We start from the raw sequence: 105,666 nt of genomic DNA, 5'->3' as shown, positions 1-105,666 counted from the left end.
GATTAACCAGAACTCGAGTTATTAATTAATGCATCAGGGGTAGTTAATTGGAGTGCGAAACTAAACTTGTGGCAACACAGTATTACGCGGGAATAGTTTGGGTCTAAATCTAACTTTAAAAGTTTACGCATTTTCCGCCAGGAAGCGATAGAGTTGATTTGATGGGTGATTGCTGTGGGTGAAGTCTTTTTCTTTGGTACAAAATTTATTTAGTCTAATTCGGTTAACTAAAACCCGAGTTATTACCCAATACGTTAGGGGTAGTTCATTTGGATGCGTGACTAAATTAGAGTTAACATCTTAATCTAATTAATTTACTTTATTAAAATATTAATAAGTCATTCAACATGTTTTAAATTGATTTTTATTGTTTTTGAGAATAAATGTCTGTATTTTGACGTCATACGCTATAAAATTATGACGTCATTTCAGATTTAAAAAAATATAGTGGCACATTTGCCATACTTCGGTTATGAAGACTGATTACAACTTAATCCACTTAACGAGAATATATTTTCGGATCGTATGGATTGATTGACTACTAGATGGATAGAAGGATCGAATGGGTCGGATGTGTTAATGGGTAATCTGAATAGGTGAGGGTTGGGGTAAGGGTTTAATTCATGAAACTTCTTTGTTAAATTAAATATCCGTCAAATATGCATTTGAATTATGTAATATCTATTTAATATATATTCGATTAAGTTAATAAAACTCGATCCATTAATCCGTTCGATCCGTTGATCCGTCAAATATATATTTTCGTCAGGTAGATTAAGTCCGATTCATGAAGACTTCATATAGGGCGTGCAAAACTAATAAAGATCCTTAACTTATCTGTCTGTCACTTCCACTGTCAGTATCTTTTCGCACTTCAGTCTGTTAGTATGTTTTTTTATATTTCCTTGTTTGTTAAGGCTGCAAGGAAAGGAACGTGGTATTGTTATGTGTTGATTAAAACTTGAGTGCAGATGTGTTGATTTTGCGGCCAATATTTTTTTTTGTATATATATCTTTATCCTCGATGTGGGAAAATCGAATGCGCGACTTAAACATAGAGTAACATCAGTTACTCCGACCCAGTCTCGAGTTGCCTTTGGCAGTTTGGGATATTATAGATGATAATTGCCCGATAATTATTCTGCTGATTAAGTGCTGGCTCAGCCAGTCAGCAGGAGTTAATACCATTTATAGCGCCTTACTCAAGGGCGCTACAGCATGAAATCAGTGGGGAATAAACCCACGACCTCATGGTGGTGTAGCAAGTGTTCTTACCACTACACCACGCTGCCAAAAAAAAATAAAATATAAATTGGTATTAGATTGTTAGGTCTAAAACTAAAGTACTGCAGCAGTGCAATGTCATTCGAAGGTCATCAAACAAAACGACAAAGATTGGATGAAAATGGAGGTTCAAGTGGATTGAAACAAGACGATTTTCGTGATGAACGACCTCAGAAATTTCGGTAAAAACAAACAAAATTTATTCCAAAATTTTGTTTTTTTAAATTTGTCTTTGCATTTAGAGTTTCTGAATCGTACACCAAAATTTATAGATTTAACTTTTTTTGTGTTTGTTTTAAATTTAAACTCTTTTTTTAATTTCCTTTTTATAGAGATGAACAGCCAAATAAAGTTCTCTTGTTTACTGTTATGAATGCTGTTTATCCAATTACCACTGTAAGTAACTTTTGTAAACTTTAATTTTTCCAATATTTATTTTGACAAAAAAAAAATCATAGCCCAACTAGGTTGACCTGACATTATAAATATGATTATTTTTTGACACTATTTAAAAATATTTTTTTCCTACAAAGTTTAAATCAAAAATTTTCTAGCAAACTTTTGCGATTAATAAAAAAAATATGCAATAACATTGAGTCAGTCTATTAAAGTGGGATGTCTCTCCTGGCATTACACCCAGCGTGGGTTCACCATTAGATGTTTAAAACAAAAGCATTTTAAATTTTATTTAAACTATTGTTTATTATCACTTGACTAGTTTTTTTCTAGTAATTTACATTTTAAAACTATTTTTCAAATAGAATATCATCGTAAACAATTTTTTATTTAATAATTTTTTTAGGATATCTTGCACACAATATGTGAGCCTTGCGGTGAGGTTCAGAGAATTGTTATATTTCGGAAAAGAGGAGTACAGGCCATGATCGAATATCCTTTTATTTAAACCCATTATTTAAAAAAAATAAATGAATGGCCTTAAACTTTTGGACTAGAAAATAATTGATTTTTTATACTCAAGTTAATGAGGCAGTTTGGGATTGTGACTAGTGTTCGATAAAGTACGTACCATTTATAGCCCCTTACTCAAAAGTGTTGCATTATAAAAGCTTTGGGGATTTAAATCTAGGACTTATTATGGTAAAGCCAACTGATCTAACCACTTCATCATGTCGCTGACAAGTTTTACAGAGTTATTGTGTTAAAATGTAAATTGTTAGCTACTAGTATAGAAGAATTATTATGGGAAATTTTAAATGAATGTTGTTAGTTCCCAAATAAGATTCTTTTTACCTTCCTTAACATAATATCACGTTCAATTCAATCCAGACAGCACAACGAGCAAAAGTTTCCTTAAACGGTGCTGACATTTACTCCGGTTGTTGTACATTGAAAATTGAATGGGCAAAGGTAAATTTTTTGTATAACTTTTGTTAGTAACTTTTGTTAGTCTAAGACTTATTTGTAATGTATTTCAATTTTATTACTGTGTTTATTGTTATGAATATATTAGCTATATATACAGGGATTCCATACCATCCTTATTTCTAAAATTTGACCTTTATAAACAGATAGGCATAAAGCATGTTAGCATTCATCCTGTTCACATGGACTGCAATTGTCGCGCATGTCTTAGTTCTGGTTCTGTTTACATGATATAAACGAACCGAAACTAATATATATATTAATATGTTATTCTTTTTGAATAAGGTATTAATTTGTATATATATTGAATTGTATAGTCTGTAAAAAGTGTGTTTAATAAATATAAAATACGCTACAATCCTTCTATTTTTCCAGTCGTCCTTATTTTGGATTCCAGATCGATGGAATTCCTGTATTCATATCAAATTCTTAGATACAATTCCTATTCATTTTTGTGTGTATTCATAAAACCAGTTTAATAAATTTAAAAGAAAATGCAGCATTAGTTTGTAAGCTTACTTTGTTTAATGAAAAAACATTTTCTAAATAAGGCATGCAGTTTTAAATTTTACTGTTTATTTTAGCCAACCAGTTTAAATGTTTACAAAAATGATGACGAAACTTGGGACTATACCATCAACTTAGGTTTGAAGCCTAACATAATTAAATTTATTTTGTAAAAACTAAAGTTGTTTTATTATAGTTTTCCATATAAGAAAAAATTAACGTTTAATGTTTGTGTTAAATTGTAATCATGCTACATTGATAATTTTACATTTTTCCGAATTTTTAGTACACTTACAACAAGTTTAACTGTTTCACATTAACAGCAAAATATTACAAACCAGTTACAGAAAATTACAGGTCAAAACATTGGATCATTACAGTGGATACAAATACAGAAACAGTTCAAAAATTTCAGGAACAATTAAATAACAACCTATTTCATGAAGATGGAATACAATTTATACATTTTACATACAAGCAAAATAATGTTTTGAAAACTAATGCTGTTTTGTAACACAAGGCGATATGAAATTTTATTTGACATGCATTTATTTTATCAATCTACAAACAATTATGCATAACATACTACCTCATAGTTATCACCCGAAGAAAATATCCTACAATGGAGATACATAACATCAAGCACAAAACAATACAGAAACTTTTGTTATACAACCTTTGTAAGAGCAGATTTAAAGTAATATCCATACAAATCTGGGACATAACATTTTATAACAAAAATTTCAGACAATAAAAAGATACTCAAACTAAATAAACTTACAATAACCATGGATAAGTTTCTTGAACAGCGGTACAAAATAATAACAATCAGTTCATGAATAGATTTTAAAAAGATACATTTACATATTCAAGTATTTTTATAACATTTGAATTATTTAAAAAGTAATTGCATTAATATGTTGTAAAATAATTCAATTTTTTGTTATTGTGATAGTCAACTTCCCAACGCAATTTCTTCTTGTTTGGTAAGCTACATAATAATGGTAAGAGCTTTTGTGCAGTAATTTTAATTTAACTGATGATTGTTAAAATTCGATAATATTAATGTGTTTTTTTGCTATATATACATGAAATCCTATTTGTGAACATTATAGTGTGAAATGTTGTAAATTTTTTATTTTTACTTGCTGTATTTACTTAAATATTATACTAATATTTTTCATAATTCATATTGAAATTTTTTAAAATTACCCCCAAATTTTTTTAACTAATTATTTTGTTGTTACAGATCCGCCAGTTCCAGCACCAGCTTTGTTAGGGGATGCCCCAGTTGGTTTTGGGGGAGATCAGGGGTTTGGAAGAGGTGATAATAAATATTATAACTTAAATTTATTTCCTAAATAGAATTTTTTATTAAAGTAATTTTTTAAACCTTTAATAAGAAAAAAGATTGCTGCCTAATAACATTATATTTTTACCCAGGCAACATGGGTCGAGGTGGTATAGGTCAACAACGACCAACAAACATGGGAATAAATGTGCGAGGAAGGGGCATGGGTGGACAAAGAAGGGGTGCTCCCAGAATGATGCCACCTCAACACCACCATGTCAGTATTTTTTTAGTGATTTTTTTGTTATTATGAAATCATCCTAAATTCATTTTATAACTTTTGGGTTTAATCATGTTACCCTATGACAGATGGGTGATTATGACAATTATGGACCCACCGAAGGAGGAATGGGGGGTTTTAGTCATTCCCCTGTATTGATGTTGTATGGGCTTCACCCAGTTAAGATGAATTGCGAGCGAGTTTTTAATCTTTTATGTCTGTATGGCAATGTTATGAAGGTAAATTAATTTACTTAAACTCAACTAGTAGAATGCCGGTTAAATATTCTTATACATTTGATTGCTTACTATTAAATCTTCTCATTTGATGTTTATCCTTAATGTAAGAACGCCAAATTTACATCCTAAACATAAACTTTGTTACCCCAATCCAGTTTCAAGTCAACTTTTGCAGTTTGGGATATTATGATTATAAATGCTTGATAATTAATTTGCTGACTTGTTTTGACACAGCAGAAGTTTATACTAGTTGCAGTTCCTTACTTTAAGGCACCATAGCATGGTAACTGTAAGGATTAAACTCAAGCACCCCATGTAGTAAATCCGTGTGTTGTTACAACGACACCATGTAAATATTAATAAATTGCAACAATAGGGAATTGTTTTTAGTCAAAGTTAATTTAAAGTAAACATGTATTTTTTATCCCTCAAAATATTTTACTTTAAATATTTATGTATGTGTACGTTGAAGTTTCTCAAAATTTAAAGCCTTACTTTCTTACATTTTCCATTAAAAACTATTCTTCCAGTTTACTTGATAAATTTTTTTTTAAGGTAAAATTTCTGAAAAGTAAACCAGGTACAGCAATGGTACAAATGGGTGATCCATCAGCAGTGGATCGAGCTATCAACAATCTTTCAGGAATGACTTTCTATGGTGAAAAACTTTCTTTAGCGTAAGTTTTGTTACAATGTTCTTGGCTAAGTTGTTATTTAATCTTTACTAAGTTGTTATTTAAATAATTTCCAGGCCCTCAAAACAAATGTATTTGAATGACACAGGAGGGGTTAGCGACCTAAGTGATGGAACTCCAAATCAAATGGATTTTGGAAACTCCAGAAATAACAGGTAATCATTTTATATTAAAATGGAATTTAAAATCTTTAAAAAAATCTAACTTTTACAGCTTTGATATCTGATATTAACGCCTATATATATTATTATAAACTGTTTGACTGAATAAACATATTTTTAAAATCGAAATTTTGAAAATGACGTTTACTGCAATTTTTAAAAACTAAAGGACGTTTTCCAGGAAAGGGGACTGGTAAGAGGCGTAAAAAATATATAAATATTGGTAAAATAACATTTTTGGGAAAATGATCTGTATAGTATAAAATTAATTTTCTATATTGTTTTTAGATTTATGACATCTGAACAGGCATCTAAGAATAGGATTCAGCATCCTTCAAAGGTTCTTCATTATTATAATGCTCCTATTGATTTTGATGATAAGAAAATGGCAGAGGTAATAGTTTAAAAATGATTAATTTTATGTTTGGTTCTAGAAAATATATTTTTATATTTTTTTTTTGTTTCACTAATTAAACTGCCAGTATCAGTTTCTTTAAGATTAAAACTATTAAATTAAAATTTTAATCAAATTTGAAACACTTTTTTTTGTCAAGATAACTGAAGAGTTTAAGTTAAAAGCTCCAGGCAAATTTACTCCATTCAAGTCTAAAAGTATGTTTTTTATGATTTATTTTATTCTGTAAAATGATAAACTTTTAACTAAAACCCTTAACCACTTGGTTTTACTAATAAGAGGTCATGGACCTAATTCGTAATACTTTCATGCTGTAAATTCCTAAAGTTAGGTGCTATAAACAGTTTGAGCTGTTGCCGATTCCAAAAACCAATTAGCAGACTAATCATCAATAGACAATAAAATTTCAAACTTCCAGAGTCTGGGTTTGTGCAACAAATATGTTTCCTCTTATTCTAAACCTTATTTGTTTAATTGACTCAGTTACAAGTTTACATTTGCATTTTAAAGTATTAATATTTACATTTTCCCTACAATAAATCTGCTGATTGGTTTATAGCTCGACAGGAGTTTAAACAGTGTATAGAGCCTTACTTAAGAATGCCATTAAAACAAGTAAAAATCATATAAAGCCTGTAAATTTATGCTTGTCTAAATATCGCACTTAATGTTGTGATTTTTCGAAGGTGACCGCAGCTCATCTGGATTGATGGAATTTGAGGACAAAACTGAAGCAATGGAGGCTCTGACAATGATAAATCATTACAAGATGGAAAATCCAAGTTCTTACATTTTATGTTTTGTTTATAAAAAGGATTTCACTTTTTTACTTTATTTAACATTTTTACTAGTGTAATTAATATTTAATTTCAGATGGGAGGTTTCCTTACGTTTTAAAACTTTGTTTCTCAACTGCCAACTCAGCCAGCGCAAGAGAGGCGCATGAATAAATTGAAGTAATAGCAGGCATAGGCAAACCATGTTGAACCGTTGCAAATTTGTACAAAAATGTGGAAAAAATATGTTTGATTTTACTGACCTGTTTTTATTTAAAACGAATTAAAATTATTTATACAATATTAGTGTTGTTAAAGTAAATAAAGTCAATTTTATTGTCGTTTTTGTTTACCAATAATCTGTATTTGTGTTAAATTGCTAAATTGGATGTGGAAAAAAATATACCCTAAGTAAGGTGATAAAAAACAGTGTAAACTTCTGCAGAACCAACACCTAATCAGGAGCTTATAATTAGCGGGTAAACATGATCAGTAATATCCAAAATTGCTGAAGGCATTTCGATACTGGGTCGGGGTAAAGGCCTGTTTGCACGATAGGGGTAACACTGCGTTGCGCTACATTGTTTTACCTAACATGGCGAGGTCTTGTTCAGATTTAGTTTTAAATAATAAAAAGGATCTTACAAAAGCTTACCGCTTACAAAATCTTGCGTAAATTTAGCTACAGCCGCAAAATTATACGAAATCTTACGTAACTTTTTTTAAATTTGAACCACTCCATTGAGTTACGCACACTTACGTTGCGTGCGCCGGGTAAACGGGCATCAATTTATGTTATTTTATGCTTACGTTGTGAAGTTAACCTTTCCTTCTCACATCGAGGATAAACAAAAGTGAAAAAAAAATAACATTAAATTTTATCGATTTCCCAACGTCGAAAGCAAAATTTTCGAAAACCATATTTTACCATATTACGCCTGCGTAATGATGGATTTTTCTTCTAACACAAAGAATAAATTTTTAACTAAAACGGGTAAATTATTTTTTAACAATTTCATACAATACAGAGCAGCAGTTTTATCGCTAGTCGGAGAAGTGCTTTTCGCAACTAAAACCCATCACGTTTATTTGGTTGCATGTGCTTTTTTTTATTTCAAGAGCAAGCAAGTTTCGTAACGACATTTCACAATACAAACAATTTGGCGATCAAGGGTCACCTTGACGAATAATTAATCATAAAAGTTGCTTGCTAAACGAGGTTGTAGTTTACGAACTGCTAATTCAAGTCACGGCTTTATAAGGCTGACTGTTTAACCATATTCTAAGAGTTTAGTTCAAACCTTTAACAGACTTTAATGCAGGCAGTTAGGTATTACTTAATATACTATAAAATGACGTCTGTATGAAACATATTCAGATATTGCTTTTATTTTACACAAAAACAATTAAACTGTTTCTGTTTTTGTTAGCTTTTATTTGTCATTAGACTGTTAAAAGATTTTTTGATATTGTCAGTTTGTAATTTAATAAAACAGTTTTTATAATTTAAAATGGAGTTGAAAATAGTGGATGCTCGATCGAAAAATAAATTATGTGTTTTAGAGAGGGTGACAGGTAACACAACTATCGAAGTAGTTAAAGATTTATTTGCAAAAAAAAACCCGAAATATTATCCCTCTCGTCAATCCTTTCGATTAGAGCCAAGAGGAAAATCTTTAAATGATACTGACACTTTGGGTAAACTAAATCTTGGAGCTGATGCTATTTTGTACTTCAAGGATCTTGGAACCCAATTGGGGTGGTCAACTGTATTTTATTGCGAATATGGAGGACCTTTGTTTGTGTACTTGCTGTTTTACTTTCGTCTGCCCTTGATTTATGGGCAGGAGTTTGCATTTATTCCGAGTAAATTGCAAGTTGTCCATTTGGCAGCAATATGCCACTCGTTTCATTACCTTAAAAGGCTTTTGGAAACAAAATTTGTACATCGATTTTCTCACGGCACAATGCCTATTAAAAATCTGTTTAAAAATTGCTCATACTATTGGACCTTCGCTGGTTTGATTGCTTACTATATCAATCACCCACTGTATACCACTCCAAGTTATGGTGACTTACAAGTTAATATTGGTCTTGGTTTGTTTATTTTTTTTGAGTTGGGAAACTTGTCCATTCATTTAGCATTTAAAAATCTTCGACCGGCTGGATCCAAAGAGAGAAAAATTCCATACCCATCAGGCAACCCGTTTACCTTGCTTTTTGGTTTAGTGTCTTGTCCTAATTACACTTATGAGATTGGATCCTGGCTGGCTTTTGCTTTGATGACACAGACCATGTTTGGCTTGTTGTTCGCTATGGTTGGATGTGCTCAAATGTCTATCTGGGCACTGGGAAAGCATCGAAATTACAAAAGGGAGTTTAGCAATTACCCAAGATCTCGAAAGGCTATTATTCCATTTTTTTTGTAAAATGAGATTTGTATAAAAACGCATGTTTATTGGAGTTTTTATTTTATTAATTTTTAAAATATTTATGCAAAATGTTTAGTAAGATAGATAACAAATTTTTTAATTTATAATGATTTTATATTATATAGCCAATTACTATTTGATTTGGTACTAGATTGTTTTTCTTCATTTTTGTGTAAACATATAACCCAAGTAAATCAAATGTAAAAAAACATGTTATTTATCATGTTATACTACCTTTTTTAATTTGTGCAAAATAAGTTTAATCAAAAATAACATTTAATTGTTTATTTTCTGATTTAGTATTTTAATTGATTTACTAATTAGGTTGCTATATTTGATGTAATTGCTTTATTTTTAACCAGTTTTTGTTTGAAATAATTCTAGATAAATAGGTTTTCTACATAGTTTTGTAATTAAAGTATCTTAAAACTATCATGGGAAAATCAAAAACGAAAAAAAGGGAAAACAAGAAGGTAAAGAAGAATTATTCAAGCCACAGTGAAAGTGAAAATGAGGAAAAGTGGATAGAAAAAGAGACCCCTCAAAAAAGATTCGATAATAACTGGATGCAACAAGATTTTTTATCCGGCATCAAAACAGTGTCGACTAAAGATATCAAAGATGATAAAAAGAAACAAAAAAATTGTGATGTCGAAAATAAGTTAAACTCAATTAACCAACTTGGTCAACATAGCAAAGAATTAAATCCTTACTGGAAATCTGGAAATAAGGGCTTACCTCCTGAAAAAGAACAGTCATCATCATTTGTTCCCGATGCAATATGGCTTCAAAGATCTTTAAAAAGAATGAAAGAACAAAGTGAGAAGAGTGAAAGAAGTCTGGAAGATATTGCTGCAGATCGATATGGTTCTTGGAAAGCATTTCAAGACATGTTGGATGTTGCTGAAAAAAGGGATGGCATAAACCAATCTCCAGATAACAAAACAAAAAGGCGATTTATAAAACCTGGTGAAATATCGTCAAATAAATCCACTTCAAAAAGCAGATTTATAAAACCGAATGATGCTGGGTCATCTTCAACTTCTTCGAGAAAAAGATTTTTAAAACCTCAAAACACTTGCAATAACTCTAAATTAACTGATATTCCAAGTTGGAAAAAGCCTAAAAGTGATGCTAAACCAAATTATGATAACTCACCCAAGTTTTTACCATCTGCAAAACCAGTTCAAAAATCTTCGAATGTACCTCAAAAACCCAGTACATCAGAGCCTCAACAGCCAACAGAACAAGTTAAGGGGAAGATTCTTACAAAACAAGAAAAAAATGTGATTGCAGCTAAGTTGATAAAAGCGGAGTTAATGGGCAACACTGCATTGATCGAAAAACTCAATCGAAAACTACAAATTTCGGAGAAATTGAAACTTTCGTCTGGTAATCAAGAATCTGAGGGTGGTAATAAAATTAGAAATTCAAGTTCTAGTGATGAAGGAGAAACAGTTGTTCTTACTCGAACAACAAGGACGGGTCAATCATGGCCAGTTACTCAAAGTGATATGCCGCTTGGTAAAATCTCAAAAAGACGAAAAAATAAGAAGGTTTTGGTTCATGATAAAGATGGCGAGCGCGAAAGATACTTTGCTGATGATGATCACTATTCTCTTAAAGAATTAGTAGAAAGAGAAAAAACTGGAGCTGCAGAAGACCACAGTCAAGTTATGTCTCGACTTAGTTCCAAAATGTTTAAAGGTGCTGATGGTGAAAACTTTACACTTGATGACGTGTTCGAATCTGAAACTTCCAGAGTAAATTCACAGCAGCAAAAGGATGAAAGTCATAAAAATTTGGCTATTACCAAACATAAAAAACTACAGAAGCAACTTGAAAAGTGTAAGCATTGTTTTACCAATTCTAAAAATCCGAAACATTTAATAATAGCAGTTGGTGAAGTTTCCTATTTAAAGCTTCCATCTCATAGACCTTTGCAACCTGGTCATTGTATTATTGCTCCTATGCACCATTGTGTCACTGCAACTGCTTTGGACGAAAATGTGTGGAGTGAAATACGAAAATTTATGCAATCATTATGCAACATGTTCCGTGAACAAGGAGACGACTGTGTGTTCATACAAACTTGCATTAACTTAATATATTCTCATCACTTCTTTATTGAATGTATTCCATTACCTAAAGAGCTAGGTGATGTTGCACCAATATATTTTCACAAAGCCATACAGGAGTGTGAGGGTGAATGGAGTCAAAATAAAAAACTAGTCGATACCCGGGGTAAAAGTGTCCGGGATAAAATCCCAGTTGGTCTGCCATACTTTGCTGTTGATTTTGCAATGGATGGTGGATATGCACATGTTGTTGAAGATGAATACAAATTTCCGCTTTATTTTGGAAGGGAAATCTTAGGTGGAATGCTTGATGCCGACCCCCAATTGTGGAGAAAACCAAAAGAGGAACATTTTAGTGACCAAACCAAAAGAACATTGGAGTTTGAAAAGTGGTACAAGGAATTTAATTGGACGAATACAGTCACATAAATATTATAATTGTCAAATCTGCCTTATGATTTTTTTTTTAACATTTTAAGCACACATTGATAAATCTATGTTTATTGAACTTTATTTATATATTTTTTATGTTTAATGTTTGATCAGTGCTTGTAATAAATTACTTTAATCAATTACACAACTTAATTTTTAGTTAAAAAACCATACATCCTTAATGTACTACACCATAAACAATAAGCTAAAAAAATTAGTTGACATAAAATGATATTGCACATGACATGATGGGTATAAAAAATTAATCGCTGAAATCTTCTGACGACGAATCGTCGCTGTTTGAATTTTCTTCGGAGCTTGGAACTACAGCATCAGGTACTGGTGCATCAGGAGTACTAAAAACAATTTAAAATTTGAAAAATTTGGCTACACAGTCTAATTATTGGGTAACTTTAAATACCAAGGCCTAAAACAAATATTTATTTGAGCTGTTTTAGGTTGTTGAAATTGTGCTTAACGACGAAAAAAATTAAGGATTTCTGTAAACTTACTCCAGTAATGTTGGATCAAGACCTTCCAAACGCATTTTATTTTCAATAGCAACCTTAGGTACGCCAACATTTACCATCTTTAAAAATCTAGCATACCTTGAAAATAAGAAAATTTTAAATGTGTAATATATTATTCGGAAAATGTGTTTTTGTAAAACAAAAATAAAAGTTAAAAGTAGATGAAATAAATTTGGAAATTACCTGGGATCATTTTTAACTGTAATGACATTAGCAGAAGGGGAATTATTACTTTCTGGTTGATTGTCCGCTGGACTTGGTGCTTGTTGCACAGGGGCACTACTTATAGGCTCAGGTGCTTCTTTTGGTTTGGTTGTAGTTGTATTTTCCAAGCCGGGTATTGAATCCAGCTAATATATTACCATATCGCTTTAAACAGTTAACTTAAATATGTTCTTTTGTAAAAGTATTTAAATACTGTTATAAAAATTTGCAAACATACCTTGGCTTCTAATATTTTAAGACTTATTTCCAGTTTTTGAATTTCAAGAGATTGTGCTAACAACTTTTCTTCTGATACAGCTGCAAAGTTGTTAATAAAATTTGAAGTGTGAAGCAAAAAGTGATTCATAAAAGTGACAGATCGTTTGTGATTTAAAGGAGGGACCTATTTTTAGAAAATGTAAAAAAGTTTAAAAAAAGGCTTTATAAATAAAACAGCTTAGTACACAACGTATGTATATGCAATTTAAAGGGCCTTTAAAATAAAAAAAAACATAATATTAGTTGCGTTCACAACTAAAACATAGACAAGTTTAAAAAAAAAGTATAACCTACTTTGAATAAATCAACATTTGGACCACTAAGTTTTAAATCTTCATCCCCATCCATTACTTTATTTAACACCAATTTAAATAATATGAATATAAGCAACTCTACAAAAAACATAAAATAACCTTTTTAAATTAAATTCTATAGAAAATACTAGGGCTACATTGAGCACAATACTTGAAACTATTTCAAAACATTTACAGTGGTTAAGCTAAAAAAGTATACAGTGGGGAAATGAATAATACCTTATTTTCAATGTTCAAATAGGTAAAAAGAGAACATAAAATGCACAGCAATACACAAACACAAATAAAAGACTTAAAAAATACTAAAAAAGTTTTAGTTATATATGACATTTCCAAATAAACTAACTGTTTTTAGGTTTCAAATGCAAAGCTGCATTGGGTACGAGGCCAGAATCCTGAAGTGTTTTTTTAGAATTTGTGTGAATTTGCTTTGGAAAGGTTGAAATGATATCAAACTGTCTGCGATGGTTAGGACGTTGTTTGTTGATGTAACTTCTTAAATCTCCAATGGTGTCAGTAAACTTCATTTTTAATAGGTATGTCTTGGCCCCGCTCTCTGATTTCACCCGAATTGTGGTAATATTTCTTGCACTAACTGGCCTTGTTTCTTCAGGCAAATTCATTCTTTCTTGCATTTCTTGAATTGCTTTAGTATCAACAATTTCAGTGCTTTGCTCTGTTTGACCATTGTTGTCAGTTAATACGTCCTTAAGTGAGCCTCGAACATCAAAAAGTTGACCGTTTTTTAAAACATTTTTAGGTAACTTTTGAAGAAACTGCTCTACACTCAATTGTGGGCCAGGTAAACTGCTTGAAAAGTTTTTTTCACCATCTTCCGCAATCAATGGAGATGTGCTGGAGGATTTAGTAACTGAGGATGCTGCAGATACATTTAGATTTCCAATCGATCTTCCAATACCTGGAAAGATTTCTTTTTTTCGTGGATCTTTAAAGAATACAGATCGACTGTCGGTTAATTGAATTGGAACTCCATCAGGATACTTTTTTTGCAGCTCGGATGGAAAATATCCATCCATTAAGTCACCCATGCATCTTTGAGTTGTGATGTCTTCAAAAGTACGAAACGGGCCATTAAACATCAAAATTCCATTTGCATACAAAGTAAGAGGAACAGAATCTTGAAGCTTTAATCTTGCTCCATCTTTTGTTTTCTCAATCAACGATTCACCTTCCCCAGCGATCTGGTTTAAGTCCCTCACGTTTCTGACTATAAGATCATAATCAATTTTAATTTTAGAAGATCCTACAAATGACATACTTTGTTGCCATGACCCATTTAAAGAGGAAACAACAGGCACACTTGAATCAGGTTTAATATCAAGATATTGATGTGAAACTGGGTTTGAATTGTCTCCCACCCAAATCATACCATAATCAGCCAAAAAGGATTCCATTTCATAAATTTGGTTTTGGAGTTGGACACACTTAAGCTCATAATCTTCACACTGTCCTCGTGTATTTGTATTTTCCATTTTTTCTTTATTTTGTGAATACAAGGATACTTTTTCTTCAAGCACTTGTATTTGTCGATCTTTTTTTATTAATTCTTTACTGTAAAACTGGGTTTGGATCTCGAGTTGAGAAATCCTTTTCATCATTGTTGCTATTAACTCCATGTCATTTGGAACATTTTTAGTTAAAGTATTCTTAGTATTATGCCCTAACCTAGCAGATGATGGATCGAAAGATGAGATTGTGGCATCATGTTTGGTTGTCATCTTTTGTAAAGTATCATCAAGTAAAGATTGATCATCACTTAGATCACAGTTACGAAATGGCATTAAACGTTTACGAAGTGGTTTAGAAGGTGATTTTTTGCTTAAACTATGTAATGGTGAACTCATAGTTAACACTGAATTATTGTTGGGTGCCAAGGGCAAAATAGTTAAACAGTAATCTGTAATAAGAAAGGTAGAAATTTGATAAATAAGAATACCCACAAACAAATGGGATTGCCTAGTAAGCCAATGCAGTAATGCACTTACTGATGTGATCATCATACAGTCATATAAAAAAAACGTTTTTAGGTATTTAATTTAATATGTTATTCATTTTATTTCTGTAGTAATACTATTCACGCAGTGGCTGTATCTCTATTACTTTCCTACGGAAATTCACTTTATGTAACCAAATATTTTACCGACAATGATATATTTCTAATAATCTCCCCTTACCCTAACCGTCATGTAATTAAAACATTGATAAATAATAAAATAATATATATAATTGAATCAATAAAATGTAAAACTTGATGTCAATATAAAATGGCTGTTTCGGAATTTTGTTTTGGTTAAAATATTTTCGGTAATTTGGCTAATATCGATATTGTGCGTATGTGTATTGTATACGCAAGAAACAAGACATTTATAACCAAAAAAGTGTTAAACACATCGTGAAAGTATTAAAATGGCTGTGTAAAAAAAACATTAAAAATATTTTGTAACTATTTAGGGAAATTACCATTTATTGGCACGTCATTGGAAATTTAATTTGCCTAAATTAAAAGTTTAGAGATTAGTGGATATTAATGTGGATGTGAACGTGCTTGTATCATCAAAAAGTTGTATTTTTTTAATTTTATTTATTTTGGTTCTTCGCTTATTGATAAAAGTGAACAATAAATACGATATACAATTAATATTACAACAATGCCACGGGAAAAAATGACAAAATCAATTTAATGATTTAAAACATGCCAAAAGTATTAATGTTTACACAAAACTTTTATAGTATATTATGGCATAGTGACTAAACCTAGTATAGACTAAATTGATAATAATTACAATAGAATAAAATACATTTTACAGAATATACACCAAAAAAATAAACAAAAATATAACAGACAAAGAGACTGGACAGAGGAGTGACGAAATAACAAATTAAAATTGTACAGAAATAAGAAAGTTATAGCACATTTGATTTATAATAGTAAAGCAATCCTATCACTGTCGATGTTCCAGTGAGGAAAGTAGGGCAGTTTTCGACGAGATCTCGTGCATGCAAGCATTAAAATTGGCGTGACTCATATATATCAAAATTTTCGGTCTACGCGTGCACGCGTGATTTATGTTAACGTATTTACCTTTAATTTTGTGTTTACTTTTAGAGCCAGACGTGCATTTTTTTTAATGAAAAAAATATTGTGCGTGCACGCTGCCCTACTTTCCATACTGGTCGATGGTAGTTACAGTGTTAAAAATAATTAAAAAAAATAATAATAAAAACTACACCACAGCATGGTGTAGTGGTCATAGTCCAGTCTGAATAGTAGGGTAGTTTTCGACGAGATCTTGTCTGCCCGTGCATGCAATCGAAAAAAAGCATTTGGGAATGATTAATTATGTTGCCCTTAATTAACCTGACATTTAATTTTTATAAAGGGTGGGATTTTATGCCATTTTTAATGCCTTAAGGCTGTAAGGTTGCTTCAACATGGATGTTTGTTCTGGAAATCAAATCCATGACCTCATGTACGGCACAATGTTTTGTCTAAAGCCGAACAACATTTAACCGGTAGCGTGGTGTAGTGGTAAGAATACTTGCTACAGCACACATAAGGTCGTGGGTTCAACCCTCATTGGTCTTATGCTGTAGCGCCTTTAAGTAAGGCGCTATTAACGATATGAAAAAAAAAAAACATACATGACTCGATTTTTTTTAATTGTTAAAATTAGTTTATTGTTCATGTAAAATTTAAAAACTTGGTTGTAGAGCAACTTTGTTAACTTAGTCTTATTTTTGATATTGGACATCCCTGTCTACATATTTTTATATACTTATTATGGACTTTATATAGGTCTTATTCGACAATTGTGTGTTCTAAACTTTTATTGTATTATGTATATATATTTAGGAAATTACAACCTAATCATAAAACTTTTTGATAATGGCATCCAAACTTTCAACAAATCTCTCAGATATTTCCCAATTGTGTGATCCTGTTGAAATTTTAAATGCTTTTGAAGCAACACAGAAGGAAGAACAACAACATTCTGAACAATTAATTGAACTTTTTAAGACACAATTCGTGTTTGACGAAAAAGTATCAAACCTAAATAACCTACTTCCAAATTTGGAACTTTTAGAATCTGATTGTACAAGTTTATGTGGAGTTGTTAATTTCACTTGCAATTTGGCTGAAAATATCAGTTCGAAAGTCAAGTTATTAGATTTGGCAAAATCTCAAGTTTTTGAAGCGATTCAACGAGTTGATGATGTTCTCGATCTTAAATTTTGTACTGATGGTGTAAAATCAGCTTTGGAATCTAATGACTATGAAAAAGCAGCTGCAAATATTCATCGATATTTGTGTTTAGACGAAAACGTCATCAAGCAAAGTATACCAGAGGGAATAGAAAGTTCAAGTGTTAAAGCTTCACTACACATTCTTGAGGATGCTCGCAAAGAGATGACAAGGATTGTTGAGGAGCAATTTGATCTTGCTGTTGCTAATAACGACCTTGCATCAGTAGAACGATTCTTTAAAATATTTCCACTACTTAAAATGGAGGACCAAGGTCTCAAAAAATTTTCAAAATATTTACAGCAAGAAATATCAACCAGTTCAAAAGAAAATTTAAAACAAGCGTTAAATATAGATTCATCGCAGCCTAGATATAATCTAATTTTCTCAGATGTTTTAACTTTGTTGTTTGAGGGAATAGCACGAACCGTTGAAAAGCAACAGCCCCTGGTTGAAACTTATTATGGTCCAGGAAAGTTGCTTGTTTTGATTAAAAACATTCAATTTGAATGCGATGTTCAAACCAACGAGATTTTAACAAAGTTTTTAAAAATGCGCAAATTCATGGAAACTGTTCAACAAGTTCAACAAACCATGTTTGTGTCAAAACGGTCTGAAGATATTAAAACTGTTGACCCGCGGGACTTGGAAAAACTTTTAACAGAAGCAACAGTTATCAGCGCTCGCACTGAACTCTACCTCAGGTTTATAAAACGAAGAGTTCAATCTGACATCAATACTGTTTTCCCAACAGAAGAGACCAGACAACAAAAACACAAAGAACTGCTTACCTGGATCTCGAATTGTGATCTTAATCATCGCATACAAGAGGTAGTCGGTTACTACATTATAATGGAGGAGTTCTACATGAGGGAGTCGATTGCGAAAGCAATCCAAATGGATAGTTTTGAGAAAGGAAATCTCACAAGCAGTATGACCGACGATGTTTTCTTTATATTGAAACAGTGTATTAAAAGATCGATGACTAGTTCGTCAATAGATTGTGTTTGCGCAATGCTAAACCATGCCACAAGCATTTTGGATGCTGAGTTTAAAGACACTCTTTATAATCAAATCAAAGTTGGTTTTCCATCCGGTGGCATGTTGGATAATATCAGCTCTGCGTACAATGTAATGCAGAGTACATTTCAACAAGGAAAATTACAGAGTGTGGATGAACAAAACAATGAAATTCGGCAACAATTTTTATGTACTTTAAACAACTGCGAGGTATCTAGTGACCACATTCACACTTTAAAAAATAGTTTGGATGCTGAAGTTAACAAAGTTTTCAGTGATCTATCTGATCAGGGTAAAGCCAAGCTTGAAAGTTTGTTATCCGATTTGGGGCTTCTATCTTCAAAATTTCAAAGTGTTTTACAAAATGGTTTGACAGAGCTTAGTTCGTCATCTTTAAAACCCGAACTTAAACCTTGGATCTCAAATTTTCTTTCAGTTTCTCATAATATAAGCGAAGATGATTTGGCATCTTACGAAGCAAATGATCCTTGGATTCAACAAATTATTTTCAACCTTCAGTCAGTAATCAACAAGTTTCAATCAACCCTGTCGACAACAATATTTGATCAACTTGTTAGTCATTTAATCAACGAAATTGTAGTTCAATTAGAAAAGGTGATTTTTAAGAGTGTTTTTAATCGACTTGGTGCCTTATTTTTTGACAAAGAACTTCGATCTCTTGTTAATTATCTTACATCTATGACATCATGGACTGTTCGAGATCGGTTTGCGAGATTAATGCAGATGTCAAGTATATTAAACCTGGAGCAAGTTTCTGAGATCAGTGATTATTGGGGTCAGGGGTCTTTGACCTGGAGATTGACCCCTGCAGAGGTCAGACAAGTTTTGTCACTTCGAATTGATTTTAAATCAGATGACATAAGAAAATTAAAACTGTAAGAAAATTTAAATAAACAAATTCGAAAAGCTCTAAAAATATCACATTTATTTAATAGGCTTTTATAATATATTATGAACAATAAAGAGATGCCTAATATTTTAAATTGCACAATTTTACTGCACCCAGGCTTTATTTATATTTTATTAGGCAAGACCAGAAAAATATTATTCGGTATATTGTTTATTAATTAAATGACGCTACACTTGCAATTGTTTTTTTTACTTTTATTTATGTAACAATAGTTGTTTTTGGGCATATCATACAGCTTTCCTGTTCTTATTACGTCATTTCCGTTTATCATTTGCTTATTAAAACGTCATTTTCGTAAAATTGTATTAAAATTAATATAACGAAATTCAATCTAATTTTTTTTAAATAGGTTTAAATAATATGTAAGGGTAATCGGGCTTGGATAAATATGGTTTTATAAACAGATTTCATGAACGTATAAACGACTTTTTTACATGCTAACAACGAACGCTGATAGCACCAATAAGAATGAGGTTGTTGCGATGCTGATCGAGGTGGAACCTGCCCCGTTGCACAATTCTAAAAAAAAAAAACTATTTTAAATACACTTACTTTTAATATAAAAAGTACGCTCTGCGGCCTAAACATAGAATTTCATAACAAGAACCCCAGTTTCTAGCTGTATTTGACAGTTTGGCAGGATTATGTACAGTTCATAGCACTTTACTTAAGGGCGATTTTACATGAAAGTATTTGGAATCAACGCAAGTGAAAGTAGTGAAAGATTATTTGCTTTACTTAACAATTACCATCGAAAGTCAGTTGTTAAATAATGCTGAGTTGGTATTTGGGCAAAAAATTGTGTTTACAAACTGTGTAAGTTAAATAATAATATTAAAAACGTACCGGTTTCGCATACGCTATGACATTGCGTTCCGAGGCTTGTGCTGTTACAATTAGGGGAAGGTTGCGTCATATTGGTGCATTCTCTTAAAATACTTGTTAATTCTGGGGTGGAAACGCCGCCTAAATATAACATAAGAAATTAACGAACCCTAAAAAGATTTGTAAAATAATTTGATTTTAAACATTAAACTTCCAAGAAAAACTTAAGGCCGCTTTAATAATACCATGCTCCGAAAATATTAGAAACATTTTATAAAATCTTTTAACAAACCTATAGTCACAGAGTTAATCGTTTGAGTTCGTACAGCACAACTCTGCAAGTTGTCAGGGCAAGTAAGATTGAAATGAGGGTCGACGTCAGGGCCCTCGCACCCAGGGTTGACTAGTGGCAAATTGAAGTCAAACGAACATTGGTAACATTGCAAAGCGAAACCTTGAAATAATTATCAGCAGTGTTAATTTTTTGGTATTTATCTGTTTTTATATTGTATGTATATATAATTTTTGTATATATTTTTATCCTCAATGTGGTAAGGTCGAATGCGCGACCTAAACATAGAGTAACATTAGCTAATCCGACCCAGTCTCGAGTTGCCTTTAGCAGTTTGGAATATTATAGAGATTACAATTGCCCACTGTCCAGTAATTTTTCTGCTGATTAAGTGCTGGCTCAGCAGGAGATTTTACCGTTTATAACGCCTTCCGCACGGCCGCTACAGCATAAGAGCAGTGGGGATTAAACCAACGACCTCATGGGCGTGTAGCAAGTGTTCTTACCACTACACCATGCTGCTGCTTACCACTACACCATATTCTGCAACGGTAACAAACGGTTGCTTTGTGAAAAATAAAAAAAAGTCAAAACCGTATTAAACTTACTTTTTGCAAGAATGGAAAACAGAACAGATGCGAAGAAAACAAAGAATTTCATTCTAAATTTATTGCGTCTTTACAATTAGCTGGTAAACTCTCTAACTGATAAATAAATTTAAAACGTCCACGTTTTCATTCTAATGCGGAAGCAAATTTATATACGATATTGTTTATTGCGATAAGAAATGAGATGTTCTGTTATGTATACAGCTCAAATTACTAACGCAATAAAACGACGTTTCCGTTTGGGGCGTTTATTTATGGGGATCTACAAAGATCTCAATTTTTTTTGTTAATTAACCATAAATATAAAACTGCTTGTGTGGATAATGTGTTAAAATATACTAGTTGGTATTATTTTTAAAAACTAAATTAACAAAATTATTGCATTTTATTTACATCTCTAATTTTAACAATGTACTGCCGATTTCATATTTAAACAGTATTTAGATTATACATTAATTAACTATGCTTCGTTATATTTTATATATCACGCGCTATACAGCTAAACAATATAAAAATATTCTATTTACAAGCTCTAAATGGCACAATAAGGTATTACATAGATATTTATCAGTTTTTTTTTAATTACACCAAAGCTTTAATGGGCTGGGGGGAAAGTCCCGGTTTCGAGAATGATAATCTTGGCTGAGGTTTTGGACTCGGGCCTGCTCGTAGCAAACGGGATTAACATTATCAATGACGTCGCTATCAAAGTTGACCACTGCTGTCGAAGATGTAGATTGGTGACGTGATGACGTTGGCGAGTGGTTTGATGACGTCACAGGTTTGGTGGTTGGCTGCTTGTGTGAAATGTTAAGCATCAGTAGTTTCTCAGCTTCGGATATTTCGGAGGTTACAACTTTTTTACTTTTTGGTTTTTGAACAGATTTTGTTGCCCACGGAACAGGCGAGTTTGCCTTACAATAAAAATATTTTTTTTTAACTATTACTTAAAAAATAAATAAACCAAGATTTTACCTTTTTGATTTTGGAATTTACCAACGGGGGTTCTGACGTTCCGCTTTTTGTCTTTAATGACGTCACTTTCCTTTTATCTGAGCTTACTCTCACTTTTTCTTGTGCTTGAAGATTCCCCTTTTCTTCCATAGACGTTATTGCATCTTGTGCTGATGACGTCACTATACCACTTGTTGATGACATGACAGTTTCTTCTGAAGTCGAAGCCTCGTGATTTTTTAAAAGTTTTTTTACAAAATCCAAACTAGCTTCGTTTTTGTTTGTCTGTGACGTTATAATAAAATATTTAATTAAATGTAAATATTACAAACTAAGCAAATAATTTACCTGTTGCGGTTCGGCGTTTTCAGGTACTTCAACATTTGTATCGGTTATAAATTTGGCTGGCAGGGGACGGGCAAGAGGATTGTTTTCTGCCAGCAATGACGACAGTTTTCTCAGTTTTAAAATTGCATTTGGAATTGTTGTAACTTGGTTGCCTAAAAAATATTATAAAACAAATTTTAATTAATTAAACAACAATTACCATGTTTGCGACATAATTTCAATAATTCGAACTAAAACTATAATTTATATTATTAATTTTGCTTTTCCTATACACTATATTGCTTTTCCTATACACTATATTAAAACTTAACACTTAGCTTAATATGACGTCACACATACCAGTGACGTCAATGGTGCCTAAATTTCTACATTTTTTTAAGCTTTGGGGTAGTTCTGCGATGCTGTTACCAGCCAACCGAAATTCCTTCAGGGATTTCATTTCATCAAATTTAGGAGGAAGTTTGCTGACCTGTAGCGCCACAAAATTTTATTTAATTTTTTTGAAACGGCGCTTCTAATAAAATTGTACTTACATTGTTGTCTGAAATGTTTAGATATGTAACAAATCTCATTCGAGTAACATGTTCGGGAAAATCCTCCATTTCGTTTTTAGCCAAGTTTAATTTCTCAACCTTTAAAATAATAGTGAATTTTTTAAATAAAATCAGGATCCACTTTTAAACAATTTTGTTGTGGCAGTTTAAATGTTTTAACTTTATTAAAACTTGTCGATTGTCCGCCCTACTAGGTACATTTTACTTGTGGTAATATGGTTGCAGTAATTTACCGACGTACTACAAATAGTAGATTATTTATTTCCAGCCCTTAAATTATATATATATATCATTCACGAATTTCCATTTTCCATGGAAAACTAATTTTGTTTTAACAATACCATTTATAGTTGTTTTATAATAGTCATGGCATCCGACTACTAGCCGAAAGGTTTCAAGTTCCCCAATAGAATACCAAACAAAACCTATTACTTTAAGGGAATAAGGTTAAAACATTCACTATTTAGTTTTTTAATCCTACTGCTATTAGGTTTTTGATTTCTTCCAATGTTTTCAACTTGTTTCCGGAAAGGTCAAGCTCGCGTAAGACACCTTGTGGTGTCATTGTCGACGTTATTGTTGGTGACGTCATGTTAGTAATTTGGTTGTCGTTTAATCTCAAAATCTGATAAAGACAATATTTAAGTCGCAAATTAATGGTATAGTAGGTATAAACGTTGAAACAATGACGTTCTAAGTTTACCTCGAGTGACCGCATCACCAATATGTCACTGCTGACGACATTGAGTTTGTTAAAAGATGCGTCAAGGAAAATTAAATTTTCTAGTTCGTAAATTTGTCCTGGAAGATTATTCAACCTAAAATGGTAATTTTTTTTTATTTAAGCATAACCATGACGTCATGACAACACTTACGTGTTATGGGAAAGGTTAATTTTAGTCACACGGCCCCATCCCGCCAGTTTCTGTGGAAACTCTTGCAGTTCATTATGAGAAATGTCGAACGAGGATAAAGCAACCAGTTTGCCGACGTCACTTGGCAGTGTTGCCAGTTTATTTCCGCTCAAGTCTAACACCTTTAACATTTTCAACCTTCCCACGCTATCTGGAAGTGACGTAAGATTTGATAACGAAAGATCGAGTTCCACCAAGTGTCGAAGTTCATTTAAAATTCGTGCTGGAATTTTACTTTCTAAAAATTAATTATATTTCAATGAGACATTTTCCATTAACTCTTTTCACAGTAGTCTTCCACTGAAAAACTGCTTTTTTGTTTCTTAAGGCCTTAATTTTATTCAAATCTTTTTTGAAATTTTTTGTTTTGTACCGTGAAAGAATAATTTTTATTAAAATGTCTAAAAATCTTTGCAATCAAACACAAAAAGTAATTTAAATAAATTTAAAATATAAATAGGTTTTTGGGTTTGGTGACCATGCCATAACATACTTAAAATCTTTATGTAAACATTAATACTTCTGGTATGTTTTAAATCATTAAATTGATTTTGTCATTTTTTCCCGTCGCATTGTTGTAATATTAATTGTATATCGTATTTATTATTTACTTTTATCAATGTGCGAAAAAAAAAATGTAAGTCAAATTTCTTAAAAACTTGCCCGAAAGTAAATTTCCACTCGCTTTAAAATGACGTATTGTCCTGGGCAACGATCCGTGACACTCTAGTGACGTCATTTTATTATTCGAGATATTGACATATTTTAGTGATCTCATGAAACCGAACGGCTGGGGTAGTGACGTCAATTCATTATTCGACACGTTCAACGATTTTAGTGACGTCAGTTTTCTTAATGACGTAGTTAAAGACGTAATTTGATTATCAGCAATATTGATTTCAACTACTGATCTAGAAATAATATTGACGTCATTTTTTGACTTTCACGACAAAATAAAAGTTTTACCGCAATCAGACAAATATTAAAAAAATACAAAATTACTTTAAATCACCAACACTGGGCGGCAGTTCGGAAAGTTTGTTTCTGGAAACTTCGATTTTTCTCAAAGAAATCAAACCACCGATCGATTTAGGGAGTTTTTCCAGATCGTTATCCGACAAATTTAAGTTTGCCAGTTCGTTCATTTCACCGACCTTAAAGAAAATACAAAATGTTTTTTTTTGTTATTTCAAATAAAGTTATGAGTTTAAAATTAGGCTAGTAGTGTGGTAAATCGGTCATTGGATAACCAGCTAAAAGGTTTCGGGTTCGAGCCGTAAAAGTATAAGAATACTAAAAATCGAAAATATAAATTAACGATAACCTACCATAGATTTAAGTTAAGGTTAAACCTCTGGGTAGGGGTATAAGATTGAAAATTATATATTTTAAATAATCCTTAAAGAAATAAAAAATTTGGCGAGTAACCGTAATAATATTAAGTCAATTTGAAAGTATGCATGACTCAATCAAATTTTTAAAACAATTTTTTTTTTAATAACGTTCCTACCTCTCCCATTATATTAATGTTGTTTTTAGAAAGATCGACAGTCACCAGATTAGGCATCTCTTTTAACTCTGGAATTGACCTGATTAGGTTTGTTGACATATCCATGTTCTAAAAAAATATTTAGTTAAATTTGTGCGTCTTATATTTTTAGATATTGTATTTAACCATTGATTTTTTTGGGTATAAATACTAGTCAATTTCCTGCCTTTAGTGACTAAAAATTAAGTTATATGGTCGCAAAAAATACTTTTTACTGGTTCGCCACATAAATAAAATTTATTGTAAGACCGTTACATTTAACATGTATACCACTTATCGTCAACCAAGCTCTATTCTATATGGGGCGGCTTTACGCAAAAAAAGTTTAATAAAATACACAAATTTGGTAGCCTAGTGTACTGGTCATGGCAGCAGGCTAGCTGCACTAATGTAATACTATTTGCCCTCGATACCGGCGTTCAGGGATAGCCCAAAACAGGTCCAAACAACACATTCATATTCAAAAAAATACAAAATAAAAAAAATTATAATCTAAAAACTGAATTTTATTACCTTTAATTTCTTGAGATCTTTTAGTTTTTGTGGAACTGATTTTATTTGATTTTCAGCACAGTCTAACGAGGCCAATTCACTGAGTTCTGACAACGATTCAGGCAACGCTTCGATTTTGTTCGCCTTTAAATCAAGGATTCTTAAGTTTTTCAACTCGGTGAAACAGTCAGGCAGAAATTCGATGTCATTTTCACAAAGATCGAGAACTATTAGATTAAAAAGTCGTCCAACATTCGCATGAATTTCTTTTAATTTGTTGTTGGACAGATTCAAAACTTGTAATCTAAATACCATAATGACGTTGTTATTTGATTTTAAAACTTTGATTTGTAACGTCGCTTTTTTAGGGGTTCACTTTTACTTTTTAGGTATTTGCCCATATTACCAAAGACTAACCAACCGAGTGGACATTCTCTCGAACAAAAAATTATAACGCATTAGAGGGTTAAGAATGCGAAGGTTAAAAAATGACTCATTGTCGCTAAAAGGAAATTCTCGGTCAAATGTCAACTCGATAAAATGGTTTTCGGTAATATAAAAATCGGATTTCTTAACATAAACTTTATTGCGTAATAATCAGTTCGCTTGTTAAAATTATCTTACCTTTGAAGTGATGAAATTTTGGAAGGAATTACTTCAATTTTATTGTGTGATGCTTGTATTGATTTGATCCTTAAATCCAGTTTATCTTTTTTAGTATCGATTTCGGGAAATCTACCGATTTGGTTACATGAGATGTTTACCATTTTGCTAATTTGGTAAATTGATTTTGGAACAGATCTGTTCAAACATGTAACATTGTGTTAGTGAAGAATTTAAACATAGGCATACAAGTTTGGTTTAAGTGTGATAGTGTAGGATATTATCAAGCGTATTGCTCAAATTAACTTTTAATTTGCTTTTGGTTTAATAGAAGTTCACACCGTTTTATTACATTTCTCAAGGACGCTACAGCTTAGAAGCGGTGGCAGTAAAACATAGAGCCCCGAGTAGTAAAGCCGACAACGTGGTGTAGAAACCGGCAGCGTGGTGTAGTGGTAAGAACACTTGCTACACCACGAGTTCACGGTATGAACTCCTGCTGAGCCAGCACTTAATCAGCAGCATAATTACTATAATCTATAATAATCCAAGCTGCCACAGGCAACTCGAGACTGGGTCGGAGTAACTGATATTACTCTATGTTTAAGTCTCGCATTCGACTTACCCACATCGAGGATAAAGATATATACAAAAAAAATGAAAAGGTATTTAAAGTACTACACCCTATTGCCGTTAATACAAAAAATAAAGATTGGTATTAAAATTCGTCAATCATTTATTTTTACTTTAGGGAGTTATTTCCAACGTCTAACATCAAAAGGTTTGGCAAAGTTCCAATATTTGCCGGAAGAGCTCTTAGCCGATTGTGTGCTGCCTTAATAGTAACCAGTGCTACGCATTTATGGATATTACGTGGAAGTGACACAAGTTGGTTATAAGTCGCGTATACTTCTTCTAGTGACGTCAGATTCGAAATGGAGACGGGAAGAAAACGAAGACTAAAAATAAGTGAAATGAAGTAGGAAATTAACTAAAATTAAAAACAGAAATTAAATATAACCTTTTAAACTCGGTTGTTATTCTATGTTAATAAAACAAATCTTTTAGTTATTTTTAGCCTTTTATTTAACTCTTTTAAATCCGTTTAGTTGCCTACTTTTACTTGGTTGCTGTTCAAGAAAAGTACAAAGGGTTAAATACTCCCTTTTTTTTGTTTGATCAACCACAACAATAAACGACTTTATGACCTAACACGATAACAACAATAAACTATTTATGACGTCACGCACCTGTTACGCGAACAATCCAGGTGTTTAAGGTTCGTGAAGTCTCCGATTTCTTGGTCGATAACTTTTAGTTGATTTCGGGAAACATCGATTTTTGTTAACTTGGTGCAACATTTTTCAAACAAAAATTCGTCTTCGAATAGTTCCAAAGGTAAAGTTTGAAGACCTAGTGATGAAAGGTTAAGAGCAAACGTTCCGTCCTTTTCTGATGCAATGATTGTTCCTCCGGTGTGACGTAGCAATCGCGATAACACCCGATCGGCTTCCTTGTCACGCTGTTTGGGAGATTTAAGATTTCGTCGTCGTTGAATTGAAGCAAAATCTAAACTTGCTCGATTTGCTGACTTTCTCTGTGGCATTTTTAATACAATTTTCAATTTAATATTTAACACTTCAAGTTACAAAATTTTAGCTGTTATGAACAAACAATGTTGTTGTTACTAGTAAAACCACGTTTTGATGTTTGAACTTTTGGATAGGATTCCACTTTACTTTTCTGTCTAGACCTATTGAAAACTAAAAACAACATTTTCTGTTTGCAAAATATATTTATAACTGCCTATATACATTAGCCCAGATTAGGTAGTATGTTATACTAAATGATTAAATACAAACTTTTAAAATCTTTACTTCGCGTATTAAGATTATTTTCATCTTTTGCAAACCAAGTTTAACCATTATTTCAAACTTTAAACTTGTTGCTCAGCAAATTTCACATGAATTTAAATTCATTTTTATTACAACATTACAAGCCTGCCTAGCCCAGAAAAACAAACACGACTCAAATTTGTTCTACTCAATTCCATTGTCAAAATTTAATATCAAATGGCAAAATTAAATCTTATTTATCTGCTGTTGGTTTCTATTTGCCTGAGCCCAAAAATTAAAATTTATTATTTTATAGAATTAATTTGATGTTGTGACTTAAACCTATCAAAATATTAGGATAATAACAAGTTCTATTATAAAGTCTAAGGTTTTGTGACGTCATAACTTCTCGCTACATTGACAACACATTAAAAAAGTTAACTTCATTTTTGCTTATTTTAAAGTGCTATGGTTTTATTAAATTTTAATCATGTAGGCCTTAAGTTGTGCCTGAAAGAATAAAACTTAAAAAATGATTTTTAAAATTTAAACCTTACGACAGTACACTTAAAACTGAGTTTTAAAATATTTTTGTTTTTGCGACAATAGCTAAAATTTCTTATAAAGTTTTTTGACAACTTCTAGCCTCGAATGACAAATATTTGTTTAAAGCCACTTTATATGCCGTAATAAATAATATCTGTGACGTAACAATGCTTTCCATTATTGACGAGTGAAAGTTACTCAAACAAAAAGTTTAATGTTTCACTAGGGTTTGTTTAGCATAAATAGCAAAGGGCGTTGTGCGAATCTTATTACAACAAAATTAATAAACTCTAATTTAATTTGAAAGATAAAAATAATTATAATAAACAAAAATGGCTTTAAATATTATAAATTAAGTAATTAAATAGTATAAAAAATACTTTTTTTGTTTAAAAATTAAAACAAATTAAAAGTTGTTTATTTCGTTTTAAAATTAAATTTGATACGAGTCGAATAAATATTAATGGGTTTAATTTCTTATGACTAATTGCGGGTAACAACAATTTGGTAGTTATGACGTCATATTTCGGATACTATTTCTCAAAAAAAGTTTTCCATACTGTTTAAAAAGTGTTTTTAAAAATTTTAACTTTTGTATTTTAGGCGGGGATTGACTTGTGGGCAAAAAAGGGTTAAAAGATAACGGCAACTATAGACCTCTCCATTTGTAAAAAAATTGAAATTTGTTATTTTGACATACGCTTTTTTAAACGCAGTAAGAGGTTGTATAGGCTTGTGTGTGTTTTTTTGTAAAAAATTTTAAGATTTCTTTCAAAAAAATGTAGAAATATTTTACAATCTAAGGCAATAAATCTTCAGCATTTAGCATACTTTAATAAACTCTACAAAAATACTTATTTATTATATTTATTTATAATAAAAGTCAAGACATAAGTGTTACAAGGAAAGTTTGATCGTCTCGTAATTTAGCCTAACGTTTAGGTGGCGATATAATAAAGGTCCTAATTGTATTAAACCCTCACCCTTAACTGTTTATTAGGACGAGACGATCTCCCTAATTTAGTAAAGCCTAGGATACCCCGCTTTAACGGTCCACCGTAAAAACCAAGTTGGCTAACTCTGTTATTTATATTAACATGTACGGTAGGTGTGTAAACTTACTTTTAATATTCGATAAAAACTACTAAAACAATACTTGCGATAAAAACATAAGAGTAATAAAACAGTATAAAAACAACACAACTACACCTAACCGCACCCAAGTCAGAACTAACGTTTTGGTAGGCGCTACATACAACATTCGGCGCTACATTTCCGTTTAGGGCAAGAAATCCCGATAAGGTTAATTAATTAGATATACTAGGGCATATACAGACTATCAGGTGTCATGAGCCACCGACGCATGACCAAACATATATGTTACACCCCCCCACTTAAATACAACCAACTCCTGTGGTTGAAATACTACGAAAAACAGATTCCTTATGACATAAAGAAAACATCAACATGTACAATACTTAAAGGTAAAAAAAAAACGTAGACCTGCAATAACATTGTGATACAAAAAGTGAAACAAACATTTAAATACTACTAAAGGCACGACAACAACAAAATCTGAACTTTTACGTTACAGGAAAATTAAATACAACAACAAACTATTTGAGTGTAAGCGTTAATAGTGTTTTAAATAACAGATACAATTAAGAGTAAAAAAAAAACAAGAAACGCATTATAAACTACAAAACATGTTTAAGTGAAAGAAAAAAACAATACTGTTGGTTATGATCAACGCAAGTCTAAAGTGACAATAATGTGCAAGTAAACAAAAACGAGGGCAATTTAGTGAGGTAATAAAAAAATAACAGTAAAAAAACAGTCAATGTAAACTAGATGTCAATAACCTCAATGTCCGGATAGAAGTGAGTCCGCTTTCTAATGCGTTGGGGACGTGAAGTTGTTGGTTCAGTTAACACCAAATTGTCACTATTTTCCATTGGTAGTCCCACATGCGTTGCCTCACTGTCTGGGGTTAATGTGGGTTCAGTGTGTCTTGCATTAAGCATGTTCCCTAGAATAGGTGGCCTCACACAGGTTGGCTCGTTAAAAGTATATGATGTTGCTTCTGTTGAGGTCCCTGTAAATAATTTTAACCGGTTAAAATGTACCATTTGGGATTTACCTTCTTTATTTTTTATGACATAATTAACGTTATTTAATATCTTTTCTACAATAAAAGGTCCCTTATAAGGTAAATGGAACTTCTTCGATTTATTTAGAGGTATGGCTGGGTTCGTTAAAAGTACATTATCACCAATTTTAAATGGGACGCAATGTTGTTTCTTGTCGTAATTTCTTTTCATGCGTTCTCGTTGTTTTTCCAAGGTTTTACGGGCAGTGTCTTGGGCTGACTTTAGGCGTTTGCTTAATTCTTCGACTAGTGTCTTGTATGGCGTTGCTTCTGTCGGACAGCCCGTTCCTGCGTCGCCTGGCAGACGTAACTTGTGGCCGGTCAGCAAGTAGTGCGGCGAATACCCGGTGCTTTTATGAATACTAGCGTTATAGGAGGCTACCACTGCGGGTAGAGTGATATCCCAACCTGTTTCATCGCTTTGAACGTAATTACGTAGCATGGACGCGATAGTTCGATTGTTTCGCTCTACGCCTCCATTTCCGGCTGGATGATATGCAGTTGTTCTTGATTTTTTACTACCCATAAGCTTGAGCAGCTCCTGGAAAAGTTGACTTTCAAAGTTTGTTCCACGGTCAGAATGAACTATTTCAGGCACCCCATGTACCGTAAACCAGTTGCTGAAAAGTATCGAAGCCGTTTCAGTTGCTGTCTGGTGTCGCATAGGCCAAGCGCGTACATACTTTGTAAAAATGTCACACGCTACGAAAATGAAACGGTTTCCGGATTTGGTTATGGGTAGTGGACCCATCACATCTATTTGAATGCGTTGCATTGGTCGATCTTCTGACGATGGTATTAATGGCGCTTGTGGGTTTTGAGTCGCTCTTTTATTAAGATTACAGTCATTGCATCGTTTGCAATATGCTTCTGTGTGACTTCTCCACTGATGCCAATAAAATCTTTCATTTATTTTGGCGCAGGTTTTGCTAATTCCAAGATGTCCGCCACCATGTGGACTATCGTGAAATTTTATTAGGACCGTATCTATTAAAGAATCAGGCAGTACAACTTTGTAGACCATTTCCGCTGACAAGGACGAACATTTTTCACCAAAGTAAACAATATTATTTCTACACACCAAGTGGTCGAATTTGTTCCAGTAGTGTTTACTGGCTGGAGGTAATTTCTTTACCGTTTTTTGGTTTGGTCTTATTCCCTTTTTTAACCAATCAAAAATGGGGGCTATGTTTTTATCAGCCTGTTGTAATTCCGCGATTTTTGTTTTTGATATCTCTGGCTCGAGGCTGAATTCCAAACTTTCAATTGCGTTGCAAGGTTGTTTATTTTGTTGTATATTATAGGGAAAATCATCGGGAATTGGCTCCAGTCTGCTAAGGGAGTCGTCATTTCCATGTTTCTTTCCTGGCCGGTGAATTAGTTCGAAATTGTACCCAGCTAGATGTTCCACCCATCTAGCGCATTGACCATACAACTCTTTTGATTTCCATAACCACCGAAGCGAAGAATGGTCGGTGCGAATGGTAAATTTATCTCCTATCAGATAACATCGAAATAGTTTCGTGGCAAATACGATAGCCAGCAATTCTTTTCTTGTGGTACAATAATTTCTTTCGGCTTTTGACAAAGTTCTACTACCATAGGCAACCACGTGTTCTTTTCCATTTTGTTCTTGGGATAGAACACACCCGATGGCGTGATTATGTGCATCGGTGTCCAATATAAAAGGCTTGTCAAAATTAGGGTATTGAAGAATTGGAGTTTCTGTTAGTCGATGTTTTAAAGAAATAAATGATTCCTGACATTCATCAGTCCAGTTAAACTTTTTCCCCTTTTCTGTTAGCTTATGTAATGGCCCGGCAATGTTGGCATAGCCTTTAATAAATTTCCGGTAATACGATGTTAAACCAACAAATTGACGTACATGTTTTACATTTTTTGGTATTGGCCATTCTTTGACTGCTTTTATTTTGTCAGGGTCACATTTAATTCCATCGCAGGACACAATATGCCCCAAAAAACTTACTTCATGTTTAAAAAATGAACACTTTGATGGTTTTAAAGTTAACCCAGCCGATTGTAGGCGAGCGAAAACTTCTTTAAGGCGCCTTACATGTTCTTCAAAAGTTTTCGAGTACACAATGATGTCATCCAAGTAGGCTAATGCCCCCTGCCATTCAATCCCGTTCAGTACAATACGCATAAGACGCTGGAAACTCGCTGCTGAATTACACAAACCCATAGGCATGACCTTGAATTCATATAAACCCATGTGGCTAGCAAAGGCAGTTTTCTCCCTTGAGGCTTTGTCCATTGGAATCTGGTAATAACCAGACCGAAGGTCTAGTGTGGAAAAATAAACAGACTGAGACATTTCGTCTAGGCTTTCATCGACTCTGGGTATTGGATAGCTGTTTTTCTTAGTGATGGCGTTGACCAGCCGATAGTCTACACAAAACCTAGTTTCTCCTGATTTCTTTTTTACTAGAACCACAGAACTTGACCAGGGGAACTGAGAGGGTTGAATTAGATCCTGTTTACGCATTTCTTTAATAATTTGTTCAACGTTGTCTTTATATTTATGGGGAACACGCCTTGGCGCTTGTCGAACAGGTTTACTACTGCCCGTGTCTATTTCATGTTTGACAAGATTCGTCCTTCCTATTTTATAAGGCGAGGTGGAGAAGACACATTTATATTGCTTTACCATTTTTATTACAATCTGGCGTTGACTTTCTGTCAGAGTTTCGCTTACATTGACGCTATCTTCTGCGTGATCTACTTGATGTTGGCTCAAGGTAGGCTGTATTTCTTCAACCGAATGATCATGTTCAAGTAACTTAAAACAGGACGGATTTTTGCATGTACATTTATGCGATGCTTGATTGATGATAGCACAGGTACCAGGTATTCGGCAACTATCGGAACCTATGGCTGAAACGGGGGATACTGTTGCTACTCGCACACCGTTGTGTAAAATGACGCTATCATCGGTCAGGTTAGCTATTCTTACTTCAACTAAATTCGATTTTATGTTGGTTATTGCCGAAGCGACAAGAAGGCCATAACGTTCACCAAATTCTATATTTCGCTCCACCAAAACAGACATGTTAGGTATTGAAGTTGCTATTAAATTATTATTACACTTTGCTAACAGCCTTAACTCCGTGAAAGCTGGAACGGAAACTTCCTCTATTAGAAATGCCTCATGGCATTGAAATATATAAAGTTTACTTATAATGGGCACTGACGTACGACCCAGGGTTAAATAATTGGATTTATAACATATTTGACATTTTTCCCTTTGTAAAAAGTCCAGTCCCAGAATGAAGTCGTGGGAAATATCTGGGCTTTTAAACATTTGTAACCATGACGTTACATTCCCCAAGGTAACTGGTAGTGATGCCATGCCAGTTATAATTAGAGGACTACCATTAGCGCCCACTAAATTAGGGGAGGACTCGGGGGGTTTAGTAACATTTTTAGTGTCTTTTCTTAGTTTATCCCAAACACGCTGGTGCACTAAGGTAACACTGGCACCAGTATCCAGCAAAGCGCAAACAGGTAAATTTTCAACTAATAAATTTACAAAACGACGTAACAAATTACCTTGTGCCGCATTTTTAGTAATAGGTGGAGCAGGTTGTTCGGGTTGAATACTTTTTTTACGGGGTCTTTTTGTTGTAACTAAAACCTCGGGTCGGGTCGGGGTTGGTATCGTGGACGTCGTCCCAGTCTGCTGGTGTGGTCTTCTATAAGTGTTACGAACGTTATACGGTATATTTTTGCTTATATACCTAGGACAATTTTGTCTTATATGTCCATAGTCAAAACAATAAAAACACTCTTTCTATAGGGCACCCAGGAATCGGGCCTTTCCTTGTATGGCAGTCTACGTGACGGCCCAGCCATTTGTGATTTTATCAAATTCATTTCTGTCTGTATTGTCGAAATGGTTGTTGTTATTTCATCAGTTTTCTTTTGTGCAACAGTTTGCATGTTTTCGACTTTTTCAAGAATTAGTGCCAGGTCATTTTTGGAAGATTGTTTCTCAACGTTCGCAAGCACCAATGAATGTGACGATGTGGAGTTATTGGCTTCCATGGCTTGGTTAGCAGCTAATAAAGAATCTCGTTTATTTTCTTGATTGTTTTGAATTAGGTTACGAAGATTGTGATTTCTAAGACCGCGTAGTAGGGAAATGTACATGATTTCATTTTTCAAATTGCATTCAGCCGCCTTAGGGTAAGCCCTATCCCCCAAATTTCTAATCGCATAAACAAAAGTGCGTACATCCTCTTCAGGCATTTGTATACGTTCGCTAAGTTGTGTTCGTATCTTAAAGGCATGTTGGTCGTTCACTGTTGCTTTTATTGCCCTACTGATTAGTTCGTCGAATTCAGGTGGATATAAACTCGCATCTTTTTCCTGGATTATCCATTTGAGATCTTGATCAATACAGCTTATAAAAATATGTTTTTTTTGATCGTTCGTAGCACCAGCGCTCTTACAGTAAGAGTTAAACACATTTAAAAATTCATTAAAATCCTCGCCCATAATAAATCGAGGCGGTGTTGTATATATATTAAAAGACATAGTTAAATTGTAAAAGGTAAGAACAATTTGTAATATTAAAATAGCTACTATATTTAACTAGAGTCCTGACTATATCTAACAGAGCTAGCACGGTGGCGGGGTCCTGGCGCGCTCGCCAATTTGTTACAAGGAAAGTTTGATCGTCTCGTAATTTAGCCTAACGTTTAGGTGGCGATATAATAAAGGTCCTAATTGTATTAAACCCTCACCCTTAACTGTTTATTAGGACGAGACGATCTCCCTAATTTAGTAAAGCCTAGGATACCCCGCTTTAACGGTCCACCGTAAAAACCAGGTTGGCTAACTCTGTTATTTATATTAACATGTACGGTAGGTGTGTAAACTTACTTTTAATATTCGATAAAAACTACTAAAACAATACTTGCGATAAAAACATAAGAGTAATAAAACAGTATAAAAACAACACAACTACACCTAACCGCACCCAAGTCAGAACTAACCTTTTGGTAGGCGCTACATACAACATTCGGCGCTACATTTCCGTTTAGGGCAAGAAATCCCGATAAGGTTAATTAATTAGATATACTAGGGCATATACAGACTATCAGGTGTCAGGAGCCACCGACGCATGACCAAACATATATGTTACATAAGTTAGTAACTTTTTTATTAGCCTATTGCATTGGGATGGTAAATTTTAGTCCTTTTTAACTCCGTTCTATGTAAGCACCATTCATTATTTGGTTATTGAACTGCAGATTTCTTATTAAACTTCAGATTAAGTATTGGCTCAGCAGGAATTCATGCTATTTATAGCGCCTCACTCAAGGGCGCTACGGCATGGGAGCAGTGAGGAACGAAATAGGGATATCATGTAGTGAAGTACATCAAGTGTTTTGACCACTACACCACGCTGCCAATTTTTAACGTACTATTTGTTGGGACAATCTTAAAATTGATAATGCAGTAGCGAAATAGTGAACAATCAAAAAGAGAAATTATTTAATTTACATAGTTGGACTACGCTAGATTCTCTAAATGTTCAAGGCACCTCCTTTTACCTGCCTGTTTCGGTGCAATTAGTTGTTTATACTTGCATTTATAAATTAAAAAAACATTGGTTTTATTTTTTTGATAAGATTACTAAAAGCGCAAGAACAAATCGCAAAGAGATAATCTGTTATTAACAAAAAAATGACTTAAATATACATAACAAATTTCATGTACAGTTGACGGTCCTAGCGAGCATATTGCGCATATCAAACATAGTGGCCACATACATTCTAGAAACACCCGTAAAAATTTGGAGCTTTTTAGCCTTATTCACCTAGTTATAACTGCGGAAAATGCGGAATATTTATACCCTTTCTCAATTTTCTTTTGCGACTTCCGCTCTTTTTCGTATTTATTTTAGTATTACTCGAACTGGCGGACAACGCTAATAGAGAGACGGGCTTGCGGGTTTTTTTGACACATTGTGTCAAAATTTTGTGTCACGCAAAATGACACATTTTATGTGTCATTTTCTGTGACACAATTTTTGTGTCATTTTCTGTGACACAAAAATAGTGTCATTTTGCGTGAAATTGACACAAAGTTGTGTCATTTTTTTGTTCCACGATAATTGTTACATAGAAAAGCTTTAGATTGTGTGTTATTTACTGCCAAGACTGATGAATAAGGTCTTCTCTTTTGCTTACTCTAGCAGACAAGGTTAGCTATTGAGGTTTTACGTGTTTATAGGTTTAAATTCTAGATTTTTTCGTTGAAATATGAATTTCAATGTTAGATTTTTTAAGTTTTTCTTTATTCTGTATCACGGTATTTATTACTTAATTTTTTACATTTAATAAGTCTTAGATTTTGAATGGTTAATTAATGTGTATAAAACTTCAGAGATTAGTTAAATTCTTTTTTTATTTTGAATTTATTGAAAATCGGAAAACAAAACTCTACATTAAAAAATAAAAAAATTGTAACAATGGCACGACCTTATATCCTCTTGCAGAACCTAAAAATAATTTTAAATAAATTTCTGATGTTTAAAAATTTGTATTGCTCAGTTATGAAGTTGTACAAACAACTGGTTAAGTAGTACTATTAAAATTAAAACTGGTTATTTAATAAACAGATTTTAATAATGGTATGTCTTAAAAAGTGACAGTATTTTTGCACTACTTAGCTATATTATGTGAACTGCATCAATAATGCAAAAAAATCTGGGTTTATGTCTTTTGAAAACACTTGTTTTTTATGTAATGGTACTTTTGCAATAATTTACACGACTTAGTTTATAAATGGTTGTTTTACTGCACACCTAAGTTAGCTTAAAAGTATAACTGCGAGGTTTAAAAAACAACTTGAAGTGCTTTTAATTTTATACCAAACTAATTTAACTTACCAGTTCAGCATTATTTACTGAAATATTTCTTACAATTGCTAAACCGTTCACAAAGACATCCCCTAACAACAATTAAACAGCAAGTTTGTGCTGTGATGGTCTTTGTTATTTCTAATAAATGTTACAACTTTTAATATTAGCAATAAAAGTATAAGGAAAATTTAACAAAAATATAAAAATATAAAATTTTCTTGTTCGCCATAATCTATCACTTCAGTTTTAGATTTTTTATAGCCACTCTTTATTAAATTGACAGAATGTATCATCTTTAAAGGAAAACAAACACACGGTGCATTTTTTATCATTAAGTGTCGCTAAAAACGCATCTGATGTTTCACCAGAGAAAACACTAGCCATTGAATTACTAATTTTTAATAACTTTAAAATATTTATTTTTTGTTATTTATCTTAACTCTGTAAAATGTTTTTTGTTTTCCATGACCACTTTTAAGCATAGGGTCACATATAATAAAAATAATATAGCCTATTATGATGTGTTAATTTTAACTCGCGATATAACCAAAACTTGCCAAAAAAACAACCATGTGACTTTACTTTATTCTGAATTGCATACAAACTTACGCTTTATTAAATAAAAAAGGCGTTACAAAAAATACAAATAGTAAAACTACATAATTCATCCATCACGAATAGCGCTCGGAAGTGCAAAATCTTTTCCAGCTGCGTTAAGTCCGGATAATTTAGCGATAAAACTTAGAATCTGACTAAAAGCGACCCCCTACTAATAAATCAAAAAAGGTTGCTGAAAATATTATAACATAATATGACAAAAATGTTTTTATCAAGCTATCGGAGTAGGTTTTTTTATTTGACGATAACAACCTAATAGGCAGTTTTACAATCAATCCTATAAAAGACCAACAAATGCTCTTTCTTCTGCCATATTAACATTTCATAAAAGTTATTTTAATTTAAAGAGATGGTTCGGTCAAAGAAGTTCTTTTTTAATTATGTTGTAATTTTTACAACTTGTACGAGGATACCATTATTTTAAAAATTGGTCAAGTAGTTTTTGAGATATCGGGGTTTGCAGTTAAAATCATAGAGATAATAATATATACAATTAAAAATATTTAAAAAGTAACAACTGTCTTATATAATATGGATCAATTTTGCTTATCATGCTAAGTTTGTTTTCTGCAAAAAAAAAATGACGTCGTGCGTCACGTGACTCGCGAGCGTAGGGAATTTCCCTATTTACAATATTTACCTTCAAATTCCGATATCTTAAATATCGGAATTTTTTTTTTAAATAATAGTATCCTCGTGCAAGTTGGAAAAATTTTAACATAATCAAAAAAGAAACTCTGCGACCGAACCATCTCTTTAACTTTTTTTTTGTATGTTAATAGGAGTATAACAGTAAACATAAATTTGTAGAATACAGCAATTTTGCAAAAATGAAAAAAACGATTTTAATTACATTTAGGTCCAGCAGCAAAGTGGCGCAACAATTTTTTTATAGTTATGTGTGTCGACGCTTACTTTACTGTTTTTAAAGTTTGTGTTAAGACTACAAACATACTTTATAAGTTTTTTGATAAGTTTAAAAACTAATACTAACAATAAAAGTTATTTTTAGTATTTAAGGCTACATCCCTATAAAATAAAACTTCCAAAACGACTCCAATGTTTCACATAGCTCAAATGTTTAACATAAGTCTAATCTAGCACTAAACAAGAATTCTTTAATTTTTTCTATTTAAATTTTAAATAAATTTCAAACTTTATTTTCTATTTAATTTTTTAACTTATTTATTAAATTTTTTTCTAAGAACTCTGTAAGTCTTAAATTGTAAACCTTTTTAAAAATTAAAACTTTATAAAAGACGTCTCTTTTTGCGAAATTAAATTTTAAATGTGAGGAATTTTATTTATCTTTACAAATAAAAAAAAAGGTTTCCTTTTTTAAACACTTTTTTAATTACCTCTTGCTAGCCCCCTCTGTGTAGCGATGCAATTGTGACGCCATGTAAATTAAAGCTGTTTTATATTCAAAAAAAGTTTGACTTTGCAAAATCTGAGTATATACAACTTTAAAGTGTTAAACCCTTATGTTATTAACAAACAAAACACTATTCTAACACTACACAGCACACGTACAACAAAGTTTTTTTTAAATTTTTGTTTAATATTAATAAAACAAGTTATAATTCAGCTTTAAATTAAATATCATGGTTAGAAAAAAGTAGTTTTCATTAAATTTTATACAACCGGGAAAGCAAAAGAATTAAAGTTAATAAAAACATAAACAATTTTAATACCATAATTTGATAAATAGTTATTGGTCTTGTGGCTTTTAGTTTTCTGAACAATTACACATCGTCGTTGTCAATCACAAAGCAACATCATTTTGTAAAGCTGTGGATCTGAAATAAAATCTTGTTTTTTAGTTAGTTAATATTATAAACCAATATCTTTATTAAATAAATTTTAAAGATTGTGTCATTTTTGTGGAACAAATTGTGTTTGTGAACAATTGTGTCATTTAAATTTGACACAAAAATTATGTCATTAAAATTGACAAAAAAATTGTGTCATTTAAAATTGACACAAAAATTGTGGCATTTAAAATTGACACAAAATATGTGTCATTTTATATTTTTTGACACAAAAGTTGTGTCATTTCTAGTGACACAATATTGTGACACATTGTGTCAATAAAGCCCGCGACCCCTGTTGCTAATAGAGCTACAGAAGTTGTTCGGTAACATGAGCTTTAATTCTCCTTAGAATAGAGTAAGTTTACCCTTTGGACCTTGTGTGCTTATGTTTATGTTATATGCCATGTTGATTAAAATATTATACTTGTTAATTTTTAGTTTGACAGTGACAGTAATATAGTGTAAGAAGGGGATTTCAAAATTTGTGTTTACAAATTAAGGTTTTACTTTTTATCGCCAGACTGTTGCTGCATCAAGGGGTTTTACCAGGTTTGACTTCTCACAGTCTGCCAGTTGACTCGGTCAGCTGCATTAAAAAAGGTTAAACAACAATGCCTGAATGTGCATTTTTAACTTTTGTTACTTTTGAAATCTTTCACTATTTATTTTTAAAGATAATTTCACAAACTAAGGCTCTGTTTACTAAACTTTAAATAATGTCAAATGAAGAAAGTACATTAGAGTTGAAATTTTATAAAATATTGAATAATGAAATTATTGGAATTATTAAACCTCATGATATTTGGGAAGTAGGTGACTTTATAGACCACGCTGTTGCTCAAAATATTCTGGATAAGATTTCTTGGTAACTAAATAATTAACATCATTAAATTAACTGTTTAGTTATTCTGTCAAGTGTTTTTTATATCTTTGTGTTCAATTATTAATTTTATGACTAACTACGTAAATAATGACTCATTATATATAATATTACCAACTAATTTGCAGGTTGTTGTTCGAAAAGCCTCAAGATGAAATATTTATTGAATTAGCAAAGTTAAACAATCCTTCCAATATATGTGGTTATGTTTTTAAACCTGGCGAGCCCACATACACATGCAGGTTGCTTTAAAATATAGGATTATAAAATTTATGGTTCTTGAACCTTTACAATTTTAACAAATATTTTAATGTTGAAAGGTTTTTAAATTTTAAATATATTTTATTTAGATTATTATAGAAAAAAATATTATATTATTTTTTATAATCTAGTCATAAACAAAATAAAAACTTTTAACGGTTGGCCTATTTATGTAAAATTTTAAATAAAATTTAATATGATTTAAAATGGTAAAAAAATAGCTTCACTAAATAAAGTTGTTAATTGCTTTTCAACGCATCAAGATTACTGTATATATATATATAACTTATCTTAAAATAAGGTTGTTACATTAAATGTAAAATTAATTAGGATTAAATGGATTTGATTAAAATTCAAATAAATTATCTTGACATTTTTGCCAGGGAATGTGCTGTAGATCCAACCTGCGTTCTGTGTCACAAATGTTTTCGACAAAGTTCCCATAAAAAACACAAATACAGGGTAATTATATTAACACTTATAGCCTGAGCAACAAAACAAACATTTATAAACAAACAAAGTTTATGTAAACCTTGGAATATTTATATGGTTTAATACTTGATTTTTTTAAGTTCAAACACAGATATTTATTAATAATGATTTGACAAATTCACTTTCGCAATACTATTTGTTTTATGACTGTGGGTCAGTAACTGGACTTTAAAGTTTATTTCTTACTTTAAAACTAATAAATAGGCATATTATTTTTTTTAAATGTTAGGCATATAAAAATTTCGGGTAAATTTTGATCTATATATTTTAAAATTTTACATTTTTTTAGCTTCACACTTCAGGTGGTGGTGGTTGTTGTGATTGTGGTGATTTTGAGGCATGGCATCATGATCCAAGCTGTACCATTCATAATATAACTAATCAGGTGACATTTGTTTAAAAAGTCATTAAAAATAACTTTTTTATTTTGTTGCTTAGAATATTAAAGTAGTTATGCTAAAAATTGCAAAGCTCTTAATTTTTTTTTTTTTAATTCAAAATGTGGTTAAATTTTTTAAATGTGGCCTTTTTTGTAAAATAAAAAACACAATTGATAAATAATTATTGTGGTTTATTGTTTTTTAGGTTTTAAATAAAAATTTAATTCCTCCCGAGTTAAAAAGAAAATCTGAAATTTTATTCAAAATATTTTTTGACTTTATGATAAAACTTGGAAGTAACACCCAAAATGATAACATTATCGAGTAAGTTTTTTTTACAATATTTTTAGCTGGAATTTATACCATGAGCCATTGATTATTATTAAAAAATATTTTAAGTAAATACATATTTATGATTTAGTTTTCAAAGCTGGCGTTTAAATGTTTTTGTTATATTTATTATTAAAACAAAATAATAATTTGCCTAACTGATGGCATTCAAATATTATTTGCATGTTTTTTTACAATTTTTTCATGATATAAGGAAATCATAAAAATAGTGTTGTTTATTTAAAACATAGTGTATTATATAAAGGGCCAAATAATGGCTGTTAACCATGATAACATATCCATGTCTTTATATAAATAATTTAACCAGGAATAGTTTTAATCAGTAATCACAAAAGTGCATAAATACAATATATAAAATACTTAAATATAAATTTGTAAATTTTTTTTTTGCTTTTGTGACAGAATGCTATATAAGAACTGATCATTAAATAAGAAAATGCAGTAAACCTTTATTATTTATTGTATGCACTGTTTAATAATGCTGTTAACCACACAATGTTAATTGTTTATTAAATATTTGTTGATATAGAGATACAAGTGATAACCATGTTATGATGGTATTCAACGATGAATCTCATACGTTTGATTACGTCATTCAAATCTTACAGAAAGCTGTTCCTTGTAGTGAATCTGAGGCTTCTGATTTTGCCACAATTATTGACAGAGAGGTTTTTTGAATTAAACCAAAATTAACTAATAATATTTTAATTTTTTAAATGTATTTTTTATAACTGACTTTTGGTTGCTTTTTTTAAAGGGCCGAACTCCAATTAGGGTTGGGTCATTAGAGGATTGCAACATTGCTTACAATATTATTGAGGTATTATATCTGTTTAATTGATTAATATTACCATGTTTTTATTTTACTTAATTGCATATTTCAAGAGGTTAATTATTGGACAAAAAGCTCACTTATATTCAAAACCGCAAAAGGTAACTTAAGACTGTATTGGGAAGGGGGGAACAACTGTTACCCATTGTTTGGTGATAAAACCGGTCTTCTTACATTAAGAATATCAAAAAATTTTAAAATTTTTTAGTTGTTATGTGTTTATATAGTGTGATTTATTAGTTTTCTTTCGAGTATGAACTATTTACAACATTTTTGTCATAACAACATTTTGTGATGTCATATGATTAATAAAAATTACGTATTGATACAAGTAAACAACACAATTTGTATTACCACAATGACATTTGTAATATTTTTATTTGCATTTTTTATCAAATTAAAAGTTTTGCTTATCAAAATTAAAAGAATTTTTAACATAAACTATGTGATAAATTGATTGATTTTAAGATAATCAAATGGTTTGTTATAATTTTTAAACTGCTTTGTTTTAGGTATATATAATATGGTTTTTAGGGAAAAAAAATTTATTATTACTCTTGTTTTTTTAAGAGTAAAAATTATATTATATATAACACTTTTTTTTAAATTGTTTAAAACAGCAAGGTCTTCCAAATTTCATATCAATAGCAAGAAATAAACCTTTAAAAGGAAAAGTTATAGCAACAAAACATGTGGCCTTACAAGAATTTTCTGTTATTTTAATGAAATGGGTTAACTTGCTTGCTATAAAATCTGGTATTTATAAATACTTGTTTAATCATTTAAATATATTTATGATAATTTACCTGGTATAATATTTGTTTTGCCTCTGAATTAATTTTTATAAATTAATTTTTGGGAATTTTTTTAAAGATTTCTGTTTTTTTTTAGATGGTTTACGAAATGTGATTAGTGAAATTATATCATGTAATTTAAATGGATTGTCTTTTGCAACTTCATTTATGAAAATCGACACAAAGCTATGGAAAGGTGAAATTTTTTCACAATATAAAATAAAAATAACCTAACTGTATGATTTCAAATTTTTTTTTGTATATATCTTTATTCTTGATGTGGGAAGGTCGAAGGCGCAACCTAAACATAGAGTGACATTAGTTACTCAAACCCAGTCTCGAGTTGCTTTTTAGCAGTTTGGGATATTGTAAAGATCAAATTGCTCGGTAATTATGCTGTTGATAAAGTTCTGGCTCAGCAGGAGTTTATACCGTTTATAGCGGCTTCCTCAAGGGCGCTACAGCATGAGAGCAGTGGGGATTAAACCCACAACCTCATGGTTGTGTAGCAAGTGTTCCTACCACTACACCACGCTGCCGGTCAGGTGTTAAATTAAAAATTGTAATTTTGTTTAATATTAGGTAAATTGTGAATGTTATACTGTACTTTATAATAAAATATTTACCAATTTTGGCATGTTTTCGATTATAAGTTGTTTTGTAATTTTTCTAAAAGCAAATGTATTTTTAGTTATAGAATAAAAATGTTATCTAAAAAATTATTTTAAATTGTAATGCGAATTGATTTACTTTTTTTTTAGTTGCCAGAGCTTCATATCAACAAGTTTTTATGTCCACTTTAATGTTGGATCGAGAATATAAATTAAAATTTGCTGTCGAATTTACTCGAAATTATAAGTTTTTATTTGATCAATTTATTGAAGATGATCATAAACACACTGATTCAATCACTTCAATGTCTGTTCAGATCTTTACTGTTCCAACCATTGTGAGTTAATATTTTAATCAAACCTTTTTAGGTTTAATTTGAATTTTTATACCCACTATTTTTTTTTCCTTTAAATACCCTAAAATTGAAAAAAAAAACATAAAAATTGTTATGCTTTATTATGTATATAATATCCAGGCATATACAAATACATATGCTATATGTTTATAGTCACACTAAAATTTTAAAATTTGCATAAACTGTAGTTAAGTTTATGTTATATCTTTAAAATATAATTGATTATTTTTTTAAATGTTGATTTTCAGGTAAACCATCTGGTTGAACATGAGAATTTGTTAACAATTTTATTGCATTCGGTTTTCCGAACTTTTGGTGACGGTTTCTTAAGCGTAGCCCGCTCTCCTAAATTAAATCTCCCAAAGTTTAAACCCACAATAAGAAAACAATTTATTTTTTATGATTTTAAGTTAGTACTTTTTAATGATTTAAAATTTACAACATTAACTATGTCTAGAAATCTATTTCATTTTTATGTTTTTAAACAAATCCATTTTTAGATACATTTTGTGCAATGTCCCAACTATTTGGACCAACGAAATAAAAGAGAAATTCTTAGAATTTTTTCAACAATTTACTAACATGTTATCTGTAATGGAGGTATGTTTTAAACCAAGAGTTGGCAACCTTGCAGGTCACATGCAGCCTGCCAGCTGATTTATTTTCTGTCCTTATACTTTAATATTTACATTTACAAAAGTGTGACATAACATCAAAGTTCACAAAAGCATGGCATAATAAGGTTTAATAATCTTTTTTAAGCAGGCATAGCACAAACTGGCAACAAGTTGTAGTAGTCAATAATTGTTAATGTAATTTATAATAGTAAAGCAACTTAAGACCAGGTTGATGATATGTTTGCCATCGTCTTACATCGCTTTTAAATTAATTTTTAATTCACTTTTTAAAACTTAAATCAGGGAATGGATGGCGTTGTTCGGAAAGAGGGAAGACATCTTGAGCATGATCCAGAGTGGGAAGTTGGAGTTACTCTTCAGATTAGATTTGTCACCATCCTGCAACATCTTTACGTGTGGTGTGGAAGTCAGGTTAATTTCTCTTTAAAAAAATTGTGTGTGACCTTGTGTTAAAATTATTCTTAAAGGAACTGTTGTACCTTATGACCCTTATTAATGTATATTTATATATATACCTTGTTTTTAAATATACCCTAATTCTAATCAACTTCAAAATCACCAATTATCTAATGATAAGTTATTAATCTTTTATATTGTTAAACAGTAAAATTAACACATGCTGTTTTAATGGTTATCAACAAACATTTCGAATAATTTCTTTAACTTTATAATCATTCCCAATTTTCTCCTAAACCTAAATTTTCGAAGGATAATCTAAGATTTATAATTAAATTTTGTACCGATACTTTTTTTTTAATGGTTTACCATTAGTATATATTTATTAAAGTTGGATATTTTATTGGAATGTATTCGAATTGTTACTTTAAAATTGGAAGAACACCATCTCAAAGTTCGTAGATTGGGGTCAAAGGTTAACTACAATGGTGTTGATTTCGATTGTTATGATTATGACATCACAAAAGAAATTGTTTCAGTTCATTACCCACTTACAAGATTACTTGGTTGGTATTTTATTTTAAAAAATTATTCCTTAATTTTATTATTGAATTTGATACTTTTAACTTTAGCGGGTTTGTATGTTGAAGCCGGAAAACAGGAGCACGAGTTGTTACAGATTTGTGTCAACCCAACAAACATGATGGAGCATTCATTGCGTGCCATGGCACTTTATGTTCAGGTTTATAATTTTTTTTAATATTAGATTAACGCCAATAAAATAGACATACTAGTTGAGCACGCCATTCGATTGACATATCAATTGAAGTAATTTGGTCACAACTCCTAATTAGTTGTGACCAAATTACTTCAACTCCTAATTAGCCCTCAATAATGTACTTGCACACCACAAACACCAGTTTGTTTATTTTGTTGTGCTATAAATTGGACATATATATAGGGATTTCATCTATCTGGAACCCAAAAAAAGGATGACTGGAAAAATATAGGGATTGTAGCGTATTTTATATTTATTTAACACACTTTTTACAGATTATACAATTTAATATATAAATAAATATCTTATTCTAATAGAATTACATATTAATATATATATATTAGTTTCACTTTGTTTATTTCATGTAAACAAAATGAGAACTAAGACATGTGCGACAATTGCGATGAGGTCAAAAATACCGGTAGTAGTAGCAATATAAAAATTGTCCATGTAAACAGGGTAAATGCTAACAATGCTTCATGCCTATTTGTGCATTGCTTCTTCGTGTTTTAAATAAGATTGTGTTGCTTTTATGATGTCACAGTAAAGCTTTGGTGATAAGACAAAAAATCATGCAAGACAAATAACACAAAGCTTCTTTTATAAAGTCCAAATAAGACAAAATAAGGACACAAGCCAAAAATAAGAACATCTCTTAGAAATAAGGACTATACAATTTTCTAAGATGTAGGCTTTCAAAGTAAGGACAAATCTTAGTAAAAACACGGTATGGAATCCCTATATATGAACCGGCAGCGTGGTGTAGTGGTAAGAACTCTTGCTACACCACACATGAGGTCGTGGGTTCAATCCCCACTGATCTCATGCTGTAGCGCCCTTGAGTAAGGCGCTATAAACGGTATGAACTCCTGCTGAGCCAGCACTTAATCAGCAGCATAATTACCGGGCAATTATAGTCTCTATAATATCCCAAACTGCCACAGGCAACTCGAGACTGGGTCAGAGTAACTTATGTTACTCTATGTTTAAGTCGCGCATTCGACTTTCCCACATCGAGGATAAAGATATATACAAAAAAAAATATATATATATATCATATATCACCCACTTAGCTTCATTATATATATTTATATAAAGACTATTAAGCATATCTAAAAAAATGACAAAGATATTTCATTAAAATTGTTTTAGAAAATCTTAAAATTGATATTTTAATTCAAAAAAAAACTTAGGTGGCTATTGGAGCATGGAGACGTAATGGTCTGTCGCTCTCAAACCAAACTTACTACATGAGAGATAGTCATTGTCGATTGGAATCTCTCAACCGTGACATTCAAATGCTGCAGGCATGTGCTGCAGCCATGGATCCTGATCATTTTTTTGTTGCTTTGTGGCATAAAATGAATTTGGCTGATAATGATAAATTTGATGAGGTAAATATGGTATTTTAAATGTCACTAAATAACTATTTTTACCAATTAAATTTCACTTACATTGCAATGTGCATTCATTTTCTTACCTAAAGTTATTTTATATTCTGCCCCAACCCTTTACCACTAGGAGCCCTAAGCAGTATGAACTTTTTCTAAGCTAAAAACCTAACAGGTTAAATATATGGCAATATGCCAAAGAATGTTCAAAACTGCCCTAGGAAACAAAGCCAGGGTTAAAGTTACATATGTTACCTTATGTGTGAAGTCAGCCTTACCACATCAAAAAACTTTTTTAATTTAGTTTTAGTTTTTAAATTTAATTTGATTATTTTAAGTACATGCCGGGTTTGCTTGAAGACACAATCACTTTACTCATTTACATTTTGACCGAACGTTATGTACAAGGAGTAGGAATTGTGACAAAACATGACATTATTAAGCGAGATATCATCCACATTCTTGCCTCCGGACCCAAACCTTATTCAAAGATTTCTGATAAGTTAACAAATGGGGTACATTGTTTAATATTATTTTTTTAGATAACAATTAAAAACAAAATTTTTAATAATATATTTAATTTTGTCTTTTCTAACGAATTTTAAAACTTTTAAATATAAAGGAATTAGAGATTCCCAGTTGGGAAGAAATCTTGAAAGAAGTTTCAGATTTTCGACCTTCTTTTTCTTCTACATCAGTTGCTAAGTAAGTTGCTAATGCTGTTGCTATGTTGGTCATTAAGTTAACTGATATGTTTGTTGCTATGTAGGTTGCTAAGTAAATTGGTATATTGGTTGCTATGCAGGTTCTTAGGTAAATTGGTATGTTTGTTGCTAGGTAAATTGGTATTTTGGTTAGTAGGTAAATTGGTATGTTGGTTGCTAAGCAGGTTTTTAGGTAAATTGGTATGTTGGTTGCTATGTTGGTCATTAAGTAAACTGATTTGTTTGTTGCTATGTAGGTTGTTAAGTAAATTGGTATATTGGTTGCTATGCAGGTTCTTAGGTAAATTGGTATTTTGGTTGGTAGGTAAATTGGTATGTTGATTGTTATGGCTGATGCTGAGTAAAACTGTTTGTTGGTTATGTAGGTTACTAAGTAAATTGGTATTTTAGTTGCTAAAAATATTTAAATTTTTGGTTAATTTATTTATTTGTTAAATAAATTACTAGTTAGTTGCTAATTAAATTATATTTCTCAGATTTGTTTTAAAATCTGAATACATAAATAAAGTTTCACCATTCTATTATAATTACCAAAATTCTTCGGAGCAATCTTTTGCACAAACTGAAATTATAAGAATGAAAAAGGCAAAGAAGCAGAGCACAGGTTTTTTTATTTGTTTTTTTGATGGTAATTTTTAAATTTGAAATATTTGTTTATCCATAACAAAAACTTTTTTTTACATTTATTTTTAGTTTTTCTTCCTACAGCATCACCTCAGTTTACAAAAACATTTGAAGGTTGTTTAAAACTTTTAACTTGTTCTACTTTAATTAATTTTTTGGGCTTAACTCTTAAAAGATGTTTTCCTGATTCTACTCAACCTATTAGTTGGTCCGATAAACTCATTGAAAAGGTGAAATTATATTGTAATTTGTATCAATTTTGGTGGTGAAGTTAGTCTCGATTTTAGTTTAAAACTTTGTTTAAAAAAGGTTTTGTCGTCACTTTAGCAGATTATGACTTTACAATCAAATTACACACTGTTTAAAATATTTTTGAAATCGTGAATAGGCGAAATTATTTAGGTTACAAATATTTACCGGTTATATTATCTAAATATTTAAGAATTGGCAGTTTTAGATACTATTGCCAATAAATTATTAAACCGGTAGGTGTACTAACATAATAAAAAACTGTTTAAACGGTATCCTTTTAGGTTATTTAACGATTTGGTTTGCCTTTTATTCGAAAAATATTACTTAGCTTACCTAGCCAAACAAAATTGCGTATCTGCTCAAAAAATGTCACAAAACTTTAAAGGGCAACAAAAAACATTGTCAGTATGTTGAAACTGTGTATGTATCATCGTTTAAGTCAAAATTTACTAGAGTGGAGCCAACTCGCATTCGGAAAACAACTCGCATTCGGAAAAAAGAAAAAATGTTTTTAAACTTAAATCATAAATGATATGGAACTGAGATATATTTTTAGTTTATTTTTTGGCATAACATTATGCATGTTTTAATAAAAACTTCAGCACAGACAGAAAGACAAACCCTACCCTTTAAAAAATGTTTAGTTTAGATTGAAGAGTGATTTTTAAAAAAGTTTATTTGAATTGATAAAAAATATTTTTATTACTATTGTTTAATTGAATAAAGCACTTTAAAATCATTTTGATTGTTCAAATATATTGTATAAACTAAATGAGTAGATATTTATAAAAAATCTTTAGGCATAATTATGACTTGACTAAATTAGAAAAATTTAGAGCAGTTCTGCATAATTTTATTTTTATTGACACATTATTTAAAAAATAGAAAAATGTTATAATAATAAAAATAATTTTTTTAGATTTTGTATCTCATTGGGGTGGGAATTATGGAGGAGAGAGAACAAGTGAAGCGTAACTCATTGACCTCGTTTAACTTTTGTGCACTGGTAATGAACTCTAATCAAGGTAATACCACAGATTTAAAACTTTTTGGGTTACTTACATATTACCGAAAACCATTTTACTAAATAGTCTTTTTTATGCCTGAAATTGGCATGCTACTGACAATGAGACATTTAATTTTTCCCTTTCTTGTCTTAAAAGCTTTTCCAGAAAACAGCCTTCATTTTAAAATAAAATCTGATTTAAATTTGGTTTGTGTATGTCTTATTTGAATTTTTTTTTTTCGGAAATATGTCTATTCTATAAAATGGTTTTTGTTAGTAATTATTGTTTTTTTGTAATAGTACAATTTAATTTTGTGTTAATTAAACTTAAATTATTTTTTTTTAACTTCAGAAGAAAATTTGGTTGAAATTTTGGGAAAATTGGGCCAACTTTCAAGTATGGAGGCTCACCGAGAAATTATAACGTGGATTGCTAACTCCATTGATGATGTCATTAATCACAGACTCGGTGATGTCACAGCCAATATCATACAACCAGCTGTATTGAACATTGATGTTTGTAAACATTTTCTTTATTAACTTTACTAGGTTAATTGTAAAATACCGGCGGCATAGTGTAGTAGTTACACACTTTGCTTTCCTACATAATTTCTTTGGTTTAATTTTCATTGCCTTTATATTGTACTACTATTAGTTATTGAGAATAATTAGTATAGTTTTTGCAGTTGTATACTTATCTGGAGACAGTATTTGTATATTTTTCTGCAAAAGGCGGGTGCTGGTGGAGTAACTAATTTTCCCCTTTGTTTAGGCTGGTTTTACAATATTGATAAAAAAATAAAAAATCTTTAAATCTAATTTAAATATTATGGTTAGTGTACATTTTTATTTGTAATATGGATCTTGAATGAATGACAGGAAGAAGAAAAATTAAGAAAAAGGGCCAAAGCAAAAGAAAGAAAGTTGGAACTTATGAGGGAGATGGAACAACAACAAAAGAAGTTTTTGCAGAATATTAACATGGATGAATATGGGGTTTTAAATGAAGAAAAAGACAAAAGTGTTAACATGGAAACAGATGAAGTCTCACTAATTTCGTTAGTTTTTTTTTTAAATTGAAGTAAACATTTTATTTTTAAAATAAAAATTCAAAATGAGATTTACATATATTAAATAATAAACGCAGTTAGTTTTTGTTCAACTAAATTTAACCCTGGCTAACTTGCTTAAATTGACAACTGACATTCTATATAAACAAAAAGAAATAAATTGACCATAACTCTATTTTTTTAATAGAACCCCAGATTTTGCTGTTTGTACTTCACTTTATCATCAAAAGTTAAACAAAGATAAAGAGTTTGAGCGAAGAGTTTGTGTTTTATGTCAAGATGAACAAACAAAAGATTGCTTAGTGATGAGCTCTTTTGTTCAAAGATCAAAAGTTTTAAGCAAAGATGATTCTGATATTATTCAACCTATTCCCGATGTTACAAACGGTTTAGGTTTGTAAAAATAAATTTTTTTGTTTATATTTTTTCTCGAAGTGGAAATGCCTACTTTACAGCCTAAACAAAGAGTAGTATTTACCCTAACCCAGTCTTAAGTTGACTCTGGCAATTGATTTTGGTTCTGGAAGAAGTTAGTGAGATTTATGGCCTAATACTAAAAAATGCAACAACATTAAAGCAGTGGGGATCAAACTAATAACTTTAAGCTCTAAAGCCAAGTGTTTTAACCACTACACCATGAGCCAGTTAAATTATCTCAGAAAAAATTTTACAAATTTCTAAAATTGAAAAAAAAATTAATCAACTGTTGTTGTAAATATTTTTGTTATGAATTAAAAATCAAACTTGTAAATGATCATAAAAAAGTTAACAACTACCTTTAGTTGCCTTTTTAATAAAAAAGGTGAATTTTAGGGATATATAAAAATTGTGTTTGGTGTTCGGTTTTAGTACTACCCATTAAAATGAGTAAAAAACGTTGTTTAATTTCAAATTTTAGGTTTAAATGTGAGTACCTGCAGTCATGTGATGCATTTTCAATGTTGGAATCAATTTTTTACCCAACTTCAAGGTAGGGAGGGAAGGAGACCAAATATTTTAATGGCTAGAGCCCACAGTTATTCGACGTCCAAGTCGGAGTTTCTTTGTCCACTTTGCAGGTTTGAAAGATATTTTAAATTCAGTTTACAACGATATTAATAACCGGCAGCATGGTGTTGTGGTAAGTACACTTGTCTTTACTAAATGAGGTCTTGGGTTTAATCTCCACAGTGCCATGCTGTAGCAAGCCTATAAAAATATGACAAAAAAGTTTTTAGCATAAATTTTGGGGGATTGTTAAAAAACTTAAGTGTGGAAATATTATTTACATTTATTTGGTATATGTTTTTTAAAATTTAAACAAATTGCTTTTATTATTTAACAGACGCAAATTTAAAATGCACATTTAAGTAAACTTTTTTTTTTGCAGTTGCTTAAGCAATTGCATTATTACGGTGATTCCCATTTCGTTGATTGTTCGTAACTACAGTGCTCCAGCAATGGAGCTTTCAGATTGGCTTAACCAAGTTGAAAATGAAAATGTGACCCTGAGTGGAGCTACACAAATTGAAGAAACAACTAGGGTTGTCGAAAATGAAGGCATGGCTCATGCTCTTAATGACAGATTTGTTGAGGCAAGTGACCTAATTGATGACATCATGCTTCGAGAAGCAGAAAATGAGGTTGAAATTGAAGACAATGCCATTGATTTTGACAATGAAGGTAATGACGGTTCCAGTGGAATAATCGGAAACAATGTGGAATGGTTTGATGCAATGGAAAATATGGAACAAAATGAAGATGGTTTTGTGGAATTAAAATCCTTTCTTGATGAGATTGTCATGCCAACTATAAACACTATGATGCAGGTAACAATGCAAGAATAATCTCTTCAAAACTTTTCGTTAAAAATGCAACAATATTAATACAAACTTGCACCAAATATTTGATTTTACAGAAAATTGGAATTGTGTCCAAGTATTGTAATAATGATGACATCTATGCCGCAGTCACCAACACCTTTCAGGTGGCACAATATGTCTCGGCATATAAGGAAGTCCCACTTATGTCACAACCTCCGATTAGAATAGAACAAGCACATGCACATATAGTAAGATGTGCAATATTACTCTCAAGAACTAATAACAAAGTAAGTTTGGTTTACAAATGGAGATTGTAAATGGTAAAAATAAATAAAAAAGTAGGTTTTCATATTATTTATAACCAGGTAAAAAATTGAGTCTGATTAATTTGTAAATTATTTGGTATATGTAGACAGGTGCCAGTTGATCCGAATACTTAAAAGCACATTTGATTAAAGTCGAAAATCAAAGTGGGCCCAATTTTATAAAATAATTATTTATTTAACATCATTTATGTTCAAAAAGCCCACAACCCTACTTTTTATTGAAACAAACAAAGAAATGGCCTTTTTATGAACAATAACAATAGTAGTACAACTTTATTAATATTCTACCTGCACGAGTTAAGTTTAATAAAAATTTTCTGGGCAAGTGTATAAAAATGGTTAGATAACGATATAATTCTTTGGGTAAAATAAATCCAAGATTTAAACTTAAAATATTGACGGTATTAAAAAAAAAAACTGTATTACCTTCGTGTATTTGTAAAAAAATTGAATTAACAAACTTATAATAACACAAACACAGTGTAATGAAACATAACAAGTTAGATAATGATTTTTAAAGTTAACATAAAAGTAATATGGATAAGACAAAAAAGTCAGTTCGCTATTCAACATTTAAGTGCTCATTTATGCAAAAAAATAAATATTATATTTTACCAAGTTTATATAAAAAAAAATTTTGGTTGCAAAAAGGCTGGTTAAAAAAATGATTTAGAGCTTAAAATAATACTTTGTTGCAGTTACTGACTTTAAACCAACTTAAGTAGTGTTTTTAAATTTTAGGAATCAGAAATAGCAACATTATTATTAAGGGAAAATATTATAAAGAAAAATTTGTTTGGAGTTTTCGTCAATTTGATTCTTAAACGTAAGGGTGATAAAGTAAATCCAGTGGACCATGACATGTTTTGTTTAAAAATTTGTACATTAGCTCAAGTAAGTTAATCATTTTTAGTTTGTTTCTTTAAAATTATTTTTTTATATTTCATGATACCTTTTTTTAAATTATGTGATTTGAATTTAAATGCCCTAGTCGATTGCCCGCTCTAAGAGCTGTAAGTTAAAATTAGTATATGGTCTGAATTCACCAATAATATATGTTTGTGATAACTTACCCACACACTACAAATGACAGTTTTATTTACTTAAATGTCTTTTAAATTGCTATACATACGAACACATATATATTCACCAGCCACTAAGCTTTATTTTATATAGATTTCTATAGCATATTTTAATTTTTCAATATCTTTTTCAAGTTTGTTCTACTTTTCGAATGTATTGTTTTTTGTTTAGATTGTTCAAATAATGTTGTTTATTGATGTTAAACCACTCAAAAATGAAAACCAAGGTCAACACCAAAATCAACAACTCGTCAAGATTTTTAATAAAGTAAAATCTTTTAAAAAAATTAAAATTTTCTTTTTTGTTACTTGTATTTTGACAGAACATAAATATTTTTTTTTATTGATTTATCCTCAAAGCTGGAAGGCTGACTTATTACCTAATTGTAAAATCCATTTTTTTTCAAACCAGTCTTAGTGTTACTTTTTCAGTTTATAATATATTTTAAATTAAAGTTGTTTAAATATTGAACTGTCATTATTTGTTTTATAAATTTTAAAATTGTTGTTGAATTTTGAACCAGGTTCGTAGTTATGCAGATATGAAAATTGAGACCAATGTTTGTGGAGGAAAATTAGAAGAAGTTTTGTTCAAATGTTTAAATCCTTTTATTAGGTACAATTAAAAAATACTATAATATTAGTTTAAAAAAGTTACATTAGAATATAAACAATTTTTTATGTATTTTTAGGTCTTGTGCATTGTTTATGAGATATGTCAGCAATGTGACGCCCTGTGATGAAATGGAAGATAGGCTTTTGTTCAAATACTTAGGCTTGTCAGAAGATTTAGTTTCTTATTTTAATGAGAATGAGACTTTGGAAAATTTAGTAAAAAAGTAAAAATTCAAATACTTAATATTTATTGGTTTAACTACTATTGCTCTAAAAGATTATAAATTATATATTTTATATATTTAATTTTTACGATTTTTATTTTCTAGGTGGTGTTATTCAGTGAAAAACATGGATCAAAAATTGTTGTTTTCGGATTTAATTACTCCAAATTTATTAATGGACCTTCCTGAAGATTACAGGTATTTTATTAAACAAAATAAATATTACAAAAATTTCTTAATAAGATAGGTTTTAAAGACTCAATAAATAATGGTAGCTGTTAGAGTAAAGAAAAAATAACATTATATTTAAAAAAAATAAAAAACCCTGCGTATCATTATCTCTTAAAGGTACATAACATCCTAAGGTTGGGTTTAATTGCAATTAATGTCATTTATTATAAGGCTTATTTTATATCAAGAACATAAATGTATTAATGATGTTTTTTAAATATTAAATGGTTGATTTATTAACATTACTTTATGTAACTTATGTTATTAAATTACTTTGTAGTGATGTAATATCGATGGCATCGGATTTTGTTTGTCCCAGATTTAACAAGGAAGATGATTCAATTTGTCCAACTATGTGTCTTAAATGTGGTGAAATTTTGTGCTCACGGGTAAATCGATTAGTTATTTTTCCTGCAGAATAATTTATTAAACTACTGGTAGCGTGGTGTAGTGGTAAGAACACTTGCTACACTGCACATGAGGTCGTAGGTTCAATCCCCACTAAGCTCATGCTGTAGAGGCCTTGAGTAAGGCACTATAAACGGTATGAACTCCTGCTGATCCAGTACTTAATCAGCAGAATAATAATCGGGCAATTATTATCTATAATATCCCAAAACTGCCACAGGCAACTCGAGACTGGATTGGAGTAACTGATGTTACTCTATGTTTAAGTCGCGCATTCGACTTTCCCATATCAAGGATAAAGATATATATAAAGAGCAATTGTTTTTTAGTCCCATCTAATTTTTTCGTTATATGTTAGATACAAATATAGTAGATATAGACATCAAATAGGCGTAAAGTGAGTGTAATATGTTTTTTTATGCTACTAAAACTACAGAACTTTATCGGCGATCTTACCGTGATTAAATTGGTAACAAATTTACTAAACGTGTTCCGATTTGATCACAAAAAAGGTATGATCGGCACATCACTAGGGTTTTTGGCATGGAAGCAGTAGGTTTCGAGCCAAGTACCTCATGTGGTTAACTAAAGTATTCTAACTTCTTTATCATGCCGTGGTCGTAATAAATAGATATATTTTTTTAGAGTTATTGTTGCCAGCAAAAGTTGGACGGGGTCACTGTTGGAGCTTGCACTTATCATTGCACAAAATGTTCAGCAGGCTTTGGTTTGTTTTTAAGGTAATTTCGTAATTTAATGTATTACTGCTGGCTTATAAGAATAATATAATATATGTTCCTGACCGACATGGTGTAGTGATAGGAAAACTTGTCTAAATAGCGTAAAGACGTTGGGTCGATTTCCACTGCATTTATGTCAACGTGCCCTTAGGTTAGGCACTCTAAATGGTAAAAACGTCAGCCGAGCCAAAACCAATTGGCAGGTTTTTTATTTATATCAAACTGGAGTGGAGTAACAAATGTTCTTCCATGTTTATGCTGTGAAGGCAGTCCATATCAAAGCTAAAATTACTTGCGTTAAGTTAAGTCATTTGTTTCAAAATAAAGTTAGACCTAATGGTAGTATTTGACTTTTATAACTTAAATCAATGCTGATATGAATTTAGTGGTGTGTTGTATTACAGGATTCGAGATTGTACTGTAGTGTTATTAAATGGGGAAAGAGGATCAAAGATGGCTGCACCTTATGTTGATGAACATGGTGAAACAGATGAAAGGTTAAGGTATGTTGTCAAACATATTTTTAAATACGAACATTTTTCCTTGATTTCATTTTTAGACTGGCAATAATATGTTTTATTAGCACAGACATAATGGTAAAGATTCTTCGGATTAGTTAGCAAATAATTAACTTTAAAATGCAAAAAAAGGTGGTAACATTAACCCCTTTTTTTCGGGATTAAGATATATATATATATATTTAATTATTCTGGATATTTTTAGTTTTTGATTACCAATTAACTGCTTCTAAAAGCTAATTAAAATACCTGAATTGTTGGGGCAAATCTCCTAACTTACTTCAAATGGCTTGATGTTAACTTTTTTTGCATTTTTAAGTAATTAATTGACAACTAATCACCCAGAAATCAAACCATACATGATGTGGATGTGTTTAATATCTTATTTGCATCATCATGCTGCACATAATTCTACAACCTATATTTAATGTTTGTTAATTTAAACCTAAGATTAAAATGTAGTACAACAGCTTTATATTATTAATTTTTTACAATGTTAATGACCAAGATTTTTGTATTTTTTTTATTTAATTATCAGTAACCAAAAACACAATAGTTTAACAATAAATTGCATAATGTAGTATTATTATTTAGGCAACATAAATTTATAAAAATTACATAAATTTATTAACTTCATTATATCTAGGAAGAAACAATGTTTGGAAAAAAAAATTTATTTACCATACCGAAAATATATATTTAAGCTAGATAAATGCATTTATGTTTACAGAAGAGGTAACCCTCTGACATTGGACCAAGGCCGAATGAAAGAACTAAACCTAATCTGGTTAACCCATTCGATTGGAGATAATATAGTTAGGGATATGGAAGCACACAGGAGATTTGTTATTGCAGATTGGAACCATTATTAGTGTGAATAATCGAAAATATTCACATTTTTGTTTAATTTTTGAGAATAAACAATTCCAAAAATATTTTAAAAAAAATTTCTAGATTTATTGGTGAATTAGATAATTTACATTTCTTTAGTTATATTTTAAACTTTGTTTAAAATTTCAAGTATTTGCATTGGTGGTTTGTAAACAACTGTCCCACTTGTTGGACTAATGTGGTCCCCATCGAGCCGGATAACTTGGAGGGTAAAGCCCAATAGGTGGGTAATATTGACTTTGGTAGGGTAACATTCCCATGGGGTGTAGTTCTGGGGGTAAATGTGGGGGGATATGGGCCGAAACATGGGGACTAATATGAGAATGTTGTAATATGTGTTCCTGGGGAAAAAAATTGTATCTAAAAAAAATAAAATGATTATTAAATTTATTTTGATTTTTTATTAACCTTTTTGCTTGTTGAATTTACATTTCTTTTTACTATATTAGTCCCAAATCAAATTGAACTTTACCTGTGATTTGCATGTAAAAGAGGTGGTGGCCTTGTTAATTCTGTCATTATTTGATTTCTATGTTGAATAGGATTATCTCTTAGAAGGCCACTAGTTGTTCTATATGGAATATTATTTAAAGTGTTATATTTATTTCATTGCTACCTAATTATAACACTTTTAAAACTAATGTATTATTATTATTAACATTTGGTTAGGCCGCTATACTTTGTATTTAAATAACTTACGCCTGATTAGGTTGACTAAATAAAGAACTTGGCTGTGGTCTCCAATCTGAAATGCATTATTGTTAAAAAAAAACAGTAACAAAGGATAGCAATAACAACAAAAAAACAACAACATTTAGCTAAAACTTACTATTTTCAACTTGATTTTCAAATCCTGAAACAAGAAGTTTTAAATTAACAAAAAAAAATTGTATTTAATTTTGCAAACTATACATAAACTTTATTTTCAAGTTTTTATTTTTACTAGTGAATTGCCTTCCTTATAGGCGTTCTTTTATTTGTTAATATGTAGTTACAACTCAGAAATAACATTTGCCTGTGGTAATTTACCAGCGCATCCCAAATGGCATTGTTTTGTTGAAGCATAAATTGAACATACAAAAAAAGGTCTAAATGTACCTAAACATTCATTAAGCTCCATTATATGTTTATTATAAAATATGTAAAGATAACCTTGAAATGGATCTCCTAAATGGCTAGTTGTCCGAAATGACGAATTTCGTAGATTTGAATTTGTACGTCGAAGAAATTTGTTCGGTTTTTTCTTTAAAAAAAATTAACTTTACAATATACAACCACTCCTTAAACAAAAGATTACATTAACCTGACACAATTTGTTATATAAAAATTTTGTAGTTTTTGATAAGCATAATAAGAAAGACACATAGAGTTGAAATTAATATACTGGTAATTTAAAAATACTTGAACAGAAATATTATTTGAGTCACCTTGTTTGCTTGATGTTGATAAATCAGCCAGGCAATATCAACATGTAATGCACACCACCGACCTGGCTTCTACAGAAAATTATTAAATATATTATTGTATTAAAATAAACCCAATTAAGGGATAAATTTTATTTATTTTTTGTAAAAATATATATTAACATTTATCTCAAATATCAAAGTTTTAATAAAAAAAATACTATTAAAAATGTGATTCTGTGCACTACAGCACATAACAGGTAGGCCTACACTTCTGCCATTCTGTTACTTGTTTATAAACAATTTCTTACAACCCATTATAAAGTCTGGCAATAAAAATAAACTTCACAAGCAATTTTTTGCTCTATGTTTTATATTATGCTAACTGCTGCGGGTGTTTTATGTGTAACGCTTACAGTTGTTTTGTTGTAAGTGAGTTGATCTTTTCTGATTGCTGGAATCAACCTTGGTGGATAATTTTGTTCCATTCTGGAGTGGTAATGTCTTGATTTTGACTGGAAAGCCCCAAAGTTGTACATCATTTCATACGGTGGCTGAAATGTTTTAAACTGTAATTTTGTAATTTGTCATTAGGGGGGTTAAGATGATAATACATTTACACAAAAAAACATTTACATCAGGATCTTGAGTGGTATAACCAATTCATGTTATATTTTTGATCTTTGTTTAATTGTTACCTCAAAGGGGTTAGAAATGGTGTGTTGGTGGGTATGTTGATGTGTGTGTTGGTGAAACTCGGTTCTTGGTTGCCGTGAAGAAGACATCAAAAATCGACTGTTCAATTCAGCATGAAGAAAACTTTGTTGGTCTAAACATATATTAATTATTAAAGTTAAGTCCTTTAAAAGTATATTTTACATAAAATTAATGTTAACTAAAATGTAATATCAAAACCACTCAAGTTAATTGTGCCTTACCAACAAAACCAGGTCTTGATTGATTGTTAGGATAAGAATTGATTCCAACAGGTGGTTTGTAAGGAATTGAAGTTGGTTTGTAAGGTTGTGTGACTGATTTGTATAGGGTTGTGCTTGGTTTTATTACAGGGGTTGGTTTTGTGCAGTGGACTGGTTGCAAAGATGGACGAATTGTCTTTTTTTGGTTATTGGTGGTAATGGTATGAACTTGAGTAAACAAAATTTGTGTTTAAGTAATATCTTTAATGTAGAAACTTAGAGTTAAAAAATTGTTTTAAAATATTGAAAAAAAACTTTTACCTGGTGTTTCTTCAGCCATTTTTTTGTCGTGAGATTTTTTGTTGGGCACCGCTCGAAAAAACCCCTCATCATTCTAATTAAAAAAAATTATTTGTTTGTTTAATAGTCAATTACAGTTGCTATATTTTTGTAAATCTTACTTTAGCTTCTTCTCCTTCACTTTTTTCTGATTCCCCCTTAAATGTAATTAAAAAAATTAATTTGAAATTATAATATTACAAAAAATATTAATTCGCATTAAAACACCAGTTCAGGAAATTTTATTATGATTTTTTTTTTTGAATTTAAATTTAATTGGCTTTTGTGACAAAATTGTTAAAGTAATTAAAGGAAATCGGAAATTAAATTCTCAATTGGTTTCCTGTTCATATTGGCATGCAACAATCTTTAAACCTAGTTAATTTTTGCAAAAAAAAAATTAAAAATAAATTCTTACCAAATATCCATCAAAAGATTTTGAAATTGAGCTCGTCTAAAAATTAAAATTGCAACAAAATTTCATGCAAAGCAAAGAACTTAAATCACAATTAAATAAAAGTGAAAACAACTTCGTTATTTTCAAAATTAAAACTCACAAAAAATATAGTAAAAAATCAAAAAAAAATTACATAAGATTCGTCGAGGGCATTTGCTGAACTTTCAGTACTTTCCCCACCTTTCTTTATTACAATATTGTTATTGTTTGGGATGTCATCACTTAGAAAATAACTGTTTTTTCGCATAACATCATCATTTAGGTTACCAATACCATTTTGTTTAGCTTCCAACAAAAGCGGATAATTCTTAAAACTTTTAATACAAAATCCATCAATAATATCCTCGCAAATCTCTTTCTTTCGCCTTTTACGCTTAAATGGTTTTGGTACATTTGGACTTTCTTCATCATCAGTTGTGCCTGGGTAAGCAAAATAGTTTTAATTTAAATATCCTTGTAAAAAATTCTTTTCTTAGCTTTGATAACCTTATGTTGTAATAGTTGCCAGTCAATCAGTACTCAGGTCTATGCATCTAAGTCTATCCGTAACAAAAAAGCAGGGCTATTAAAACACCAAATTATGAGTTTTTTCTAGGCTGTTACCTTGGCAGACAATCCTTACTTACTATTTAAGAGTGACCTATGTTGTACAACTTGTAATTATATATATACTTGTAATGAAACTATTGTTAACAGTGTTGCTGTACATAAAATTAAACAAATAATTAAACAAATAACACAATATATTTTCAAAAAAAAAAATTTTTGTTTGTTATTTGAAATAAAAAAACACACAAAAAATGGTCATATGGTAAATTTGTGTGCCTACAATTGTGAACTTAAATTAAAACTTTCAAATTTAATGATAAATTTAAAGTATATACTGCATAGAGCATACCTAATATAATATCCTTTTTTTGGGTATGGTAACTTCATTTTTGCTCTGAGGAGCTATTTTTAAATTTTCAGGTAAAATTTGTTTGGCCCATTTAATTAATCAATTGCTAACCAGGATCAGTCTGTAGCTAATTTACGCTACCTATAAAACATACTGGACTGAATTAAATAGATCGCATAACTTGAAACCCTAACCCATTCAGAATACAAATTATCCATGCAATTCAATCAAATCATTTAATCTATTTAACCCAAGCCAACCATTCGAAACCATAAAATAAATATACATTTTATCTGTTTAATTATACATATTTTATTTGTACCACCCAATCTACCAATCCATTTAACTGAATTAAGAATTGGCACATAGAAAAATTCGGCATATTATGAGGTATCAAAATTCAGAGGTGATGTCCAATGTGAAAACTGCATTACCTTTCTTACTGCTTTTATTACCAGTTAAGGACGAACCTCGTTTTACGATTATTTATTGCTAAATAACGAGAAACAACAAATATATATTGTAAAAATATCAAATAGCCAGGTATAATTGGAAACTAAACAGCTTGATCGGACAAATAAAAAATGAATTAAAATGTAAATTAACTAAGTGTACCTGGATTTTGAGCTTCTCTAGCTGCTTTTCTACGCTTTAGTCTTTGTTTACGTCCATTTTTCATATTGTACACGTATTTGGCAAGAACTGTACAGTCTGAAAGTTTTAATTTTATTTATCTGCAAAGTTTAAGATATTTAGAAATTTCTGAATCTGGTTTTATGTTCACTTGGACACTGCTACTAGAAAATACAATTTTTGTTACTTTAACTTCAGTTACAGTTGACAGTCAGACAGTTTTTAGTTTTATTACTGGCAGACTTGGCAGCTAGGTGTTGAACTAAAATTTCTTACAAAAAAATGACAGATCTACTTTCAGTTAGTCAGTGTTAACAATTACCAAAACCGCAAATCCTCATTATGCATGTTATTGTATTTTTTAAAACTTATCTTATTTATTAATGGAGAGAATAAAAAGAGAGACTTTGCAAAATACCAAAGGTCTTAACCATTTTGTGACATTAAATGCAAAAATAAAAATTTAAATAAAGTTAAGTATAAAGTATTTTTAGTATAATATGAAATTAGTAGAGCCATATAGCCTATAATTTTCGTAATTTTTAATGTTCGTGAAAAATTATATTTGTAGAGTCTAATCAGCATTTCTTGTTAATAAGTAGTTCTCAAGTTATGTATTTGGATTACTCGTACTGCAAGGTGCTCAGAAAAACTCTCGTACTTTATGGTTTTAGCTGATTTTCTCTCGTATTTTACGGTCGTAGCTTATTCATTTTCATATTTTAAATATTTTTTTACGATCTTTATGTCCGAAAACGCCAATTTAGGGTATATATTATTATTTATACAGTTGAAACAGTCATGTTCGCAAGATTAACGAGTTTGCAGTAAAATCTGCAAAATAAAGTAATGTACTGTCCCGAATCCGCCATTTTTTGTTTACTTAAAACCCGCAGCGTGGTGTGCTAAACCTTCAAAAAACAACATAAAGGTAGACTTCCCATTTGGGAAATAGGTTACTTTTTACATTTGGTATTTTAAAAAATGTTTATGCATTTGACTAAATTTAAAATAAATATTGTTGTTAAAAAAAGGCTGTATTTTAAAATATTTTTGATTTATTGCAATTTTATTAGTGCACTATACTTTCAAGGCTTCTTTAAAAAAAAAAAACTCACGGGGGGGAAAGGCGACTCGCTGGAAGAAACAGAAAAGAGGATTGTCCGTAAAACATAAACATTTTTAGTAAAACAATTGCAAGCGAAAGCAAAAAAATGGGTCAGTGGTGGAAGAAGGAAATGGATTATTTGAAAAAAAAAATTTGCCCCTCTTCTGCCCTCAATGGATTCCAACACCCACAAACCTTTACTAAAAGTTTAACAAAATGATATAAAACTTTTTTAAATTAATATGGCCTAAATATATAGTAGTCACCATACCTTTATTATTGATGACAACAATATGTTTTATGAGGCTAAGTAAGAATTTGCACCAATATAAATAAATAAAAGTCAATAGTTATAAAATAAGAGTACTTTTATATTTAAAAGTTAGGTATGTTTAGCGAAATCAAGGTATGTTTAGCAAAAGTAAACAATTTTAAATATTTTTTAATTTTGCCTTTAAACTTTGCCTTTAATTTTTTAACTTTGCCTTAAATTTTTATAATGGCAAACTACTAATACAACAGAAAACTATAAAATAAGTATAATGTACCTTCGCAAAATAGGGCATACATTTCTTCCCGAAGAATCTTTTAAAGTATGACCAAGATAAACAAAAGGGTGTTCACCACTGCTTTTGCAAAACCCGCAAAAACTACCACCATAAGGTGAATTTGCAACGGACCTGTCTGCTCCATAATCCTGGATTTAATCAAAGATCTTGATTAGTTAATTAATTGTTGTTAAATATTAAATCTTTTTTTATTAGGATGCCAAGCATATTTTTAAAACATTGTAATAAAATTTGTTTACAAGTTCGCTTAAATAAAGTATTACAACCAACTTTTAAAAACTTAAAAAAGCTACCGTTCTGTTCCAATATCGCGGTTCGGAATACCCAGATAACGGGGGCAAAGGATTCGCTTGCACAGTTGGAAAAAACATTCCAGGTTTGATTTGACGAGTCCTATCACAATTTAACGTGCATATATTAGGTAGCTTATGGAAAATACAATTGTATGAAATATACAACATTAAGCTTGTTTTTTGTATAAAAATAAACTTACCAAAGAGGGTTGCTGCTGTTACTTTCAAAATTGTCATAATTTGCATGGAAATGTGTGATGCTTTTGCTGGATTGCTGAAACAATGAAGGTGGAAGATCAATTTCCCTAGTATAACGTTCCATTATAAAATCTTTAGGTTTACACAAGAATCAAAAAGCTACTTTTATAGGTAACCTTGTTTTAAAAAATCAGAACTAATACAAATTGGTTAACTTGTTACTATACATGCTCGTTGAAATAATCTTTATATTTCAATAGTACCTACAGATGCTCAAAATTAAAACACATAAACCTCGTGGAAAAGTTAGAACGACTGCAATGAGACTATATTTTTTACATGAGGCTTTATTGTTAAAAAACAATTAGGACTGTGACGAAATAATAAAAAAAAGGTAAACTACGAATGTATATTTTATGTATTTCTATGTTTTCAATCTTGTGATTTTTCTTTATTTAATTTGTATTAAAATTAGCTGTGATGTTAGTTTAAAATAGTGTACTTAACTATTGGTGCTATTATTTTAGTAATTTTTTTAAATATGACCTGCCAATGATCATACAATATACTTTATCTTCAATTTGTCTTCAATTTTAACATTTAAAGCTTACGCATTTTCCGCTTGGGGGCGATAGAGTTAATTTGATGGGTGATTGCTGTGGGTGAAGTGTTCTTCTTTCGTGCAAACTTTAAATCGTTTAATTTGGTTGACTAAAATTCAAGTTATTAACCAATTTGTCAGGGGTAATTTATTGGCGTGCGAATCTACATTTGTAACAGCACGATATTTCGCGGGATAGTTTAATGGTCTATAAAATCTATTTGGGTTGGGTTAGAAAGCTATAATTATCAGAAGTTGTTAAGTAGATCAATTTAAATGCAACACCAACTATAGAAATTATTTGGGCGACTTTATTCTAAATTTGTCCTCAATTTTAACTTTTAAAATTTATGCATTTTCCGCTTGGGGGCGATAGAGTTAACTTAATGGGTGATTGCTGTGGGTGAAGTCTTCATCTTTCGTGCAAACTTTAAATTGTTTAATTTGGTTGACTAAAACTCGAGTTATTAACCAATGTGTCAGGGGTAATTTATTGCCGTGCGGAACTAAATTTGTAGCAGCATGATATTTCGCGGGATAGTTTAATGGTCTATAAAATCTATTTGGGTAGGGTTAGAAAGCTATAATTTTCAGAAGTTGTTAAGTAGATCAATTTAAATGCAACACCAACTTTAGAAATTTTTTGGGTGACTTTATCCTCAATTTGTCCTCAATTTTAACTTTTAAAGCTTACGCATTTTCCGCTTGGGGACGATAGAGTTAATTTGATGGGTGATTGCTGTGGGTGAAGTGTTCTTCTTTCGTGCAAACTTTAAATCGTTTAATTTGGTTAACTAAAACTCGAGTTATTAATCAATAAGTCAGGGGTAGTTTGTTGGGTAATATTAATAATTCATTAAACATATTTTAAACTAATTTTTATTGTTTTTGAGAATAAACGCCTAAATATTGAAGTCATGCGATGTAAAATTATGACGTCATTTCAGATTTTAAAAAATCTGGTGGCACATTTGCCATATTTAGGTTATAACGCCTTGTTCACTTAGGTTATAACGCCTCGTACTTAGGTTATAACGCCTTGGCGTGCGAAATTAATAGAGATCCCAAATAGTTGTTTACAATCCAAGTTTTTATTAATGGTTTTAACTAATATTACAGTAATGTTATTCAAATAGAATCAAAATATAAGTACAAGTTATTTACAAAATAGGTTATTAAAATAAAGTATTTACAAAGAACAATTAATCTAATAAAACACACTTAAACAAAACATCTAGCTAAACACTGAAAAGTTATACAAAGTAAGCCAGACAAGGTGACAGGGTTGATAAGAAAAACGATAACAAGAGTTGTGCCTTTAAACATATTGCCCCGAACTAAAGGCAGAATGAAACGATAACGTTTTATAAGTGTTAAATACGCGCTAATATGTTTATCCTCAATTTTGAATCGTATTGCGGTTAATACTCTCATGCAATGTATTGCACCACATGTCGTAAAATAACTTTCTAGAACAGTCACTAGAACTGATTGTTATCAGAGTAAATCGTTACAATTTGGAAGAATTTTTATGTAAATTAGTTTTTACTGATATAATAGTTCATTGTTAATCACGGCGGATCTTTCATTGACTGATTGGAATTTCTGGTAATTATTTTTTGTTCTTTGTAGTGTAAATATGTTACTAATCTGTTTTTTTAAATGTTTAAAATATGTCATAATCTTTAACCACGTGCAAAACTGGCCAATAACATACATAGTCTTGGGGTATCTTAACAGTGTTTTTTAATGTTTTTTATAACACACTTTTAGAACTGTGATTGTTCACTTGGGTAGTACTGTTGGTTGACACTGTTTTTCTGTTAGATCTTACTGACTGGATATCAGGTATTTTAATATTGCTGTATTGTTAACTGCTATTTGTGTTATTTGATGTAGACTGTAATTTCTTATTTTTAACATGCTTGCCTACTATTGCAGTAAGTGAGCAGCTTACCTTATTGTGTCACACTGCCCATTAAGAGTTGAACACCTTTTTTAATAACTGGTATGTTTTAATTGATACTTGTAAATTTTGTTAATGGATCTACTTTTATGCCAAATAACCTCTTATTAATGCATATAGACTAACGTTAGGTTTTTTATTCTTCTAGTGTTCACTACTGTTATTGTATCACTGTTTTTGCCGAATTTGCCAGTATTTTTGAGTGGTTAGCATACTGTGTTGGTAAGCTTAATTTGTGCCTTACTATAGTTAATACCTGTGTAGTTATTGTTATCATATTTTTTGTATATTCACACGCGTTATTCGTTTCTTTTAGAAACTTCGGGTACTAATTCTTGAACGTGGATGAAATTTGTGTGCCATTATTCGTGTTAAATACATGTAAACGAAGTGGTTTTTTATCCAAGAAGAGTTATTGCTGTAGTGTGCCTCTAAGCGCTACTTACTTTATAAGGCAAACGGCTATAGGCAGTTACAAATTTGTTGCCATATTAAATACTCCGGCATTTGACCACTAGGTGCTAGCTAAAGAGTATTTAAACAATAAGAACACTATTTAAACAATAGATAACGACAGTCCAATATTGTTACAATAGCCAAAAATCGCGTTTGCGCTTACTAGGTAAATTTTAACAGTCTGATTGTTTTTAAGCAATTCTAACGTTATTCCTAGGTTTGATTTGGCAAACAAGAATACAAATTAAATTAAACTTTTAATTAAATGAAACTTATCATAAAACTTCAAAGCGCAAAAGAAAACATTGTAAAACCGTATGTTGAAGCAGCGCTTCTACCATTGTTACGTCATAATCTATTAGAGTGACGTTTGTAATTAAATATTTTTAAACTTCAATTACAAACGATTTATAAAAATTTAAGTTATAATTTTTGGCGTGGCATTCTGCATGTTTTGATATAAAAATGTCAGGACAGACGAAAAAGCTGAGCCGTTCACTTTAAAGAAAATGCAAAAGTCTGAAAATTTTTTTTTTAAATACGAAAACCTAGAAGGCAGTATGAAGCAGAAATTGGAATTAAAGCGACAAGCCTAAGCTAAAAAACTAAACAAAATCGTTTAGAAAATGGCAATTTACAAACTCTGGAACGTAGATAATACTTATTCACAGAAAATACGTAACAGGAAAGCTTGCAAATTTGGAATTTCTAGCTCACGGAATCGTTTCATGAAACAATATCCTATTAATATTGCTTTCATTTCTTCAAGTGAAAATTTGAAAAGTACATCAAGTAAAATGAATTGCTTCAAAAGACCTAGGTTGTTTCCAAAGAGTTACAGATTAATTTTTATAATGTAGTACCTTAAAGTCATTTATGTTATTAAAACATAATAAAAATAAAAAGAAAACAAACTTTAAAAAAGGAAATAAATAAAAATGAAGAAAAAATCTTACCGTACTGGAAAACAATAAAGAGCCCTCAATGCTACGCAAAAAAATAAAATCAATACGAAATGTTACATGCAATCTATATGTATACATAAAATACAAAAAAAAATTATTATTATTTTTTTTTGAAATCTCTTTACTTTTTACCACACGACATCGTCGGAGTAAATAAAATGCTTTTCGTCGATTGTTTTCCCCCATATTGTTTTTAGACAGTAGCTCCTTATGTATGCACAGTCTTTAGTAAAATTTGTAGTTTTCTATCTAAAATAATTTTAATGTGGTTAACAAGCCAGGATGCTGTAGTGGTTAGAACACTTGGATTTACTATATCAAGTTATTGGTTCGATACCCACTTCTCTCATACTTAGCAACGCTCAAGCGTACTGACATACTTAGCAACGCTCAAGCTGACAGGAAACAACCCAACAAGCGAGTTACATTGCAACTTAAAAAGCATATGTTAACTAAGCGCATATGATCATAAATCTCTTCAAGGCGGAAAAAAGGTGGAGCTTTCAACCGCTTCGAAGCTGGTTGAAAGATGCGCTTCGTCTGCTCGGGTATTTTCATTATTCTCTGTAGATATATTATATTAATAACTGTACTTTGTAAATAATTTGTATTTTCGCTTGGATTCTTTTTAAATAAGATTAAAATATTCCTGCTTAATTTGGTAAAATAATTAATAAAAACTAAATTGCAAACAAACATTTACTACAGTTGCAAAAAGGGCGTAGAATTAAAACTAGGCATTAGCTTAAAAATAAAGATTATATTAAAGTTTAAAGATTTCCATGACGACATATAATATGAATTTTTTTTAATCATGTGCTAACAACAAGTCTTTTAAAATGTCAACGAATAGTATAAAAAAACATTTTGTTTCATCAGTATCTTTGCCAATACCAGCAACGGTAGTAAAATAGTTTTTTTATTTTTTGCAGATTTTAAGTCAATTTTTGCAGGTTTAAAGTAAAGTTAAGATTTTATAATATAATGAACTTTTTGGTTTGGCTTTATAATGCTTGCTGCTGAAGGTAAGTTTTAAAGTTCATATTATTATGGAACTACATTTCTGCAAGTGAAATTTTTACTAAGTTGTGCATTTAAATTTTTTTATAATTAAGTTAAAATATTAGTATACTTTAAAATATTTATTATACGTTTGAATATACGTTTTAAACATTTACCAAAAGGTACTAGTAAAAATTTGGTTAGCTAACTTCCTGAAATTACAATTGACAATGTGTTAGCTCAGGCAATGCATACGATGCTGCAATTGTATATTGAATGATATAGAGACCTTGCTGCTCTAATACATGTCGATCCAACACGCTTTGGATTGTCCGCCAAGCGAGTTATTGTGGTATGTTCAACATGTTCATACTATAATACCTGGTAAGTTACTCTAACTTTATTTTTTTAAATGCAGTGATGTATTTTTTTAAAGCTTTGTTGTAAATTTAATTACGTTCGTCTAAAGATTAACTTGAAACAGGCTTTGATATTAATTCGGTGACAATTCTTCGAACTTGCCCAAAGTTTAACTTTAAAACTTGCACCACCCTTAAGGTCGTTATAACATGTATAGAATCTTGCACGACGGGTAAGTGATATTAATTAATATTTTTAAGTTTTTTGTTACATGCACCATAAAGCAACGAAAAATTCACTTTTTTTTAAATCTTATCAAAAGGCAAGAAAGCTAAAATCTTGATCTTAAAATCTTGATCTTATGTAACACTGAGAATAAAACTAAAAATAAAATAAAGAAAATGAAAATAAAGGTGACGATGACTGTGAAAATAAAGATGAAACAAAAAATGGAAAAGATAATTACGCCAACCTTGTTGTTATATATCATAGTGTTGTTAATTTTCATGTTTACTTCTATTGCATTGATAACCTAATAAGCTTATATTGTTTAAAAAATAAATCATTGTGGTAAATAGTTGCAAATGTAAAAAAGTTACGCAATTCATTTTTAGGAACTTAAAATTAAGAAACTTTGATAATATAGGCGATATATATACATTTAATTTAATAAAATGTTTATAAATTTTTTTTCTAGAATTCTTAATAAATTGATAAATATAAATATGTGTATTTATCTTAAATATTTTTATTTAAATTAATAATGTGGAAAAAGTTTTATGATCAATTTTTCTATAAAAATCTTCGTTATAAAGAACACATAAAAAAGTACATTGATTAAATTTAAAATCAGTCTTTATGAAGCTGTTTTGGGTTGCTGGATAATCGTTAATCAATAAATGCCATTGCTGTTTAATATAAACGCGTTTTTTGTACAAAAAAAAACCTTTCCCCAATTGCTACCTTTAACCCACAGTTAAATAAATTAAAATAAAAGTTATGAAGATACTTAAATTTATTCAAAAATTCTTATACCGTCCCGTTTGATTTGAGTAATAACTATAATTTGTTTTCAATACTAACACAAACTTTTAATGCATTTATTATAATTAAGATGGTTAGAAAGCATTTATAACTTTTCAGTTTACAAATTAAAAATAAATTAGTAGGTAAAAAAATTGAAGGTTGTTTTTAAATTTAGTTATGAAATCAATCCTGTAATAGTATTTCCTGATTAAAATTTAAAATTAAGTAGTAAATAAATTGGATATGAAATAACCATGTTGATGTTTTTATTTTATTTTAACTATAATTAAAATCAAAAAGAAAATTATTTTATTTGCAATTTTTCCTTTTTTTAAATTGTTCAAAATGATTTTATGATGTAGGACATTAACTTGTTATTATAAGTTGCATTTTTTAACCAAAATGGATTTTAAGTTAATCAATAATACAAATTTAAAAAAATCCACCATCTCCAGTGTTGCACAAATCTAAAAAAAGATTTATTTGTTTAAAAAATTATAATATTGTTATGTAGAATGGGTTTGGCTTTGTGTTTTTAACCAACAGTTAATAGAAACAATTGATTTAAACCCAGTTGTTAACATTATTTTTTTGTATTATGATTTAAACTGTTATTGACTAAACTAACCAAAACATTATGTTTAACACTACAAAAATTATTGTTGCCGCCTTTTTTGCCATTAGGCGCTAAGAAAGCAGTCGAAACTAAACTTATGAATTTTTAAATTAATTTCTTACCTGTTGTGCACGATTGAACGCATGTGCTACTTTCACCTTCTAAATTTAAGCAAAAATCTCGACCAAACTCAGAACATCTTCGTAACAAAGTAATCGAATCAATTCCAAACTCTAATTTAAAACATAAAGTATTTTAATCGGTTCCTATTATAACCTATTTGCGCTATGCATTTAGACAATAGACAAACAAGGCTATTTTACCAAAATAAGGTGAACCAATACTTACCGGGCAGGATGGTTCGTACAGTTTAGGTGTAGCAAAATGTTTTTTCTTCTGGGCATTTCACAATGTGCTCGGATCCGATTAAAGGCCCTTTGCAATTAGTAGAATGGCCAGTCTCAGCGACACCCAAATCGTTTTGTTTTTTGTATAGTTTTTTTTACTTTTTAAACTTTAAATTTTAATTCCCAATTTCCAATCATTTATTGAACTATGCACCTGTGCAAGCAAACAGCATCATAACCAGGACAAGATAAGCAGAAAAGTGCATTTTTAGAGCAATATCGTTTTTAATAATTTTAAAAACGTTCTTAAGATTACTTAAATTAATTAACAAGTTTATTTATAGACATCTATACAGCAACAGTTTTTACATAAAGACTTTATAATTAAACTCACATTAGCATAATTGTAACCCTAGCAGTAAAGACCCCAACTTTAGTATAAAATTAAGTAAGAAATTCTTGCGTTCTTAAACAGACATTTTGGCAAAAGTTAAAGTCATGTGCCTTAATAAAGAAGAAATAAAATGTTCCAAAACGATTACAAATCCGGTAATGTTTGCAAAACTTAGCGTCGCTGCATAATTAAAAAGTCATTATTTTTAGCTGCATTAAGCAATCGCTTAAAGATAAAAAACATTTAATAAGAACATTTTTTTAGATTTCGAAACATATTGTTATTGTGTCATCATTTATTTTGGTTTCCAATCCTAGATTTCGAAATATATTGTTACGTCATAATCTATCATAATAAATTTAATTCTTGCTCGAAAAAGTTGTTTTTTAAACTTTTATTACAGCCGATCTATAAAAATTAAAGTATATAATTTTAATGTTTTGTTTAGCATAAAGTTATAAATGTTTTGATGTAAAAATGTGAAAACTATCACACAAACTTTTAATTTTAAACTATTGTCTAAAACATTAGTAATAGACTTCAACAACTAGAAAACTAAACTCAACAATTAAGTTTCGATTGTTTTTTTAAAAACATAGTTAATTTTTGTGATTATACTGCAAGATTATCCATAGTGCTAAATGTTTTGAATGAAAACAAGCAAACGTTTTTTAATCAAAATTTAGGTATTAAATATATCCTGTTTATTTTAAAATAATATATCTTTTTAGCAAAAAAAAACTTCCTTGATTTTTATTTAATAAAAAGTTGATTTCTTCTAAAATAATACAAACAATTTTGTAAAAAAAAACTTTATTTAAAGTGTTTTTATCAAAAGAATAATTATTTATTAAAAAAAACTTCAATAAATAAATAAACAATATTGAGGGATTTAAAGCCCAGCCTTAAAACATTCCATTCATTCGCATAAACGAATTAGCGTAAGCCATAGGCTTCATCTCCGGGTGTTTCTAAGAATAAAAAGTTATTGGGAATTTTTATAATAAATAAGAATTAAGTTTGCAGAATAATTAATACTTTCCTACTCTATTTTTTAAACGTTTAATAAATTAGGATTATTAGCAAGTCTTAAAAAAATTTGCATTTTCTACATTTTTAGGCTCAATGTGGAAAGGCTGACTTTACAAGCTGAACAAAGAGCAACACTTGATTTTGACCCAGTCTTAAGTTCTCTTAAGCAGTTTGAGATATTATTTAAAATATTAAGTGATAATTAATCTTTTCATTGGTTTTGGGCTTAGAAAAAATTTGTACTGTTTATATACCTAACTCGAGAAAACTACAACATTGAGATAGGTAGGGATCATTCAATATGAGTTAATGTTGTGCCGCCAGTTTATTTAAAAATATTTTTTACAACTACTTAATCGAACAGCCCAACTAAAATGTAAAAAAATGATTTGATATTAACAAATTTTAGTTTAGTAAAATAGCACAAAACTTGCCACAGCATCAAATTTGGTGAACTCGGGTTTGAGATCGGGGTACCTTAGGGTGATAAAAGCGCCTTTGTTTCCCGATTGGTCACAATAATTGGGGGCTGAAAATATTGTCACTAGTTTTCCGTTGTGTATTTGCTCATACCCTTCAATCTGAAAATACTTTTGGTTATTGAATGTGTTTGTTTACCCAAAATAAATAATATTTTTTATATATTTACAGTCTAAATCACTTTTTTAACATAATAGAAAATTTGACAATTTAATTGCTTCCATTACTAAAACAAATTAGACAAACCTTGACTTCATGGCTTCTAATAATGTAATCTAGTCCATTATTTTGTAAAAACTTCTGGGTAATGTCTGGCCCAAACTGAAAACTTACTCCCCTTTTACTTGGGGTAACCCCTTTCTGAAATGCAGAGAAAAAACAAACAAAATTAAATTATATTGATTTCAACTTTTTAAAAATTGTTTGTTAAAACAATGATTAAAAAAAGTTCACTTTAGAATTAAAAATAAACTAACTGCAAAATGTGGATCTGACCACAAAAGGTCACACATAAGTCCACTGTCAGGTGGTTGTCGGTTTCGGTCGATTGATCGAAGGTCATCTAGGGTCACATCTTCCCGCTCACACAAACCACCATGCATTACCTAAAATTATGGTGCAAGTTTGGTGGTTACTTTACATGTTAACTCATGTTAGGACTCGACTTTATGGCCTAAATATAGGATAACATTAGTTATGGCCTAAATATAGGATAACATTAAACTATTTATAGCGCCTTACTTAAGGGTTTTATAACATAGAGGCTGTAAAAGTCAAACCTATGACCTCATGTTGTGTAGCAATATATGACTTTAGTCAACAATATAAACAACTTTAGTCAACAAAAGTATAGCTAGCTAGAACAACAAACAATATTATACAGCCTAATCTATCCAACATTAATATTATCATTTTACATTCTAACTCACATACAACTTTAAAAATTTTAACTAAAACTTACCAAAACTTTTTTATTAATGCAAAAAACTAGGGGCAACCAGTTAAAAACTTCACTAAAAAATTCCATCATATTTCCTCCATATTTTTCCTTCACTTCTCCTTCAAATCCATACATCTGATTCATATTATCAGTCTCATGATTACCTGAAAAAACAAAACATTGCAAATAAAAATACTTGTTAGCTTGGAGTAGTTTTTCCTTTAGAGGTGTAACCACGAATAAATCAATACACATAAAATATAAGAAATAGAATGTATACAATGGATTGAATAATTAAAATTCATTTAATCCAATATTAAATTGTTAATTCATTTAATCCAATATTAAATTGTTAATTTATTTAATCCAATATTAAATTGTAATTGTTAGATTGTTAAAGTCTAAGAAAGGCAAGTTTTAGCATGTAAAAATTTTGAGGGTGCAATTGTAATTTTAATGTCAGCCTAATGTAAAAAGTTGCCACTTGCAACCATTCTAACTATTCTTTAAACTTTATTTTAAATTTTAAAGCAAAAAGAGTGAGAGACAGACAATATATTACAGTTGTGTCATTATTTAAAATAAATGCACAAAACAAAAATCTAGGTATCATGGTTAAATAATTAAATGCTATTTTCATTATTGTAAAAAAACAAAGAAAAAACTTGAGTGTTTGTTATACCTATCAGCTAAGAAAAAGATTTAAAAAACTCTATAAAATCATTTAAAAAGCAAGGTTAAGGGGGCAAAAAAATAATAGGCCAAGTTGGTCCAGTTTTGACATAGATTGTAGAAATATCTTATTTAATGAGAAGGTCATTTTTAACACAAAATTTTTATTTAGAAAAATTTACCTCTAGTTAAATGGAAATGTCGAGGATACAGTATTTTAAATCCAAATAAAACGAGGATAACTTCAACAGACCAAGACCCACGATCTACAAAATCTCCGTTAAACAACTTAACAGGTAGATAAGTCAAGAAAAATAAACTTCTTGTATTTTAATTATACAAAGCCATTTAAAATCATTTCCACAAAAAAAAACTTTTACCCATTTCTCAATGAAACACAATATTTTAAAAGCATATTGGATAGTTACGGCCTAAATTAATTTTACTTTCTAAAATCTATACTATTAAAGGATACATAAGGATTGTCCAGCGATGGGATTCCGTTGAGTTCAAAAATATTACATAGGTCGTAATATTGGCCATGGATGTCACCACAAACTGTTAGTTTTTCGTTCTAGACAATAAAAGAAAAAATTTAATTAAAGTAAGGGATAATACATAAAAAATATTAAATTTAAACAGGTTAAGGTTATAAAGAAACAAATTTGTATTGTGTCCATTTTAAGGCCTTTAAAATAAATAAACACCTTTTTAGTTGTCTGTAAATTATAACAGACATTAGTTTCGAGTTGCGATTAATGACTAAATCATGACAATTTAATGTCAGATTGTAGGATGGGCAATCGATTATTTTAACAAACCTACCTCATTTACAGTAACATCAACTAAGGAATCTAAACTCGATAAAATTTTCTTTACTTCCAGCAAAATCTGATAAGCGTACCTTTAAAGTAAAAATGCTTTTATTATTAAACATTGAAACAGTGGTCCCTATAAGAAATACCCTACCACACAGGTGCCCAAAAAAGCACACAATCCCAAAATTGCGTGTACAGATGCCCAAAACCTATAAGTGTACCCAAAATCAATTACTTGCTCTATTTAGGCCTTATTAACATAATCATTCAATTTTAAATCTTGTGTTTAATTAAAAAATAACTAAACCTTTTTTTCGTATTGCGTCGTTTTGTGCCTTTCTTTTAATTTTTGTCGTGTACTTTTAATTTAAACCGCACGTTTTTTGTTCTGAAAAAAACTTTTCTACGTTTTTGTATATACTTTTATTAAATCTTTAAAATTTGATTTAATAGGCATCTTTTTTTTTGCGCAGTCCTTAAATTTTACTGCGCAGGTGCCCTGCAAAATTGCGCGTTTTGTGCACTTTTATCCACTTAATGGTAACACTGAATGGAAATATCAACAAGTTTCCACTTTTGGTTGTTAAATACCTAAGCCCAAAGTTAATAAAAATTTTAATCCAAAAATAATAAAAAAATTATTTATTAATCCTAAAAATACCTTTTGTGTAATTTTTTTTGTTCTTTAAAATTTTGAATTAAATCTTTCATAAAATCCTTATTAATTCCATTGTCAGGAATTCTTGGTCCCTCGTAACTTGATTCAACATCTAGTAAGTTAAAAAAAAATTGATTATTGTAAAACTGAAAAAGAATGCTTTTTAGGTAAAAATAAAAATACAAAAAAACAAAAGCTTGTTACTTATAGTATCTAGATTTAGAGTTTCAGAAATAGGTTTTTTGTTGTCATCATAGGAAATAGCTTTTTCGAAGGCTTTTTGTTTTACTATTTTCCCACATTCTTTGTATTTCATTTTCGCGTCTTTGTCATTGGGACGCACTTTTATAACCTAATCCATCAAAAATATTTTTTAAAACAATTTTACTAAACTTTAAGCTCTTAAATAAAAAAATAAATGCTGTTTCAAATAAACACAATTGCTTTCAAATATTACTACAAAACTTTATAAACTTAAATTATTATACTGGAACTAATCATTTTATACAAAAATATATTTTATTACCGCTTCAAAATCCCGAAGAGCTTGTTTAAATTTTCCCAAAGACATATGAGCTGACGCCCTCCTGTAGTAACCCTAATTTAAAAAAAAAACATTGTTAGAATTTTTAATTCTTGCAAGTAGTTAAAAATATAAAATTTAGGTTCATGTTATTATGTGGAATGGATGCTTAAATAAACTATACGGGATTAAAAGAATCTCAAATAAGTAAGGGTTTATTTTATTTAATTCATTAAATTCTTTTTATTCAAATAATTTTATAGGTATTAGGTATCTTAAAATCAGTTTTTTTAAAGTATAACACTATTCAAACAAAAAAAAATTTTATATCAAACCTTAATATAAGCTTTATCGTTTTCAATTGACTTGGTTGCATCATTAAGTGCATACCCATAATTTTCAACTTTCAAATTTGCAAAACTTCGATTTGCATAGTAAACAGCAGAACTTGGATTTGCCTCAATGGCTTTAGTGTACAAATCAATAGCTTGGATATAGTTTTTATCTGTAAATTTATAAAAACCAATAATTAATATTTTGCTTAAAATTTATAACACTGATACTTACCAAATAAGAAAAAATTGTAGGTTTCCCAATCTTTTTTAATATTTACATATTTTAATGGCACAACGTGCTGCGCATTTCATAATCTAACTTCTACTTAAATTTTTGTTCATAAAGTTTATTAATTTTTATATTTCTCAAAATAACATAGAAGTTACTGTCGTCTGTTATATATATTACAAAAACTATTTTACCTGTAATAATTTTTTTTTAATAATAACTTTCACGCTAACCTCTTTTAAAAAATATCCATTAATTGTTTAAATTTAGTCCTATGGGTAAAAAATTAGTAAATATATAAAAACAATAACACAAAAAATGCATATAAAATATAGGAAAAAATTACCTTTAAAGAAATTGTTTGCCTCAGTTTTAAATTTCTCCGCAGCATCTAAACTTTCTTGATCAATTTCCTTAACCCCATTTTCAACTTTATTTGTTATTTCCGAAGTTGCCATTATGTTTACTTAAAATGCCTAAATGTTAACATGATAAAAAAATTGAATGACAAAATAAACAGTCAGATAGTTAACAACCTTAAAACTTCTGAAAGAAAATAACTAAACCGACACAAAAAACAGTAACATTTAATAATCCACTCCTTTTTTCCAATAAACCCTTACCTAACTTTTGTATAAAAATATTTTTGGATATACCTCTTGACTTTCTTACCTAAAATAACTAAAAAACATTGTCTCAAAAAAAGATAGGTTATATAAAAATATATCGCTATATATTTTTTTTTTGCTGGAGATTAGCTTTGTGACAGCAGTTATCACGTGCTGACAGGCTGACGTGACGCCACTTACACTTATCTTGTGACAGCAGTTACCAACTTTGGGTTGACTAATTGGATGTTAAACTGTAATAAGGTGAAAGCCCAGTTAATTGCAACGACTAATTTAATAGTTAGTTTATTTGTTGATAAATAAGTGCTTAAAAAAATTTGTGTGCAATATAATTGTGACTGTGACCAAGATATCCAACATGCAACATCTACATTACACCCGTTTAAACCGGAAGACCACGCTATTACAGCTCCATGAGTTCTAGTGGGTGTCTATAACCCGTATTTAAAAAAATAAGTCTCCTCATTTATTTTTATTTCCGTTAGTCATTTATCTAATTTTACATCCTCAAGCAAAAATCTCGAAAGGATCAGCTCGTAACCGAATTTCAAAGACCGCAAACCGCAGTGCTGCCATTTTCCATTTTTTTTACGCAACACTGATCATCGAGATACTTTTATATACATATAGCAATGATATATAATAATGTTTATTATGTATCGTTGACATATAGACATTTCTATTACATTATTGATAATAACATGTATAAGTATAATATTAGTATACCTATAACACTGCAATAAAAAAATAACGGTTAACAAATAATTTTTTGTTTAAATAAAACAACAAATTTTTCTGTAAAATCATAGAGAACTATCCTAACAAAAACAAACACCCATTAGGTTATTTTTTTATGTTTGTACATTACTGCCTTCAAAAACTGTTATTTAGCGTCGTACTTTAGGCCTACTTTGCGGGGTCCTACTAATTACCACACAGGACCGCACAGAACCACACAGGACCCCACAGGACCGCACAGGACCCCACAGGACTGCACAGTAAGTGCCTAATTACCACACAGGACCGCACAGAACCACACAGGACCCCACGGGACTGCACAGTAAATGCCTATTTACCCCACAGGACCCCATAGGACTACACAATAAGTGACTATTTACCACACAGGACCGCATAGGATCTCATAGCACTACACAATAAATGGGTTTGGTGACCATGCCATAAAATAAAATAATCTTTATGTAAACATTAATACTTTTGGCATGTTTTAAATCATTAAATTGATTTTGTCATTTTTTCCCGTCGCATTGTTGTAATATTAATTGTATATCGTATTTATTATTTACTTTTATCAATGCGCGAAAAACCAAAAAAAAAAAAAGTGACTATTTACCACACAGGACCGCATAGGACCCCTCAGGTCTACACAATAAGTGACTTTTTACCACACAGGGCCGCGTAGGACCCCACAGGACCACAAGGTACCCCACAGGATCGCACAGGATAACACGGGAAGTGACTATTTACCACGCAGCACGGCGCAACAAGTTTCGATAAAGATCTTGAATTTTTCTGTGACCAAGTCAATTTTGGATTATTTACCGAAAATGGAATATCATTATAGAACTCCTGCGACAAATTTAAAATTACCGGCAGTTGTAGGATTATTTAATCGTTTAAAGTCATTGATGTTTATATCTTATTGTGCAAAATACAATATTTTTATGCAACAGTATTGCAAAAAAATTTACTTAAACTTTCGATCAATTTGTTTAAATATTAATTTTATTTTTGTACATTTTTATTTGAGAAGCTTAATTTACTGTTCGCAGATAATTAAAAACCGAAGACGTCCAACTAGGCAGAAAACAATGGTATCAAGCTGTGTAAGAAGCCGCTTTTAACAAAATTAAAAAACTGAATCTTTTTGTTCAAATAAACCTAACAGTTTAATGTATAAAGTGTTTAAATTATTACCAGTTTTATATAAATAAAAACCCTAGGATAGATTAAACAAACAATTTTAAAAAGAAGCACAAAGCTATATTTTAATTACACAATTATAAAAGCTTAGTTTTTTATCACTTTTTTATTGGTAAAAATCTTTTTAAGGGTAATAGTAACTAAAAAAAAGTAAAGTTATTTTGATTAAACGTTAGACAATTTTAAAATAATAAATTTTAGAAATAAATATGAATAAAAAAATCAAATGGCAAAGTGTGTATGTGTATATGCGAAGTGTGTATTGGTTGGAGTCATTTTCAGTGTGAAAATTTAAGTAAAAATGAAGTAGCAGAATTACAAAAACTGAAGGATATACCATTTATTTGTCATCTCTGTACCCAATCGTCCGGTGATGGGGGTTTTGATTTTTGCTTATCTTTGTTACGTCTAAGCGAGGTAAGTAAAGTATATAAAAATTACAAAAAACTAATACAAAAGACATTATACTCGCATATTAAACGAAATGTAACGAAAGCTATCAATAACCGTTAACGTTTAGTTTGATTTAAACAAACAACGTTTTCTATCTGGACGAACATTTGTTTTGTAGAATTTAAAATCTGCTGTTTAATGGCGGGTTAATAGCAAGAATTTATAACTTCTAAATTCAATAAAACAGCAATAATAGGACTTAAACATGTTTACTTTAGTTTAATTGAAAAAATTTTAAACATTAAACTCCAATTAACGGAATCACGATGTCCGATCATGATATTCAAGGTTAACTTTAGAAATTAAATTTTAATGCAAAAGTTCACTTGGTTAATTAACGAATGAGGCATTAGCAGTATGGTACTTAACTTTTAATATTTGTGATATGGTATTTGTATTAAATACAATTTAAAATGCAAATAAACCAATTACATAAAAAAGCAAATTTTTTTTAAAACTTTTTTAGGCTTCTAAACATGGATTTGAGAAGCTAAAAAGATGTGCATTTCGAGAATCTATACTCTTAAAGCATAACTTTTTAAAAGTTGATGAGACCGGAAAATTATTTTCGGAGCTGGAAATAGATTCTTGTTCAAATAATCTTTTGAAAGATCATTTACCAGAAAAGGTAGCACTGTATACTCCTGGTGACGGAAATTGTCTTTTTAACGCGGCCTCGCTTGCCTTAAACTGTACAACAAATTTGGCTTTGGAATTGAGAGTCCGTACTTGCATGAAGATGGCGTTAAATAAAAATTATTATGTAACACATCCATGTGCAACAGATTTTGATATTGTTTCTCCTGATTACAGCGATGCATGCATTGACTGTTCAAAGAACTGGGCATACTCATCTGCATGGACAATGCTCGCATTAAGCAACGTTTTAAATAGACCAATTGTTAGTGTATACCCACCCTGCAACGGCAATGACGACAAAGTAATAGGGATAATGTAGACAACGGTTGGTCCCTCTGGCAAATCGATATGGATTCCCAATCATTTTGTCCCACTAAAAAGAAATGTGGGAACAATACACCACTCGTCACCATACAGTGGAATAATAAGTTTTGAACAATTTTTAAATATTGAAACAACTGAAGCTTCAGCAATAGAAAATCCCAATGTTTTTGTTAATACATCTATGTCTAAAATATTAAATTCAACGCTACAAAGTGCATTTTCGGAGGATCATCACCACTCTCAGTTTCCATCCCAGTTGAGTGCGAAAAACATTACACCAGTTTCTCCACAAAGGTCCAATTCTGAGAATATTCCTCCAAATATTTTAGATGAAAGTTTTAAAAAGCTTTCTGCAATACCAAAAAAGCACGAACTAGAATATAGATTTTTGAATGTTAACGATGTATATAATTTTGTTTTGTCCGGCGAATTGGAATTTCAACATATACCTCCTGATAACAAATCAAATTGTTATTTTTTATTAAATAATGAAGATAATGCCTTACGGAAAACCAATAAGAAAAAAAATGTGTTTGCTGACGATTGTGGAGTTTGGTCAAGCAAGTTAGGCAAAACTACTAAAACAATCTACGTCGTCAAAGAAAGTGTAATCAAGCTAGTATATTTAAAAAAAAACAAATACTGTGTCGAAAAAACAGTTTCTGGGACTAAAATATACGATCCATTACAACCTCAACCCATAGGCGATGAAATAGTTGAACTACATCGATATTATTGTACCCTAAAAAGAAAACCTAGTTTTAAAAGAAGAATTTCGGTTTTTAATTCAAAAAGTTGTGTTTTGAAAAATAAAGCTGTAGTAGAATATCTTGGGGAACACCCAATTACTGTAAGTAGCCATGGAAATCAAGTTAATTCGGGAACGGAATACATTAAAACAAAACCAGCCGTTCTTGAGAAAATCAAAAAAAACATTAAGCACAATATTCCAACCAGAACAATATATGCTACATTGAAAGAACTTGATTCCGTTGATGGGCCACAAGATTTTAAACAAATCCGAAATGTACGTTACAATTTAGATAAAAACACTCCTACTACAAAAACCGTTGCCGATGAAGTGGTACAGTTTTTTTCGATGATGAGTAAAAAGCACCCTTTCATCAAAGAAATAATCCACAACAATTCAGATAAGCCTCCATCTGTTATTTTATATACAGACGAACAGATGGAATTGCTTAAAAATTTCCTTATTATAAATAATAACAAATATGTTATTGGGATCGACAGAACTTTTAATGTTGCAAAATGCTTCGCCACAGTAACCGTTTTTAAAAATCTAAAGGTACTTAGCAAGGAGACGAAAGAGCACCCAATTTGCGTCGGCCCTTGTTATTTACATTGGTATGGAAAATGCTCTACGTACTGTTCATTTTTTTCACACATCAATTTTAAATTGGAAAGTGCCAACCTTGGATTTGATATCAAGGTCGCAATTGGAAGTGATGACGAAAAAGCTTTAACTAAAGCAGTACCATTTGCTTCCAAAATTCAACACGATATCTCTGCGTGAAACATATTAAAGATAATGTAACATATTTTTGCAAAACAAAATAGGCGTTGAAGCTAAATTACGAAAAAAAATTGTAAACAGTATTTTTGGAGTTGAGGGCCTTATTGAATCAGACACCACTACTGAATTTAACAAAAGGGTTGCTAAAATAAAAGAAACAAATAAAAAAATTCCTATTTTTGAAGATTACTTCGAGAAAAATTTGAAAGAACGTCTTCTCAAGTATGTTATTCGTCCCCAGCGTTTTAACCGGGACCGTGGCTGGTGGACCAATAATAATTGCGAAAGCATAAATAACATTATAAAATTAGACATTGACTGGAAACCTCGAACACTACCAGTTTTAATTGATAAACTTCACAGCATTGTCAAAATGCAAATGATTGATTTGCGGGGATGTCTACACAGCATGGGAAATTATATAGTTTGCGAAAACTTTCAAAAATTTGTAAAAAGTACAAACGAGTGGGTAAAAATGACCACTGAACAGAGGAAAGATCATTTATTTAAATTTATTGCGTGCAAAAATTCGGAAAAAAAAACAAAAAATAAAATTGGTTAAAGATAAACATTTTAATTTGGTTATTCCTGACATAAAGAAAACAGCCACCAAACCAGGTCAAAGACAACGCCCAAAATCATGTAAAACCCGGTCATTAAAAAAATTAAAAAATAACTTATGTTTCGTATTTTTAATATAAAAAAGAAATACAGCCTACTTAATTTGTAAATATGGATGTTTATATTAATTTTACTGTGTATATTGTAAACTTTTTATTTGTTTTGCGTTAATTATTGCCTAACCTTTTCTTTATTAACCTAATCGTTTTTTATTTTAGTCGTTTTTATTAATTTTAATTTTTAGTAGCCTTATTATTGCCTTGTGTTTGTTAGTTTTTTTTCAACCAATAAATACATTAACAAATAAAAATGTATTGCTTGTTGGATATGGCGTGTATAAATTGGTAATTACGTTGTCCTGTTTAGCAAATAAGTGATTCTGTATGGCCTGTTTGGGAATTACCTTGTCCTATATGGTAAATAATATTGTCCCGTGTGTCCTGTGTGTATTACTTTGTCTTGTGCGTTCCCGCGTGGTAAACAGTCGCTTTTCGAGTGGTCCTGTTGGTATATATGTTATAATTACTTTGTCCTGTGTGGTAAATAGTCACTTATTGTGTAGTCAGGGGGGTCCTGTGCGGTCCTGTGTGGTAAATAGTCACTTATTGTGTAGTCCTATGGGGTCCTATGCGGTCCTGTGTGGTAAATAGTCACTTACTGTGTAGTCCTATGGGGTCCTGTGCGGTCCTGTGTGGTAAATAGTCACTTATTGTGTAGTCCTATGGGTTCCTGTGCGGTCCTGTGTGGTAAATAGTCACGTACTGTGTAGTCAGGGGGGTCCTGTGCGGTAAATAGTCACTTATTGTGTAGTCAGGGGGTCCTGTGCGGTCCTGTGTGGTAAATAGTCACTTATTGTGTAGTCCTATGGGGTCCTGTGGGGTACTGTGCGGTCCTGTGTGGTCCTGTGCGGTCCTGTGTGGTCCTATGCGGTCCTGTGTGGTAATTAGTAGGACCGTACCTTGCGCTTATTTCTATTTTTTTCTATATTTTTCTTCTGAATTTTACGGTCCTTGCCATTCCTTACTTTTAATTTTCAGTAGTTGGTATTTTTTTCCTTTGTTAAATTTCTTTTTTGCTTTATGGTCTAATTCATACGCCTGTTATTCTTTGGAAAACAGCCTTCCTTAAGTTTTTTTGAAAAAATGCAATTTAGTTTCTAAAAAATGTTGTCTTAAATGTTAGTAAGATTTAGTTTTCGAAGTATTGTATTTGTAAACATTAACATAAAATATTCCATTAAAATATCAATACAAATATCATATGTATATACACCACTGTCATTCTGCTAGAATTTTTTTTTTTTTAATCCTAGCAGAACTCCGCATTTTTCCGCGTAAGTGCATGTTGATATAAATTGGTAAATCGGTAATACAAAAAACTAAACATGATAAATTAATTATTGTTACATGAATTTTAATATTATTCTCTTTGTTTATCCCGATGTCGACTCGGATAATAAACCAATAATTTCGCAAGATGCAGATTTTGCGTTAGCGCAAAATATTGACCTTTTAAATAATATTAAATAAACAATATTAAAAGTTATATTAAAGTCAAAAAACAATAAAAAAACAAGATTTCGCTCCGACCCGAATTAAAATACTTTCCGACATTATGAAATTAAAAAAAATTTAACATCATATTAAACGAATTAAAAAGAAGGTGTATGTTAATTTTCAAAATGAACAAACTTAGTTTACGGGAACTATCGACCGAAAACTGTTAACAAATATGTCGAAAATTCGACAATTTTTTTTATTTCCGAGTTATTTTAAAATACTTTCCGACATTATGAAGTTTAAAAAAATTTAATCACAGCTAGGAGCTGCAATTATAAATAAGTTTGCGCAGTTTTAAGTTGCACATTTTGCGTTTTCGCTAATTATCGACATTTTAAATACTATTAAAGAAACAACACACCGCTCCTTTAGGCGAAAAACGAATCCCACTCTCCAGCAGAAACTACTTTTCCCAAAAAATATACGAGCCAAATTTTATTCAAAAATAAGTAATTGTAAATTAAAATTGCAGGCAAAGTTTAAAGCGAAACAACCTTTGTTTGCAAAAGTTATAGTAATTTCAAAAAACAATAAAAAAACAAGATTTCGCTCCGATCCGAATTAAAATACTTTCCGACATTATGAAATTAAAAAAACTTTAACATCATATTAAACGAATTAAAAAGAAAGTGTATGTTAATTTTCAAAATGAACAAACTTAGTTTACGCGAACTATCGATCGAAAACTGTTAACAAATATGTCAAAAATTCGACAAATCTTTTTATTTCCGAGTTATTTTAAAATACTTTCCGACATTATAAAGTTTAAAAAAATTTAATCACAGCTAGGAGCTGCAATTATAAATAAGTTTGCGCAGTTTTAAGTTGCACATTTTGCGTTTTCGCTAATTATCGACATTTTAAATACTATAAAAGAAACAACATACCGCTCCTTTAGGCGAAAAACGAATCCCACTCTCCAGCAGAAACTACTTTCCCAAAAAAATATACGAGCCAAATTTTATTCATAAATAAGTAATTGTAAATTAAAATTGCAGGCAAAGTTTAAAGCGAAACAACCTTTGTTTGCAAAAGCTATAGTAATTTCAAAAAACAATAAAGAAACAAGATTTCGCTCCGACCGAATTAAAATACTTTCCGACATTATGAAATTAAAAAAACTTTAACATCATATTAAACGAATTAAAAAGAAGGTATATGTTAATTTTCAAAATGAACAAACTTAGTTTACGCGAACTATCGACCGAAAACTGTTAACAAATATGTCGAAAATTCGACAAATCTTTTTATTTCCGAGTTATTTTAAAATACTTTCCGACATTATGAAATTAAAAAAAATTTAACATCATATTAAACGAATTAAAAAGAAAGTGTATGTTAATTTTCAAAATGAACAAACTTAGTTTACGCGAACTATCGACCGAAAACTGTTAACAAATATGTCGAAAATTCGACAAATCTTTTTATTTTCGAGTTATTTTAAAATACTTTCCGACATTATGAAATCCAAAAAAATTTAACACCATATTAAACGAATTAAAAAGAAGGTGTATGTTAATTTTTAAAATGAACAAATTTTGTTTACGCGAACTATCGACCGAAAACTGTTAACAAATATGTCGAAAATTCGACAAATCTTTTTATTTTCGAGTTATTTTAAAATACTTTCCGACATTTTGAAGTTTAAAAAAATTTAATCACAGCTAGGTTCTACAATTATATAAAAGTTTGCGCAGTTTTAAGTTGCACATTTTGCGTTTTCGCTAATTATCAACATTTTAAATACTATAAAAGAAACAATATCCCGCTCCTTTAGGCGAAAAACGAAACCCACTCTCCAGCAGAAACTACTTTCCTCAAAAAAATATACGAGCCAAATTCTATTCATAAGTAAGTAATTATAAATTAAAATTGCAGGCAAAGTTTAAAGCGAAACAACCTTTGTTTGCAAAAGTTATAGCAATTTCAAAAAACAATAAAGATACAAGATTTCGCTCAGACCCAATTAAAATACTTTCCGACATTATGAAATTAAAAAAAATTTAACATTGGCTCGTATATTTTTTTGGGAAAGTAGTTTCTGCTGGAGAGTGGGATTCGTTTTTCGCCTAAAGGAGCGGTATGTTGTTTCTTTTATAGTATTTAAAATGTCGATAATTAGCGAAAACGCAAAATGTGCAACTTAAAACTGCGCAAACTTATTTATAATTGCAACTCCTAGCTGTGATTAAATTTTTTTAAACTTCGTAATGTCGGAAAGTATTTTAAAATAACTCGGAAATAAAAAGATTTGTCGAATTTTCGACATATTTGTTAACAGTTTTCGGTCGATAGTTCGCGTAAACTAAGTTTGTTCATTTTGAAAATTAACATACACCTTCTTTTTAATTCGTTTAATATGATGTTAAATTTTTTTTAATTTCATAATGTCGGAAAGTATTTTAATTCGGGTCGGAGCGAAATCTTGTTTCTTTATTGTTTTTTGAAATTACTATAACTTTTGCAAACAAAGGTTGTTTCGCTTTAAACTTTGCCTGCAATTTTAATTTACAATTACATATTTATGAATAAAATTTGGCTCGTATATTTTTTTGGGAAAGTAGTTTCTGCTGGAGAGTGGGATTCGTTTTTCGCCTAAAGGAGCGAGATATTGTTTCTTTTATAGTATTTAAAATGTCGATAATTAGCGAAAATGCAAAATGTGCAACTTTAAACTGCGCAAACTTTTAGATAATTGCAGAACCTAGCTGTGATTAAATTTTTTTAAACTTCATAATGTCGGAAAGTATTTTAAAATAACTCGGAAATAAAAAGATTTGTCAAATTTTTGACATATTTGTTAACAGTTTTCGATCGATAGTTCGCGTAAACTAAGTTTGTTCATTTTGAAAATTAACATACACCTTCTTTTTAATTCGTTTAATATGATGTTAAATTTTTTTTAATTTCATAATGTCGGAAAGTATTTTAAATTAACTCGGAAATAAAAAGATTTGTCGAATTTTCGACATATTTGTTAACAGTTTTCGGTCGATAGTTCGCGTAAGCAAAATTTGTTCATTTTAAAAATTAACATACACCTTCTTTTTAATTCGTTTAATATGGTGTTAAATTTTTTTGGATTTCATAATGTCGGAAAGTATTTTAAAATAACTCGGAAATAAAAAGATTTGTCGAATTTTCGACATATTTGTTAACAGTTTTCGGTCGATAGTTCGCGTAAACTAGGTTTGTTCATTTTAAAAATTAACATACACCTTCTTTTTAATTTGGTTAATAGGATGTTAATTTTTTTTTTAATTTCATAATGTCGGAAAGTATTTTAAAATAACTCGGAAATAAAAAGATTTGTCGAATTTTCGACATATTTGTTAACAGTTTTCGGTCGATAGTTCGCGTAAACAAAAGTTGTTCATTTTAAAAATTAACATACACCTTCTTTTTATTTCGTTTAATATGGTGTTAAATTTATTTCAATTTCATAATGTTGGAAAGTATTTTAAAATAACTCGGAAATAAAAAGATTTGTCGAATTTTTGACATATTTGTTAACAGTTTTCGGTCGATAGTTCGCGTAAACGAAATTTGTTCATTTTAAAAATTAACATACACTTTCTTTTTAATTCGTTTAATATGATGTTAAATTTTTTTTAATTTTATAATGTCGGAAAGTATTTTAATTCGGGTCGGAGCGAAATCTTGTTTCTTTATTGTTTTTTGAAATTACTATAACTTTTGCAAACAAAGGTTGTTTCGCTTTAAACTTTGCCTGCTATTTTAATTTATAATTATTTATTTATGAATAGAATTTGGCTCGTATATTTTTTTGGGAAAGTAGTTTCTGCTGGAGAGTGGGTTTCGTTTTTCGCCTAAAGGAGCGGGATGTTGTTTCTTTTATGATATGTAAAATGTCGATAATTAGCAAAAACGCAAAATGTGCAACTTAAAACTGCGCAAACCTATTTATAATTGCAGCTCCTAGCTGTGATTAAATTTTTTTAAACTTCATAATGTCGGAAAGTATTTTAAATTAACTCGGAAATTAAAAGATTTGTCGAATTTTCGACATATTTGATGTCAGTTTTCGTTCGATAGTTCGCGTAAACGAAATTTGTTTATTTTAAAAATTAACATACACCTTCTTTTTAATTCGCTTCCTATGATGTTAATTTTTTTTTTTATTTCATAATGTCGGAAAGTATTTTAATTCGCGTCGGAGCGAAATCTTGTTTCTTTATTGTTTTTTGATTTTACTATAACTTTTGATATTGTTTATTTAACATTATATAAAATGTCGGTCGATAATTGGCGCTAACGAAAAATCTGCATCTTGCGAAATTATTGGTTTATTATCGGAGTCAAAATTGGGATAAACAATAAGAATAACATTAATAGAACAATAATTATTTTATCATTTTTAATTTTTTGTATTGCCGATTTAACAATTTATATCAACATGCACTTACGCGGAAAAATGCGGAGTTCTGCTAGGATTAAAAAAAAAAAAAATTCTAGCAGAATGACAGTGGTGTATATACAATATATTCTTGTATAAATGATAATTTGGTGAATATATATTGTTTATATCAACTAAAATACAAATGGTTATTTTAGTTACAAAAATCATACAATATGCCAATGAATAACGCACTATTATTCTATAACCTTGCAATTGCCCATACAAAGCCGATATGAAACTTTTATTTATACTTTCCTGCTAAAAAAGAAGAAATTACATTTTTTTAACAAAAACAATTTAAATGAACTTAAGGACAAAGTTATATTATGAAAATATAGGTATATTCTTAAGAGTAGAACTTTACAATGACGAGCGTTTTACCAAAAAAAACAATTGGAAAAAATAACACGCGAAATATCAAGGAGTTCACGGGCCTGTAAGTTTTCATAAATCTTAACTTCCTGCGCAATATTTGGGTTTACATATGTGTTTATATTACGTTTGTTTATTTTTGCGCGAATAAATAAGTTTTAAAGAAAAAGAATAAACAAGCTCTTTATATTATACAAGTAAAAAATGTAATTTTTGATAAATAAATTTGATCATAATATATCTATTTAAATATTTAGATATGTGTGAACATAACTTACTTTAGAATATTAGATAAATTATACATCAAATATTAAAAATATAAAAAAGTCAACAACATAAAACTATGATTTTAACATCATGTGTAGATGTTAACATCATAAATCCACCGAAAACGAGACCCCACATGAACAACTTGACCCTGACTGGGGATTGTCCTTAATTCGAAAAGCACTTTTAATTAACTCGACTTCGTAATCTATTGTGGAGCCTTTGATCAGTTCCAATGAACCCTCATCTGTCACAACTTTTATTCCAGACTTCTCAAACACTCTGCAACAAAGTGTTCAGAATTTTTCTTAGTACAATTACTCACAAAAAAATTGTTTAAAAAGATAGTTACATGGAAATAAAAACTTCTACCATTACCTGTCATCTTCATCCAAGTTTAAGTCGAGATCAAACTTGTAAGAAAACCCCGAACAACCTCCCCCTTCAACTGTTACCCTTAAAAATTCATCTTTTGTTGCCTTCTTTATTTGCTGTAAATTATAAATATTTTAAAACTAAAAAAAAATCAGAATAGAATGACCTTGTTTTCAAAAAGATGTGCACTAAGCATGAATTTAATAATACTTTAAATTTGTATGTTGCTATTATTAGTGAACATCTTACTTCTACGCAGGCATCAGTGATTATTAAATTGTCTTTAAGTTTATTTAAAACTTGGTTACTTGCAGGTCTTTGTAAACTGTTCCAGCATTTAATTGATTTATTGTCGAGATTTTTACTACTAAAATCAAAAAAATTTAAGATAACATTTGGCTGAACATTCAAGGCAAAAGTTTAAAAAACTCACAGGTTCTTAAAAGCTAAATTTGTAAATATTTTTCTTGTTACGCTTGTCATTTTACCTTATGATCATTTTACATAAAATTATCTGAAACAAGAAGTCTTATGTTATATATATATATAGCACAAGTTTTAGATTTTAATAGCAGTAAAAGTTACAAAAGACTTCTAGACAAAATAATCGAATGATCTGCACCCAAGGCTACATTAGTCACCTTTGAGCCAATCAAAACTTTCCATGGAAAATATTGATCTCTGCTTTCTCCTATACCCAAACAGCCGAATTTGTTTTTTCCCCATGTGAATAATTCACCTTTGTTTGTTATTGCAGCAAAGTTACCTAGACCGCATTGGACTTTTGTAACCTTTACCCCATTATTAGTAAACTCATTAAGGCCAAACAAAGTTAGTGGAATTGGTTTGGGAAAAATTGATTGTTCCAGTGCTGGTCCTTTGCCTAATATTCCATATCCCCAAACATAAACTATCCCATCTTCATTAAGTAAAATTCCTGATGTACCCCCTATTGAGATATCAACAACTTTTCCTTGTTTTGTAAATGGTAATAAGGTTGGGGTTACGACTTGTATTGAGTCGGTTATGCAACCAAGTTGATTATATTCTGAACTTCCCCATGCAAAAACTTCATTGTTTTCAGATAAGGCTAAGTTTGTGTCAGCATTTGTTGAAATTTGAGTAATTTTCACACCCTCAATATCTCCCTTTAACTGTTTTGGTTTTGAAACTTTTTCCAAAGTGTTTAACCCCGTTTGACCGTCAGCACCCCAACCGCATGAAAAAACTTCTCCGTTTTTGGTAAGAAATAATGAATGATCCATTCCACATTTAACACTCACTATTGGGCTTGGGAAGTAGGTATGAGGAATTTTATAAATCTTTGCATTTCCACTGTATATTTCACCTTCTATGATTTCACGACCACATTGTCCTAAAGCATTGTTACCCATTGTAAAAACTCCTTCATTTTCTGTTACTATTAAAGTGTGAGCTCGACCACATGAAATATCGATTATATTAGTTTTTTCAGCATTCTTGAGTGGTAAATGAATTGGTCTTGGTTCCATTAAATAACCAAATGTACCTGTGATTTCATTTTTTCCTTTTGCTTTTGTGTAGTAACTTTTATGAAACCCAATTTGTGAATCTGTGTTTACTCCTGTTCCCCATAATTTTGTTGTTTTACTTTGATCGCTTGCAAAAACACTAAATCCATAACCACAAGCAACTTTGGATATATTTTTCATTGATAAGTAGTAAGGATACAACATGCTGTAACGTGGTGGTTGTCTTAACTTATTCTCCGGGTTAGGCAGTTTTGAAACACCAAGTGCACCTGTGACGGTAAGTCCACAAACATGGACTCGCTTGGTTGGTTTGTGGTGTTTGCCAACATACTTAAAAACTGGTTTGGTGTCCTCCTCTTTGTCAAAAGTGTAAGGTTGGGTGTAGACTAAGCAAACGTTTTTTTTAAGAAATTTAAAGTTTAAAGCACATTTTGTGCAAATATGTTGCATTTTAAACAATTAATTTATAAAATAACATTTACTGAAAATCCTTTTGGCAACAAAAAAGTTACAAAGCATGCGCTCTTGTTACGAACTGTCAGACTGTACGAACTGACGAAGGTCAAAGTTAGTTATTCTAGTTTAGTTTGTGGCCATACCTATTACGTAAATAGAATATAATTTGCAAAAGTTTGTGTTAAAATGATATACGTAAAATGTGTTAAAATAATTTATGCTGATTTTAACAATCCCTGTACTGTACTGTCAACTGTACAAAGTGGAAAATATTTGCTAATACTTGGTCCTACTGAGTTATACTATTTAGTTTCGCATGGGACCGCACTGAATCAAGCAGGACCGCACAAGACCGCACAGGACCACGCAGGTTACTAATAAACGCCAGGGGGAGCATAAGAATATATTTCTTCAGAACACCTTTAAAAGGTCTGATATTGGTAACCATGCCATAACATACTTGAAGTCTTCATATAAACATTAATATTTATGGCACGTTTCAAATCATTAAAATGATTTTGTTGTTAACCATTCGCATTAATGAAATATTTATTATATACATTTTTATTCACTTTTATTAATGCGCAAAAAACTAAATAAAACATAAAAAATAGGAGATCACACGAAATCTAATCAGCAAACAAAGGAATGCACCTTACTTATGGCGTAAAAACAAACATAATTAATTTGGCCACTTTTATATAGGACTAAAAATTAGGTTTTTTTAAGAAAAACGTAATTTAAGCCTAAACTAATTTAACTTCAAATGTTAAAGCATGAAAATACTAATGTATCGCAAACAATACGTATGAACATCTAATTTTTGGTGTTTTTTTTATAGAAACGGCCAAGTTTCGGCCAGAAAAAGTATGAATAAGCAAGTCTTTTTTTCCTGAAAGTATAAAAAACATAATTGGTAGAAAAAACTATGAGAACAAATCACTAACACAAAAGTAAATCAACAAAAGATTAACAATAAGCTAGATTTTGCGCAATATTTAAAAAAAAATTTAATTATTATGTTTTCAGTAGAGTTTGTTAAATAAAAAATCAGACATAAATTAAGATGTATTTTGATGTAAAGTTAGTGCTCGTGCTCAAAAATAAAATAAATATTTAGTAAGGACAAAAACAACTGCATAAAATGCAAAAACTTTGATAAAATGGAATATCCGGTAATTATTAGTTTTTTTTCTAAGAAATTTTTGAATCAAATATTTTTTCCTGTAATGCATTTTAGTACTCATTTTAGTGTGTGTAATGCATTTTAGTACTCATTTTTCATAAATCAAAATATGACATAACAATCAAGATTAATCAGTAAAATAAGTTGATTTTAAGTTTATATTTTCACAACCTATATGTGACAACATGTATTACCCCGGCCCTATTCCTTGTTTTTTTTTGTTAATTTTGTACGCTGTTGGCCTTTTTGCCCGTTAGTTTTCCTGTCGAAAAGTAATTAGTCCGCTAGAAAATCGGACGGTTATAGCATCAGGGACGCAACCCCAACGACAAGTAGGTAGTGGAGATCAAAGTTTACATATAAACAAAATGTATATACTTTGCAAATTTTTTTAAAAACAAATTTAAAACATGCCGTTTTTAAGTATTTATGTATGCTTGGTGTATTAAAGTGACTACTCTCTGGCTACAGGTTTTTGCTGCGAAGTGTCTTTTAAAATTAAAAAAAAAATTAAAATTTAATATTAAAAAATATACCAATAGAACCAAAATTATTTACAACATAACAATTGCAAAGACGTTTTTAACAATTTTTGTTAAGAATATTGACAAAATAAGAAAATAAACTATCAAATTTAATTACGTTTTATGATAATATTTACCAGCACCTATAAACTTGTTTTTTAGCAATTTATATTTGTTTTTTAAGTTCTATGTCATGTTTAACATATGTAATAATGTGATAAAATAATTAAACACAACCTACAATACCAATTTAAAAAAAAAAATACCGTGTGATACATTACAAGAACAGCTGTCAACAAAGAATTTTCTAGAAATTTCAAATAAAGCTTAAAAAGATCACTGTTGTAACTCAAAATACATTTCAGTCAAAACTCTTGTTTGATTGACAGTTGTATTTGAAACCCTATGCTTGCGATAAACATTTAAATAAATTAATTTTCGCGAGGATAAGGTTATCTATAATTAAGGAAGTTTTACTACGGTTTTATATTTTTTAATTTTAAGTATCATGTATATGTTAAAAAAATAAGCCAAAAAAATTACATGATCAATGATTGTCAGATTGTTTAAAATTTTATTTGTTATGTTGCTTACCTTACTGCCTTACCTGTCTGCCTGTCTGCCTAGACCTGTCTGCCTGTCTATTCTGCTATTTGCTAATTGGTTGCCAGAAGCTTCAGCCGTGAGAAGCTTCGGCCAGAAGGTTCGGCCTCCAAAAAACGCGGGGGGTCGGTGACGAAATTTTATCAAATTTTATTTTGAATATTGGTAAAATATGGTCTTAAACTGACATTTTACGCGGCGATTTCGCAGTGACATGTATGTTTTTAAATAACAGAATAAACAGCTATGGCTGGAAGATGGATAGTAGATATTTGTAAAGTATCAAATCTTGGAATTTGGTCGGTGGGAAAAATATAGCAGAACAAATTTCCTGCAATGCCTAAATGGTCCAAATTTTTATACTTTGCCAACATCATTCTATCATACCTCTCATTTTAATGTCTCTCCTGCATTCCCCGCTTTTAGTATTATTCTAAATGATGTCTCTATCATAAGTTTTACGAATAAGTCATTTTAATCTACTGCCCTGACTTTAGAATGTGTGAGTCTTGTTGGGTGTATGCTGCTCAGCATGGCTTAAAATACTGATAAATGTCAAAAACTGTATATATATACTAAAATTGAAAATGTTAGACCCATTAAAGAGGCCATGATTTATTGCAGAAATACTTATTGGTGTAAATCTCTGACGTACTTAATTTAGGTTCTGCAGTAGCCTATAACATTTAGCTGTTATTTATACCCACTGCCCAGACTATTTTGGTGAAAACGAAGTACTGCAAGATTATCTTTAAACATCATAACTTGTATGCTTCTGTTTGCAGATAATAATTTTGGATTTAACGCCACTTATTTTATCCTAATATTTTGGGCTAATAAATTTTAGAATGTATTATTGTCATACTTGTGATGATCAAATTACACCAGCTTCAGATGTAGGTTGTTTTTAATTTCTGTTTAACAAGTAAATGTTTTGTTTTTAGATTTCAAATCATAAACTAGCATGTTTACAGTCTGTGTAAAAGTATCACAACAGTAAAATAAAATTACAATTTTTAGTGTTTAATGCTTTTTTAAATATATCATATTTTTAAATCTATTGAAACAATATGGTTTATTGCATGTTTTTTTTAGATTTTTGTTTAATAGGCTAGCTTAAGCTTTTATCTTATTTCTTTTAAATCTTTATTTGTTTAAATAATGTATAATTTCTTGTTGTTATTTTAGGAAATGGTTTGTCCGAATTGCAGTGGAGGTTTTATTGAAGAGTTGACAGAATCAGTGTAAGTATTAATAGTTCTAATTTTTTTATCAATATTTGTAAGTGGTAGGCTAATTTTAGTTTTATATAGGTTATATAAATGTTATAATTTCATTTGACTTCGGTTTTTGTTAATTTTTTTGTTATCTTACACGAGGCTAAAAAAATTATTTCAAAGTGCAAGCAATGTTTATTCTTAAATAAGCATTTTATAACATTGTTAAACTATTTATTATAATTTGTTTGTGTTCATTGCAAAATTATTACAATTTACTAATTCTGTAGGCTATTAATTTTAATAAAAATGTTTTAGAGAAAATTTTAATGATGGTCCCCCTCCCCCAGCAACTAATGATTTCCAGGTATAAAACTGATATTTTATAAAACTTGTAATTTTTATATTTCAAAATGTATTTTAAGAATAAAAATGACTTTAAAATTAATCTTTTAGTTTTTACAACAAATGCTTTTTCCAACAAGTTCTGTGCAAGGTAATTTAAGGACAGGGCTTGGTGAAGGGGAATCCTCATCTGCTACTTCCCAAATACCAAGTAGAAAGTGTTTAATACCTTTTTGGTTATATTTTATTATATTGTATGTAGGCCTATTTATAATACAATTTATGCAATTCATAATTTAAAAATAACTTTTAAATTTTTATTATATATTTTTTAGATTTGTTTTCATCTTTTTTTCAACCTCAATCAAATGGTGCCAGTAAGTTTGACTTATTTTTATTGAACTATTTACTTTATATTGGTAAGTATACTGCTAACTTGTGAAAGTATTACACTCTGCTGTTCGATGTTTTTTGATAAAAGAGTATCTAATTTTTTATCATATATATATATAACTGTTTTAAATAATTTGCTATTTATTACCATAATATTTACTTACAGATAGAAATACAGGCGGTCAAGTAAATATGATGAATATGACGGTGGGCCTACCAAATTCACAAGGTCAAGGGTCAACAGGGGCTGGGTCAACTGGCCAAGTGTTAAACAATCAAGGTCAAATTCAACAGTAAGTTAAACATCACAGTTCCACTTAAGTGTTCTAATAAAAATAAGGCTAGTGTCCTAACGTTAGTTTGTTTATAAACAAATATTTAATATTTTTATAGAGAATTACAGAGGGCATTTCAAGGCTTTGAAAATTCTATTTTTCGATTTCCAATGGGGGTTCATATGCCCAACTGGTAAGTTTGAACAAATTTTTAAGTTTCAAAACATGGTAAGAAACCAAAACTTATTGAACTCTTTGATGTCCAAATAATTTACCTTAAAGAAATAAAATGAAAACTGTCTTTTGTAGTGTGCAGGTAAATTAGCACATGCATATTTTGGTTTGTAGTTGCTACAAAATCACAAAATTTAAAATGTAACATGTAGGCCAGGCAGTCACATAGTTAATGTTTTATTTACATGGACAAAAATGTTATATATTTTTAAGGAACTTTATGGAACTGCATGGGAATAGTGAGGATTATGCTTGGGGACCAAATGGATTGGACAACATTATTTCCCAGGTAATTTAAATGCATTTTTATTATTTGTTGTTTAGTGATGTATAGTTTGTTACATTTTTTAGTCAAGACTAAATCCTGTTTATGTTATATTAATAATATGATTTTATTGCCTGTAACTTTGGTTTTAAGTAGTTTTAAAGACAGTATATCTAAAGTAACATATAATATTAAACCAAACATTAATAATTAAAGCTAATTTAGTGACTACCACTGTTAAGAAGCCGAAAGTAAGCATGCTAGTAACTTTTGTGACATAATCTATATAAAATTAAACTTATTTATATTATTTAAATAATTGTCAGGGATCTTTAAAATAAAATAAATTCCATTTGTGGTGTGCAGGTAAATTATCACAGACATATAGTAGTTGTAAGTTGCAACTATAAATCACTGGCTAAATTAAAGTGAGAAAATGCACTATTACAATAATAAACTACTAAGTGAAATCAGTAAAAAAACAGAAACTCTTTCTAAATAGTGTAATAATAAATTAATACAATACCCATAGAATTTGTTTAAACCTGATATTAGATTACACATTTTCTTGATTCTTTATGATTGTTTTGGTCTAGTACGATGACTAGTTACTAAATTTAATTAAGCAATTTTAATTTAGGTTTGCTTTGGGTATTTGTTTTGGTAGCTAAGTTAATCTGTAGTTAAACCAGAGCGTGTCTTTATATATGGTTTTAATAAAGGCTTCTTTTAATTTTTAATAAAACAAACCGCAAGGTGGCGATACGGAGCAAAGGCAGTTTTGTTGCTCATTAATTTGACGACTAAAGTCCTGTAGTGTGATGCCAGGTATAATATTGGTTTGCACGCAAAAAGCTTTTTTCCGTAAAAAGAATAGCTAATATCAAAACGGATTTGAATTATTGCATGATTTTCTTCATTTTAAAACAACCTGAAAAACTAAATTTTAACGCAACAAAAATAAAAATACCCCGTCAGTTTAAGTTGTCAATATTCTCATTGTTTGGAACGTTAAATTTTATATTAACAACTACCCAGTGACAGAAGTACTCAACAATGACGTCATTGTTTTTATTTGAACTTTTTTTAACGCGTCGGTACTTTTTCGTAGTCTATATGTGTTTCAGTAAAAAATAGATTTATTATATTCTTTAAAATAGTTGTTTTTTTTTGCAAGGTAATTCAGTAATTTGTATAACGTAAGTATTTATGTTTAGCCTCCTCCTTTTTTTTTCTTTATTTAAAAATCTGGTTCTGATAAAACGTGCTTTATGATGTTTATGTTTATAAAACGTTTGTTGAAATCGATTCACGAAGTTCTAGAAACATTCCTAAGATGTTCTAATAACGCTATTTTAACGTATAATTAGTAGGGAGAAATTAGATTTTGGTTTTAAAAAATTGTATTTATAAATAAATATTCAAATTTTGCTCTACTTGCCTTAAGCGGTTAGTTGTATTAAATCTAAACTTATTTAAGTAGTCTAAGAACACTTAAAATAAAAATTATGTTGGAGGTTTAAATTACTAAACTTGGTAAAACATGAAACTTTAATTAAATTGTGTTATAATCCTTTCAAGTTGTTTTGTGTTTTCGAAGTTATTGTAAATCCATTAATCAGATTAAAGAACTATGTTTTATTTATGTTAACATCAAACATGAATGGTAAACAATTTTGAACTTCTTTTAACCTTAAAAACGTCAACACTTTTGTGTTGTGAAACAACATGATGTTAATTATATTAAATATTTATAATTTAATCTCCTTTGGCGCTTGTATTATTAGTCTCGAAAATATTCTAGTTTTTTTAATACAATAAACAATAATCGCCATTCTTCGTAACATTTCGCTCAACTTTATTTGAACCCAAAACATCGACGAGCCCTGAACTTTGCCGATAGCGCGCCGTGGTCTCAATTGTCTGCTGAAGTAAAAATGGATTTTGACTTTAATTTAATATTAAACAGACAAAATAAATGCAATTTTTTTTTGATATTGGGTTTGCGTATGTTATAACTAAACGGTTATACGTTGCCGTGACTGTTAATTTTTAAATAATATTTGTTAATATTTATGAGTCGGTAATGAGTTTCTAACATAATATTTTTTATTATTGTTAAATTGTGTAATTTTTAAAAGTCTTTAGAGGAAAATTTGTTTTGTAAAGGGAAACCGCTTTCACCTTAGCCGTTTATGACGTTTTTCAGTTTTATTATGATGTCATTTTCACGCATAATTATCTATTGTGGCGGAACGAGTCAAAAGTTCACGAAAAGTTTATAAATATTTTTCTCGATAAAAACATACACTTGTGTTTCATCATATTTTGACACATTAAGCATTCAAATAGAATTTTTAAATTGTTTAATTTTGTAGCTAGTTTTATTTAAAGTCCATAGCTTCGCGTGGTGTTTATAATTTCGCGTGGTTTTTCTAGTAATAAAGGCTTGGTCTTTCTTGGAAAAATTAAGTCAAGTTTAATTGAGACCACGTTTTCTTTCTACGAAGCCTTAATTAAGCATTGGAAGTACGTTCTTTCCTGAACAGTTTTTGTGTTTTTTCTCTTAAAATTCCATATAAAATTTAAAATAAAAAAAATTGTTATTTTAAATAGACAAACCTTTTTTCACTCAAAAACTATTATGAAAACCATTTATTACCTACTGAAAAACAAAAACTAAAAAATATGGTTTTGTAGTAGTGCTATGTTTAAAATCAGTAATAATGGAGTCAATTGTTTACGTTGTTGTTCACCCGTTACATCTTATGTAGGCGCCAATGCCTCGTAAAACTTAATCAGTTTGTGGGAAAAAGGCGGCCGTTTATATTACGCTTTCGCCCGAGCTTCATTACTTGAGTGGAAACATAAACTGGAACATAAACTCAGTGTAGCAAAGTTGTGTGTAGTGTAGATACACATGTAAAAGGTTGACATTTTACGAGTTTTTGCATTTTTATAATTAGTTTATTTATGACTTAATAGTAAGTTTAATTATGTTGAAAATGTAAACTACAACAAGTCGTTTAGATTTAAGTATTAAAGTTTTTTCAGTATGTAAAACTTACATAAAACATAAAAGAACGTATGTTACGCTGACCCAGACTCTAATTGACTTTGGAATTTTAAAAATTATTAATTATAATTTTCCGATAAGTCCCTGTCAATTTGTTTTTATTTAGTAAAGATTGTATAGCCAGCCTTACTTAAGGGCCCTGCAGCACAGAAGTAGTGGGTTTCGTACACAGGATCTATTGTAGTAAAGACAAGTGTTCTAAACAACGCTGCTTTTATGTACTTTTTTTTCGTATATAAAAAGCAATTTAGGCTGTGCTTATTTTGTTGATAGGATAATATTTTTTTATATTTGTTCAGATTTAAATTAAAATGGTTTCAGTACCAGATTGTTTAGCTCATATAAATGCTGTTTTGCAGTTGTTAGGTCAATTAGAAAACTCGGGGCCCCCTCCTGCCAGCAAACAAGCAATTAATTCCCTTCCTATACACTTAATTCAACAAACTGATGTCGGTAAGAAAAATTTTAATATTTTTTTAATTTTGTATAAATATAAAGTTGATATTATTTTTTTTTAATAAACACCAATTTATTTGGTATTGTCTTAAAACATTTGCTTCTTTTATTTAAAAATCGTGTAGATTAATTTTAACGTAACCCAAACTTTCTACGTGTATTGTGAACTTAATTTAACCCCGAAGCCAAAAGGTCAAGGCAAGTTAAATCTTGTTAAAATGCGCGATTTTTTACGCATTATGACGTAACTGTTATGGTGAAGCTATAATCGTAAGCCAATAGTTCGCGAGGCTAATCAAGGGTCAAGTTCTTTAAATATTGAATAAAGTAAACAACAAGTCTCTTTATAATCTTTTTTTTTTATCCAATTATATTTTTTTAAATATTGAGAATTTGTTACGACGTGTAAACAATAACAGAAATTGAGATATTGACGCGCCGTGTGTAGTGTGAACTTTATTTGACTCGTCGGCCTTTGTATGACTTCCCGACTTATACATCGGCATCTAATTTTTAAATAAACAAATCGGGCAAACATTTGTTTATCATTTTAAGGCTTATATGGGTTTAAATAATATTAGGGGATGCGAATAAGTTTTTAAGATAATGGTTCGATTGTTAAGTTTTTAAAATAGGTTAGTGCGTCAAGCTCGTTTTACCTTCATTTGTTTAAATTCGTTTTAAAAAATGAAAATTCTTAACAAAATTTATTAATGTATTAAAATGTAAATTTGAAATTATACAATTATTTTAATTGTTTATGATTAATTAAAAATTTGAAATTGGGTGAAACAAAATAAAGTTATATATAATTAAAAAATATTGTTTACAAATAATTTAAGTAAATCTTGGCGATATAAACATATTTATTTTTACCTTTATCATATAATAACAAAAAATTGCCCAATCCAAATCCATGGTGTCCAAAAAACATCAGATTTTTTTTTTAAATTGTGTATTAGCTTGATAGGATTTTCTTTTTTAAAAGGTTAACTAGTAGGGGCGATTTAACCGTTATTTTTTGGCCATTGTTATCAAACATACATTGTAATAATAAGTCGTAACTACCTATTTGTATTTTAATTTTGCCCATTGCGTTAAGACGCCGTTGATTATCGGTAAAAGTTACGAACTTTTTTTCAACCTTTTTCCAAGAAAACTGAGACCTCAAAATTGTTCTTAGTTAAACTTGTAAAAAAGTTTTTGTAATTAAACTGTTGTGTTATAAATCTTAATGACATAATCCTGGGGACGATTTTTACTTACACGTTTGTCATTGTTATGTTAAACACAAAATATGTTTAAAACCCCTTATATTTTGTTTTACTTATTACAGAAAAAGAACTGGAATGTTCAGTGTGTATGGAAATTTTTAAACTTAATGATAAAACAAAAAAACTACCCTGTAATCACATTTTTCACATTGCCTGTATTGAACCCTGGTTAAAATTGGTAAGTAATATTATTTATGTACAGTTTGATACGCCAATTGGTTTTATTTTTTGTGATGATTTATTTGTATTTTATCTTTGACGTTTCAGCACAACACCTGTCCAATCTGCCGCAAGCTTGTGGAAGAGAGCTGTTCGTCGCATGAACATAGTAACAACAGTTTATTTAACTTTTCGTTTCCTCCTAATCGGAATAGCGACGACGATCATACTTATTCAACTTGAGAGCGCCCACATGCGTTGTGATTATCTGTTATAAGGTTGTCGACTGGTCGCAGTGTGGAGCCGCGTTTGGAAACGTGGATTTTTTTTAATTGAAAAACATTAAAACTTTACTTAACTTGGTATGCGAAGTTGTACATTCAAGTTTGGGTTTGACATAAATTTTAGGTAATGGTTCTTGTTTTTTATTTTTTATCTGATTTTTTGTCGTAAAAATAAATACTGTTTTAAGCTCAACCAAATTTGTCGTAAAACAATTTATTTATTATTTTTGCCTTACCGTTATGCAGTCTTTTGCATCAATTTAAAAATTACCAATATTAAAAACGCTTTGTCGTATACAGTTTTTCTTTAATGCATTCAAGGTTTATACATTTTTTCCCAATGTAGAGTGAAATTCGTGTAACGAAGTTCTTATGTTTAAATAAAGTTTTAACAATGTTCAGCGGTATCATTGAATAATAACAGGAAAAAATAGAAAGAAACGAACATTTTTATAAAAATGAACAAGTAAATATAATATTATAATTAACCTAATCTTACTGAAAAGGCGCGCACATGCTCATACTGTCTCACCTTTAAGCACAAGGTAAATACTGGGAAAAAGAAGGTAGTGAAATCTATCTTCGTTTTTTATTTTTTCTTGTGTTAAGTATTATTTTCAGTAACAGGCACTGAGTTAAAATTTCAAATTTGCAAGTCATGGTACTGGGCAACAATCCCAAAACTGTCGAAGTATTCGACATTTTCTTTTATTATAAATGCACACCCAATGAGTTTCACTACCAGCAAAAAAGTCTAGTATATTTACAATAATTGACTCCTTTTCATTTATTGTTTTAGGGAACTTATCTTAGCTAAATGTTCCTTAATAAAAGTCACATTAGAACATCATTTTTTT

General features: G+C 30.1%; 14 protein-coding genes and 1 long non-coding RNA gene across 18 annotated transcripts; 7 read left to right on the top strand and 8 right to left on the bottom strand.

Annotated features, from left to right (window-relative positions):
• The first annotated feature begins 795 nt into the window (after positions 1-795).
• On the top strand, positions 796-7,427 carry LOC145751983 (heterogeneous nuclear ribonucleoprotein L-like). Its single transcript, XM_082568159.1, has 14 exons — positions 796-1,466; positions 1,617-1,680; positions 2,087-2,172; positions 2,556-2,652; positions 3,252-3,312; positions 4,424-4,498; positions 4,618-4,742; positions 4,835-4,984; positions 5,540-5,661; positions 5,736-5,834; positions 6,129-6,234; positions 6,395-6,452; positions 6,942-7,037; positions 7,129-7,427. The coding sequence occupies exons 1-14, from the start codon at positions 1,360-1,362 to the stop codon at positions 7,203-7,205; spliced, it is 1,323 nt and encodes a 440-aa protein (XP_082424285.1). The 5' UTR covers positions 796-1,359; the 3' UTR covers positions 7,206-7,427.
• A 759-nt stretch (positions 7,428-8,186) lies between these two features.
• Positions 8,187-9,490, top strand: LOC145753892 (very-long-chain enoyl-CoA reductase-like). The gene has a single exon (XM_082570413.1). It carries the CDS (start codon positions 8,543-8,545, stop codon positions 9,458-9,460), a length of 918 nt encoding a protein of 305 aa, XP_082426539.1. The 5' UTR covers positions 8,187-8,542; the 3' UTR covers positions 9,461-9,490.
• Positions 9,491-9,871: 381 nt separating this feature from the next.
• On the top strand, positions 9,872-12,952 carry LOC145753890 (CWF19-like protein 2). Its single transcript, XM_082570410.1, has one exon. The coding sequence runs from the start codon at positions 9,898-9,900 to the stop codon at positions 11,968-11,970; it is 2,073 nt and encodes a 690-aa protein (XP_082426536.1). The 5' UTR covers positions 9,872-9,897; the 3' UTR covers positions 11,971-12,952.
• LOC145753893 (WASH complex subunit 3-like) lies at positions 12,023-13,607 on the bottom strand. The gene is made up of 5 exons (XM_082570414.1): positions 13,281-13,607; positions 12,946-13,110; positions 12,687-12,853; positions 12,486-12,581; positions 12,023-12,329 (listed from the first exon to the last, which is right to left on the bottom strand). The coding sequence occupies exons 1-5, from the start codon at positions 13,389-13,391 to the stop codon at positions 12,236-12,238; spliced, it is 633 nt and encodes a 210-aa protein (XP_082426540.1). The 5' UTR covers positions 13,392-13,607; the 3' UTR covers positions 12,023-12,235.
• On the bottom strand, positions 13,378-15,210 carry LOC145753891 (UBX domain-containing protein 11-like). Its single transcript, XM_082570412.1, has one exon. It carries the CDS (start codon positions 15,163-15,165, stop codon positions 13,642-13,644), a length of 1,524 nt encoding a protein of 507 aa, XP_082426538.1. The 5' UTR covers positions 15,166-15,210; the 3' UTR covers positions 13,378-13,641.
• A 1,812-nt stretch (positions 15,211-17,022) lies between these two features.
• LOC145753817 (conserved oligomeric Golgi complex subunit 4-like) lies at positions 17,023-19,826 on the top strand. The gene has a single exon (XM_082570267.1). It carries the CDS (start codon positions 17,208-17,210, stop codon positions 19,482-19,484), a length of 2,277 nt encoding a protein of 758 aa, XP_082426393.1. The 5' UTR covers positions 17,023-17,207; the 3' UTR covers positions 19,485-19,826.
• On the bottom strand, positions 19,430-21,380 carry LOC145753819 (uncharacterized). Its single transcript, XM_082570269.1, has 4 exons — positions 21,241-21,380; positions 20,633-20,794; positions 20,362-20,481; positions 19,430-20,034 (listed from the first exon to the last, which is right to left on the bottom strand). Exons 1-4 carry the CDS (start codon positions 21,290-21,292, stop codon positions 19,946-19,948), a joined length of 423 nt encoding a protein of 140 aa, XP_082426395.1. The 5' UTR covers positions 21,293-21,380; the 3' UTR covers positions 19,430-19,945.
• A 215-nt stretch (positions 21,381-21,595) lies between these two features.
• On the bottom strand, positions 21,596-28,309 carry LOC145753816 (uncharacterized). 2 transcript variants are annotated; one of them, XM_082570266.1, is made up of 15 exons: positions 27,905-28,309; positions 27,401-27,613; positions 26,676-26,852; positions 26,073-26,355; positions 25,521-25,628; positions 25,013-25,164; positions 24,670-24,921; positions 23,972-24,244; positions 23,800-23,914; positions 23,578-23,721; positions 23,076-23,174; positions 22,882-23,011; positions 22,543-22,694; positions 22,237-22,479; positions 21,596-22,154 (listed from the first exon to the last, which is right to left on the bottom strand). In XM_082570266.1, exons 1-15 carry the CDS (start codon positions 28,258-28,260, stop codon positions 21,819-21,821), a joined length of 3,033 nt encoding a protein of 1,010 aa, XP_082426392.1. In that variant the 5' UTR covers positions 28,261-28,309; the 3' UTR covers positions 21,596-21,818. The 2 variants fall into 2 exon arrangements, with proteins under 2 accessions (XP_082426392.1, XP_082426391.1); XM_082570265.1 differs by having other exon boundaries at positions 21,603-22,154; positions 22,216-22,479.
• A 12,881-nt stretch (positions 28,310-41,190) lies between these two features.
• On the top strand, positions 41,191-59,927 carry LOC145752360 (E3 ubiquitin-protein ligase UBR2-like). Its single transcript, XM_082568634.1, has 36 exons — positions 41,191-41,373; positions 41,517-41,630; positions 42,033-42,111; positions 42,431-42,526; positions 42,727-42,845; positions 43,402-43,540; positions 43,630-43,692; positions 44,325-44,460; positions 44,596-44,694; positions 45,260-45,447; positions 45,714-45,874; positions 45,966-46,065; positions 46,386-46,514; positions 46,891-47,065; positions 47,132-47,241; positions 48,471-48,671; positions 49,007-49,183; positions 49,291-49,373; positions 49,870-49,997; positions 50,087-50,247; positions 51,189-51,294; positions 51,628-51,791; positions 52,155-52,333; positions 52,533-52,738; positions 53,244-53,403; positions 53,715-54,153; positions 54,243-54,434; positions 55,215-55,367; positions 55,728-55,823; positions 56,080-56,171; positions 56,248-56,394; positions 56,500-56,592; positions 56,906-57,014; positions 57,679-57,773; positions 58,178-58,276; positions 59,022-59,927. The coding sequence occupies exons 1-36, from the start codon at positions 41,225-41,227 to the stop codon at positions 59,161-59,163; spliced, it is 5,079 nt and encodes a 1,692-aa protein (XP_082424760.1). The 5' UTR covers positions 41,191-41,224; the 3' UTR covers positions 59,164-59,927.
• On the bottom strand, positions 58,824-64,189 carry LOC145752361 (uncharacterized). 2 transcript variants are annotated; one of them, XM_082568635.1, is made up of 14 exons: positions 63,812-64,189; positions 62,432-62,718; positions 62,260-62,295; positions 61,964-61,999; positions 61,824-61,896; positions 61,524-61,730; positions 61,284-61,414; positions 61,002-61,154; positions 60,610-60,678; positions 60,335-60,425; positions 60,012-60,035; positions 59,882-59,927; positions 59,655-59,753; positions 58,824-59,542 (listed from the first exon to the last, which is right to left on the bottom strand). In XM_082568635.1, exons 1-14 carry the CDS (start codon positions 63,873-63,875, stop codon positions 59,356-59,358), a joined length of 1,503 nt encoding a protein of 500 aa, XP_082424761.1. In that variant the 5' UTR covers positions 63,876-64,189; the 3' UTR covers positions 58,824-59,355. The 2 variants fall into 2 exon arrangements, with proteins under 2 accessions (XP_082424761.1, XP_082424762.1); XM_082568636.1 differs by having other exon boundaries at positions 61,002-61,139.
• A 3,472-nt stretch (positions 64,190-67,661) lies between these two features.
• On the top strand, positions 67,662-69,455 carry LOC145753110 (uncharacterized). The gene is made up of 5 exons (XR_014283814.1): positions 67,662-68,206; positions 68,372-68,446; positions 68,540-68,606; positions 68,713-68,786; positions 68,881-69,455. It is a non-coding gene; the product is annotated as an uncharacterized LOC145753110 (long non-coding RNA).
• Positions 69,456-74,526: 5,071 nt separating this feature from the next.
• LOC145753917 (serine/threonine-protein phosphatase 5-like) lies at positions 74,527-79,982 on the bottom strand. The gene is made up of 13 exons (XM_082570454.1): positions 79,764-79,982; positions 79,189-79,358; positions 78,857-78,928; positions 78,535-78,682; positions 78,334-78,442; positions 77,680-77,758; positions 77,330-77,428; positions 77,037-77,142; positions 76,204-76,346; positions 75,719-75,847; positions 75,489-75,602; positions 75,197-75,343; positions 74,527-74,701 (listed from the first exon to the last, which is right to left on the bottom strand). Exons 1-13 carry the CDS (start codon positions 79,873-79,875, stop codon positions 74,636-74,638), a joined length of 1,494 nt encoding a protein of 497 aa, XP_082426580.1. The 5' UTR covers positions 79,876-79,982; the 3' UTR covers positions 74,527-74,635.
• An 11,781-nt stretch (positions 79,983-91,763) lies between these two features.
• LOC145751822 (iron-sulfur cluster assembly 2 homolog, mitochondrial-like) lies at positions 91,764-93,067 on the bottom strand. The gene is made up of 4 exons (XM_082567937.1): positions 92,985-93,067; positions 92,801-92,915; positions 92,555-92,667; positions 91,764-92,458 (listed from the first exon to the last, which is right to left on the bottom strand). The coding sequence occupies exons 1-4, from the start codon at positions 93,032-93,034 to the stop codon at positions 92,284-92,286; spliced, it is 453 nt and encodes a 150-aa protein (XP_082424063.1). The 5' UTR covers positions 93,035-93,067; the 3' UTR covers positions 91,764-92,283.
• Positions 92,812-94,818, bottom strand: LOC145751821 (RCC1-like G exchanging factor-like protein). The gene is made up of 2 exons (XM_082567936.1): positions 93,193-94,818; positions 92,812-92,918 (listed from the first exon to the last, which is right to left on the bottom strand). The coding sequence occupies exons 1-2, from the start codon at positions 94,510-94,512 to the stop codon at positions 92,916-92,918; spliced, it is 1,323 nt and encodes a 440-aa protein (XP_082424062.1). The 5' UTR covers positions 94,513-94,818; the 3' UTR covers positions 92,812-92,915.
• Positions 94,819-96,680: 1,862 nt separating this feature from the next.
• Positions 96,681-105,210, top strand: LOC145752824 (E3 ubiquitin-protein ligase RNF115-like). Of its 2 annotated transcripts, none has more exons than XM_082569173.1 (11): positions 96,681-97,727; positions 98,020-98,075; positions 98,367-98,415; positions 98,505-98,544; positions 98,729-98,770; positions 98,953-99,079; positions 99,180-99,254; positions 99,509-99,584; positions 102,996-103,089; positions 104,429-104,544; positions 104,634-105,210. In XM_082569173.1, exons 1-11 carry the CDS (start codon positions 97,680-97,682, stop codon positions 104,766-104,768), a joined length of 858 nt encoding a protein of 285 aa, XP_082425299.1. In that variant the 5' UTR covers positions 96,681-97,679; the 3' UTR covers positions 104,769-105,210. The 2 variants fall into 2 exon arrangements, with proteins under 2 accessions (XP_082425299.1, XP_082425298.1); XM_082569172.1 differs by having other exon boundaries at positions 96,682-97,727; positions 98,505-98,604.
• Positions 105,211-105,666: the final 456 nt, after the last annotated feature.

The sequence above is a fragment of the Corella eumyota genome, chromosome 5 (assembly GCF_963082875.1).
Source record: "Corella eumyota chromosome 5, kaCorEumy4.1, whole genome shotgun sequence".
NCBI lineage: Eukaryota > Metazoa > Chordata > Ascidiacea > Phlebobranchia > Corellidae > Corella > Corella eumyota.
Note: the sequence above shows the minus strand (reverse complement) of the source record. Positions and strands in the feature narration are given on the sequence as shown.

Coding starts and splice junctions, on each gene's coding strand:
- LOC145751983 (XM_082568159.1), top strand. CDS start 1,360: ATGTCATTCGAAGGTCATCAAACAAAACGACAAAGATTGGATGAAAAT. Junction 4,985..5,539: donor TGTATGGCAATGTTATGAAG/GTAAATTAATTT, acceptor TTTTTTTTTAAG/GTAAAATTTCTGAAAAGTAA. Junction 6,235..6,394: donor ATGATAAGAAAATGGCAGAG/GTAATAGTTTAA, acceptor TTTTTTGTCAAG/ATAACTGAAGAGTTTAAGTT.
- LOC145753892 (XM_082570413.1), top strand. CDS start 8,543: ATGGAGTTGAAAATAGTGGATGCTCGATCGAAAAATAAATTATGTGTT.
- LOC145753890 (XM_082570410.1), top strand. CDS start 9,898: ATGGGAAAATCAAAAACGAAAAAAAGGGAAAACAAGAAGGTAAAGAAG.
- LOC145753893 (XM_082570414.1), bottom strand. CDS start 13,391: ATGTTTTTTGTAGAGTTGCTTATATTCATATTATTTAAATTGGTGTTA. Junction 12,854..12,945: donor TTAAAATATTAGAAGCCAAG/GTATGTTTGCAA, acceptor GTAATATATTAG/CTGGATTCAATACCCGGCTT. Junction 12,330..12,485: donor CTTGATCCAACATTACTGGA/GTAAGTTTACAG, acceptor AATTGTTTTTAG/TACTCCTGATGCACCAGTAC.
- LOC145753891 (XM_082570412.1), bottom strand. CDS start 15,165: ATGAGTTCACCATTACATAGTTTAAGCAAAAAATCACCTTCTAAACCA.
- LOC145753817 (XM_082570267.1), top strand. CDS start 17,208: ATGGCATCCAAACTTTCAACAAATCTCTCAGATATTTCCCAATTGTGT.
- LOC145753819 (XM_082570269.1), bottom strand. CDS start 21,292: ATGAAATTCTTTGTTTTCTTCGCATCTGTTCTGTTTTCCATTCTTGCA. Junction 20,795..21,240: donor GTTTTCCATTCTTGCAAAAA/GTAAGTTTAATA, acceptor AATTATTTCAAG/GTTTCGCTTTGCAATGTTAC. Junction 20,035..20,361: donor TCATAGCGTATGCGAAACCG/GTACGTTTTTAA, acceptor TTTTTTTTTTAG/AATTGTGCAACGGGGCAGGT.
- LOC145753816 (XM_082570265.1), bottom strand. CDS start 28,260: ATGCCACAGAGAAAGTCAGCAAATCGAGCAAGTTTAGATTTTGCTTCA. Junction 25,165..25,520: donor ACATTAATATAATGGGAGAG/GTAGGAACGTTA, acceptor ATTTTCTTTAAG/GTCGGTGAAATGAACGAACT. Junction 23,175..23,577: donor AAATCAAAAACCTAATAGCA/GTAGGATTAAAA, acceptor ATTATTTTAAAG/GTTGAGAAATTAAACTTGGC.
- LOC145752360 (XM_082568634.1), top strand. CDS start 41,225: ATGTCAAATGAAGAAAGTACATTAGAGTTGAAATTTTATAAAATATTG. Junction 54,435..55,214: donor TCTCAAGAACTAATAACAAA/GTAAGTTTGGTT, acceptor TTTAAATTTTAG/GAATCAGAAATAGCAACATT. Junction 56,593..56,905: donor GACCTTCCTGAAGATTACAG/GTATTTTATTAA, acceptor ATTACTTTGTAG/TGATGTAATATCGATGGCAT.
- LOC145752361 (XM_082568635.1), bottom strand. CDS start 63,875: ATGAAAAATGGACGTAAACAAAGACTAAAGCGTAGAAAAGCAGCTAGA. Junction 61,731..61,823: donor AATGGCTGAAGAAACACCAG/GTAAAAGTTTTT, acceptor TGTTTACTCAAG/TTCATACCATTACCACCAAT. Junction 60,426..60,609: donor ATCAACATCAAGCAAACAAG/GTGACTCAAATA, acceptor TTTTTTTTAAAG/AAAAAACCGAACAAATTTCT.
- LOC145753917 (XM_082570454.1), bottom strand. CDS start 79,875: ATGGCAACTTCGGAAATAACAAATAAAGTTGAAAATGGGGTTAAGGAA. Junction 77,759..78,333: donor CAAAAAAAATTACACAAAAG/GTATTTTTAGGA, acceptor TTTACTTTAAAG/GTACGCTTATCAGATTTTGC. Junction 75,344..75,488: donor TTAGAAGCCATGAAGTCAAG/GTTTGTCTAATT, acceptor AAGTATTTTCAG/ATTGAAGGGTATGAGCAAAT.
- LOC145751822 (XM_082567937.1), bottom strand. CDS start 93,034: ATGACAAGCGTAACAAGAAAAATATTTACAAATTTAGCTTTTAAGAAC. Junction 92,916..92,984: donor AATTTAGCTTTTAAGAACCT/GTGAGTTTTTTA, acceptor TGATTTTAGTAG/TAAAAATCTCGACAATAAAT. Junction 92,668..92,800: donor TCACTGATGCCTGCGTAGAA/GTAAGATGTTCA, acceptor TATAATTTACAG/CAAATAAAGAAGGCAACAAA.
- LOC145751821 (XM_082567936.1), bottom strand. CDS start 94,512: ATGCAACATATTTGCACAAAATGTGCTTTAAACTTTAAATTTCTTAAA.
- LOC145752824 (XM_082569172.1), top strand. CDS start 97,680: ATGTATTATTGTCATACTTGTGATGATCAAATTACACCAGCTTCAGAT. Junction 98,416..98,504: donor CAGCAACTAATGATTTCCAG/GTATAAAACTGA, acceptor TTAATCTTTTAG/TTTTTACAACAAATGCTTTT. Junction 103,090..104,428: donor AATTCAACAAACTGATGTCG/GTAAGAAAAATT, acceptor TACTTATTACAG/AAAAAGAACTGGAATGTTCA.